General features: G+C 33.8%; 17 protein-coding genes and 1 non-coding gene across 30 annotated transcripts in view; 7 read left to right on the top strand and 11 right to left on the bottom strand.

Annotated features, from left to right (window-relative positions):
* The window catches only part of LOC123885405 (importin subunit alpha-1-like), a 5,568-nt gene extending 258 nt beyond the window's left edge, over nucleotides 1–5,310 (top strand). Inside the window, exons 1-9 of one of the 2 annotated variants that reach the window (XM_045934683.1) lie at nucleotides 1–2; nucleotides 2,559–2,662; nucleotides 2,759–2,890; nucleotides 3,154–3,339; nucleotides 3,433–3,596; nucleotides 3,687–3,765; nucleotides 4,103–4,231; nucleotides 4,630–4,757; nucleotides 4,836–5,310. The exon at nucleotides 1–2 is cut by the window's left edge and continues 258 nt beyond it. In XM_045934683.1, the coding sequence (XP_045790639.1) occupies nucleotides 1–2; nucleotides 2,559–2,662; nucleotides 2,759–2,890; nucleotides 3,154–3,339; nucleotides 3,433–3,596; nucleotides 3,687–3,765; nucleotides 4,103–4,231; nucleotides 4,630–4,757; nucleotides 4,836–5,145 (1,234 nt within the window). In that variant the 3' untranslated portion in view covers nucleotides 5,146–5,310. Of the gene's footprint in view, nucleotides 3–2,052; nucleotides 2,193–2,558; nucleotides 2,663–2,758; nucleotides 2,891–3,153; nucleotides 3,340–3,432; nucleotides 3,597–3,686; nucleotides 3,766–4,102; nucleotides 4,232–4,629; nucleotides 4,758–4,835 lie in introns of those variants that run through there. The other variant, XM_045934682.1, reaches the window with a different exon arrangement.
* A 1,454-nt stretch (nucleotides 5,311–6,764) lies between these two features.
* On the bottom strand, nucleotides 6,765–10,019 carry LOC123887050 (replication protein A 70 kDa DNA-binding subunit B). Its single transcript, XM_045936323.1, has 12 exons — nucleotides 9,804–10,019; nucleotides 9,556–9,702; nucleotides 9,259–9,456; nucleotides 8,969–9,143; nucleotides 8,594–8,864; nucleotides 8,407–8,509; nucleotides 8,187–8,311; nucleotides 8,016–8,094; nucleotides 7,788–7,929; nucleotides 7,416–7,576; nucleotides 7,211–7,331; nucleotides 6,765–7,127 (listed from the first exon to the last, which is right to left on the bottom strand). Exons 1-12 carry the CDS (start codon nucleotides 9,929–9,931, stop codon nucleotides 6,927–6,929), a joined length of 1,851 nt encoding a protein of 616 aa, XP_045792279.1. The 5' UTR covers nucleotides 9,932–10,019; the 3' UTR covers nucleotides 6,765–6,926.
* A 6,609-nt stretch (nucleotides 10,020–16,628) lies between these two features.
* On the bottom strand, nucleotides 16,629–16,701 carry TRNAE-CUC. Its single transcript has one exon. It is a non-coding gene; the product is annotated as a tRNA-Glu (tRNA).
* A 1,089-nt stretch (nucleotides 16,702–17,790) lies between these two features.
* Nucleotides 17,791–19,565, bottom strand: LOC123885354 (presenilin-like protein At2g29900). The gene has a single exon (XM_045934632.1). It carries the CDS (start codon nucleotides 19,483–19,485, stop codon nucleotides 18,100–18,102), a length of 1,386 nt encoding a protein of 461 aa, XP_045790588.1. The 5' UTR covers nucleotides 19,486–19,565; the 3' UTR covers nucleotides 17,791–18,099.
* An 898-nt stretch (nucleotides 19,566–20,463) lies between these two features.
* LOC123885323 (glycine-rich RNA-binding protein 2, mitochondrial-like) lies at nucleotides 20,464–23,319 on the top strand. 2 transcript variants are annotated; one of them, XM_045934599.1, is made up of 5 exons: nucleotides 20,464–20,567; nucleotides 20,936–21,093; nucleotides 21,168–21,236; nucleotides 21,340–21,446; nucleotides 22,596–23,319. In XM_045934599.1, the coding sequence occupies exons 2-5, from the start codon at nucleotides 20,952–20,954 to the stop codon at nucleotides 23,007–23,009; spliced, it is 732 nt and encodes a 243-aa protein (XP_045790555.1). In that variant the 5' UTR covers nucleotides 20,464–20,567; nucleotides 20,936–20,951; the 3' UTR covers nucleotides 23,010–23,319. The 2 variants fall into 2 exon arrangements, with proteins under 2 accessions (XP_045790555.1, XP_045790554.1); XM_045934598.1 differs by having other exon boundaries at nucleotides 20,519–20,563.
* A 2,838-nt stretch (nucleotides 23,320–26,157) lies between these two features.
* Nucleotides 26,158–31,325, top strand: LOC123885297 (respiratory burst oxidase homolog protein A-like). Of its 3 annotated transcripts, XM_045934570.1 has the most exons (14): nucleotides 26,171–26,699; nucleotides 27,522–27,687; nucleotides 27,792–27,840; nucleotides 28,084–28,197; nucleotides 28,513–28,920; nucleotides 29,038–29,424; nucleotides 29,535–29,630; nucleotides 29,765–29,880; nucleotides 29,979–30,081; nucleotides 30,146–30,331; nucleotides 30,460–30,591; nucleotides 30,688–30,816; nucleotides 30,899–30,977; nucleotides 31,184–31,325. In XM_045934570.1, exons 1-14 carry the CDS (start codon nucleotides 26,324–26,326, stop codon nucleotides 31,291–31,293), a joined length of 2,451 nt encoding a protein of 816 aa, XP_045790526.1. In that variant the 5' UTR covers nucleotides 26,171–26,323; the 3' UTR covers nucleotides 31,294–31,325. The 3 variants fall into 3 exon arrangements, with proteins under 3 accessions (XP_045790528.1, XP_045790527.1, XP_045790526.1); XM_045934572.1 differs by lacking the exons at nucleotides 30,899–30,977; nucleotides 31,184–31,325 and having other exon boundaries at nucleotides 26,158–26,699; nucleotides 30,471–30,591; XM_045934571.1 differs by lacking the exons at nucleotides 30,899–30,977; nucleotides 31,184–31,325 and having other exon boundaries at nucleotides 26,158–26,699; nucleotides 30,462–30,591.
* On the bottom strand, nucleotides 26,576–33,519 carry LOC123885298. Of its 5 annotated transcripts, XR_006801122.1 has the most exons (5): nucleotides 32,971–33,519; nucleotides 31,727–31,892; nucleotides 31,445–31,570; nucleotides 31,355–31,412; nucleotides 27,896–28,165 (listed from the first exon to the last, which is right to left on the bottom strand). XR_006801122.1 is itself a non-coding variant. In XM_045934576.1 (4 exons), the coding sequence occupies exons 1-4, from the start codon at nucleotides 33,472–33,474 to the stop codon at nucleotides 26,672–26,674; spliced, it is 732 nt and encodes a 243-aa protein (XP_045790532.1). In that variant the 5' UTR covers nucleotides 33,475–33,519; the 3' UTR covers nucleotides 26,576–26,671. The 5 variants fall into 5 exon arrangements, 4 of the variants coding, with proteins under 4 accessions (XP_045790532.1, XP_045790531.1, XP_045790530.1 ...); XM_045934576.1 differs by lacking the exons at nucleotides 27,896–28,165; nucleotides 31,445–31,570 and adding an exon at nucleotides 26,576–26,691 and having other exon boundaries at nucleotides 31,355–31,396; XM_045934575.1 differs by lacking the exon at nucleotides 31,445–31,570 and having other exon boundaries at nucleotides 31,355–31,396.
* A 536-nt stretch (nucleotides 33,520–34,055) lies between these two features.
* On the top strand, nucleotides 34,056–37,032 carry LOC123884229 (DNAJ protein JJJ1 homolog). Its single transcript, XM_045933292.1, has 3 exons — nucleotides 34,056–35,945; nucleotides 36,369–36,427; nucleotides 36,535–37,032. Exons 1-3 carry the CDS (start codon nucleotides 34,158–34,160, stop codon nucleotides 36,590–36,592), a joined length of 1,905 nt encoding a protein of 634 aa, XP_045789248.1. The 5' UTR covers nucleotides 34,056–34,157; the 3' UTR covers nucleotides 36,593–37,032.
* A 6,254-nt stretch (nucleotides 37,033–43,286) lies between these two features.
* On the bottom strand, nucleotides 43,287–49,640 carry LOC123884133 (histone deacetylase 5-like). Of its 2 annotated transcripts, XM_045933146.1 has the most exons (15): nucleotides 49,522–49,572; nucleotides 49,238–49,485; nucleotides 48,965–49,163; nucleotides 48,304–48,450; nucleotides 48,079–48,191; nucleotides 47,604–47,815; nucleotides 47,418–47,482; nucleotides 46,876–47,046; nucleotides 46,604–46,687; nucleotides 46,024–46,141; nucleotides 44,847–44,968; nucleotides 44,241–44,434; nucleotides 44,013–44,142; nucleotides 43,836–43,900; nucleotides 43,287–43,740 (listed from the first exon to the last, which is right to left on the bottom strand). In XM_045933146.1, the coding sequence occupies exons 2-15, from the start codon at nucleotides 49,402–49,404 to the stop codon at nucleotides 43,578–43,580; spliced, it is 1,950 nt and encodes a 649-aa protein (XP_045789102.1). In that variant the 5' UTR covers nucleotides 49,405–49,485; nucleotides 49,522–49,572; the 3' UTR covers nucleotides 43,287–43,577. The 2 variants fall into 2 exon arrangements, with proteins under 2 accessions (XP_045789102.1, XP_045789101.1); XM_045933145.1 differs by having other exon boundaries at nucleotides 49,238–49,640.
* Nucleotides 49,641–68,109: 18,469 nt separating this feature from the next.
* On the bottom strand, nucleotides 68,110–72,112 carry LOC123884991 (PLASMODESMATA CALLOSE-BINDING PROTEIN 3). The gene is made up of 4 exons (XM_045934229.1): nucleotides 71,733–72,112; nucleotides 71,364–71,600; nucleotides 71,248–71,281; nucleotides 68,110–68,777 (listed from the first exon to the last, which is right to left on the bottom strand). The coding sequence occupies exons 1-4, from the start codon at nucleotides 71,794–71,796 to the stop codon at nucleotides 68,459–68,461; spliced, it is 654 nt and encodes a 217-aa protein (XP_045790185.1). The 5' UTR covers nucleotides 71,797–72,112; the 3' UTR covers nucleotides 68,110–68,458.
* Nucleotides 72,113–76,384: 4,272 nt separating this feature from the next.
* Nucleotides 76,385–77,209, bottom strand: LOC123886898 (the record flags this gene model as incomplete). The annotated part of the gene is made up of 1 exon (XM_045936172.1): nucleotides 76,385–77,209. A coding segment is annotated over one exon (825 nt), but the record flags the coding sequence as incomplete, so codon positions are not given.
* Nucleotides 77,210–79,602: 2,393 nt separating this feature from the next.
* LOC123885535 (protein CANDIDATE G-PROTEIN COUPLED RECEPTOR 2-like) lies at nucleotides 79,603–83,486 on the bottom strand. Its single transcript, XM_045934816.1, has 6 exons — nucleotides 82,954–83,486; nucleotides 81,483–81,674; nucleotides 80,426–80,588; nucleotides 80,177–80,279; nucleotides 80,005–80,086; nucleotides 79,603–79,915 (listed from the first exon to the last, which is right to left on the bottom strand). The coding sequence occupies exons 1-6, from the start codon at nucleotides 83,188–83,190 to the stop codon at nucleotides 79,838–79,840; spliced, it is 855 nt and encodes a 284-aa protein (XP_045790772.1). The 5' UTR covers nucleotides 83,191–83,486; the 3' UTR covers nucleotides 79,603–79,837.
* Nucleotides 83,487–85,030: 1,544 nt separating this feature from the next.
* LOC123884828 (flavonoid 3'-monooxygenase-like) lies at nucleotides 85,031–88,599 on the bottom strand. Its single transcript, XM_045934061.1, has 3 exons — nucleotides 87,938–88,599; nucleotides 85,975–86,424; nucleotides 85,031–85,877 (listed from the first exon to the last, which is right to left on the bottom strand). The coding sequence occupies exons 1-3, from the start codon at nucleotides 88,379–88,381 to the stop codon at nucleotides 85,239–85,241; spliced, it is 1,533 nt and encodes a 510-aa protein (XP_045790017.1). The 5' UTR covers nucleotides 88,382–88,599; the 3' UTR covers nucleotides 85,031–85,238.
* A 6,760-nt stretch (nucleotides 88,600–95,359) lies between these two features.
* On the bottom strand, nucleotides 95,360–99,790 carry LOC123884394 (chaperone protein ClpB1). Its single transcript, XM_045933480.1, has 6 exons — nucleotides 99,519–99,790; nucleotides 97,706–98,862; nucleotides 97,424–97,605; nucleotides 96,531–97,165; nucleotides 95,917–96,394; nucleotides 95,360–95,824 (listed from the first exon to the last, which is right to left on the bottom strand). The coding sequence occupies exons 2-6, from the start codon at nucleotides 98,856–98,858 to the stop codon at nucleotides 95,531–95,533; spliced, it is 2,742 nt and encodes a 913-aa protein (XP_045789436.1). The 5' UTR covers nucleotides 98,859–98,862; nucleotides 99,519–99,790; the 3' UTR covers nucleotides 95,360–95,530.
* Nucleotides 99,791–102,900: 3,110 nt separating this feature from the next.
* On the top strand, nucleotides 102,901–115,854 carry LOC123887054. Of its 2 annotated transcripts, none has more exons than XM_045936327.1 (9): nucleotides 102,901–103,150; nucleotides 105,133–105,451; nucleotides 105,547–108,140; nucleotides 108,263–108,387; nucleotides 108,779–110,434; nucleotides 110,742–110,790; nucleotides 110,876–111,120; nucleotides 111,488–111,589; nucleotides 115,183–115,854. In XM_045936327.1, the coding sequence occupies exons 2-9, from the start codon at nucleotides 105,259–105,261 to the stop codon at nucleotides 115,415–115,417; spliced, it is 5,199 nt and encodes a 1,732-aa protein (XP_045792283.1). In that variant the 5' UTR covers nucleotides 102,901–103,150; nucleotides 105,133–105,258; the 3' UTR covers nucleotides 115,418–115,854. The 2 variants fall into 2 exon arrangements, with proteins under 2 accessions (XP_045792283.1, XP_045792282.1); XM_045936326.1 differs by having other exon boundaries at nucleotides 102,922–103,150; nucleotides 108,683–110,434.
* Nucleotides 115,855–118,427: 2,573 nt separating this feature from the next.
* Nucleotides 118,428–122,922, bottom strand: LOC123885348. Its single transcript, XM_045934626.1, has 8 exons — nucleotides 122,515–122,922; nucleotides 121,963–122,047; nucleotides 120,894–120,935; nucleotides 120,398–120,566; nucleotides 120,255–120,307; nucleotides 119,735–119,956; nucleotides 119,081–119,127; nucleotides 118,428–118,993 (listed from the first exon to the last, which is right to left on the bottom strand). The coding sequence occupies exons 1-8, from the start codon at nucleotides 122,757–122,759 to the stop codon at nucleotides 118,939–118,941; spliced, it is 918 nt and encodes a 305-aa protein (XP_045790582.1). The 5' UTR covers nucleotides 122,760–122,922; the 3' UTR covers nucleotides 118,428–118,938.
* Nucleotides 122,923–123,764: 842 nt separating this feature from the next.
* Nucleotides 123,765–130,494, top strand: LOC123883782 (diacylglycerol kinase 1). 2 transcript variants are annotated; one of them, XM_045932679.1, is made up of 9 exons: nucleotides 123,765–123,823; nucleotides 123,910–124,013; nucleotides 124,333–125,874; nucleotides 126,212–126,581; nucleotides 127,386–127,462; nucleotides 128,620–128,739; nucleotides 129,173–129,337; nucleotides 129,485–129,622; nucleotides 130,011–130,494. In XM_045932679.1, exons 3-9 carry the CDS (start codon nucleotides 124,699–124,701, stop codon nucleotides 130,158–130,160), a joined length of 2,196 nt encoding a protein of 731 aa, XP_045788635.1. In that variant the 5' UTR covers nucleotides 123,765–123,823; nucleotides 123,910–124,013; nucleotides 124,333–124,698; the 3' UTR covers nucleotides 130,161–130,494. The 2 variants fall into 2 exon arrangements, with proteins under 2 accessions (XP_045788635.1, XP_045788634.1); XM_045932678.1 differs by having other exon boundaries at nucleotides 123,795–124,013.
* Nucleotides 130,495–134,056: 3,562 nt separating this feature from the next.
* LOC123884571 (UDP-glucose 6-dehydrogenase 1-like) lies at nucleotides 134,057–137,133 on the top strand. Of its 2 annotated transcripts, none has more exons than XM_045933696.1 (2): nucleotides 134,057–134,303; nucleotides 135,506–137,133. In XM_045933696.1, the coding sequence occupies exon 2, from the start codon at nucleotides 135,529–135,531 to the stop codon at nucleotides 136,960–136,962; it is 1,434 nt and encodes a 477-aa protein (XP_045789652.1). In that variant the 5' UTR covers nucleotides 134,057–134,303; nucleotides 135,506–135,528; the 3' UTR covers nucleotides 136,963–137,133. The 2 variants fall into 2 exon arrangements, with proteins under 2 accessions (XP_045789652.1, XP_045789653.1); XM_045933697.1 differs by having other exon boundaries at nucleotides 134,077–134,222.
* The last annotated feature ends 2,543 nt before the right edge of the window (nucleotides 137,134–139,676 follow it).

Below are 139,676 nucleotides of genomic sequence, written 5' to 3'. Positions count from 1 at the left end.
TGGTAACTGTTAATTTTTTTAATCCAAAAAAGTTTAGCGGGCGCTGCATGTTACTTTTGTTCTTCTTGATATGTAGTTATTATAATTATAATTAGGGTCATGTTTTTTTTTTGATAATAATTAAGGTCATGTTAAATAGTGCATCCGGTGTACTTGTTAAGCATATCAAAAATAAAAATAAAACATAAAGTTAATATTGATAAAAACAACTTTTTACAGTTTCAATGTATTGAATGCACAATTTTCAAGACAAAATTTTTTTTTAGTATGCTTAACTAGTGCACCGGATGCACTATTTAACATTTTCTTTCAATAAATTCTTTTTTTGGGTTTTCTTTATGTGCTAGCTGATTGTATTCAATACAACATGACATCCAGTAGGCTTATTTTTTCAGTATGTTTATTTTTCATTCTTTTTTTTTTTCTATTTTTTGGGGTTTTCTTAAAAAAGAATAAAATTATTTCTATACTTGATTTGTCTTAATTTTTCAGTTAATTAATTGAGTATACTTGATAATGTATGTATCACCTCATTAATTGAGTATAGTTGAAATAGGTTTATGATAATATTTTCTGATTCAATAGGAGGAGGTCCAGGAAGAAAATATACCATCGGTTTCTCAATTGACCCCTACTTTTCAAAGCATGTGAGTAGCTGTAGTTTTCCTAAATTAATATTTAGTTTATCATACTTTTTTACTATTTTAGAAATTGACTGACAATTTTTTTATTTTATTTGTAGAAATATGCCTGAGAACCAGATGGACCAGCCTGAGAACAATATGGATCCTCAAAATCAAAATTAGTTCAATGAAGGAAAAAAAAATTATGTATTGATAGCTTAGCTTCCACTTGTTTGAGTTATAAATTGGTCGTCATCAGATACTAGACTTAGAATTTGTTTATTGCAACTTCTATATTCAAATTGTTTGTCATCAAACACTAGACAAATTCTATAAGAAAATTCTAAGTGTTATAGAAAATTCTAAGAAAATTCTAAATCATATTCTAACAATTTGAATATAGAAATTGCAATAAACAAATTCTAAGTCTAGTATCTGATGACGACCAATTTATAACTCAAACAAGTGGAAGCTAAGCTATCAATACATAATTTTTTTTTCCTTCATTGAACTAATTTTGATTTTGAGGATCTATATTGTTCTAAGGCTGGTCCATCTGGTTCTCAGGCATATTTCTACAAATAAAATAAGAAAATTGTCAGTCAATTTCTAAAATAGTAAAAAAGTATGATAAACTAAATATTAATTTAGGAAAACTACAGCTACTCACATGCTTTGAAAAGTAGGGGTCAATTGAGAAACCGATGGTATATTTTCTTCCTGGACCTCCTCCTATTGAATCAGAAAATATTATCATAAACCTATTTCAACTATACTCAATTAATGAGGTGATACATACATTATCAAGTATACTCAATTAATTAACTGAAAAATTAAGACAAATCAAGTATAGAAATAATTTTATATTTTTTAAGAAAACCCCAAAAAATAGGAAAAAAAAAAAAGAATGAAAAATAAACATACTGAAAAAATAAGCCTACTGGATGTCATGTTGTATTGAATACAATCAGCTAGCACAAAGAAAACCCAAAAAAGAATTTATTGAATTCATAACATGAAATCTACATGTAGTTATTCACTTCAGCCTATCCTTAATTTATTGAACTAGATGGCTGCCCGTGCGATGCACGGGTTCGGCGGAACATCATGTGTATATCAATCATGGATGCAACATGCTGATGAAATTAGTCATAAGCATACGAAAAATAATCAGGGGTAGTATCATTTGTTAAGGCAAATCCAATCTCTAATGTTTATTCACATAGGCAAGGCCTTATATAGCACTTGCAAGGTGGTTACAACAAACTCATAACAAACTAAACTGACTTATCAAACTAACTTGGCCTCTAAGTAACCAACGCGCGCTCAGGCCTAGCAGCTGCAGTTGGCTTACACGCGGGCTTGGCTTGTTAAATTAAATTTAATTTCCTTCAAAGTTGAAACAATCGTAATTTGGGTTTGGCATATCAATTCTCAAATCATCGTTTTGACCTTCGATTGGTGCCACCACCACCACTTTAGCATTTGTTGCAATGGGCGCGGATGATAAAAGCCAACAAGTGAAAGCAATTATTCAATTCAAGAAGTTTCAGGAGCTTCTTTCGAATGGTAACCGTTAATTTTTTTAATCCAAAAAAGTTTAGCGGCGGCGCAGCCTGTTACTTTAGTTCTTCTTATGTAGTTATTATAATTATAATTAGGGTATGTTAAACAATGCACCTGATGTACTTGTTAAGCATATCAAAAATAGAAATAAAACATAAAGTTAATATTGATAAAAACAACTTTTTACGGTTTCAATGCATTGAATGCACAATTTTTAAGATAAAATTTTCTTTTTGGTATGCTTAACTAAGTGCATGGGTGCACTATTTAACATTTTCCTTATAATTAATATAATTTGTTTATTGTTTTTAATGCATTACTATATTTGCTTTGATTCTAAGTGTTAAAGTCTTGATGTTTGTTGTGTAGAACGCAGCCCTCCTGCTGAGAAAGTTATTGAGAAATTTATTCAATGTGGTGTTGTTCCTCAATTTGTTAAATTTCTAGCCATGGATGATATCCCTCAAATTCAGGTTTGTTTTAACTTTTCGAAATTTATGTAATTTACTATGTAGTGTGGTTTAGTTTAAATTTTGCTGTTTGATTGATTGATTGTTTGTTTGTTTTAGTATATGGCTGCTTGGATACTCGCATACATAGCATCTGGAACTTCTAAGCACACTAAGGTGGTAATTGATCATGGTGCAGTGCCGATATTTGTCAAGCTACTTAGTTCACCTAATCATCTTGTTCGCGAACAGGTATATTTATACTAAGGATCGTGCTAAACAGTGCCCCGGGTTACTTGTTAAGCATGCCAGAATAGGAATTTAAAGAGAAAATTAATGTTAGGAAGATAACTTTCTACAATTTTAACGCATTGAGTGCACAAATTCCAAGAAGAAGTTTCCTTATTAATATGCTTAACTAGTCCAGGGCCCCGGGGCACACTGTTTAGCATTAGAATTAGGATTGTCTTCTTCTTTTTTTCCTTCAACTGAACAATAAAACTCTGAACTTGTAGGCTGTGTGGGCATTGGGAAACGTTGCCGGTGATTCCCCTAGGTGCCGTGATCTTGTTCTCAGTCATGGTGCCCTGATCCCGCTGTTATCTCAGTTGAATGAGCAAGCAAAGCTTTCTATGCTGAGAGATGCCATGTGGACCCTTTTAAACTTTCTCAGCGGAAAGCCACAACCCCAATTTGAGGAGGTAGTTGTTGTTTCTTGTTTAATTAAAACCAAACCTGCATGCATTGAAGACCTTTATCTGTGTATTAATTAATACTAGACTTTTGATGAACAGGTGAGGCCAGTCCTTCCCGCTCTCCAGCATTTGCTTTTTTCCAATGATGAAGAAGTCCTGACGGAGACATGCTGGGCACTCTCATTTCTTTCTGATGGATCAAGTGACAAAATCCAAGCCGTGATTGACGCAGGTGTATGTGGCAGACTGGTGCAGCTCCTTCTGTAAGTACCAATTCTTATATCCCTGCTCAACCAATATTCTGTTGCAATTATTGATTATTTTGGCTCTAACTGTATATGCATGTTTTGAAGGCACCCATCTCCTTCAGTGCTGATTCCTGCACTTCGTACCGTGGGAAATATTGTAACTGGAGACCATATGCAGACTCAGGTAAAGTCATAATGGATTTTGAATTGTTATAATTACTTTCTTCCTAATTATTAAATTTAACTTTCATTGAACTAAGTATTTGAATTAGTGAAATTGTTCGAAGGTAAGTTTGGCAAGTCTAATTTGATCAAGTGATAACATCAAAATGCTGTAGTATGTGGTTGTTGAAAATTGATCGACAACTTTGAAATATTAACCTAGGAAACAATTTTGTTTTTTGAGGGGTAGGGGAATTTTGTTTTGGGAAGAAAGATGAGTTATACTTTTTCTGGTCATTCACTACTATTTATTACTATTAATCTAGTCTTTTCTCACCCCTTGTACTCCTTTTTGTCAGGCTGTTATCAATCATGGTTCACTCCCATGCCTTTTGAGCCTGTTGACCCATAATCACGACAAAAGTATTCAGATAGAGGCTTGCTGGACTATAGCTAACATCACAGCTGGAAACACAGAGCAGATACAGGTAAGCTGATAAATCCCATCTTTTGGTTCTCAAATGATGGTAAATATCATGTTCAATAAAGTGCAATGTTAATTTCTTTATTGCTTCTGCTTTTCTTCAAGTTTGATGTTTGGGCATCACATGCATATAAATCAAAGCTACATGTTGGTTAACATGGAGCCGTCGTGCAAAAAAAACCGTTGTAGTCTTCTTGATATATTTAGTTCTCAGGTTACACCAATCAGTGTAATAGTTAGGTGACTGTAAACCCTTATTTTCCATTTTGTTGTAAATACATCACTGAAGGGAATGTATTCTGTGTTGGGTTTGGTCTCGAGTTTTGTTTGCATTTATGTGATTTTTAGTTGGCGTATTTACTAAAAAAGCGCTCTGAACTCTATCTTTTATGTATGATGCAGGCAGTTATTGAAGCTGGTCTGATTGCTTCCCTAGTCAATCTCTTTCAAAATGCCGAGTTTGACATTAAAAAAGAAGCTGCATGTGCATTCTATAATGCTTCATCCGGCGGTACCAATGAGCAAATAAAGTATGTAAAGTAATTTTTAATTATTATTTTGTAATATGAGAGTTTACCTATTAACTTACCAAATTTTGTTATTACTAGGTACTTGGTGAGCCAGGGTTGCATTAAGCCTCTGTGTGATTTGCTTCTTTGCCCTGATCCAAAAATTGTTACTATCTGTTTAGAAGGTCTTGAGAATTTTCTGAAAGTTGGAAAAGCGGAGAAAAGCTTTGGTAACACGGGAGATGATGTCAACTTGTATGCTCAGATGATAGATGATGCTGAGGGATTGGAAAAGATTGAAAAATTGCAGTGTCATGACAACAATGAAATTTATGAGAAGGCTGTTAAAATTCTCGAGACATATTATTTGTTGGAAGACGAAGACGAGGATGCTATCTCCGGGCAATGACCTTCCGGACCCATATGGTGAATTCAACTTCAGTTAAAGACTTTTTTGAGAGGGTTTTCTTTGAAGCTGCTTTGAGTCCTATTTTTTTTAGGGTCATAGTTTGTAAAAACGTATGTTATGGTGTATTGCTTTGAGACTAATCATCAATTTAATAGAAAAACATTATTTACTATTTTTAAGAATATTTAAACTCAGATCATTCTAGGGGAGGCAAATGCTACTCCTCTCAAAATCTCAAACAACCAATTATAAAAATTGGTTAGGAAATGAAGAATTAAATCTACAGTGGAGTTGATCTCTTCAAAGGTTAGGAAATGAAAAATTGCTCTCTTTCTCTTGATATCTGACATTGAGTGAGTGAGTGAGTGAGAGAGAGAGAGAGAGAGAGAGAGAGAGAGAGAGAGAGAGAGAGAGAGAGAGAGAGAGAGAGAGTTTGAATTGTGTCTGTGAAGATTAATAAAATGAAGAAAACCACAAAACAAATGGAACTCAGTTCTTGTATTTATAATTGGAGACCTCACTCTTTTCCTGTTAAAGTAGTTAATTGTTGAACATACAGTTGCTTACATTGCAAGTTACTTGTGTAAGGCACATTGTAACTATAGTGTGAGTGCTGTAGACTAGCTTAGCTATGAGTTAGTTAGTTTGTTGGCATTCAGTTACAAGTTGTTAGAGTAGTTTGTTACAAGTATGTATATCTACTCCTTGTAACACTATCTTCATTTATGTCAATCTATTTATGAAAGCCTTTGCATTAAACATTCTAAGCTCTTAATACAATCTACATCCTTTGACACTTCCGATTATATAATATAACCTCATCCGTATAATAGTCATTTATCCTTAAAATAAAGCTCAAGTTGCCGTTTAGTTTATTGATTGTAAAACATATCACCAGCATTAACAATCAGATTACATAAAATAAAGCTAATATTTGTCATTGAATCCGAACTATTACATAAAAATGCTTTGTTGGTATCCCCTTATGAATGATTTTGAGATGTGAGATGGTGTCTAGGAAGTATGTCTTTTGGTGTTTGAATTGACTTATTTTTCTATTCATAAACCTTATATCAACATGTTCAAGAGAACATTCGACTAAAAAGCTATTGTGTCTAGAGACTACGAAAAATCAAATGCAAATCTTTGTTTGTTGAGATAATGAATTCAGAAGTTTAAAGTTGTGTTGCAATTCTCGCCTGCATTTACATGAAAAATTGAAACTTAATTTCTATAAAAAGTGTGCCCGGGTTAAGGTCACTTTTTCTATAATATATGGTATACAGCTTAGAAGTTTTCTGTACTGATAAGCACTCAAAAAATGGATAATCTTAATACGAAATAAAATCAGTGTTAGCTTTCTTCATGAAATCTACATGTAGTTATTCACTTCAGCCTATCCTTAATTTATTGAATGACAAATATTAGTTATTATTTGTTCCTAAAAAGAATTGAATTCATAACATCATCACTTCAAGTGATTTGCTCCTCCACCAAACCACAATCTTGATGTTGCTCCTTATCAATTCAGTAAAATTGTAAAAGTGCTTAAAGAATTAACAAAACTATTACCGTTCAAAAACCACATCATTTTTTTGACAAATCGTAATTTAAACTTATAGGTAGATGCCACCAAAAGCAAGAAATTTCCATCCATGTTTCTGTAATCATACAAAATATATAATAAACCATCCAAGGATTAATAATTTACAAGCAGCAACATCTCCTTGAAAAAAGGAGTGAACCAAAAGACCTAGAGACATTGAATCAGCATTTCCATCTTATTGAGAGACTCCCATCTTTGATATGTTTTCAAGGAGATTTCTGGACTCCACAGCATAGTCAACAGGAACAACAGCCCTTGCAGTTATCCTTTGCCGCTTCTCATTATTATACTCATTCTGAGAAACACTAACCCTCAAGAGGTGTGGAGTCCATGTAGCTTGCTTCAATTTCAGTTGATAAGGACTATCTTCTCCCTCCTAAAAAAACAATACAAAATAAAATAGAATTAGCATGCATTATTCAAAACCAAACATTAAGAAACAGGTATACAATATGTTACCTGTGATCTAAGGCTGTCTAGCTCATCAGCAGAGCAACCAATGATCTTCTCAGCTTCCTCGTTAAAGGTTGATATAAAAGCCTCGCCACTTGCATCAGTAACTTTTACAACCATGATATATCTGAAAGGGGCAAACTGAAAAGTTCAAATTCTGATATACTATGATCTACAAAACTTCAAAGATTGATTGAATCAGCTGCAGTACCTTAAATTGCATTCTTCGTCATTTTTCTGGCAACTTTCACACCAGTAACCAGCGCCAGTGCTTTCAGTAACTTTCTTATTGCAAGTCTTACAGGCACGATACCACATTGCCTGATCTGCCTTTATGAAACTTATGTATCCTCTAATGCTAAAAAATGCAGGCTGCTCAAAGTAGCAAAACAGACTATAAGTTAAAATGGTATATATGATCACAATCCATTAAAATTTGCAATACTTAATAGAACATTATCAAAGAATGTTAATATCAGTTAACAGGTTGAAACTATCTTAGCAATGGCAGAAAACAAAAAACTATAATCCAAAATAATGGGATGCATTATTAGACCAGAAAACACTATTCTGCAACGGTTACCTTCTCAGCTCCCAAGGAGGGGTTAGAGGTTATATGAGAAAGTGTAACACGATCAGAGTACACAGATCTGTTTCCACTGTTGGATGGAATTGAACCAGAGCTTAAAGCAGCCATTGCAGTATCCTTGCCTTCAGAATCATACCTGAAACGCATATGACAAACATGTAAATATCAATAGCATGAACATATCAAAACAAGGGGACAATAACCTAGTGAACATTGGTATACCAGGATCTGAGCTTCTGAGTTTCAGGTACTTCTGGATCAATCAGAACTAAACTTTTGCTTATAGCTGACAATGAAACACCTGAAACAGAATATATATTCAACAATGAGATATATGATCCTTTTTTGTAGAAATGTTATGCAATAATCACCAACTCATAGACCTTGCAATACCTTGAAAGTCCCCAACTTTGAGGGATTTGATTGCAACTACTGGGGATTTATCAGCAATGTCAAGTAACTCTTGTCCTATGTTAGTTGCAAGATCACCCCACAAAGACACAATAACTGTCTTTTTGCTGCAATGTCAAACATATGTATTTTAAGTTTCAAAACATTACAACATAAAACATGCCTAAGATTGTACTGCAAATGATAAATAAAAAGCACTGACCTTTCATCAGCAATAGTAATGTCACGCTTTGCAACACTCTCATTGTTGCTCTTCCTTCTGATGCTCATCGTTGAAGACACACTCTTAACAACTCCAACAACATCTGAAATCCACAACCAATAACAATAAGATAACAATAAAAGGAGCAACAAACGCAGTGATAGCATAACATCTAAACTACACTTACCAACAAGATCAGGCTTATTGACATGAGGACCCAATTGATCAATTGGGACAAAACTGAATTTTGTCTCTGGAACAAACCCAGCTTCTTCAGGAACCTCTTCCACCTCAGAATTCTCATTCAGTGTCATCTCATAATCATTTGCCACAGTTTTAAACTGTTTGTTAGCAACTTTCAAAGTACCCTTTGAAATATAATAAACCTTTCCCATAACAAATTTGTCAAAAAACTTCCTAGCAGCATCATTAAACATAGTTGCTTGAATCTGAGTACCCTGAAAACATTTCAAAACAAGAACAAAAACACAAAACACATCATTCCCCAAACTTGAAAAAAACTACACAACATTAAAAAAAATCAAACATGTTTGTTCCTTACATCTTCATCAGTCAATTCAACATTGAATACACAACCTTCTCCTCTAGCATTCTTATAGGTACGCATTGTTCCTTTGCTGGTAACACTGACCTTGATTGTCCAACCACCCATATAAGGATTCAAAGAAACAAGAGGACGCACCCTACGCGTCATAGCCAGTCTCGCAGGAGCAGAACTGAAAACCCATTAAACCAAATAAATAACTACAAACTCAACTTAAACCCTAAATCAAATAAACAAATAAAACCACCAAAATTTCTGAATTCAAAACCAAAAACAACAATACTCACTTAGCATGTTGCTCACGCACAATCTGAGCAGCAGATTTTGAAACAACATCCTGCTTCGGCTTTAGAACAAAACCAGCAACACCTTCAGTCTTGACTACAACATCTTCCTTAGGCTTCAAAGTGATACCAGTTGGTTCACTCTTTATCTCCATTTCAAGCGCAGGAGAAACCGCTTCACACTTTGTAACAATTAGATACCTAAAACAACCCAAATAAAATTAAATTAATTAATTTTTTAAAAAAATAATAAACAAATCTTAGAACACAATGAATGCAATAGTGAAAATTAGGGCTTACTTATCAGGCTTGTTCGGAATGTCATTAAGAGTATAATCAACAATACGAATGAGACCGAGGTTCTGAATCTTTCCAGAAAGCACATCTGAAAACTGACTTGAAGGAAGAATTGCTCTTAATTTCATCTTTCCATCACTCACAAAACACCTAATCCAAGATCAAACAAATAATTAACCTACAGTTACAGATCTGGAATCGAAAACAGAAAATGTAAAAGAAACAAAAAAAGAAGAAATAAAATAAAATACATGTATCTGTTGCCGTTTTGTTTGAGATCGAGAATTTGAACAACGATATCAGGAAGATCTGATGAAGAATCTGGAGATGGATTTGAAAGTACGGTGGAGATGGCGTTTGGGGAGATTGATTTTGCCATTGGATTGTGAAAGGAAGAATTTAGGGTTTGAGAGGGAAATGGGAATTATGGTGAAGTGAGAGAGTGATGGTGAAAATGGGAGGGAGAGTGTGTATTTTTGTACTGAGTGTGAAAGTTGTGGCGGGAATTTTGCTTTAAATTGTTATGGCCCGCGGATATATTTGATACACCGCATTCAATCACTTTTCAATTTGCTTTGTGGCGGTACATTTTCACTTCTATCTAAACTAATGGCGCCATCTCTATGCTTTGACTTTGTCTAAAGTTCAAACTTTTTTATTTAATTTAATTTAATTTAACATACCCAGTAAATGATGATTTTTTAACTGTCAAAAAAAATAAAAAAATAAAAATGATGATTTTTTAAAGTATAGTCTTTACTTATGATTTTTATTATATTTTAGCTTCTCAAGAATAATTATGCAGTCAGTTTTAGTCTATGTATTACTCCCTCCGTCCCATATTATAAGTCAAAAAAAAAATCCACACTTATAAAGAAAAGCAGAATGTGATAATTTGAAGTAATATAATTTTTTGTGTTTTATAGGAAGATGTAAAAAGAATTTTTATTGGTTATTAATTATGGGAAAAAGAAGAGAGAGAGAGTAAATTAATTGCAATTTGTATTAAATTTCATGAGAATAAGTAAAAGTAAATCTTAAAGATGATAAAAATAAGTTACTTTTGCTTATAATTTGGGACAAGAAAAAGTGATTTTTTTTGCTTATAAAATGGTAAGGAGGGAGTAAGTCAGTGTGCATTTTTCAATGATTTTTTCGCATGTATGTTTAAAATATTATAAAAAATTCTTCCAATCTCAAAATTTGATTTTAAGATCGTGATTTTCGTAATTTTATTTTGAACTCCTACCGTTTAAATTTTTTTATTTAACTCATCTCATCTTAAGAAATTGAAAATTTTGAATATAAACTTTATATGATATTTTTCACGTGCCTGCTAATATTAAAAATTTAAAAGTTTGATGATAATTAAACAAAAATAGTTTTAATAAGAACTAAAACTATGTACAAAAACAATTATAGAGTAAAAATATAATAAAAATCAGGGATTAAATTTAGAACTCCTTATTTTATAAGGACAAAAAAAAATATTTAACCTTATAAAAAGTAAATAAATTAACTCTTGGGAGCTTCACAGAAATTTATGGACAGGGTTAAAATAATTTGAACAATGCATGAATATATAAAAAAAATTATATGATACGTTTTTTTATATGGTTTCCCCAAATTCTTGTACATGTGGTTATTAGGTTTTTAGATACGAGAACAAGTAATGTTGCATTTGTTCTTGTTTTAATAGGTTTAAGAGTGATAAAACCAAAATCATGAGAGCTATGCAATATCATGAAACAAACAAAAATTAAAGAATAGCGAAATCAAGTCACGAAAAATTGAATTCAAATAGGGCAAATTTGCTAAGTGAGCAACAAAAATATTTCCCGAAGCGGGAAATGAGGACGAAGATGGTGAACATTTTAGATGGTGGAACAAAGAGTGGTAAAGTAACCTCCGCCCTGTTTACATTCCTAATATTATAATAATAATAATTACATATGAACAAAATATAGACGGACAATAAGCTGCGCCGCTAAACCTTTTTGAATAGCAAAACTCAATTTTTGAAAAACTACGTTCGTCGACTTAGGCGACATAACATTACTATGCATGACCTTTCAAACTCTTTTTAAAAGGCTTACAATCACAGCGGTTTAGTGACTCTTGATCGTAAAGATGGCAAATACTACACAAGTGATCAAGAAAGATCAATTTGTCGAGCGAACAACAAAATCGCTTAGCGAAAATCTACTTACCCTGTCATTATAAATAGAACTCCGCACTGCAAAGATTGGTTTATGTACTTTTGATATAGAGGTAGATACATCTGAAAATCAAGGTGGAGTGCAACAAAGGCTCGAGGAATCCACACTTGATGTTGTTTCATCTTCTATCACTTGATTGCTATATATACTTTTTATTCCCGATTGTATTTATTTCACACAGGTGTGATTTGTAGCACAACATGCCACACTTTCTAAGTTTCTATGTTAACTATATAAAATAGAACTATTTGAAGCGATAATTTTTTCATGTGTGATGTTCAATGTTTTGTGTACATGAGTTTATTATTTGTCATCCAACCTTAACTAAAATATTTCTCATGTTTTTTGTCCAAATTGTATATGGTATGTAAAGTGTTTCTATCTGCATTTTCCCTATATATATATATAGAGAGAGAGAGAGACACATTATACACCTTGAATTGTGGAGTGGTAACAATATATAAATTTATGATTCATTTGCACAAACCCAAGGTGAATGATTTTCTGTTTTGGAGAGGTAGTGATGATGAGTGGTTGCGTATGAATATCATCGCGTTTGGATTTCCTACCGTAAAAGCAGGATACAGTAGCACGCAGTAATAAATTCTAACCGTCCAAGTTTAAATGGATGACTGAGATTATTTTTAGTTGTTTTTTGAATAAGTAATGGAGACCGTCTGATTTCATATAAACGGTTGTGATTGCTTATATCGTCAATCACAATCCAATATCATCTATATGTATGTGTATAATTATGGAGTTGCAATTGTTGTATGAATGACGGGTAATAATTTTGTGAGTTATTAAATAATAAAAAATTTAGTTAGTTGAAGTTTAGTGTTTAGTTGGTAAACATGCTAATCTGTTGAAAATACAATTAAACTACATATCTACGTGATTTCTGAAGTAGAATGTACAAACTAAAAAATACCCAAAAAATAAAAATAAGAAAAATAAGACTAACCAACTAGAGCTATTTTGCAATGCATGTATAGAATACAAGTTTGATGATATGACAAAGATGACAATTGCCTTTGGAAAATACCATGTTTTAAGGATCATCTAGTTTGTTCTAACAACATGGGAAACAACCTAGCCATTTGTTTGGAGGTGGATTTGTGTTCGACTTTGGTTCCTCGCCATCTTCTTTGGTTTTTTCATTTTGTTCTGACTTGTGTGTTGTTTGTTTTTCTCCAGCAGCCTTAGACGAAACACTTTTATCCCTACCTTTTGATCTTCACAATAAATAACAAAAAATAAATAAACAATTTGCTCAAATCACTCAACTATAAAAGTTAAATTACAGACATAATCTATAAGCAAAAGTCTATTTTTCAGATTTATTGAATAACTGATGTATTTGGTCAATATTATAAACGAGTTATTCAATAAATCTGAAAAGCAAACTTTTGTTTATAATTAAGTCTGGAGGGAGTGTGACTTTTATCGAGAATAGTAATACTTACGTTTGAAACGCATAGGATTTGGTGCTCCCATCTTGCTCATGTTGAGACTTAGATTTTGTATCTTCCTTTTCAACAGCATTCTTTGTGGTTAAACAACTTTCCATAATGACTTCTCTCATTGTCTCAGCAGCTTTAGCTTCAGTTACTTTCAAACCTTCTTCATGCAGTTCAGCAATTCTCTGACTTATATCATTGAATTTATTAACTGGTGTAAGAGGTTGATTGTTTGGTGAAGCATTAGGTTGATCAGACATATGTATATCACATGGTTTATCCAATTCACAAGATTTAAAGCAAGCTAATTCGCCCGAAAAGCTCATGTTACCCATGTAAATGCTAAACAATGATTCATTGGATGCAGTACTCCATTCAGGTGTGTTTGTATTGTTTCTAGCAAATACATGAGATGGAAAAACATATTGGGAAGTGGCGGCGCCGGATTCATTTGGTCGCTCCATTACTTGCACTTGAGGATTTTGTATCTCTGGTCCTTTGTTTACGTCATGTTCTATATTTTCTCTAGGTGAATTTGGCGTCGAGCTTTGTCTTGATACTTGATTAGAATGTTCATGATTAGGTATAGAACTTATTGGAATATCGCCATTACTCGATTCTCCAATTACGTGGGAGGACGGTTCCAAATTCGGAGTTTCACTATTGGTGGCATTTATAGAAGCATGAACATGTTCTTGGTTTGATGGTTCCAAATTTCGAGAAGATGGTGATGTCCCTATTTGAGAAGTAACAATCACACTTTGATGACCTTCTTCGGCTTCTTGAATCGGATCATGTGATTTGATATTTGTATCTATCTTATCATTAGTTGAAGAGTTTTTGTCATCTTGAGAATTAGAAATGGTTGCATCATTTGGTATTAGGATAGGTTGTTGGGACAATGATGACAAAGATTTAATGAGATACTCATTGTTGCTTGTTGCGTGAGATTTAGCTTCCAAATGGTTGTTATGTGTGCTTCCATGCTCTTCCTTTGATGATGGAGATGGTGGTTGATCAACATTTAATTTGTTATCACCTCCAGCTTCCATCAGCTAACAATGTCAAGTGAATTAGGGTTTGAAGATTCTTATGGAATTATGGTAAGCTGTAAAATTTGAATTCATAATAAAAACTCGTTAAACCATCGTAATCAGAGTAAATAAGCAACTTAGTTCTTGAATTTTCACCCATCAATGAGGGTTTTAAAGTGTTTTTTAATGCATCTATGTCATATTGATTCAATCAGATATGAAGAAAAGATCTAATAACCTAAAATTGAGAGAACATGTATTAGTTTAGCATAACTAAATGAGACAAACACCAAAAAGACGATGAAAACGACAACATAAATAATTAAGTTTGCACACAAACACACACATATATATGTTATGAAATATAAACATACTCATATAGGCTTTTCATTTTTTCGCACCCTTTATAATGAAGACATAAATGCAATATTATTATAATCAAGGTCTCTTTCTGAGCCTCCTGACTCATGATTGTCAAAGATCATGTCAATGTCGAGTGCGAGCTGGGGTTGATACAATCATGATATAACAACAAAATGCAACATGATGTTATTCAAATTGTGCATATCCGTTAGTAATTGTAATATTGAATGTATAAAACATGCAAATTCAACAAGCATTTTTGTCAAAAAAATATAAATAAAAAAGAAAGAAAGAAAGATAGAAACAACAAAATTAAACCCAAATTCTTTACCTAATCATAACATATATTTATTTAAAGAAAAAAATCTGGAAAATTAAATAACAAATTTCATTCATACATGTGAAAAATATAAGAGATATGGCGAATGAGATTCAAAACATAGAGAAAAGGTGATAATATTACATACAAAATTGATGTGTCTGAAAAATTGAAAGAGACTGCCGACCAGGCCGTTGGTGTAATTAACTAAGTCATATATGGCCAAAAAATCAGCAGTCCCATTTTCTTTACAACTAACAAAGAAGAATGTTGTCAAGAAGACAATGTAAAAGTTATATTCAACATCATGACAGATGGAAAGAAAGAGAGAAAAAAAGAAAGTGATGAATTGTAAAACCAAAAAAAGGTTAAATAAAATAGACGGTGATACACAAATTTAGGGATTTAATTAATTCATATATATATTCCTCAAGAAACAACTAATAAACAAATTTTATCTTCCGTAAAATAAATAAAAAAATAACAAACAAATTTCAACCATAATGTGCTAAAAAATACAATTATGCCAATTGTTGACCTTATCATCATGAGTTGTACCTAGGGGTGTGCATGGTTTAAAAACCACACCACACCAAACCATATTTATGGTTTTGGTTTATATCCAAAACCATTTTAATGAAAAATTGGTTATTTTGCAAAACTAATTTGGATATGGTTTATAATTGGTTCGGAACCAATTTATAACCGGTTTATAATAAAAAATAGGTTACTTATTTATAACCGATTCATCTTAAATTTTATTTTATTTTTTATTTTTTTTTAAAAATGCATTATTATAACTTTTAATTCCTATATATTTAAATTTTTTTTTTACAATAATTAAGCCAATATTTTTTTTTGTTTAATTGATTAAAAGAACATATTTAATAATTATTGTTTATAGAAAAAAACATAATTTTTCTTTAATTTTATGAATTATTGGTTTATAATGAATTCATAAGAGTTTTTTTTCTAAGCCCAACAAATTTCAAACTAAGCCCAAAAAAACAGATTTTTTTAAGCCCAAAATAATTAAAATATAGATTTTTTTTAAAAAAAAAAATCATCAAAAATCTGTTTTTTATAATTATTTTTAAAATAAATAAATTTTGTTAAATAAAAAATAATTAAATATTAAAGGGTGGTTGACGGTGGCCGGCCGCCGGAGCGCCGCCGCCAACCACCGCGCCGGTCACCGGAGCGCCGCCGTCAACCACCGCGCCGGCCGCCGGTCGCCGCCGGAAAATCGCCGGCCACCACCGTCCGCCGCCGGAGCTCCGCCGTGCCGGCCGCCGGTGGTCCGGCGTTGACCGCCGCGTTGACCAATTCCTCCACCACCTTATTAATTATTTATTTATTAAATTATATAATTAATTGAATTTGGAAATTTTTTTTTTTTAAAAAAAAAACTATTGGGCTTTTTCCTTATTGGGCCTCAATTTAAAAACCAATTTTAAACCAATTATAAAAAATTGGATAGGGTTTAGAATTGGTTTTTTTGTATTGGATTGGTTTGGTTTTTTTTTAAAATGGATTTGGTTATTAATTTTGGATATGGTTTGGTTAATGATTTGGTTAAGGTTACTTGGATTTTTTGCACACCCCTAGTTGTACCATGCACTATTAGACGTGTGCAAATGTTAGTATTTATCATTAGAATAATTGAAAAAATAAAAATCATTTCCGTTGCCGGGACTTGAACCCGGGTATCTCGGGTGAGAGCCGAGTATCCTGACCAACTAGACTACAACGGATTTACACTCTAATGTATAACTAAACGTATAGAATGCCATGAATTCTATATATAAACCTTAATTATGAAGGACACTTCGAGCTTAATTATCTAGTAGAATGGGAGGAGTAAAAAGAGTACTATAATGTTTGATGCACCAATGTAAATAGTTCATTTTTCATATATTTTTATTAGAGGTGCTATATAGCACTTAAACTATGACTTTGTTCGTTTTCATTTTGAGATTTTTTTGGGACGTTGTCTTTTTATTCTTTCATATTTTACTATGGAATGTTTTCTGTCATGGAATGTTTTCAGGTCAGCAATCAAAATGGTTTAGTAATTAGCAATTCATCGAAAGTGTGACATAAGTCGATACAGACAAGTCAAAAGCGTCGTGTCTAGCATGGAGATTGTTTCAGAATAGAGTAGCTACTAGAGACAATTTATTGCCGTTCAAAAAAAAAAACTAAAGATAATTTATTTAGGAGGGGCCATTGATCAGAGATCTTTGCAATGTTGGCGAGCGTGGCATGGAAGAATCAGTTTATTCAATCGGTACTCACTGGTCTGGTGCATTTCAATTCAATTTAAAGGCCTGCTGGGCAGCAGAAGAGCCTTTTACAAGAGAGTTAGCATGGTTTGTTTGCATGTATTTGAAGTATTTTGAAGGCAAAGAATGATAGTTCAAAATTTCAAAAACTGCTTTCAGACCCTAATGATTGAAGTTGATGAAACCAAATACAAAAAAATATCACACACTTTACATTTACAGGAAAAAAATAACATTTATAACTCGAAGAGACTCCTATCTCCATTCTATTTTGCTTCTGCTATCTGCAAAGCAATATCACAGCTTTTAAATCAATAAGGAACTAGATCAGACCAGCTGCAATTACACCCATATCTGTAATAGCATTCTTCTTTTGCAAGTAAAAGATTAATGAGTAACCAAATTATTTATATACCAAACTATATAGTTATTCCGACAAGAAAGAAAAAAAGTTTTAAGAGTAAGGAATTTCAATAGAGCAACATATATGTTATGTTACATGATCAGTTGGTCAAGCAATGCGATGCATTTGGAGATACAGTACACAAACGCGATATCTAAAGACAATAATATATACCGAGTTATTTTATTTGACACTTCTATTTTACAAACGGGGATTCGACGAAGGAATGAAATATCTGTGGTCACAGATCCTAAATCTGCAGTACACTAGGTGTTTTCTACTTTCTAGTTAACAAACAGAAAAGAAAAGAGTACAAAACAAACAGTAGTTTAAGAAAATGTTACAGGTTTAGAGAGCCTTACAACAAGAGATGAAACCGTACGTTCAAACCTTCAGCTATAGTAATGTAATATGCTTTATATCCAAGAACTGAGCCAAAGCAATATAATTTATAACCTTAGAAGTTAGAACATCAAGAGATTCAAGGAACACTGTACTACAAATACTTCAAGTAGTAACCTGGTCAAGAAATAAAACAACACACCGAGTGCTATCGACACAGGTAGAGCAGGCAAGGCTTTCTGATACAAAGCCAAAAGCATCAAAGTTATGCCAAGACCAGCAATAATTGCAAGATAACATGCATAAACTGTCATAAAATCATACATTGCAGCCCTGCCAACCAAAACACTATAGAAGATAAAATCGCCAAGTCCTAACTTGATTGCACCGGACGAGGCCAATCCAATTCCCTCCAACATCAAATTCTCATTCGACCCCGCATCTTCTCCTCTAGGAACCTGCACATTCGGTCCACAAACAATCAAGGGCGTGACAAGATCTGAATCGGTTTCTCGAACCTGCACTCGCCCCTCTTCGGCTCTTATCAAATTACACGCACCATAAGAGCTACTAGAATTCAAATTCGAAGCATTTTCTGAAGCCAAAATTACGCCATCCGGGGTATTGTCGTTTGTATTCGATCCAAGAACAACATTCACATCTGAATTAGAGTGTGATTGTTCAACATTAAGTCCACTACTACCCAACACGGAACTTCCATTGTCAGTTACCATCACATTTGAATTCTCAATCCTCCTCTCTCTCCATAACCTCCTCCGAGCCGCAACATGTTCCAAACTATCATTACTCACCGGCCTAGCCTCGTAAACCAAAGCCGGAATTTCTTCATCCCTTGATATTGCAAGTTCAACCAAAAGCCTCAAAGGCCCAACAGGCAACAAAACAGCAGCAAGATCATACAAAGCCATAGAAACAAGCATAGCCCATGTTGTCCATTCAGGCAACATAGTAAACCAATAAGCAACCAATATTCCAATAATTACCAAATAACCTTGTGTAACAAAAATAGCCATTTTCGACATAAAAACAGCACAAACACCAACAACAGCAAAATTACACAAAACAATAGAAAACGTAATACAATCAATCGGAGTACTAAAATGTTGAATCAAAAACAAACAAATTTCACCACCAAGAAAACCTAATACAACAAATGAAGAAAAAGCCATGTACAGTTTTAAGAACGTGATGCATCGGAAATAGAAGAGGAGAACTAAAAAGAAAGTGGCGAAAGTTACGACAACGACGAATGATAAGGAATTTAGAAGTGCACCGAGGAATTTGTCCCAGGAAGAATCTGAGGTTGTTTCATCGTATGCTATGTTGGCTATGGTGGAAATGGTTGGTGAATCGTTTGTGTTGAGAATTGAAACTAAGATTACAACGAGGAACATGCAGATTGAAACGGGAGTGATAATTCTAACGATTTCTTCGCCTAAAGTATCGAGAACGGTTGTTGAAGATGAAGCTCTTTGAGTTTCTGCCATTGTTGCAGAACAGAGACAGAGAGAGTTCAGATCGAAATCGTGTGAAGTGTTGTGTTACTGCTTCTGTCTCTTGACTCTTCGGTAATGGGCCCGGGCCGGGCCTAAATATTACAGATATAGGATTTCTATTTGCACCATGTTGTTTTTTGTTTTCAAACAATGTTGTGTTACATTGCTTGTAATTATCTTTAAGATCAATGTGCCAAGTGTTAACAATGAATGCTCTAGAAGATCTTACCTCGGGTGTTCACAATTTTTCACCGTCTAATGCCTTAATATCATAACTAGGAAGAAAAAAACAGTCTTCTCACTCCTATCACCATGGGAATCAATGGGATAATTTCGAATTGCTCAAGTGGGCTGGACGCACTTTCAACACTGGTTTCGGGAGTAGAGGTGGAACTTTCACTGATAAGGTGGAGACGCGAATTTCAAGCTAGAGGCGCCGGAAGCCCCCAAAGGTTTCCAAAAGGGAACATTCTGACACCCTTCCACCCAAAATGAGTTGGATAACAAATATAGTATATATATATATATATATATATAAACATTTTTTATAGTTTAAGTATATGAACATATGAGATAAGACAAAAGATTCAATAATTAAAGGTCTAGATAAATAAGAGAAGACTAGTCATTGTAGTTTTGAGTTTATTTCTTGTTGTATTGAGTACCATTTGATTATTGAGTGTTAAAAGAGTTGAGGCGTGAAAGAACGATGGTTCAATTCTTGATGAAAGCGAAAAATATTAACACTTACAACTACTTACTGACCTTTTCTATTTTAAAAAAAGTTTTCTTTGGTAAATAAAAAACCTAAATAAGAGAAAACAAAATATTCAAAAGAACCTTTCAAAAAAAACTTCAAAAGAGTGTCGTGGGAGGGTGCAAATTGAAATTTCGGTGACGATGGGCCTAGGCCCGTCTTTCTTAAAAGAGTAAAAAATGGGTGCATTTTCACGTGCTTCTTTGCATCTACATAAACCCATTCCCTTAACCAGAAAAAATAATAAATATAAATACTCTCTGTATATCTTGTTTTGCTTAGGGTTTTAGACACACACAAGCTCAAGAAAACGCAGGTAGTAATAATTTACGATCATGCAAATTTCTTCATCATGCTTCTCTTCACTGTTTTTTCTTTTTCTGATTCGTTTCATTTTTTTCCATCATGCTTCGTTCTTTTGTTAATCGAGCTGTTAATTTCATTTGATTTGATGTGTTTAGTTTTTACTCTTATGTTTATAATTGATGCTCTAATTTTGAGAATTTGAGATCGGAGAGTATGAGATTCGAATTCGTTTTGAAATTAATGTTATGAACTAAAACTTAGAATTGTTTCCTTCGATGTTGAGGTGAAAAATAGGGTTTTCTAATGTTTTAGATAGTGATTTAGATATTGATTAATTTGTATTAGAATGTAGCCACTGATGTTTATTGTTTAATTCAGGTTACTAGTTACAACCATGGCTTTCTTTGGTAAACTTGGGAACATTCTAAGACAAACTGCTAACAGGAACATTGTTTCCGAATTGCGTTCGTCCCCATCTGCTTTCCAGGCTATAAGATGCATGTGTTCTGCTCCATCTACAAAGCTGTTTGTTGGGGGTGCGTTTGAGATATCTTATTAAGTTGATAATAATGGTTTTTAGATATACTCATTTGACATTTGTTTGTTGCAGGTATTTCGTTTTCAACCGATGAACAAGGTTTGAGGGATGCTTTTTCGAAATATGGTCAAGTTCTTGATGGTAAATAGTTTGATTCTCATGTATAATGAATTTCTGTTGAAATGTTTTATGTCAATTGTGTTTTTACTTGGTAATAATTTCTTTAATGTCATGTTCTCTGCAGCAAGGATCATTAATGATCGTGAAACTGGTAGATCGAGAGGATTTGGCTTTATCACATACAGTTCAGTTGAGGAGGCATCTAGTGCCATTCAGGCCTTGGATAGTCAGGTAATAGAGCATTATAAGAATTATGCTTACATGAATAGATTAGATGAGCTGGCCGATGGGGATCAAATGATCATTTCCATTTTCTGAAGCTAAATATTTAAGCCGTATAATTTGTAGGAATATGCATGCTGTATACGTAGTTTGATGATAGTTTGAAGGAATTCTGCTCTTTGGTACTTTGACCTTGACAAATAATGTGAATCGATTTATAAAATCTTTTGAAATTGCTGTTGTGATTTATCATGTATAAATCATAGATCGTGGTTTCAAATTGCTGATTTCACCACGTGATGCACCTCAACAGCGTCACATCATAATTGTTGTGGTTTTGCTAAGTAAAATACCCATCACACTGTTACCTGAATCTGCCAATGATGGTCTTTATAGTGGTTACAAAAATCATTTCCCAATCTTCATATTATTTTATGTGGTAGGTTCATAGGGAATTTCAAAGGTTTGGGATATTTTAATGATAGTGAGCTGTTGGTAAAGAGGGAGAGGTAAGATTCGGGAAGGAAAGTAGGAGGTTTGAGATTTTAAAGATAAGTCACACCGTAGCAACCACAATACATATTGCAACAGTCACAATACCTGCAATTGCAGTGGATGACAACTGCGTCTCTGGCCGCAAGTACAGTTTGAAATCACTGGCTTAAGTGTCAGATTAAGTATATAGATGTTGGATGATGTCTGTCTGAACTGTCCCTTTGTCTCTTACTGCTGTATTCTGGAAACATTTAATTGTGCTGCCACCAGATTAAGTGTCGGTATAGATCCTGATGAAAGTAGTAATAGTTTCCCTTTATTACTTTCAAACCAAAGGCAGATAATTTAGTTGATTGCTAGAAAGCCCAAAGAAACTGACAACTTTTCTCAGAGCTTTCTTAGTTTTCCTTCACATGTGATATATAAGTTTTAAGTAGAATAGTTCTACTTCTGTTTTATGCGGTTACATTTAGTTAATCGTAAGTGACGTGTACAAACTACAAAATGTATTATTTTCTTGGTGATGCTTATCATTGTGTAGTTTTATTATTTTAGTCCTCTATTAACCCTTTTTTTTTTTTTTTTTTCATTTTGCAATTTTAATGACTGGAAGTAAGTTATTACTCTTAGTCTAGTGTTTCATTATTTGTGTTGAATTTACAGGAGCTTCATGGTCGTCGGGTCAGAGTAAATTATGCTAATGAAAGGCCCCCCCGTGCATATGGCGGCGGCGGTGGTTCTTATGGCAATGCATCATATGGTGGTGGAGGTGGGTATGGAGGCCCTCAATATGGTGGTGGCTATGGTGGAAATGTAGATGGAGGTTATCGGGATGGTGGATATGGCAGAGACAACTATGGGCCAGGTGGTAATTATGGAGGTAATGATGCTGCCAATACCTATTCTGCTCCTAACAGTTTTGAAACTAACAATACTGGTGGGGGGTTGGAATATGGCAGCAGTGGCCAATTTGATATCAACAATGTAAAAGAGGATTTAGGAGGTGTTGGGGACTCGATCGAAGGAAATTATAGGGATGACGGTGATGACAATGATGATTTTGCCAAAAGGGCCTGATGGAAGTTTAGTTTGTAGTTTTGCTACTGTCCCTGTACTTCAGCTGAATGCCGATTTCAGGCATGATATTTTGACAAGCAAAACATGGCGAAGAATTTAATCATCTTTATCATCAGTTTTCCCTTATCTCCTTAAGAGCGAGTCATCTCATTTTTATTGCTTATTTTGAAGTGATTTATCATTTGACTAAATTCAGATACTTTAAACAGCATGTATAAATCAATGAATTGTTGCAACAATGATCTTACTGTGTGGAAGTTTTACATGAGTCCTTTATTTTTAAGTGATAATTACTAGTTTCTGCACGAAATATTCTGTTTTGAATTGTCATTTTAAATCCTTTTGGCAGCAGATGTGAAATACTACACTAATATATGTTAGAGCTAGAAGTCAAAGAACATTGTAATTTATTTTATATTTTTCTAAGTTATTGTCATTCTGTGGCCCATTTCACAAGCAAACCGTTAATTTAATTTTTTCTGTAAGCAACATTCCTCAAAATAAAACAAGGTAGCGTAACTCTAGGGAGGGAAATGTAATTATTTTTGTAAGCGCTCTATGAGCTTTAAGGTTTTCCTTGCCTTGGAGTGGGGCACCATTCCCTTCACATAATAATACAGTTTCTTGAAAAGTCATGTTTAGGCACATGTTTGATGCAGTGGTGAGTTAGGACTCAAATTGCATAGCGGTTGTTGTAGCAGTCATAGTCATAGCCATAATAAGTTTGTAGCCTCACACAGGAGGCTCTCACTCTCACTCTCACTCTCACATGGCAAATTACAGTATTCTATCAACCTCGCAATAGCTTATCACACTTAATTTTGTTCCACATCCACACAAATGAAAGAAACACTATACATAACATGAAGAGACTAATAATTTTAACAAAATATCATCATTCAAATCACATTAGTATATTGATTAGAAGAGACATTAATTTTTTTTTTTTTTTTTGAAGCAAGCAAACTTGGTGTATTTCATTTATAATAATAGTTTCAATACAAGGTGGACAATAATCAAAATTTTGGGGACTAGTATTAAAACGAGTTGCCTGCGCAAGATCATGAGCTACTCGATTGGCTTGTCTCCTAACATAATTGACCTTACAGTTTTGAGTCATATTTAATAATCTACGACACGACTCAATAATAACACCAAACTCGGTGTTGTTTCTAGACTTCTTATTTATAGCTTGTACCACTTGGAGGCAATCGGTTTCAATTTGAACATTTGACATATTAGCATTTTGTAACCATTGAAGTGCTTCCAGAACACCTAGTGCTTCCGCCTCTGCTATCTCTGGTTTTCCGTTAAGTCTTCTCATGTATGCACGCACAAATTTCCCTTGATCATGGCGCACACATGCCCCTATACAATATATGTTCAGCTCTGCATAGCATGCTGTATCTATATTACATTTTAGTGCTCCCACCGGAGGTTTGGTCCACGTATGCCTCGCCGTGACTGCGTTAATACTGCTGTTGTTTGTCTTTAGCTGTTGCGCCAATTCCCAATCATAAAAGGTGTCTTTTGTTCTTCTAATTACCTCATACACTGTTGGTAATTTCTCGTGCCAACATTTTCTATTCCTCTGCCACCATATATTCCATACTAGCATAGCAATATAGGATAAATCATTAGCATTTATTTCTTCCATCATTTGAAACATCATAGGAATTATGTCAATTGCCTTTGATGTATAATCATTTATTTATTCCCACAAATATGTTTCTCTCCATATTTCTTCAGCGGCTAAGCAACCAAAAAAACAGTGTCACTCATTCTCTTCATAACTACCACAATTGGGACATTTATTATCACAAGGCACACCTTTTCTCACTAGCCTACTTCTAACAGGCAAGCAGCCTCTCAGCAGACGCCACATAAATATTTTTACTTTTTTCGGGACTTGTATTTGCCAAAGTTGCCTCCAATTACCTTGTTCTTTGAGATGATTATTGTCAACAATATTCTCCATAAGCTAGTAATATGCTAACCGAACCATGTAAATGCCTTTTTTTACTGTACCTCCATATTGGCTCATCATCTTGAATAAGCAAGTTGAGTGGTATTTTGAAAATTGCAGCCACGTCTCTTTCATTAAAAATTTGATGCACAACGAGAAGAGACATTAATTATATTAAAAGTTAAAATTGACAATTTTCATGAAGAACCAAAAATGACATTCAAATGGATTTATTCCTAAGTTTTTAATCAACACTCAAATCAGAGTCCTAAACTTAAATTACCTAGCCGTCCCCATCTGAACTGAACCAATAATTTTACAAAAGCCTCCATACAAATAATATATATATATATATATATATATATATATATATATATATATATATATATATATATATAATGGAGTTCAGGATGAGTATCATATTTCTAAAGTTCATGTTAGTATTTGCCAAACTGTCAAACACAAAGCCGTGAGACATGGTGACACTAGTTTGATGTGACACTTTCTTTCTTACCACAACAAATAATACCAAATAATTACCATTTTTGTCGATTGATGCCTCCAAAAAGTAGCAAAATAGAAAGCATACTTTCACATATTATCTCATTCATTAATTTTAATTAGTTTTATGTGTATACCATGAGCTGTTCTTGATAATATAGTAGTTAGGAAAATGAAAAATGGTAGTAATATTTTCCCCTAACATCAACCAACACACAAGAATGCACACGTACATAACATATCACAAGCTTTTCATTGCCGTGGATTTGTTAAACTTTCACCTGCCCTTACTTAATTCTCCATATTCATTCACAATCTCACTAATATATATCCACCACAATTTCCATTAATTAATTTAAATAAAATAAACTAAACTATATATCATATTCCACACCCTCCCACCAAACCATACACATAATGCATGCATTATTATATTCTTTATTAATTCCCTTTACTACTCAACCACTCAATTCCAACAAAATAAAATAAAATTATACAATCATTAAAAGATAAGTAGTACAAGATAAAAGAAATAACAAGAAAACCGCCACTTAATTTCTTGAATTAGTAAACAATTTTTAAAAATTCCATTTTGTAAATTCCAGCTAACATCTAACTGCTTCTAGTTCTAGGGTCAAACTTGAATGCAATTATTCAATTGACTCTAAGTTACTTTATAAAAAAAATAATCTATATTCACTTTCTTTTCATGGAAGAAACTTTATTACACCATTACACTTCACATTTTCTTAATAACTTGAGAATATGTTGGAAACAAAATCTTCACTTTTCTTGATAACTTATTGATCACAAAACATTCATTAATTCTTCAAAACAAAACCCTTCAATGGATGGACAAGTGAAGTCCAAAAATTCTCTTTTGGCTCTCTTAAAGTCATCATCACCTTCATCTTCATCATTATCTTATTCCTCCTTTTATTCTTCTTCTAATTCTTCTTCCTCTTGCACCATTGAAAATGATATTCATGACTTCTCACCGGTTCAAACCGGGTCCAAAGCTTCACATGAAGTAGAACAATGTCGCCACGTGGCAGAAAATGAAGCAATTGAAGGCATGGGAATGAGATTCTTCAATGATATTTTTGGTCACGGTGGAATAATAATGGAGTGGAAGGATGTTGAGAAACGGTTCAACTTAGTTGCTTGGACCGGTAATGGCCCTGAACCGGTTGTGTCATGGTCTGAATTTGGCTTCTGCATTGGTGAGAATATATGAAATTAATTTTAAGTCAACATTTTATTTATATAATAACATCATTATCCCAATTATTTCAATAATCATAACAATGAATGCACGTCACGATTCCACTAGTCCTAGCTCAACAAATAAATATCAGTATTATTAAGTCGAACACCTTTATCTCTGAGTTTAAACTCAAAACCTCACTATTATATGCGTTCTAATTTATACGTCTGAGTTTCATAAATGTTTGTCACTTCGTCTAAGACTATAAACACCATTTTTTTTACATCCGCGTGACTTAAAAATTTTGGTTGATAATTATAGTTGAATTAATCATCTATTTAACTGAATTAACTATATTTTTACATCTGATTAATCAGATGTCATGGTGTACGGAAAAAATGAGTTTCATGAAATATTTGAATTATTAATGTGCATGGTATTGATGCTGAAAGACAAAAACGGTGTCTGTTGATAAGTCTATTTTGATGAGTGTAGTGTTGTGTTGTGTTTGCCTTGTGGCACCGCTAACGTAAGTACGTAACACAAGAATCATAATGAACATTGAATAGAGTATAGAGTAGTTAATTAAGCCACCTTAGCCATGTTCTCTACATACACTAAAATTCCATTATATAAGACAACTTGTTTCATTTTTATGACTCATTCATTTTCCTATACTTTATTTTATTTCAACGATGAGCAATGTTATGTTAATTAACATTGCCTCATTTATATAATTTTCCCATATAGTTTTTTGTTTTTTCTCAAAATCATATCTATACCTACCGGTTTAATTTAATCTTATTTTTTTGCTATTATTATTTTATTTTAATTATAGGATTAGGGATGCAAACATCATCACCAGAGTTGGCAAGAGAATTGCTAAGGGCACTAAGAGGATGCAAGGAATGGAAATCAGATATCACAAAAACTGAATTGCATAATTTTTTGTTACGGATGAATGATGATTCTTTTAACTCAAGAATGCAATTGTTCTTTGACATGTAAAAAAAAAAAATCATATATACTAAACTCAAATTAATTTTTTTACTATTTCTAAAATCAATTTGTAATAATTTTTTTTCTTTGTTTTTTGTTTACCTTATAGGTGTAACAGAAACATGGATGGAAGAATTACTGAGACAGATATAAAGCAGGTTTATTATTTAATTTAATCATATACATTATTTAACTTATACTAGTATAGTAGTTCACTATTCTAAGTGTGACACCATTTAAATTATCTGTGTTTAATTGTCATATTCTGCATGTTCATGTTGATAATTTGGATTTTCCGAAGACAAACTCCAAAATGAATTCAAGTGGGGTGTATTCATACAGTTCATATCATAATTGATAATCATAATTATAAGAGTGTGTTAATTGATCATATTATGCAGACGATTTTATTAACCGCTTCAATAAATAAGCTTTCGGTGACACGTGATGAAGCAGAAGACTATGCAGCTTTGATAATGGAATCTGTTGACAACAAAAACAAAGGCTACATTGAGGTACTATTGGTCAGTAAATTCTAATGAAGTAGTATAATGGCTAGAAATTCACCTCTTAAGGTGAATAAGTGAAAATATCAGGGTTCGAATTTTGGTCTTGCATATTTCATGCAATGTCGCTGTTAACTGAGCTAAGCTCGCTTATCCATCTTAAGAATGAAATTTTTAGCCAATATACCATCTGACAAAAAAAATGTCTAGATGAAGTGTATACTAACCAATTTAGTCTCGAGATTAGAATTTATATGATTATACTATTAATAATGATTAATGGAAAATATATACAATTATTGTGTTGGTGACATATATGTGTAGATATGTGAAATGGAGACATTATTCAAAGGAAGTTTATTAAAGGCACATTCACCAATGAAACTAGGAAGCATACTACAACAAAGTGAAGATCATGAAGAAGAAGAAGAAGAACGAATGTCAAAAATGGAAGTGTTATTTAGAACATATTGGAGACGTTGTTGGGTTGTTATAGTTTGGTTAATTGGTTGTTTTGGTTTGTTTGGTTGGAAATTTGATCAATACCGTAATAGATCAGGATTTGAAGTAATGGGTTATTGTCTTCCAACTGCTAAAGGTGCAGCTGAGACATTGAAATTCAATATGGCTCTTATTCTTCTTCCTGTTTGTAGAAATACTATCACTTGGCTTCGTAAAGATCCTCGTCTTAACTATGTTCTTCCTTTTAATGACAACATTAACTTTCATAAGGTACTATATGTTAAAAATATACTATATGTTAAACTTAACTTAAGTAAATTATGTTTAGAACTACATTACATGGAATGTTTGTACATGATGTTTTGTTTGTGGGATATATATATGCAGCTAATTGCCGGAGGAATTGTGGTGGGCGTGATATTGCATGGAGGGACACATCTTACTTGTGATTTTCCAAGAATTATTGATTCAGACAAATCAATTTTCCGACAAACGATAGCTGCAGGATTCGGCTATCACCAACCTACCTATATGGAAATTTTGGCTACAACAGAGGTAGCAAGTGGGATTGGCATGGTGGTGTTAATGGCCATTGCATTTTCACTTGCAACAAAGTGGCCAAGGCGTCGGTCGCCAGTGCTGCCCTTGTCCCTTAGAAGGGTCACTGGATACAATACCTTTTGGTATTCTCACCATTTGTTTGTTCTTGTCTATGTGTTGCTCATTGTTCACTCTATGTTCTTGTTCCTAACCGACAAGTGGATCGAGAAAACGGTATGTCATTGTTCACCATTTGTTTGTTCTTGTCCATGTTCTTGAAAGAGTTATAGTACAATTTTTTGTGTAGATTTTCATTTTCTATATATTTACCTTACTACATGCAGACATGGATGTACATTGCATTTCCAGTTTTATTGTATGCTGGAGAGAGGGTCTTTCGAGCCATTAGATCAGGATCTTATGAAGTTGATGTTATGAAGGTATTTGATCAACTTTTTTTATGTTCAAAATATTCATAAAAGCTTCTGGTTCAATTTTTCTGTTTCCCCGATTTCGTTTATTGTTCTTGTTAAGTATAATTAATTATTATGCTCTCCTTTGATTTTCCATGCAGGCAAGTCTCTATCCAGGAAAAGTTCTGCACCTCAAAATGCAAAAACCAGAAGGTTTTAAGTACAGAAGTGGCATGTATATATTCATTCAGTGCCCTCAAATTTCACCCTTTCAATGGTATTCTTTCAACATTCAACATTGTACCCTTTTTCATTTAACTTTAATCCAAGCCATTCATTGTACTAATTTTGACTTTCTTTTGGCTAAATTTTCAGGCATCCATTTTCCTTGACATCAGGACCTCAAGATGAGTACCTAAGTGTGCACATTAGAACTCTTGGTGACTGGAGCTACCATATATATGCTTTATTCCAAGAGGTAAAATGCTGAATTATATGGTTCTCAAATTTTCCAGTCTAAAAATTGTTACTGCAATCTGCAGGCAGTGTTATCGGGGTTACAAGGTTGTCCAAAACTGTACATAGATGGCCCTTATGGTTCGGCTTCTCAGGACCATGTAAAGTATGACATTCTAGTACTTATTGGACTTGGCATAGGAGCCACACCATTCATTAGCATCCTCAAAGATGTTGCTAATGGTGTACAGACGGCACAACAAAGTGATCATGTAAGCTTCTTTTGTTTCGCTATTTTTTCTTCTTGCTGTGTGTGAATTGTAATAGTGCCTTCGCTAAAATTCAATTGCTCTACTTCTGCTCTATGAAACAAATATGACATTTGGGCATTTGAAAATAGAGTGGTCTCAGAGAATGCAGCTTAACAAAGAGTCCATCAAAAGCTTATTTATATTGGGTTACAAGAGAACAAAACTCCTTTGATTGGTTTAGAGATGTAATCAAGGAAATAGCAAGTTCAACTAAACAACAGGTATATATGTATGTTTTTGCTGCAGTTTATCATAAAGATGTAATTAAGATCTTCAAGCATTTTCTGACCATTATAATTTTTTTCGTAATCTTAAAGTCGGTTGTGGAGATGCATAATTTCCTAACCAGTGTATATCCTGAAGGAGATGTTCGTTCGGCTTTGCTAAGTGTCATTCAGGCCTTACATCATGCCAAAAATGGCATTGACATAGTTTCTAGGACTCCTGTAAGTGCATCTTATCCTTAAATTCGATCAAGTTATGTCATGGCAAGACTGCATATATAATGGTTTTCTCTCGAATTTTCAGATACACACACATTTTGCTCGACCAAATTGGTTCAACATATTTTCCAGATTGTCTCGCAAGCATGTAGGAGCAAAGATTGGTGAGAAAAATATCTCTTGTAATTTAGAATTGTTTTCTAACCAAAACTCTTGACTTAGTATACTTTGTCATCTTTCTAGGTATATATAATTTAGTATTTACAAGTTAAAGCTTCATCTGACCCCTCAAGTTTTTTTTAATTTTTTTTTTATATATATAAAATGCTTCTTCTAAGTTCTAACTAAGGATGTGGATTTTCTGGTACAGGAGTTTTTTATTGTGGACCATCTAACTTAGCTGCAGAATTGAAGAATTTGTGCACCAAATTTTCCACCAAAACCACAACTAGATTTGTTTTCCACAAGGAAAATTACTAAACTACTTTCTGACAGAACAATATCTGTCATATCAATTCCTCAATTAGAAAAGCATAGTTACCTTCAGAATCTTGATCAGTTTTCTTCTGTTTTGCCAGAGAATCTGTAAATATATATATATATATATATATATATATATATATATATATATGCGCGATTCAGCAATTGAAAAATGAAAGAATATACAACTATACATCAATAATAGTTCTTCTCGTTGATCGTTGTAACTTGTAATTTTGGGATGTGAATGAATGCTAGTTCGGTATTTTGCGTACACCTGAGGCAGCAAATCACACTTTTAAAATACATATCTAGGCATGTTATGATGTATAATGTATTCCTTTGTATGCTATATAATCATTGAAATAGAAATGGTTTACAGACAAATGCATTATCCATTTATGAAACATATATAAGAAATGAAATCACTTACTTGTTTTTTTAAATCTTTTACACCATTTTATCATAAGTTCTTCAACACTGGCATCCATGCGAGTACCAACACCTCCCCAGACAAGCATGTGAGTTATATCCCCAACAGATGAGCCAGTAACTTCGTACACAGGTTTAAACCCAAGTCTTGTGTAGAACCTAATCAACTGTTATAGAATAAAACATCAAACAACTCTTGTAGGACTAGTCCTATGTACCATAATAGGTAATTAGCAATGATCACTAATAATCATAATGCAAATTTCAATAATGTCCTATATCAAACAAATAAAAAAGTTCAATTTATTATCTCCATATTGAGTTTATATATCCAGTTTCTACACTTTCATTGTTGTAGAGCAAATTTTCATTTTATGCCAAAATGTATTGATTTTGTAAGTTGCACACCAAAGATGCAAAAAAAGTGAGGTATTGATTTTGTTATTAAGATTAAGAGGCCCTTATGGGCAATGTCTAACCTCTGCAATTTCTGGCCCCATATTCTGGGTGTGCCATGGGGGAGTCATTTCACCCGCTAACTTTACCGAATACTTGAAATTTAATCTCTTTTTTTTTTCTGGTTGAGAGACGAATTGGCAAAGCTATTGAAAACTCACACACACAAAGTGGAGGGACCGGGGTTCAAAGGTCGTGACGTCCGACACTAACAATTTCGACATTTCTGCCAGTTGAGCTAGGTTAATGTATTAGCTAGTTTATCGACTATCCGCTACAACAAATATTTATACTTTTAAGATACGCATTATATTATATAATAGAAAGGAACTGCAACCGCCCTGCAGTCGGAGATGAAGACACAATTGGCCAAACTTCATTACCAATCATATATAGTTTATAATCTATGTAAATCCTTTATACACATTGAGTGGATTGTTCTTAAACTAATGTGTATGCCAAAAGAATAAATGTTTAGCTGCATAATAAATTAAATTATTTAGCAAAAAAAGTTAAGCTCTTATTATGTATAAGCTTACATAAACTATTTTCATAGCAAAAGATAAAATAAAGATAATTTTTTTTTCTTCACATATGTTATGAACTATGTTCTTATTCATAAGCTACATTGGAGAAGTTCTAAAAATAAGCTGAAAAAAACTTATGAAAGTTGTCATCATAAGTAAAGAGTCTCAGAAAACTTATTATGTAACAAGATAAAGTGAAATAAGTCAATGTCTACATATGCAAATAGAAGAAAAAAAGGGATAAGGTTGGAAAGAAGAGGACCTTAGAATGGTAAAGATCAGAATCATTGATAGCAAGTAACTGAGCAGTTTGACAACCAGAATCATATCCATGACGAATAGCAACAGCTCCAATATACAAACCAAGTCCAAAGATTGATTTTTCCATTCCAAGTGTTTCTCTTTGTAGTTTAATAGAATCCAAGTGAAGAATATTTCCTTTTCCAAACCACATTCTTATCAATCCTTCAGCTTTTCCAAGCTCTCTATCAGTTACCAAACTCCTTGCTGTGATTCTGAAAAAGGGTCCTAGAGTTTGGAGCTGAAGGTTGAGTTTTTGTGTTCTTGATGATTCTAGTATTTCAGACATGGTTGGTAATGGAATTGAGTCGTTTGTAGCTTTTACAGTAATGCATTTGAATCTCGTATTTTGAATGGGAGGTTTGAAGAGATGACAAGTTGGAATATTTGGTGTAAGATGAAGATCATGAATTCTGGTTTGGATTGGTGGGTTTGTTTGTAAATTTAGGTTGTGGCTTAGCTTCATCGTTGAGGAAGCCAAAGGAGTAAGTAATAGAGATATATTACAGAGTCGCCATTTAGAAAGGAAGTGGATTAAACTAGGATTAGATTGAAATTCTTTTTCATACTCTAGGGAGCACGAAAACAAACACCGGACATGACACGGACACTGACACATCGACACCGATAAAAATTAGGAAAAATGACATAATTTAATGTAATCGTACACGTGTCCGACACGGAAACGCCTAATCTAAGGAGTGTCGGTGCTTCCTAGTATCTTATAAAAAAGGACAAAAGAGATTTTTTTTTGGGGGGTCATAATCTAGTTTGCGGGTCAATTTTGGCATCAAGTGGTTTCAGCCCTCTTCCGATGGCAGTTGCGGGAATAGAACTGTGGTCCTCCATATCAAATTCAGCATCAATCACCGATGAACCAACTAACATTATATATAATTTGAAAATTTTGAAAAACCTATTATACTATTTAGATTTAATTTGTATATTTTTATTTTTAACTTAGAATTAATTTCTCATGATTTTTTTTGTTGACAATTTCTCATGATTTAATTTATATATAAATACTTAGGGGTAAATTGCAAAGAGTTTGTTTTCGACTTGTTCTTGTCGTCAACCTACGGGTAACTTAAAAGAGATAAAACTTGAACACACAAAATACGAAACCCTAATTCTCTAAACAACCAAACAATGGCATCGGCGAAGCGATGCCATTACGAAGTTCTCGGTATCTCTCGCGACTGTTCACCGGACGAAATCCGATCATGTTACCGGAAACTCGCCCTCCAACGCCACCCAGACAAGCTCGTCAAATCAGGCCTATCTCAATCCGAAGCCACCGCTCAATTTCAGGAGCTACAACATGCTTACGAGGTTCTCTCTGATCCAAAAGAACGCGCTTGGTATGATTCTCACCGTTCTCAAATCCTCTTCTCCGATCCAAATTCTCATTCTAATTCCGTTGTACCTGACCTTTTCTCGTTTTTCTCAAACACTGTGTTTTCTGGTTATTCCGATTCCGGTAAGGGTTTTTACAAGGTTTATTGTGATGTGTTTGATAAAATTCAGGCGAATGAGATTAATTTTGCTAAGAAATTAGGTATTGGAATTGATTCTGTTAAACAAGCTCCTCTTATGGGGAATTTGGATAGTCCTTATGCTCAGGTTACCGCTTTTTATAGTTATTGGTTGGGATTTTCGACGGTTATGGATTTTTGTTGGGTGGATGAGTATGATGCGATGGCTGGTCCGAATAGGAAATCACGGAGGTTGATGGAGGAAGAGAATAATAAGGTGAGGAGGAAGGCTAAGAGGGAGTATAATGATACTGTGAGGAGGTTGGCTGATTTTGTGAAGAAGAGGGATAAGAGAGTGATTGATATGAAGGTGAAGAAGAATTTGGAGGAAGAGAAGAAGAAAGAGGAGGAGAAAGAGAGGAAGAGGAAGTTGGAGTTGGAGAAGAAGGAGAGGGCTATGGCTTATGAGGAGCCTGATTGGGCTAAGGTTGATGAGGAAGAGGATTTGTTTGAGGATGATGAGTTTGAGGAGAAGAAAGATGAGAAGGAGTTTTATTGTGTGTTGTGTGGAAAGAAGTTTAAGAGTGAGAAGCAATGGAAGAATCATGAGCAGTCGAAGAAACATAAGGAGAAAGTTGCTGAGTTTAAGGATTCGCTTGATGATGAAGAGGAGTTAAAAGCCGAGTTGGATGAGGAAAGTGAAATTGAAAGAGAAGGAGCTGGAGAGGAGAGATTAGCAAGTGAGGAGGATGGATTTGAGGTTGATGATTTGGAGGAGAGGAATCGAGATGGTCTTAATGTTGCAGAAGAGGATGCAAATGGGGTTGAACTGAATGATGATGGTGACGATGATGAATTTTTTGATGCGGCAAATGCAAAAGAGGGAGAGGAGGCTGGTGTATCAGTTGATTTTGATGTTAATGACGACAACGATGATGATGAAGATGGTGAAAATGATGTTCTTGAAACAACGGTGTTTGGGCACAGGGGCAGAGTTGATTTTGACGAGAATGAAGATGAAGGTGATGAAACTGATATTCTTGAAGCAATGTTGGCTGGGCGCAAGAGCAGAAAATCTGGTGCTTCAATACACAAGCCCACAGCTTCTGTAACTCCAGCTCAAATTGATAGTGAGAATGAGAACGATGGGGTTGGTGCTATGGAATATAACAACCGAAAGCCCACAAGAAAGAAACGTAGAGCCAAGAAAGAGAAGGGTGGCAAAAATGGGGATGGTTCTTGTGTGCCTGAAAATGGCAAACATGAAAATATGAACAGTAATGGAAATGACGATTCCTATGCACAAGAGTCTAGTTCTCAAAATTTCGACGAAATTGGTGGTAAAGAAAATGAGCAGGTGGGTAGAGATAAGAAGATTTCAAATCAACCTGTTGATAAAAAAGGAACTTCAAAGGACACAAAGTCCAAAGCAAAAATTTCATCCAAAGGAAAAAAGGCAAAGGTATAGATTTATAAATATACTTGTTATGTTCTCGCCATTGTGCCATGAGTCCATGACTACCGAAATATATACCTGTATCAGTTCTATTATACTGTTTTGTTTTAGCGGTTTCCTTAAACATGAAAACCTATATTTTACCTCAATTCTGTTGCTTTTATAAATGTAGCTAATTTAGGTTAGATGAAATTAGGACACAATTTCAACATTCAGATTTCCATTTTTCGGTTATATGATTCTGTGGTTTTCTAAAATTCGCATATGTCAACCCTGTAGCAAGGATAGCGTTGGTTATATCAATGTAAATTCACATATGTCAAGCCTCAGCAAGGATATCGTTGGTTATATCTATGTTATGTTCCATGTCTTACAATTAAACTGAAGTCTCTGCTCTATTCTGATTTCTTATTTTGTTTCTTAAATTAGAATACTTCGAAGAATCTTGGCCATTTTTGTGAGACGTGTGAAATGGAGTTTGAATCAAGGTACATTGAGTCTCTCTTGTTTATCAGATTTGAAGTTGTTCTCATCATTGTAACTCATTTGTTTTCAGGATAAACTGTTGCATAACTTTATTTGATTTGATTCTCAGGAATAAATTACATAAGCATCTGGGTGAGTCTGGGCATGCGGCAATTAAAGGTCGATAAGGAAAATACAGCAATGATTAATCATTTCAAATGTATCATCGAGTGGTTTTTCCAGGTCCACCAGATATCGAACAACTGCAATTTTTGGTCCATTCTCTAATTTTTACTATTGTGTTTAGATAAATTGTAACTCAGGCTTCAGCAGAGAGCATTTGTTATTTATGCCAGAGTTCATAACGGTATCGATACAGGGTATATCCAAATCTCAATAGAAATCACCCTCTGTATGTCAACAACATTTTGATCAATCATATCTCCCAAACAAAACATGTGTTCAAATAGCCAATATTATGGTTTTAGACTTTTAGAGTGACCAGATGGAGTTCATTCTATGTTCTGTAACAATAGTGAAATAGAATTTTACAGGCACAAGATTGGAAGTCTATGAAGATAGTTTATGGATTTCAATTGGATCCAGATCTATATTGGGTTCACACAAATGACTGGAGTTAAAATCTGTGTTATGGGTATGAGCACAGATATGGATTGGAGGATACCACTAGCAAGTTTATGAATTTATTCTTTTCAAAAGAACTTTATAAACGTAATTTTATATTTACTCATTTGGTATGTTTTGAGTATTTGATTAGCTATTTTTCTTTTAAAAGAAAATAAAAATTAGGGTGCATTAGAGAAATGAAAATGGCCAAAATTTAGGTTCATTTTCTTAGATTTTTTTTTTTTTTTTGTATGATTCTTCAAATAAAATTTACATTTTACTACGATTATGACAAACTTTATAAAAATTGTGGCTTTAAGAAATCATTGGTAGTTATGAGTATTTTATGTGAAAAACACTAAGTTTTGTCCGATGAACATTGGATGAAGCAAACTCTCAATCCACAAACCCCTTTCTTTTCCCAATAACACATGTCGCAATCTTTTTTACCATCGGGATGATAGACTTGTGATTTATTGAGTAGTAACTGTCGGTGGTTGAATTCTATTGTGAAGGGGTGGTGGTACTTGCAAATACTTTAACGATATCAATTTAGAGGCGCCGAAGGTAAGACATATCTAATCTAACCAGTAAGACAAATTTATATAGGAGAAGAATTAGGCTTTATGGGAACCTTCTCCTGACCATCTGTCTTGTTGAAGGTAATAATAAAACCGTCTTATGATAGGTGTTGACTAATGATTGAGCGAAGAACATGGCAAGTCATGGCCAAGTTTGGAACAAAATTAATAACAAACTTCAAACTAATAACCATAGCTATGTCAATCGTTTGGAATAAAAAACTTATACATCCAATTCTCAAGAAAAAAATGTCTTGATAATTTCAAATTCAAAAGATAAAAAATAATATGAGAATTTTATTTTTAATTTAGAAATTAAAGTGTTTCAAATATTAATTAAAGAAAAGATAAAAACATAATTACTGTATCATAATTTCTCATTTTCATGAATTAAATATTACTATTAGAGTCATGTATTTTAATCACAAAGAACACTTCCAACTACACGTATGATATCACCAATATATCTTACAAATAATATATATATCTCTCTCTTATTTTGCATCTAATAAACGTGACTCTTTGAGTCATGCATGTCTTATGATAATGAATATATATATATATATATATATTAAAGAAATATGGATACAAATAATTTTAACCTTATTATATTTATGTATTTATTGACGACAAACTATAAGTTTTGTAATCTACTACTATAATGATATAATAAAATTGATTACTATCAAATTTATTAATTTATCCTTATTAATTTTAATAATATTTCAAATTTTATATCCTTCATTGTAATTTTACTCTATTAAAAATATCTACTTCTAGTCTAGTCTAGTATACTTCTAATATAATAAAATCGATTACTACCAAATTTACTAATTTGTCCTTGTCAGTTTTAATAATTTTCAAATATTGTATCCTTCAATTGTAATTTTACAAAAAAAAAAAAACTTTGGAAAAATATAAAAAGAATAAGATGAATACAACAAAAGAATTATATATGAATCTATGCATAAAAATTAGAACAAAACAAAAACAATAAAAAAATTATAGAAAGTTCAATAAAAACAAATATAGAAAAAATATATCTTCTATACATCTATACATAATATAAATAGGATACCTCAATTTGGTGTGGATTTTTACTTTCCAAATTTACCCTTCACACTAATATAAATCTACAACCACTACCACAATAACTTCCATCAATTTTATATTTGTTTGTTTCGGTAACCAACTTTCAATATCAATTTCACTTTCTCATTATTTCTCATTATTTCTACCGTACATATGAAAAATTTCAATGTACCGGTACATTAGATTGATTAATTAATAAATTAGTGATTATTTTATGAGAGCTTCTACGGTACATCGGAATAATTCGAATGTATCGGTACATTAAGTCATTAAATTGATAAATTAATGATTATTTTTATGAATTAAGCCGATTATTATATTTTAGAGATAATAATATTACAAGAAAAATCACAATTTCACTGTTTATAAGCAATTCACTATTTTTTTAAAATTTTTGATTAAAAAAATACAATATTGACTAATATAAGGAATAAAAATTCAAAAAATATCAAATTTTATATTTTTGACAATTTCGATAAATAATTCTTGGTTATTATAATGTTTTTAATGATAGAAAAAGTTATTTATTTTAAAAAACATTATATAAAGGGGATATGGGAGTTTGAGCTGGCTTTTTTTGGGTCCATTTTGCCCTTCACTATAATTTGAAATACCACTTAACAATAATACAAACAATACCCTTGATTTTTTCAGTAGCAACAATTTTTTTTTATTAACAATCTCACAATAACATAAGATTATTATTTTTTGGCTTAAATGCACTTTTGGTCCCCCTATTTTCAAAAAAATGAAGTTTTGGTCCCCCTATTTTAAAAACCAACTTTTTAGTCCCCCTATTTTCATTTTTTTTGAGTTTTGATCCCCCATCCTATTTTGGGGTTAATTTTGTTGATGTGGCCTTGTAACTAATGATGTGGCAACATTCATATGGACAAATTTAATATCCATGTCATTATTATATATTTTTAAATTCAATAACATTTTATTTATAAAATATTTTAATTGTTAGAATTATATATTCAACTGAAATAATAATTGTTAAATCTTATAAAATATGAAATTTGAAACCCTAATTATCAAACCTTCAACTACTAGAATTTTATTCACCGTCGGAGAGAATCATTCCTTATGGATTTCACTAATCCTATGGTTTCTGTTCAAACTCAACAATTTTTGGATTTTTAAAAACGAAAAGAAATTAAAGATGATTTTGTGTTTCAATAGAAATTACTCATACTCTTTAAACTATCTATGACTTTGGATGAGTTTGAATGAAAACCCAAAAATTGTTTTAAGTTTGAAGTTTAATTCTAGATTGGTTTTATATAAAGTTGGATGATGATGAAAGTTGAAGGTTCTTGAAACACAAAACTTGCTTTCAATATGCAATTGTTTGATATGAATCAAAGAGGATCATGTCCATGTTGTGATTGTTTGTTTTTTCTTAGGTTTAATAAATTAGAGGTGGATTTTTTATTTTAATGAACTTTCTTAGGTTTAATTAAATTATTTTATAAAATAAGTTTTATTGAATTAAAAACAAATAATGACATGAATATTAATTTTGTCCATGTGGACGCTGATATGCATTAGTGACAATGCCACATCAACAAAATTAGCCTTAAAATGGAATAGGGGATCAAAACTAAAAAAAAATTAAAATTGGGGGACTAAAAAGTTGGTTTTTAAAATAGGGGGATCAAAACTTCATTTTTTTGAAAATAGGGGGATCAAAAGTGCATTTAAGCCTTATTTTTTTTTTTTACATAAGTTAGACACAGGCAGGCGCGGAACGCGCTTGCCTGGCCCGCTAGTAAAGAATAAGATGAATACAACAAAAAAGATTACATATAAATTTATAAATTTATGCATAAAAATAGGAACAAAGCAAAAACAATAAAAAGATTATAGAAAATTTAATCAATAAAAAATTATAGAAAGAATATAGAAAAAATAAGATGAGAAGTATCATTGATAATTGTTATTTGTTTAGTTTTTTTATTGACTAAATTGCTTAGTAATAATGACATTACAAGAATGGTTGAAGTTACAATCCCCGGATTGTAACCGATGAATATATTCTAGGGACGACCCAGTAGAATCAAGTCTCAAAGTAGGAATTCCAATAGTTTGAATAGAATTCAGTACAAATGAGAAAGATTATGCAAGCATAATATTGATTGAAAGTTTTTTAAAAAAGAAGATAATTTGTTGAATATTGATTGATTTGATGCAATAAACTTGTGCTAAATATTCCGAGATATTCAAATCCTAATGGTACCTTTAAAAGCAGGCTTTGTCTAATATGAATCAGTGATACATGTCTTTCACGGTGCACGACCTTTAATTACCATTGGATTAGAACGGGTTTATTAGATTTTCAAGGGGACCTTCCACACAGAATCATTTACCCTTTCCCTCACAAATTCCAATCCCTGTAGCTCCACTACACCGACCACCCACCCAACCCTCTCTCTCGGTGGTATACGAAGCAATTTATCATACAAGTGGCCAGATCTTGCATTGTCAAAATGAGCAAGGATGAAAAAATAATTAGTTCCAGTTTAACCTTATTAGACATAACATGGATTTAACCTTGTTAGTTCCAGTTTGAATTTCTAAGTTTTAAACAAGAGATCTTGGCCTATGCTAGCAAACTTCTCGTAATTCATTTTCTAGAGATCCACCGTCAATGTTGTAGATTTGTAGTCTTCCACTAAGTGTTGTTACAAGAACGATGCAGATTTGGGTCATCGGTGGAGGAATGTCGAAGTGTATTTTTTCCGATGAGTTGTTGCAGAGGCGACGTCAGATGATCTGAGTTGTTGATGGATCAGAGGGATGCCGGAATGGATTTTTGCCGATGAATTGTTGCAGGAATGGTGCCAGATTTGGGTCGTAAGAGGATGGGAAGCAGATGAAAAATAATTTAGTGTGGAAGGAACACCATAAAATCTAATGAGACTACATAATCTAATGGTAAATAATACTTATGCACAATACAAGACCTATTGCACTTGTTCACATTAGACCTCGCCTTAAAAGCATTGTCACTATCCCTTATTATGGAGATCCAATTTGGGTCATACTCTTCAAATTCTATGCGTGCAAAGAGACACTACAACAAAGTTGCATTGGGGATAATACTTTTGTTCCATAAATGAATATTAAAACGGCTAATATGTATATTTTGTTAATTCCCCGGGTGTTATTGAATAATAGTATATTTTGTTATCCTTTTTGTTTTTTTGTTTCCTTTTCAATGATTATGAGGTAATTTTTTTTATATATAATATGAGGTAAAATTGTGGGACTCAATTTTAGTTTTTTAGAGTTGCATTATTGAAGTAAAAAATAATGGGTAAAATATGTTTAGTCCCTACTTTTATATTGAATTTTGATTTTCGTTCCTATACTTTAAAATCACTCTTTTTAGTCCTCAATTAATTTCCAATTTTGGTTTTAGTTCCAAATGTTAAGTCAATTAACAATTGACTAACTAAAACCCACATGGCGTTGCCACGTTGGAATTTGTTGACACGTGGCATCCTACCTAGACTGCCACGTCAGTTTTTTTTATTTTTTATTTTAAAGATTTAAAACAAACATTGCTTATTTTTTTCTTAAAAAAAAGATTTAATAAAAAAAGATTAAAAATAAAAAATAATAGTAAAAATATTGATTAAATAATTCCATTTTTTAAAAATAAAAGAAACAATTTTTATTAGGAGAAAACTTACATACTGTTCTTTAAAAACTGTTTATAGTGTGCCGTACAAAAAACAAACCCAAAGTTGTTGAATAGGTGGGTCCCGCAAAATAGTTTTGGCAGTTATTTTACATTTTATGTGAGGAACAGTATGTACAGCATCTATGAAACTATACCTAAGTTTTTTCCTTTTTATTATTGGCAAAAAAAAAATTTAAAAAAATATTTATAAAAAATTAAATAATGACATGGCAGTCCACGTAGGATGCTACATGTCAATGGAATCCAACGTGTTGACGCCACGTAAATTTTCGTTAGTCAACTGTTAGTTGGCTTAACATTTGGGACTAAAATCAAAACTGAAAATTAAATGAAGACCAAAAAGATTGATTTTAAAATATAGGGACGAAAACCAAAACTCAATATAAAAGTAAGGATGAAAATATATTTTACCAAAAATAATTGAATTGCTTTAAAGTAGTGCGACTCTAATGGGACACGCGTGTTAGATTCACCATTGGGTGGTACGATTATCAAGAATAAAACACAACGACCAATAACTACTTTTGCAGGGTGAATTTTTAATTCCCACGAGTAAAACAGAATGACCAATAACTAAAAGGGTCTTGCTAACGAGTGCCCCCGGGGCACTCTTTAAGCATTCCATTAAAAGAAACTTTTTATTCAAAAAATTAAACACACCAATTTCTAATGCGTTGACTTTACGTATTTTCACAAAAATTCTATAAAAAAACTTACTATTTAAGGGCTTAAAGAGTGCCCTAGGGGCACTATTTAGCATTTGCCTAACTAAAAATAGGTTACTTAGAAAATTAAGAATTAACCAAACACATTTGTGAAAATAATATTCCTGATAATAGGATTCCTAAGAAAACTAATCCCAAGAATAAATTTTAAAATCGTGAAACAAACATACCCTTAAGTTTAGATAATTATCCTGTTCTCAAATTCAATATTCTAGTCAGGACCAAATGTCAACATTTACAAAATATGCATACATGCAATCCATTTAAACATAGATTGATGTATATGAAATGCAAGCATCAACATTGTAGCAAATAATAGCAACCGGTATATACGAAACTACGCAAAATATGTAGAGCCTTGAAGCACTACAATAGGATCTTGCTATCTACACAAAATACGAACCACTGGACTGTTTAAGAAGAAAGTATATGCAAATCAAAGTGATTTAGCAGCAGCATCTATGTAAACAATGGCTTCAGCCTCTGAGAACTGTTCTCCCTCTACCAACCCTTTTATCAAGGTATTGGCGTACGATTTATTAGGCGCACGCAATGGTAGCTTCCCAGATTTGAAGCCCTCAATATCAAGAGGCGAACACCTGGTTAAGTTAATATAAACATGAATACCGTAAAAATATGGACCGAGAATAAGTCAGCAAAATATCACAATTGGAACCTATAATTAGTTACTCACGTCATAGTAATTATAGGAATGTCGTTCTCCTTTCCTAAGTAGACAACATGACCATACCAACCATCCTGCGCGACAATGTCAGAAAGAATTCATGACCAAGTCAGCAGATGGTAACACTTGATTAAGTAAACGAGGAAATAATCACTCAGAAAATTTGTAGGAATGAGGAATATATACCTTGACAACCTCCCGAGAACTGAACTCCTTGTTAGAGATGGCATTCAGAGTAGTCATATCAAATAAAGAAGAGCCCGCATCAAGGCTTAAACCATTTTCCTGAAGTAAAATATCATTGAACTGCTCTAGCCTGTAACAAATGAGGATCCCAATAATGTCATGATCTTTGAAAGAGAAAGGTTATATACAAATAAGAGCAGATTTTAACGTTCAGACGGATTTACTTACGAAATCTTGTACATGCACATGTGGGTCTTGTGCTGAGAGTTTTTCTCAGGATTAAGAAACGCAACACCGCCAGGACCCCATGAACGTGAGGAATCACGACCAAAAAATATATGACAAGGGAAAGTCTTCCAAAGGATCTCATTCGGAAGAGTTTTGTTCACTGAACCAGAACACGGCTTCTGCAGACCTTCCACCTGCATATCATTTTGGATCTTGATAAAAATGTAGCATAAAACAGAAAAAACAAAGCAGTAGAAAAAGAAAGCATGGAAGCAAGAAATGAAAGGTGGCATGTTGCAAATTCTTTATAATTTGAGCAACTAATAAATAATTATATTTGAAAATCAAAGAACAAAAAAAAAATTCTGGGCAAGCCTAACCCTTTCCTTAACAGGCATCAATTTGACATCTTTTATGAAAAAGTGGCAAAGGCTAACAGAGATAAAAAAAGCCTTCTAAAATTTGACTTTGGTATAACAATAAATAATTTAAATGTTGATTAATGATTCAAATGAATGAAATATAAACATTTGTTTCATAGCTGTATTGTCGTTTAAATTTATAATAGAAGATAAGATAAACAACTTGATTTGCATGATGCATTACCTGCCCGCCTGCTACGTAGCAATCAAATCTTGGCCTCCACATGTTTGAACCATATGAAGCATACCATAAGTAAACATTTGACAATTCAGATCGCCACGAACAAGACGCAGCATTCTCTTCATCTGGATCAAGCACAGAGCTTCAAGTTATCAATAAGTTTCTGACTACTATCTCATATAGCTATTGAACTGTACAAAATCAATTGATACGTAATTCCATGTTAAGCATTAACAAATCACGTGATTCAACCTAGTTTAAGGCAACGGTTAGCAATTTATAACTGCCTCTGCAAATCAAGGGATTCTGTTGAGACCTGCAGCCTTTCATGCCAAATTACAGCCGAGGAAAGACTGTAAATACCTTAGACAGACCGAGAAATGTAAGCATTATTCCACGCCTAGTTTTTGTTGGTGGATAATGATCAGATTCTCAAAAAAGTAAAATGGATTTCCTCAATGAGTGAAGGGCAATAATGTTGATGGATACTAAAACCCAAAAGGGAGCAGAGCAGAATTACTCCTCGAGAACGAGGAAGGGTTGATAGTTGAAGTAGCCCTAAGATTCTTATTACCCACTTCGAATAACCAAGCCAAATATGAGGCATGTGCAGCCGGCCTAACCATGGCTGAAGAACTGGGAGCGCAAGAAGTCAAGCCACAAATGGATTCACAGCTCATGGTCTCACAAATCAAGGGACGGAATACCAAGCCAGGGACCAACTCTTGCAAAGGTATTTAGCTTTGGTCAAAGAAAAAATGAGCAAGTTAACTAAAGTCGAGGTACAATATATCCCCGAGAACGAAACAAACTGTTCGGTATCCTGTCCAATTTGGCAGGTGAGATCCCTGGGAAAAAATAGATTATTGATCCAAGAGACTCTCGCCACTCTCAGCATTGATACTGCCGTTTGAGCAAGACTGCCCTTGAGGCAGAGGAACTCAAGGGAAATTTTATGCGACCAATTATGAAGTATATCCAATCGGGGGAACTCGCTAGTGATCCGAAGGAAACTCTCACTTGTTTCTTCAAAGAGAACACTATAACTACCACTTGTCTAGCCCTTGTTTTTTATATATATACATCCAAAGTGATTCATTCTAGCTACCTCACTCTCTCCCGGAGTTGAGTGTTAAACATCCAAAGTGTAGCAAATTTTAAATGTTATATAGGGTGTTACCTGCATAAACATTGAGGTTGGAAAGTGGTTTCATGACCTCCTCAAGGAGCTCTGCAATAGTTTTTAATCTGGGTGGAGCTTCGCCATCTTCAGAGTCAGAACTTGAGACAAGAGTATGCTGCAAAGACAGATTTAAAGTGAGAATCCTTGCCCAAACAAAGGATGAAAACAAATACACAAGCGAAGGACGCAAGAAAAAGAAAAACAAATGAAGCTAAAAAAGTCTGGAATTTATGTCCCTCTAGAAACATTAACAAATGATACATACATGATTTATTATTACCCTATCACTATATTCTAACATAGATTATAGAAAATCCAAAATTGTATATAGTTAGAATCTATACATGAAAAAAGACAACAACTTTACAACATTTGGCCCCAAAAAGAAGTGAGAAAAAAAAAAGAAAAAAAAAAGATGACTGTGAGTTAAGCATAGTATTACTTCAATATAATTTGATTAGCATTATTTATACTTATAATCTTGCACACAACTTTTAAAGCGATTTACACAGCATAAATACAATACCACAATATAAGAATTAATTGTTGAAAAATAAAAATCATGGAAATCCATTACCGGAGGATCTGCCACTTGGCTAATTAATTCTTGTGGCAATTCAGATGCAAGTGTAGGCCAAAAGGGACTCAACTCCTTGCGAACCTGGAAACCATGCATAACACTAAAACGACTGGCTGTGTACCAAAAACAAAAATAGGAATCTCATTTACATCTAAGGCTACTTAAGTCCCATCTAAAACTGGTATGGAAGAAATAAAAAGTGACCCACCCCAAACTCCCCAAGGAAAAAGTAAATAATTCCCCCATAAAAGAGGGCCACATGTTATTACCGCTTGGATCACACGCCATGTAGACTCAAATGGATAGGCCTCTGAAGATCCCACAAGAGGCTTGTCTTCAAGTAAAACTTCCAAACAAGCATGCATCGATTTGGCAATGGAATCAAGATTATACCCTCCTTCTAAAACCAGTACAACCCTACCTTCAGCTAAATCCATCAACTGAAATATAAATGTAAAAAACATTATATCAATACAACACATCATTGTGCTTTCACAGTCTATACAATCCTACCTTAAGCTAAATTCATCAACAGAAACTTACATACATATATATAAAGCATATTAAGCATTTCATAGTGCTTTCAAAATTTAAAACTCTTGAGGGAAAAAAACACAATTGAAAACAAATAATATACCAATCACAACAGAACATAAAATATCAATACAACACGAACACACCTAATATTAAATATCATTATTTATATCACAATACACTTCATAATTTTAGTTTTAACAAGCAAATAGCATACCAGCATTACAATAAACACGTGGAAGTAGCATGCAAGAACAGTCAGTTTTTAAAAAGCAACCTTTTTCAACATAAGGGAAAAACCAAATGGTGTGACACGGCATCCACCTAAAGGGTCTCCAACAGCTGTTACACAAAAAAAAATAATTACTTAGTTATACTTTAAGAAATCAATAAAATTATCACATCAATTGACACAAGCTCAAGGCAACCCATTAAAAAAACTCTAAATTATGCAGCCATTCACCTGCATCAAATCCAGCAGAAACTAAAATTATGTCTGGCTTAAATTTTTTGGCAACAGGGAGTAAGATGTGGTCCCACACTGCAAAGTAGTCTGCATCACCACATCTCCCATTCTCCCATGGCACATTTATATTGTATCCAGCACCAGCTCCTTCTCCAATCATGTTATAAAATCCATTATCATCAGCTGGATAAAAACTCCCATGTTCATGCCTGTATGAATAGGAAAGTTGATATGACTAGGGTTCGACAGCTAAAGTGATAGAACATCGAAACATATTCATCGTAAATCCATAATTTTCCAATTTAAAAGGAAGAAACAATCTAGCAATCAACTTTATTGCATTAACTAGCAGAATTGCAATAACTATTATGGTATACCAACTAGTTTATAGACATTTATGAGTACTAAAAAGCAAATACAAGATTCCCAACAGTAAACAAAATCAGAAAATGCACAAGAATAATTGACACACCTGTGAACGGAGAAGAATAATACTCGAGAATCAGTCCAGAACATTTTTTGAGTACCATTTCCATGATGGACATCCCAGTCCACAATTAAAATTTTCTTTACACCAAATTCTGGCTGTCATTCACACGGAAAAACCATAAATAAAGGGCAATAAAATAACTGACCGACCAAAGGCTCGAAACTCTTAATAAATACAGGAATTGATTGTAGATTTTGCATTACTTACATTTTCATTTAAGAGATAAGATGCAGCAATTGCAACATTGTTGAACAGACAAAATCCCATAGCTTCATCTGGCTCTGCATGATGACCTGGAGGCCTAATAATAGCAGCAGCAGAATTCAATTCCTTGCTAGCCACTCTCTTAGCAACCTGTTCGTAAAAACATCTTCAGCTAGGTTCATGTAGTTTTTCTATGAATAAAATACCGACTCGTTTTTACCAAATTAATCTTGAGATTTAGGGAGGGTTATCATCACAAAAGAAGAGGATGCATTTTCTACCATAACCTATACGGCTATACCTATAACCAAACTACTACTAGGTCATTCAAACATGTAATGATCAAACAAAGTAAGAGAAATCCATATTCCCTCCAATTCCTTTTTATGCAAGCAAAACTACAGCTGAAAAACGCCGCTAAACTTTCCAATAATCTTGGACATCAAAAACTCGTGTGGTTTTTAGATAGACTGAGTAACAAATGTATGTGACCTATAATATAGGCTAAATACATTGGTTACTCGATGTAACTAAAAAGTAAATGTTCTCTTATATTAAGTACCGGAGGTAGTAGAATCAACAACATGATCAATGAAAAATACTTAAAACATGCAATTAATAACATATTAGCTGTAAAATGTAAATAAACCGGTTAAAACAAGACCTCTATTGCTGAACCAGCAGCAAGATAAGCCGATTTAGTCGAGCCTTCGTTGAAGTATATTGAATTAAGTCTAGCTGCAAGGTTGCGCCTGTAATTAAAACTTTTATTGCTAATATTCTTGATTTGATCCACATGTTTTTTGGAATGCACAGCTAATATATGTTTATCTTCAGCATCAACAGCATCCAAAATCACACAACTAATCAAACACAAAACATGGATTCAGAAAATATGAAAAAACAAAAGGAAATTAGAGATAGTAATTGTTATTACCGATCGGTAATGCCGGTGGTTTGAAGTTTATCCCAAATAGCCTTAATGCGATTAGGAGTTTCGGGATGGCGATTATCGTCTGGATTGAAATGCTTACACATTCTGTTGTCGTAGAGTAAACCGACGCGTCGTTGTTGAGAGGCGATTTTATCCTTCTTAGACGACATCGATGAAAAGTAGAAGCGAATCGTGAAGTGATGAATTTGAATTTTGAAGAGGGAAATAGGGTTTTAGCTTAGCGGTAGAGTAGTAAAGTACAGAATGAGTTTTTCCCTCCCTTGAGTGCTGAAATTTGGGGGGGACTGTTTTTATGACTCTGGTTTCTGGATCATATACGATTGGGGTTTGGAGATTTGGCTTTCTAGTTGGACGTCACACTACTAGTCCCTAAAAAAATCTTTTCGTTTTAACTCTATATAAGTAAAAATATATATGATCAGTTTGTTAATAAATTAGATGTTTTCTCTTTTTGCACCATGTGAATCTTTTATCTCCTGAATTTTTTATTTTGTCTTTGAAAAAATTTTGGTTCGTAGAAACTGAAGTTTTTTTTTTTTGCTTGAAAATAAATTTCGGTTTCTAAAAACCGAAATTTACTCTGAATTTGCACTAGTAATAATTCGGTTTCTGCGAACCGAATTTTTCTGCAAGGGTAAAATTGGAATATTGGGTATAAAAGATTCACGGGAGGTGGGAAGAGAAAACATCAATAAATTATTTTTGTTGCTACTAAAAAAATCAAGGGTATTGTTGATATTATGAAAAACTCGTACCAAAACTCATGTATCCTCTTTATATATTGTATTGATAACAGAAATTTTTTACATTTCAAAAGATTTTATAAATTTTTAATATTTAAAAGAATTCTTCATTTTTGATCAAAAAGAAAGAGAAATGGATGAAAAAAATAATAATTTTAAGGTTTAAAATTTAAATAAAAACTTTTTTATTTCACAAAAAAAAAAAAAAAAAAATTACCGCAATTTACTAATCTACAAATGATAATAGTAATCCACTAATCTTTTAATAACAAAAGTGATTATAATATTTGATTATGACAATAATTCACTAATTTTTTTAATATATATTTTAACTACTTTTTAAAAAAATATTGTATCCTATAACAATCATCCATATTCTTTTTTACAATCAAAGAAGCATTCAATTAATAGAAACTAGAAAGCAAATCCCAAGATACAAATGAGGCCACAAGCTCTCAACATAACCCACCCACAACGTATGTTTCTATGAAATGTCCATCTTGATTCTAGGTCATATTCATTTTGTGCTATGACTAGTAGAAGTGGTAGCAACATGCATGGGTAGAGTCCTGCAGTCAGGGCTTCCTGGCCGTCTGATTTCGATCATACATTCTACAATTTTTTTATTAAAACTACATATATTTTCAAAACCAGAATATCCTTTTATTGTGGACCGGCTGATTAAAATTAAACGGTCAGAAATCGATGTAAAGAAGGTAAAACGGTAGGCATTTAATTGGCTAATTGAATTGGAAATGATAAAACTCACACTTAATGGATAAAAATGCAATTATCTAATCTAATCTCTTTTTTTTTGTAGTAAAAGAGGGCTAACGCACAAAAAGAAATGAACTATAGAGTTACATGAAAACTTCTAGGCATGCAAGCCCCAGAAAAGTCATCAAAAAGAAGACTCGAAACCTCATTTGGAGGAGTCTCCATAACATGAATATTAAAAGAATTCAGAGAAAAGCTGAAATTAGCCAGCCAATCAGCACTTCTATTTCCCTCTCGCCGAGTATGATTGAATTGCGCCTGCCAATCCAACTTTAAAAGCTCTTGTATACGACGCACCAAGATAGGCAGATTACCATTGAATTTAACTTTCCCCGTGATCATATCAACCAGACTTTTTGAGTCACTTTCCACCTGAAGATGGCAGAAACCTTGTCTCCAACCAAGTTGCATTCCCAAGTACATTCTCCACATTTCAGCGGAAAGAGCGTCATAAGTTCCTATTTTGCGCGAGTATCCTTTAATCCATCTGCCATCTGAATTTCGAAAGAGTCCACCACAACCAGCTAAACCCAAAGAATCCTTGTAGGCTCCGTCACAGTTAAGCTTATCTAATCTAATCTAATAGTAATAATGACACAATAATAAAATACACACATCTATCTATGTTTGACAATTAGGATGGGTCAAGTTACCTAATTTTGTGGGATGGGTAGATAAAAATTTGCCATAATGTCTTTCCTTCTCTTTATTCAAAACATTATATTGATCATCCTCCTCCTCATCCAATTGACTCTCTTGGGTGCATTGGAGGGAAGTGATGAAGGAGCACTTGCCCCTCAAAATCTATTCTTCAATGTCACTTATAACACATCACCTCCACTCGCATCCCCGAGATATAGTCTTCGGCATCCTCCTCATCCAATTGTTAATATGTTATACGATGAATATTCGGGATTAAAAGTTAATGATATGATCTTTAGTATATTTTTATTTTATAATTAAGTTACAAATTTTAATTGTTTATTGATGCATGCATGCGTGCGTCCGCGTGTGTGCGCACGTGTTTCTATGCGTATATATAATATGAGATAAATTATACGAATCACCGGAAACAAGAACCAGAAGCAATGACTCTCAATGCCGGAAACTGCCACAGTCAGTAAGTTAACTGTTAATTATCTCAGTGTTTTCCCTTATATTAATAGAGGAGAGACAAAAATATTAATAGATAATTATTGCTTGAATTACTGTTTTGATTATTGATGAAAATGTGCATGCAGCCACCTTTGGTCAAAATTTTACTGCCAAGTACATTACATTTGAGAATACAGCTGGTGCAATAGGTGAACAAGCGTTAGCCCTACGAGTTGCGGGCGATAAATCAACATTTTTTTGAACGTCCTCTTTAATAAATACATGTCTTCCATTCTCTTTCTTCAAAACATTATATTGATCATCATCCTCATCCAATTGACACTCTCGGGTGCATTCCAGAAAGTGATGAAGGAGCACTTGCCCCTCAAAATCCATTCTTCGATGTCACTTATAACACCTCCACTCGCATCCCCGAGATACAGTCCTCCTCGGCATCCTTGAAGGTGTGAAAACACAAGAAGGGGGGGGGGTTGAATTGTGTTTTAGCTAAGTTAAAACTTTTTCAAGTTCTTAACTCAGCTACGTTCGCAGCGGATAAATAACACAAATAATAACAAGAGAGAGAGAGAGTAAAAACACACAAGCAGTTTATACTGGTTCCTCTCACAAAACGAGAGTAGTCCAGTCCCCTTGCACTTCCAAGGGAGTTCACTATAATCACACAAGATTACACCTGCTCAAGCACACAAGCAAGAGACTTCTCAACAATGCTCAAGCACACAAGCTTAAGACTTCACACTTAAGCTCACAAGCTTAAGTCTCACACTTAAGCACACAAGCTTAAGTTACACACGTAACAATAAAGTATATAAAAATATACAAGTGCTCTTAGATGAACCTAAAGAGAGCAAATACAAATAGTACAGAGTATTTGGCTAAAGTGCAAAAACACTTGACAGATGGTTCAGAGCTTGTATATCACAGAGTTCAGAGTTTGTTCAGCGCACGTTCAAATCTTGATAATTAATTATTAGTTGCAGCTGATCCTTCTAGTATATATACCACTAGAAAAGAGTCGTTGCAAAAGGAGCCGTTGGAGTTGATAACCTTTTGTCTTCAAGCAGTCTGTCTTGATGCAGTTTGGTTGTATCCAAAACTAAGAAAGAGTTTCAGTTACTTTGACTACTGCAGAGTGGACTTTCCTTATTCAGCTAACAAAACTGAAGACCCACGTTCTCAAGATAGGACAGACAAAACAGAGGTAGCTGAACTGATCAGGCTTGAAAGGTCCTTTTCTCCATTGGTAGAAGAGTTGACTGGCAAAGAGAATCTTCACAGCTTTCAAAGAGATCTTCAGAGTTTGATGAAGCTTGTAGACAGACAGGAACTTCTGAAGTCTTCATCCTCTGAACGTTGTAACCTCTGAAGTCCAACATCTTCTGAGCGCTTGTGAACTTCTGAGTTCACATCCTCTGAACTTCACTCAGAGCTTATATGATGCTTATATCTGCGCACTTAAAATAAATTTTTAGTCCTTCCAATTGTTTATTAATACTTTGTTATCATCAAAACCTTTATAGATTTAGGGGCAAACATTTTTAAATCAATTTTGTTCCAACAATCTCCCCCTTTTTGATGATGACAAACATAAGTATTAATTGACAATTGTTGTTAAATTAACTTATCATGTTTCTCTTAGGTTTATGAGGTTTGCAAGCTCCCCCTAAGATTGATACTCCATAAAGTCTGAACTTTATGTTTTATCCATGATATTTTAATTTAGTATAAGATTAAGATGTTTTGAAATAAAACAAATTTCATATCTTTCTTCAGAGTGAGAGGTTTGCAAGCTCTCCCCCTAAGTCTCATAAGGCTAAGTTAAAATTGCACTCTTAACTTATCCTTACTTATGAAATTTATTTCAGTTTCAACTAACTTAGTCTCCACCTTGAAATACGTAAAACAACTTAAAAGTAACAACTTTTAATTTAACAGATAAAAGCGAGATAAAAGGCGTGGTTTCAGTTTTGGAATATATCAATTAATGCGTAACTACTCCCCCTTTTGTCATTATCAAAAAGTAAAACAAAGTTATATAACCAAGACAGTCAAAGAAGAAAGAGTGGTTGTTACAAAGGTGAATTAATTTCAAAAACAAAAACCAACGCGCTCAAGGGTTTATAAAAAGGTGAACGAGTTAACATGCCTGCTTCACATAAAAACAGGAAGAAACAAGTGAAGCAAGAGAAAGTAGGAATAATGAAAAGATTTAGTCTACGCATCGCAGAGTTTAAGAGAAAGAAGAACGAAGAGAAACGCGAGGACGAAGAGAAGGATAAGAAAGATAACAAGAAACCACAAGATGCTGAAATAATAATCATCTCATCAGACTCTGAAGCTGAAGAGAATGAAGATGATGCTGACTATGTGGAGTTCTTGGCTAGCTATGTCCCAGAAGAGGAACAAGAAGAAGAAGAACAAGAGCAAAACCCAGATCCCATTGAAATATCATCAGAGGATGCTGAGGAGAAATCGGAGATTTCTTCTGAGTTTTATCCATCTGATTAGGATTAGGTTGTCTTTTTCTTTTTCTTGTTATCAATGTACTCCACATTATCAGATCATTAATAAAAATTTTCGTTTTTAGAAAGCATCTTGTTGTTCTTATGTTCTAATTTAACAAAGCAAAACAAACAAAACATATAACAAACCACATAATAATAAAAAATCAAACATAACTTAAAAGAAAATTGTTCAGAGGATAAAAAGAAAATTAGGAAAGAAAGCATAAAACATGTGCAGAGAATCCTAGGGTTTCTTAAGAAGGGCTAAGAGTTGGTCGAATTTGTCATTCAAAGATCCCACATTGGAAACTAAACCATCCACCTTGGTTTCCAATGTCTCTTGAGCAACTCTCTGGCGTTCGAGACCTTCTTGCTGTTCCCTCAGGGCTTCTTGAAATATCTGCAACTGATCTGCCACAGCAGGAGCTTGATCTTCAATCACAGGTTCTGGTTCTTCAACCAAAGGTGCCTTGCCTTTATCATAGGGTTCACCTTCCTCTGGATAGTCTATCATCAGCACATCCTCTTGATCCTGAGAAGCAAGCACATCATCTGTAGCATCCTCTTGGTGTAACTCAGAAGTTTCTTCAGCAAGTCTGGCAGCAGCTTCAGCTAGACGTTCATTCTCAATCCGTTGATCCTCAAGACGTTGCAGAAGAGTAGAATCAACCCAGCAATCTTTGAATTCAGACATACGCCTCACAGCAGCAGCTATAGCGACAAGCTTAGCACGCTCATGCTCTTCATGATTGAATGGCGTTAACCTTTTCAACTCAGCCCTAGCCAGATTGTTCCTTATGAAGCTTATACCTTCCAGATCCCGCTTACCAATAACAGCCTTAACCTTTGCAGCAGCAACATCCAAAGCATTGCAAATCCTTGCCTTAATGCTTGATACTTCGAGGTCCACATCAGAAGGACAAACTAAGAACCTGTCCTTTATTGTAGATAATCTAAGCAAGTCTTCATGAAATTGAGTGGATAGATTTCTAAAAGTGTTGGATGATGAGGGTGAAGGATTGGGAATGGTAGAGAGAGTAGGTATTTCAGAAGTAGGGTTGTCAATAATCACAACTTCTTCTTCTGAAGGCTTGGGAGCACAAGTGTGAATACGCTCAGGAGAAGCATGTTCAGCACTTGGGTTAGGATGGGGTTCAGGGGTTGGTTCAGATGATGAGATGTCAGAAGTGGATTCAGGGTGAACATGTTCAGGAGATGGTTCAGGAGATTTATGTTCAGGGTTTGGTTCAGGAGCAAATTGTTCAGGGGTTGGTTCAGGAGATTTGTGTGCAGAAGGTTGTTTGATAGGAGAGGTTGGTTCAGAATGTGGAATATCTGGTTGAGGTTCAGATGGTGGAATGTCAGGGTGAGGTTCAGGTTGAGGTGATGTAGGTCTGGGAGGTGATGTAGGTTTGGGAGATGATGAAGGCTTCTGGGTGAAAGTTTGATTGTTAAGAGGGTCTGGACTTAGATGTTTTTCGAGTTCAGATAGGGGGTTATCAGAGGTTGGATTATCAGAGGTTGGTAAAATGGTTTTGAGAGGTTTGGTGTAACCTAATCCAATCTCATTTTCATTAAAAACATACTTAGAAGACTTACCTTTATCTTTAGGAGTAGGAGCAGGTCTTTTCCTCAAACGAGTAACAAGAGTCTCTTCATCAGATTCAGTCTCATCTTCTGACGTAGATCCTTCAGATGAACTGTCTGAACTATCTTCCTCAATAACAATAGGCTTTTTGGAAGCTCCTTCAGCAGCCTTGTTTGCAGATTCTTCATGCTTTCTCTTAGTTCTCTGTTCAGCCATAGATTGCTCAACCTTAACCTTCTTCTGAGCAAGAAGATCTGGCTTAGCTTGCTCATCCTGAGAATCAGCTTTCCTCTTTGGTTTCCTCTTAGACTTATACATATTGACAGGAGCAGGAGGAATCATACTTCTATCAACAACAAATCCTTCTTCTCTGAGCACTTCCAAGTAGCCTTGAATTACATGCTCAGCATCAGCTTCAGATATAAGTGGGTAGCCTGCGACATACAGACGATCCTCAAGCCTAACAGTGAATTCTTGTGGGGGAGCAACAGGCTTAGATGCAATCAAACGCATCTTGGACAGAAAGTTAGCATTCAGAATTTCTGGATAGAACCTCTTCTCAACCAATTCAGGGTGGAATTTCCTCAAGTTCTGAACAACATGACCTTGATGCAGAAGGTCAGACAACAGCCTAGGATAAACTATAGTAGTTTTCCTCTGAGATTTACTTGCAAAAATGGCTTCACAAATACGTTCAAAGAAATAATCTCCAAGATTAACCTTCTTTTCAGTCAGAAGAAAATACAGCAGATGACGATGAGTCCAGGAGATTGTATCAGTCCCACCAACCCTTGGACTGATAGCTGCTAGGATGATCTTGAAGAGAACTCTACATTCATCAGTCAAACCCTTTACTTTCCCTTTTAAAGAGAAATCTGTGCAAATGAGATGCAGAAGATCATCCCTGTATCTTGTATCCTTTTCAAACACATCTAACTCTATCCCAGAGTTAGGTAGACCAAGAAGAGCATTGAGATGGATAGGCGAGATTGCCATGTTCATCCCACAGATATTTGACCTAATCTGTACACCTGTATAATCCAGCAAACCCATTTCCTTCCTAGTTTTACCCTTCAGACTAGGATTCCTCTCAATAGCAGCAAGCTCTTCCTTCTTAGCTTCATGCTTATCAAATACTTTTGCTTTCATCCAAAATTTCTTCAACAAATCTGGATAAATGGGACCATTAAGCATGTCGAAGTACTTATCCCATCCCTGAGCGATAAAGTACTTTTTAACATCAAACCCATTAGCTTGTAGACCATCGAAATCAACCATCTTCTCTGAAAGAAAAGTAAGTTCAGATTCTGGGAATTCCATCTCGTTCCCAACAATCTGAAGGTTCTTGAATATGAACGGTGGAATCCTTTTTGAAGAAGAAGACGAAGCACCAGCCATTGTTGGAGATTAGGGTGAGGTTTGGAAAGACTAACGAGAGAGAAAGAAAGTTTGTGTTGGAGGTTTAGAGAGAATATGAAAGTGTAGGTTGTGAAAGTGAATAGTGTGCAAGTGTATTGTGTAAGTTTATTTAAATGAGCACAGTTAACACGAAAATAGCAAATTTGGGAAGTTACGCTAATTGACAGAAAGTTGAATACCAAAAATCATCATTAACCACCCACTACCTGACACACGTAGACCACGTGCAGAAATTTACTCGGTAACTGCTATTTTAATGGACAACTGTTCAGCAGTGAATACTAAACGTTTCCCACTTAAATAGTTCAGAGCCTCTGAGTTATTTAAAATTCTCTATCAGAGTTAAGTACTTCAGAGCTTGTGTTTCAGATGTTCTGAATCATAAGTTCTGATATACATAACCTCTTACACTTTAAGTGCCAAAAAAAAATTTTCATTCAGAGATTGAAAACATGTTCAGATGTTTCTTTATAAAATCAAATCTTTCAACAGATAAGGCTTTAGTAAATATGTCAGCCCATTGATTTTCAGTATCAACAAACTTAATATCTATAATGCCTCTCTGAACATAATCTCTGATAAAATGGTGTTTGATTTCAATATGTTTGGCTCTAGAGTGTAGAATAGGATTTTTAGATAAATGAATGGCTGCAGTATTATCACAATATAAAGGAATATTGTTACTGCTTACCTGATAATCTTCTAACTGATATTTTAACCAGAGTAGTTGTGTGCAACACTTAGCTGCTGAAATGTATTCTGCTTCTGCTGTAGACAAAGCTATAGTAGTTTGTCTCTTACTAGCCCAGGAGATAAGGTTTTCACCAACAAATTGACAATTGCCACTTGTGGATTTTCTTTCAATTTTATCTCCAGCATAGTCAGCATCACAGAATCCATTCAGCACATAATCATTGGATTTCTTATAAAGAAGTCCAAGATTAGTTGTTCCTTTCAGATACCTAAAGATTCTCTTTACAGCTGTAAGATGAGATTCTCTAGGATCTGACTGGAATCTTGCACATAAGCAAACAGTGAATAAAATATCTGGTCTAGAGGCTGTCAGATAGAGTAAGGAACCAATCATACCTCTGTAGACCTTTTGATCTACTTTTCCTTCATCATCTGACTTGCCCATGTTGGTAGTTGGATGCATAGGAGTATTCATTATCTTGCAGTCATCTAAATTGAATTTCTTCAGAAGTTCTTTAGTGTATTTTGATTGATGAACATAAGTTCCTTCCTTCTTCTGATTGATTTGGATTCCAAGAAAGAACTTCAACTCTCCCATCATGCTCATTTCAAATTCATCCTGCATTATCTTAGAAAAATTCTTGCACAAAGCAGCATTAGTTGAACCAAAAATAATATCATCAACATAAATTTGAATGATTAAAATGTCTTCTTTGGTTGTCTTTCTAAAGAGTGTGCAGTCAACCTTTCCTTTCTCAAAACCTTTTTCAAGAAGGAAATTACTGAGTCTGTCATACCAAGCTCTTGGAGCTTGTTTCAGACCATACAGTGATTTCTTCAGTTTAAAAACATGTTCTGGGTTTGAGACATCTTCAAAACCAGGAGGTTGCTTAACATACACTTCTTCAGAAATAAAACCATTTAAGAAAGCGCTTTTAACATCCATCTGATATAAGGTTATTCCATGATTAACAGCATAAGATAGAAGTAACCTGATAGCTTCAAGTCTAGCAACTGGTGCAAAGGTTTCAGTATAGTCAATCCCCTCTTGTTGACTATAACCTTGTGCAACCAATCTAGCCTTGTTTCTTACCACTTCACCTTGTTCATTCAGCTTGTTTCTGAATACCCATTTTGTTCCAATAATGTTCTTGTGTGAAGGTTTAGGCACTAGAGTCCATACATCATTCCTTTGGAATTGATTCAGCTCTTCTTGCATTGCTACAATCCAAGCATCATCCTTCAGAGCTTCATCAATCTTTGAAGGTTCCATCATTGAGATAAGACCAACTAATGATTCCTCATTTCTCAGTTGAGATCTTGTCTTTCTTGGACTATCCTTGTTGCCTAATATCAGTTCCTCTGGATGTGATGACTTGTATTTGAAAGTATTTCTTGGGGGCTCATCATCTTCAGACTCATCAACATCAGGTTCAGCAGATGCTTCTGTTCTTGGTTGTTCAGAGTCTGTAGGAACTATTGTGTTCAGAGGTACTTCAGAGAATGGATGTTCTGAGTAGTTTGGAATATCTGAATATTGATCCTCTGATACCTGAAATCTAGACAAACCTTCCACAAGCTCTGACACTTGGTCAGGCTCTTTGTCATCAAATTTGACATGCATACTTTCTTCCACAGTGTGTGTTTCAGAAATATACAGTCTGTATGCTTTTGAGCGTTCAGAGTATCCTATAAAGATACCCTTATAACCTCTAGCATCAAATTTCTTTAGATGGACTTTGTTGTTTAAGATGTAACATGTACATCCAAACTGATGAAAATAAGAAATATCAGGTTTTCTTCCTTTGAACAATTCATAAGCAGTTTTGTTCAACTTAGATCTGATATAGATTCTATTTTGAACATAACATGCTGTGTTTACAGCTTCTGCCCATAAAAACTTTGCTACATTTGTTTCATGCATCATGGTTCTGGCCATTTCTTGCAGAGTTCTATTCTTCCTTTCTACAACCCCATTTTGTTGAGGAGTTCTAGGAGAAGAGAATTCATGCAGAATGCCATATTTTTCACAAAAGTTTTCAAAAGGTTCATTTTCAAATTCTCCACCATGATCACTTCTAACTTTTAAAATAGTGTAGCCTTTTTCATTTTGAATTTGTTTGCAGAAGATGCTAAACTCATCATAAGCTTCATCTTTTGATCTTAGGAATTTTACCCAAGTCCATCTACTGTAATCATCAACAATTACTAATCCATACTTCTTTCCATTGATTGAAGCAGTGTTAACTGGCCCAAAAAGATCAATGTGAAGAAGTTCCAATGGTCTTGAGGTAGAGACAATGTTCTTAGGTTTAAAAGATGATTTTGTAATCTTTCCTTTTTGACATGAGTCACAAAGTGTGTTTGAGTGATATTTAATTTTTGGTAAACCTCTGACAAGGTCAAGCTTACTAAGCTTAGAGATTAACCTCCAGTTAGCATGGCCTAACCTCTTATGCCAGATCCATTTTTCTTCACTCAAGGTCAAAAGACACATCACTTTTTGTTCATTCAAATCAGAAAGATTAACTTTATAAACATTGTTCTTTCTCAGACCTTTGAATATAATGGAGTTATCAGATTGTTTAGACACAGTACATGATTCCTTATTAAAGACAACTACATAACCATTGTCGCAAAATTGACTTATGCTCAATAGATTATGTTTAAGTCCATCAACTAACCAAACATCATTAATAGATAGGGAGGAATTACCTACTGTACCTGTACCTATTATCTTTCCTTTCTGATTTCCTCCAAAGCCAACAGAACCTCCTTCTTTCATGGTTAGCTTAGAAAACAGTTGCTTGTCACCAGTCATGTGCCTTGAACACCCACTATCCAGATACCATGAATGATTCATGATACTTCTTTGAGTGATAGGCTGTATGAGAAACAACTTTAATCACTACGGTGGAACTCTTTATCACAGTTAATGATAAAGTCATCCCAATATTCTTCCTCTTCATTTATCAAGTTCTGATTGTTAACTTGAGAACTTGTCAGCCATTGGTCAAGGACATAAGCCCTTCTTCCTTTGCATAGGACTTGTTTCCATACTCTAGGTAGGACATATCCTTTCCTAGTTGGTAAATCTGAATGATACATAATTTCAGCTTTTGGTACCCATCTTCTGGGTCCACGCTTGTTAGTCCACAAATGTTTACTGTGTTGTTGAGTGTGAGAGAAAGATTTTGGTTTGGAATAATAACTCTTTTGAAAATGTTTCTTAGTTTGAGTTCTGTTATTATTCCAGGACTTGGATTGTTTATGCTCCCAGAGTTTGTATTTATCACCAGTCCATTGATTTGACTGGTTATATTTACTGACTCTAGAATCATAAATAACCTTAGTCCTATGTTGCCTCTGAGGTTTGAGGTTTGACTTTCTTTTAAAAACCTCTGAGCTTTTAGGTTGACTTTTCTCATGAACTAGAATTCCTCTGGTTCCAGAAGTTGAAGCATCAGATTTTGAAACTTTCAGAACATCTGAACTAATACTGTCAAGTTCTGAACAGCTTTTATCTTCTGAGCTTTTCTTCCCAGATCCTGAGGAACTTGGTTCCTCTGAGTTGTCATTTCCCAAATCTCTCAGATTATTATCCTCATCTTCCAGAGTACCAAATTTCTTTCCTTCTTCACTCTGTGGTACAACATAGTAAACCCAAGATTTTCCAACCTTTTTGGGATAGGTCTTTAGCTTTGAATATGTTCTACCATATTCATAGCCAAGTCCCTCTCCTCTATGTCTCATGACATTATAAACAAGATTAGCAGCTTTGCTCTTACCAAGGTTGAGATGCACAAACTGTTGAAGAGCCATTTCTTGCTCATCAGTAGGTTTGTGACACACAGCACAACCTTTTTCAAGATCATTTACTCTATTCAGAGTTTCTTGATATAGACCTTGAAAATGTTCTGCTTGTTCAGTCAGAGTGTTAAGGTTATCTTGTAAAACTTTTTGTTTACTTAACACTCTGAGATGTTTCTCAATGACCTTGTTAAGTGCAGTTATAAGTTGAGATTTAGAGCAGTCAGAAAATACCTCATCAGTTACTTCAGTATCTGATTCTGATTCTGATTCATCGTCTGAGTCTGCATCTGAGTCAGCTGAAGCCATCAGGGCTAGATTTGCCTCTTCTTCTTCCTCAACTTCTTCCTCAGATGATAGCTCTTCAAAAGTAGCCATCAGACTCTTTTTCAATCTGCTCTTGAATTGTTGCTTCTTTGAGCTGTATCTTTTGCTTTTGTCTTTAGCAGATATTTCTGGACAATCAGCAATAAAGTGTCCTGGCTTCTTACAGTTGAAGCAGTTCTTCTGATCATCCTTTTTGCTGACAAAATTTCTGGAGCTGTTACCTCCTCTGAAATTTCTTTTGTTAAATCTGTTCCATTGTTGAAACTTGGTGAATAAAGCAAACTCATCCTCATTCATCTCATCCTCTTGACCATCAGCAGAAGATTCTTCTTCAATATCAAGAAGCTGAGTCTTAAGAGCCTTAGAAGTAGTCTTAGTTGACTGTAAAGCCACTGACTTAGACTTCTTCTTAGTTTCTGAGTCAGCATCCAGAACCATCTCATGGCTTCTGAGATTGCTTATCAGAGCTTCAAGACTCAGAGTCTTGAGATTTTGAGCTTCCTCTATTGCAGTGACTTTAGGTCTCCAAGCAATAGGAAGACTTCTCAGAATCTTCTGAACATGGTCATAGGTGGAATAACTTCTCTTAAGAGCTTTAAGACCAGATACAAGGATTTGAAACCTTGTAAACATAGTCTCAATGTTTTCATCTTGTTGCATAGTGAAAAGTTCATATTGCCTTATCAAAAGACTAGCTTTAGCCTCTTGAACCTTTTCATTACCATCATAGGTAGCACACATAGAATCAAAGATAGATTTAGCAGTAGATTTGTTCTCTATTCTGACATAATCCTCATGTCTAATAGCACCAACAACAATGTCCTTTACTCTATGATGTTTTGTGTAGATTTTTAGGTTAGCTGGTGTGAGTAACTTTCTATTCTCCATGGACAACCTACCATGTTCATTCAAGTTTTCAAAAGTTACTCCCAGCTCAACCAAATCCCACAACTCATGATCAATAGCAGTAATATTGCTATACAGTCTCTCTTTCCACCACTCAAATAATGAAGCATCACCATTGAATATAGGGGCTTTTCTGTTGCCACTATGTTCATGTGATTCATTACTTAAGTAGTCATAGCCAAAAGCATTTCTAGGACCACCACCAGCTCCACTGGCCTCTTCACCGGTTGTTCTAGTGCTACTATCGTCTCCTCCAGACATAGTGTTCTCACAAGATCTTTACTGTCTCACTGTTAAGTGAAAGTAACAGACCAGGTGCTCTGATGCCAATTGAAGGTGTGAAAACACAAGAAGGGGGGGGGTTGAATTGTGTTTTAGCTAAGTTAAAACTTTTTCAAGTTCTTAACTCAGCTACGTTCGCAGCGGATAAATAACACAAATAATAACAAGAGAGAGAGAGAGTAAAAACACACAAGCAGTTTATACTGGTTCCTCTCACAAAACGAGAGTAGTCCAGTCCCCTTGCACTTCCAAGGGAGTTCACTATAATCACACAAGATTACACCTGCTCAAGCACACAAGCAAGAGACTTCTCAACAATGCTCAAGCACACAAGCTTAAGACTTCACACTTAAGCTCACAAGCTTAAGTCTCACACTTAAGCACACAAGCTTAAGTTACACACGTAACAATAAAGTATATAAAAATATACAAGTGCTCTTAGATGAACCTAAAGAGAGCAAATACAAATAGTACAGAGTATTTGGCTAAAGTGCAAAAACACTTGACAGATGGTTCAGAGCTTGTATATCACAGAGTTCAGAGTTTGTTCAGCGCACGTTCAAATCTTGATAATTAATTATTAGTTGCAGCTGATCCTTCTAGTATATATACCACTAGAAAAGAGTCGTTGCAAAAGGAGCCGTTGGAGTTGATAACCTTTTGTCTTCAAGCAGTCTGTCTTGATGCAGTTTGGTTGTATCCAAAACTAAGAAAGAGTTTCAGTTACTTTGACTACTGCAGAGTGGACTTTCCTTATTCAGCTAACAAAACTGAAGACCCACGTTCTCAAGATAGGACAGACAAAACAGAGGTAGCTGAACTGATCAGGCTTGAAAGGTCCTTTTCTCCATTGGTAGAAGAGTTGACTGGCAAAGAGAATCTTCACAGCTTTCAAAGAGATCTTCAGAGTTTGATGAAGCTTGTAGACAGACAGGAACTTCTGAAGTCTTCATCCTCTGAACGTTGTAACCTCTGAAGTCCAACATCTTCTGAGCGCTTGTGAACTTCTGAGTTCACATCCTCTGAACTTCACTCAGAGCTTATATGATGCTTATATCTGCGCACTTAAAATAAATTTTTAGTCCTTCCAATTGTTTATTAATACTTTGTTATCATCAAAACCTTTATAGATTTAGGGGCAAACATTTTTAAATCAATTTTGTTCCAACAATCCTCCTCATCCAGTTGTTAATATGTTATACTAGCGGGCCAGGCAAGCGCGTTCCGCGCCTGCCTGTGTCTAACTTATGTAAAAAAAATAAAAATCTTATGTTATTGTGAGATTGTTAATAAATTTTTTTTGTTGCTACTGAAAAAATCAAGGGTATTGTTGGTATTATTGTTAAGTGGTATTTCAAATTATAGTGAAGGGCAAAATGGACCCAAAAAAAGCCAGCTCAAACTCCCATATCCCCTTTATATAATGTTTTTTAAAATAAATAACTTTTTCTATCATTAAAAACATTATAATAACCAAGAATTATTTATCGAAATTGTCAAAAATATAAAATTTGATATTTTTTGAATTTTTATTCCTTATATTAGTCAATATTGTATTTTTTTTAATCAAAAATTTTAAAAAAATAGTGAATTGCTTATAAACAGTGAAATTGTGATTTTTCTTGTAATATTATTATCTCTAAAATATAATAATCGGCTTAATTCATAAAAATAATCATTAATTTATCAATTTAACGACTTAATGTACCGATACATTCGAATTATTCCGATGTACCGTAGAAGCTCTCATAAAATAATCACTAATTTATCAATTAATCGATCTAATGTACCGGTACATTGAAATTTTTCATATGTGCGGTAGAAATAATGAGAAATAATGAGAAAGTGAAATTGATATTGAAAGTTGGTTACCGAAACAAACAAATATAAAATTGATGGAAGTTATTGTGGTAGTGGTTGTAGATTTATATTAGTGTGAAGGGTAAATTTGGAAAGTAAAAATCCACAACAAATTGAGGTATCCTATTTATATTATGTATAGATATAGAATAGATATAGATATAGATATAGATGTATAGATGGTGAATATTCAGGATTAAAAGTTAATGATATGATCTTTAGTATATTTTTATTTTATAATTAAGTTAAAATTTTGAACTGTTTATTGATGCATGCATGCATGCATGCGTTTGCGTATGTGCGCACATGTTTCTATAGGTATATATAATATGAGATAAATTATATGAATCACCGGAAACAAGAACCAGAAGCAATGACTCTCAATGCCGGAAACTGTCACATTTAGTAAGTTAACCGTTAATTATTTGTGTTTTCCCTTATATTAATAGAGGAGAGACAAAAATATCATTAGATAATTATTGCTTGAATTACTTTTTTGATTATTGATGAAAATTTGCATGCAGCCACCTTTGGTCAAAATTTTACTGCCAAGTACATTACGTTTGAGAATACAACTGGTGCAATAGGTGAACAAGCGTTAGCCCTACGAGTTGCAGTGATAAATCAGCATTTTTTTATCGTCCTCTTTAATAAATACATGTCTTCCATTCTCTTTCTTCAAAACATTATATTGATCATCATCCTCATCCAATTGACTTTCTCGGGTGCATTGCTGGAAGTGATGAAGGAGCACTTGCCCCTCAAAATCCATTCTTCGATGTCACTTATAACATACCACCTCCACTCGCATATAGTCCTCCTCGGCATCCTCCTCATCCAATTGTTGCTATGTAATACAATGAATATTCGGATTATATGTTAATGATCTGATCTTTAGTATATTTTTATTTTATAATTAAGTTAAAATGTTGAACTGTTTATTGATGCATGCGTGCATGCGTGCGTGCGTGTGCATGTTTCTATGTGTATATATAATATGAGGTCAACTATATAAATTCACAAGTCGAGTAATTACATTTCAATTTTACCGCCTAAAAATTCGATTTGGACAACCTTGATTATATCTATCCATATTACTCACCAACACACTTTTGGATTTGCGGTAAATTTGTTAGAATTATGGTGACCGCTATGTTTTTATAAAAGTTATACTTTTAAGTTTGTACAAAATTACGATGTTGTCACAATGTCAACAAAACCCATAGTAAAATCAATCATGCACTAAATTAAAACAAAAATGCAAAAGTATGTGCAAAAGTTTGCGGCAGTAATCGTCACATTTGGTAGTAAACACATAAGTGAATTGGGCACAACATCTTCACACAAAATCATAAGGTATTTGATATATACGCGCTCTGTCACTTATATAGTATTCAACATCCATTCTTTCATCCAATGTGAGACTCTTATTCACACTTGATATACCAATAACTTCCCCCCCTAAATGTGAGTACATCCATTCATATTGTATATGCTCCCCTCAAACGTAAGTCTTTTCAGTCGTATCTACTTGCATCGCTGTTGTTTGCTCTTAACAGAACATGTTGCTTGCACATCTTAATCAGAAAGACTTTCAATATAAGAAGTCGGTCAAACATGACCATGGCACCACTGTTATAGGACATCAGAGGGTCTGAAAACATCACATTAGACTTTAAGTAACCACATAAGTAACCCGTTCCACTTCGTTTTGTTGGATTCACAACAAGTGGTTGATTGAACTTACAACACGATCATCCACATTGCATAAAGAGCAACCAAACAAGAGAGAATTTGACACCACATTTTCACTCAAAATCTTAAGGATTATGCATACAAGTCCACTCAATTAAATAGTGTTCAGCACCCACTTTTTCATCAAATCTGAAACTCTTACCCACGCTTTATATACCGACAATAAGACAGTTGCTGAATAAATAAAATAAAAACGCAGTAGTGTGAACAATGTGATTGGCTGCAAGACAAGAGCTAAAGAATCAACAATGTGAGTGAAGTTTGAAATAGCAAAACTAACATAGTACAGCTGAATTAGCAAACCCATGTGCCAATATACAGAATATGTGGGGAATACAACAGAACAAGCCAACAAAAACAAACTGAAAGGCTGGAATGTACACATCACACAGTCATACAGCATAACAACAAGCATGAAAGATAGCATTGCACTAAATGGAAACAAGTAGATATTGGGAAGATTCTTCCCTAATTATTAAGTAATTGTTAATTAACAAATGGTTCAAACTCCATGCTCTGAAGCTGATAAGAATCATGTAAACAATCCATCTTGGGAATTTAAGAAACCGGGTCCTGGATTGCATGCATTCGTTTTTTCAGTGCAGTCGGGCTATTTGTAGCTGTTCGATCAAGATCGAACAGTTATAATTTAAAAGCTTATTTATTGACTACATTTATTTAAACTGTCCGATCGTGATCGAACGATTATAAAGTGACTGCACCAAAATTTCAACTGCACCTAATCCATTTCCTAAGAAACAGACATAATTTAAAAAGATATTGCATGTGATCTCCATAAACACTTCTATTCCGCCAATGTTTGGTATCACACTGGATATACCATAATCACATTGACTCACCATAACTTTTCAAAAGCTACATAGTGTAACTTTTTAAAAATCACGGTGGATCACCGTAATTCTGACATATCCACCATGATTCTGACATATCCATCTTATAACAAAGAACTTATATTCCATACCAAACAAAAAAAGTTTTGAAACTTTATGCAATTTCCAAATTAACCATAGATGTTTTTCAAATAGGATACAATAAATTTGGCCACCGCTAAGATTGCAAAAATTTAAACCTCATACATAAATTTTCATATTTAAGGAACACAGTCTTTCAAGTTAACTCCAAAGTCCCTACACTTTGATGGATACAACAGAGGTTTATGTACTTTCTCCATATTACTGACTAGGAGCCTAAGAGCATGCAGACCTTAATACTCATAAAATTAATTAATTAATCAACTGCCCATCTTTTTAAACCCACTTAAGAACTGGCAGATAATTAGGTGGAGAAAAATAAACAAAAATAACTAGTAACATCTCAGAGTTCAATACCTAGAAAATAACACCCATTAATACAGTGACATTTGCCTTTTTTTTTTCCCTTCTCACAAGGCCACTTTTTCTTTTCAACCCCACCAAAACATGATGAAGACAGAAAAGAGTGGGATTGATAAGAAACTAGTGTCCAAAAGTCTAATTCCACCATGACTATCATCATTCATTCCTCCAGCTCCAGATGGCCCCATACCAGTACCTATACCTCCTAATACTCCAGGAGTTGTGCTGTATGGAGTAGAACCAGTGCCGGTGCCGGTACTGGTGCCCATGCCAGAGCCTGTGCCTGTGCCTGTGCCGGTACTTGTTGACGGGGTTCCGGTGGAAGGAGTGGTTCCCAAGGAGGGTGTAGTGCCTGACACTGGAGTTGTTGTACTAGTGCCTGCACCACTGATTAGGAAAAAAGGATCAGTAGTAGTGTTAGTGTAGTCATGCAGATAATAATTTAAGAAAATAAAATATAATTGGTCCAGAAGTGTCTCGTGCCGGTGTCCGACACAAACTACATTTGATCTCAAGTGTCGGTGATACATAAGTCGCACACAAGCTAGCTATTCTACATAGAACAAATTCATTGTAACTTTCATTGATGTCTATTTAAGTCCTCATTTAAAAACGTATCACCTAAAATTTTCAATTTATAAATGACTATAAAGTTTTGAAAACTACAGCTGATCTTGTTCTTCCATAAGGACTCTCAGGTATAAAACATGTGACTTAATTTGTAAGGTTTAATGCCACGAGTCTTTGAGCATTCAACAATATACCAAATTAGATAACATCTATAATGAGATTTGCTCATTAGCTTTTAGATGAAGGACAGTTTGTGATAGCCTAGTAGGACTGACAATTATTGGATTTGCTCAATATCATTGCTTACAATTATTGGATTTTATTATAGTATAAAAAAAAACACAAATGAAGAACAGGCCAAGGTGAAATAGGAGATACTAATACAAAATCACTAGATTTGTTTTAGTGATGAAGGGATTAGTTAGTATGCTAGAGGAGCCGAGTTCGATTGAGTTCGATCATCAGCTTCATTGTAATAAATAAAATAAAAAAAGAGATACAATACTAATATATTTATCATAGTACTACTACTATTTATTTTTTATTTTTACCACTAGTATTCGGCTAACTGAACCGTACCTGGTTAGGGGTTAATTATGGTACTGCTACTATTTACTTATTATTTTTAGAAAAATGGTGAAATGAGAGATAATTTGGTGAAAAAACAAATAATGCAGTTAAAATATGAAAAGGAAAAAAAAAATCTTATAATCCTACACAAAAAACAGAGAAAAAGTTTCTCATCAAAATATCTCATAGGAGGTTATAAAAGGAAACAAGGTGAAATTAAACTGGTCATGCACAAACATCAAGAAAATCTTGGCTTTACAAAAGTTGATGGACCAGGATATAGAGCCAAGTGTCTGTCGATCAGGCTTTTTGTTTCACCCTTATCATCATAATAAAAAATCTTAGCGGTGTCGTAATGGCCCAGTACTCCAATACTCCCAAGAATGCACAAACTCTTTTTTTATGAAAGGGTATTCTGGACCATTTTTTTAGTCTATTTAAATTCACACACTATAGCCTCTCTCATGCTAATAGAATGTTTGATGTATTAATTAATAAATGTTATTTTTCATTTTTTCCGATAAAATAAGATTCAACTTTAATTCTTTTAAGAATATAGAAAAGTTCATTCTTTTTCCTAAAAAAAAAAAGCTCATTCTTGGCTGTGTTTAGATTTTTTATTCCAAAAAAAGGCAAAGCAACAACCACATTGCACACACAAGTATACTATTTCAAAAGATGTTAACTAGGGACAAACTTGTCTTTTGATAATGATGTGAGCCTTGTTTAATGTTTATAGTGGCACTATTTCAAAAGATGTTTAAACTTTAGTAAGGCATTGGGTATCTCAATTATTGCATTGCATTTGCAGCATCTTTCTTTCATTGAAGTTAAAAAAGTTCAGACTCACTGCAACGGCTATAATCACCAATGAATGGGCAATAAGTTGGAAACGTCATCACGATAGTTGAAAATTCAACGTGAAAAGTGCTTAGTAGTACACGTTGGATTGGACCACATATAAATAGACTACATCAAATCATATAGCAAGACTTTGTTTCAAGAGCGCTAGGTTTTGTCTTCAAAATATTTTACTCGTTTGGTTAATTTTCAATTACGGTATATAAGCAATGTTAAGAAAAAAATTACCCAGGTTAATTCGTTTAATTAATTAATGTATACGTACGGCAAGTCAAAAAGTTGGTATAAAGAGAACATTGCAATAAATGTGAATCTATCAATACAATGCCATGCCAAAAATATGACACACTTACATAGGAGTATACAAATAGTAAAAGTAAATTACCACCATGAAAAAGTTCTCCAAGTGATTAGTACTGCTTATTTATTAAAAAAAAATTAATCTATTTAATTAGTTGATTTGGAATGTCTTAAAAGCATTGTTTATACATAATTGCAAAGCACAAGACACACTCTTCAATATACTTCCAAAAAAAATGTCATGTGAAAGCTTCAAAAAATGCCACTGCACTATGCACTACAGCAAACTTAAAAATTATCAAGCTGCGAATATATGCTTATAGCAAAGCATGTCCCCACCTACCCCCAAAGAAAACCCTTTTTTTTGTGTAGATATATCTAATCTAATCTATGTAATGCTATAGTGCCCATTATGATAATTAAAGTAATTAAAGTAATAAAAAGACACCACTATTTTCCATAAGATTCTTGAAAAACACATAAAAATGTTAAAACCTTCAAACAAAACAAAAAAAAGAAATTACGAAACTAAAGAAAAAAACATTAAATTTCAAACCTGGCACTTGAAGGGTAGGCACAGCCACTAACACCTGTTCATGAAGAACAAAGAAAATGAGTTAGCTACTATTATTTTGAAAGGAAAAATAAGAAAGGAAAAAGAGATTTATTTACTTGGATCAGATGCAACAACAGTGGCTGTTCCTGCAAAGTCACAAGTTCCTTGAGCTTGACCCTTCTTTTGGTAAAAGCTATTCACAGCATAGCTGCAGTGAGCTCTAACAGTGTTTGGTTGGAAACAAGGTGCGTTTTGATGAAGAGGGTTACAATCAGCTCCAGCTCCACAAGCATAGTCCAATGTTTTCTGCAAGATTGCATCAGCTCCATCTTTGCAAACACACCAATTAGCACCTACACAAGATACACCATGTTAACAAAAAAAGACACTTTTTGTTGACATTGTGAGAAAAAAGAAAGGAGAGACATAGATCTGATGAAAAAAGTAGATAGATTTGTTGAGAGAAGGAAGAGTAAAGGAGTTACTTGATGGAATGGCGGTGAAGGGTAAAAGAAGAAGTGCAAGAGTAAGAGCAAAAGTAACAGCCATGTTATGTTGTTAGCTAGGGGTAGAAGAAGAATGAAAAAGGGGGAATGGTGTTTTGACAGAAAGAGTGTGAAATCAAATGAGGTGTGAGAATAAGAAAGGACAAAAATATAACATGGATTAGAGAGAAGGTTAGGTTAGCAGAGGAGAGAAGATTGTGTGAGACAGTGTGAGAGAGTATAGTGTCTAGTAACTAGTAAAGTTATTTTGTAAACGGTGGGATCATAGTTGGCCTCGTTTGGTGTCGGCTTAGTTTCTCACTTGTCAATACTTTTCCTACTTTTTGAAATTTTTCATCATTTTTTTATGGCTTTTGTTCATTTCGATAATACTCTCTTCTTCGATCTTATATATAAGAAAACTTTAACTTTTTATTGAGCCGAATCAAATGTCACATCCATCGCATATTTATTAATTTATGAGGAGTGCTAGCAACACACTATTTAACAAATACACTCTAACACACTCTCTTCTATTGGTTAAAATTTATATGGGTCCCATAAAAGTTATATGGGTTCACATTTTTTTATGAAACTCATGTGAATTTCAACCAATAAAAGAGAGTGTGTTGAAATGTGTTTGTTAAAGAGTATGTTGCTAGCATTATTCTTAATTTATATGTACAACCCTCTACAACGGAGTACACGTTACTCTAACTTCTACCTTCATCTCGATATTATATTGACTTTGGTGTCTTTCCCACCTCTAATTCAACATTTACTTATAATCTATGAAGTCCTGATACATGACACGATATTGATACGATACGACATCGATATGGGAAAATTTTCAAAATTCCCGATACGATATGTCCGGGATACGCTATTTAAAATTAAATATATAAATGCACAATATATAAACATAATTAAAATCGATAATGATAAAAATTAACATTCAAATTACTCAAAATAAAAAAACAAGTGACAATTACATATATTAAGTTAAGTACTACACAAAAAGGGAGGTGGGATGGGTAGCTCAACTGGTTAAGCTAGTTGAGCTACTCGTTAAGGAGTTGGAGGTCCAGAGTTCAAGTCATGATAAGGAGAAAAACTAATAAATACATAGTTGGTAACATCATACTTTAACATTCAATACTTAAGAGAAAATACGAATTGAATCAGTTTCCTCTCCTATTTTTCCATCATCAAAGAGCATTAATTGTCGGATACTTTTTCGATAGATATGTGTATCGGAGAAGTATCCGACAAGTATTGGTTATATTTTATTTTAAAAATTAATATTAATTGTCGATACTGCTCCGATACGATACTTCTCCGATACGTGTATCGAAAAGTATCGAACGAATATCGATATCGAATACATATCAGACACTATATTTTACCATTTTTGGAGTATCGGGACTTCGGATCTTATAATTATAGTAAGTACAACTTGCTAGTGTGTCTATGAGATAAAAAGTTATATGGACATTTGATAGATGAGGCACAAGTTTTAATTAACTCGTATTTTTGGGTGCCCCTAATATGGTCCCTAAAAAAAAAGGTCCACCGGTGATCCTTTAATTTTGACCTGCAAATACAGGTTACACCTTTTTTGGCTTTTCCTTTTTATTATTTCATTCAACTTTATCTTGTTACATGTGTTCTTACGTTTATGCCCTGGCTCAAATCTATCCGTTAGATGTATCTCACGCTTCACACCATGTAAAATGTCAAAGTTTTCAGAAAAATTAAAACACAAAAAAGTAAGCACAGAAATCTTCTTTGCATATAACAAAATAAGCTTGTTCTTTGAAGCCATGGTGAACTTCTTCAACCACAGCATATATGGCGCCGCCACCGACCACCACCAACCTACCAAATTTCACTCTTTGAAGGGCGGCAGTAACACGACGGTGGCGTGTGGGATGACGGCATAGATGCAGTACGACGGTGGCCTGCGGGATGACGGTGGTTGTGTGCTGGACGACGACAGGTTGCAAGGTTTATTAGATACAATGAACTTCATTATCTTTTTCTTTCTTCATACATTCATCCTTTGAGAAATTTTAGGTTCCCAATTTTGCAGAAAGTCGTCATATTTAATTTTCAATGAGACCTTAAATACTAAAATCATCTCAGTTTCAAAATTTCTCAATCAATTGAATTTCTTATATTTAATTCAAATCTAAGTGGTGGTCACATCTAATTAACTGTTGATATATGTTTTCAATTTTAATAGTATAGCAGATTGTTGTGTCAATTTCTTAGAAATCAATTGTTTATGGTCCTTCACTAGATTACTATGATTCTATGAAGAACCAAACCAAATTCAAGGCATGCTAAAGTCTCTTTCAATTACGCTCAACAAGGCCTACTTTTCTCGATTGGAGTTTTTTGTTTGAAAGAACTGTATATTGATATGATAAGAATTAACATTACAAAATTTCAATAGATAGTGAGGCAAAAAGAAAGTATAATTATATAATAAACCACAACACAAAGGGGTGTTAAAGGTTTAGTAAACCAATACAGGAGGGACCGATCACCCAAATCCAAAACACAAAAAAAGGCCAAACTCAACAACCAAAAAACATTCCATCTAAAAACAGAAAACTACAACACAGAGGACAAAACAGAAAGCAGCAGCAAAAACAATCCTGCAGCGAGCTATAACATAAGCGGAAGCAAACACTCGAACCATCACCGGGGTTCCACCGCCATTCATACAAGAGACAGGGGGCTTTGGCCATGCGCCCAATAAACCAATTGTAAAATTAACATTGTTTGAATGTAAAACAAGATGGAAATACTCACTTGTTAGAAAGCGACGAAATTATGCAAACGTTGGTGGTGAAACGCGGTGAAATTATGTAGAAGAAGCTTTTTCAGTATTTGTGGTGGTTAGATCTATAGCCATATCAGTTACCACCATCTCGTTCAAACCGGTTGCAGTAGTTAGATTCAAATGGCGACGGTGGTTTGTGACTTTTGTTGAGTGGGTATGAAAGAGGTCGGCGACTGAGGCTTCAAAGAGAAGCTCTGTTACTTTTGGTTATGAAGAAGATCGTTTTTGATTTTCTGTGTTTTTTTTTTTTGTTATAGATTTTCTGTGTTTTAATCAATAAACGTTGACATATGGCATGGTGTGAAGCGTGAGATATATCTAATGGGTAGATTTGAGTTAAGGGCATAAATGTAAAAACAAAAGATATACAAATAAGAAGATAAAGTTGAATGAAATAAAAATAAATAAAAAAGAAAAGCCAAAAAAGGTGTAACTTGTAGTTGCAGGTCAAAACTAAAGGACCACCGGTGGACCTTTTATTTTGGGGACCATATTAGGGGCACCCCGTATTTTTTTGTTTTTTTAATATATCTAATCTAGTCTAATGTGTGAATTTTGTTGTTGAATTTTTTAGTGATGGTAAATGTAAATGTGCTGGTATCCTACCAGTGCTAGTCATGCTCTTATCTTCTTTACCCTATATCAAGGAAGGAAATAGTTTCATAGGGCCTCGTGAAAGTTATGGGAGGAGGAGAGAGAGGTCTTTGTTGGTCTCTATGACTGTGTCACCGTTTTCTTTTTGCGGTTTCAGTTGTCATCCACGGTCGGGTACGTAAGATTTTAGAGCATCCACAATGGAGATACTAATTTTTGAGTATTTAACTGGACCTCACATGTACATATCATTTATTTATAATTTTTTAATAATAGTACCTAATAAGTACTCAATCCCTCCAACCCAAATATCTTAAAAAGTTATAAATAAGTCCCACCAATAACACATTCCACCAATAACTATACATCATTATAAATAGGACTCACAAAAACAAAATAGGTACCACTTCTTATTTTAGAACCAGTACCTATTAGGTACTCTTTGTGTTTTGCTCCAATGGGAGTACCTATTAAGTACTAGTACTTAAAAAAATAAGTACCCACCATTGAAGATGGTCTTAGCGTCCAAAGACAAATAAATATGTTTATATGATTTTTGACAAAATGTAAATCAGTGTTGAAGGAAATAATTAAAAAAAATAAATTGATTTACTTCCTTTAGTTCCTAGCTACCATATATTTATAAAATATTATTACACAGTTCACCACTTAGACTACTAACAATGGTTTCAACACCAAAAAATATTCAACACCCACTTTTTCACTCCACATCATTTTCTCTTTCTTCCACCTAATCATTCAACACACATTCAACTTTTACCCTCTCCAATGGTTTTTATATTCAACACCATACCCCACCACTTTCTCTACCCCACCACTTTCTATTTCATATTCTTATTTAAATTTTAATTTTTGTTTTTATGATTAAATAACATTATAATTATCGATTAAAATTAAATTAAAATAATACACTTAACAAAATTTATTTAAATATTTTTTTTTATTTTCTTAATTTAAAATGCAATACATCATACAAATAACGTAATTAATACGATACAAATTAACTTAAAATGCAATACAACACACAAGTTACATAATTAATACGATGCAAACTAACTTAAAATACGAAACAACACACAAATACGAAACTCATCTTTAATCCTGAAACATTCCAAATTTTGTCCATATGTGCTTCACTAGATCTGCTTGCAATTCGTGATGAGCTTTTTTATCACGGAACTCAGATCTAGCACGCACATGATTTGCAAAAGCGGGTAATACCTCGGTTGAATATGGTCGCACATGCATCACTCTCGTGAGATCTCTTAGATCCACTACTTCCAGATCCTACTTGACTACTATAACGTGGTTGATCACGGAGAGCATTCCATTCTTCCATTAAAGTGAACCGAACATTCTTCCCACATGCATATATTTCCTGCGCTTTTGCCAAAACATCATTCTCGGACCAACCACTTCCTTGGAGACGCTTAGCGCCATCATAAGCGCCAATCCATTTACCCAGTATTTTGTTCATATAATTAAAACGGTTTCGGCATGCAACTCCATCACGCGGAGGATCGAATGAGCAATGCTCATTACAATAGTCAGCAATTTGACCCCAATATGTTTCACCTTTCTGGTTTTTCCCGACAACACTGCTTGTTCCAAATTTGATCCACCCACTAATTAGCACCAAATTTTGTGTAGTGTTCCATGATGGTTGATGGTTTTTCTTGCTCATAGGAGTTGAATCTTCATTAGCAATAGTTATTTGTGTTGAAAATTCGGGAAAGTTAGTTGTACCACCACTCGAAAAATTTTCATTAACCATCGGCATGTAACCATTAAACGGGGGTGTTTGAGATGGATTTCTCAGCATAGTTCCATAATATGGATGAAAGTTTGGAACAAAGGATGATTGGTTGAAATTTGGTGTTAAACCAAAATTAGGTGTGTTTTGAGGATGTTGATTGAAAAATTGATTTGAATTTTGATAATTGTTGGGATTTTGATAATTGTTGGGGTTTTGATAATTGTTGGAGTTTTGATAATTGTTGGGATTTTGAGAATTGTTGGGATTTTGAGAATTGTTGGGATAATTAGAAGAATTGTTGGGATCCATTTCACTAAAAAAAGATTAAAACTTCAAAAGAAAGACTAATTAGAAAGTTAATAATAGATTAAGATAGTGAAAAATTTGGTTTTTTTTTTGTGTCCAAATGAAATGAACCAAGTCTCTATTTGTAGAGAAAAAAAAATCACGAATTTTGGTATAAAAATTAAAAATTAAAAAATTAATTTTCAATGAAATAATTGAGTTCAAAGGATAAAAATCATAAAAATCCACCGGACCAATCAGCAGCAGCCACGTGGCCTGCTTTATCCAAACAAAGTTTCTCTCTCTGCGTCCAATGCTTCTTCACGCGGTTTGTCGGCGCGTGTGCCACACGCGCCTGTCTGGGCAAATGGAAGCGCGCCAGCTGTCCCCCCGTGTCAGTTTCAACTGAGTTGAATATATTCATCTCCTCTTTCATCCAGCTCAGATTCAACATGGCTGCTCCAATGGTTTCAACACACATTATGCAGTTGAATATACATTCAACACCACCATTGCAAATAGTCTTACTAGTTACTACATAGTTATTTTGGACTGTTATGAAATCTCACATGGTTATGTTTCACTCACCATGGTCCCATCCCATCTAATTCAATGTTGTTTCTAGTTGTAGTACTTTGTGCATCACCAGAAATTATAATACCAGCAATTTGAGCTACGGACTTTACCCTGTTACCATCCTCTTATGTGTATGTGGGTCACAAACCAATTTAATATCTCAGCTATACCAACGGTAGAATAAGTGTTATAATATGTAGTAAGAATAAAAAAAATAAGTTGTGTTCATTTATAATAAGTTTCTAAGACTGAAATACGAACACAACAGAAGTATGACCATAGTACTAACTACACGAGCAACTCCCATTTTATCACCATAGGAAAAGGAAAGACTGAGACACATAAAAAGAGAAACTGGTGAGTAGGTAGCTACACAATGCAAAAAATGTGTATTACGAAATCTCATCGCGAGAATGTCTGAATATGTGTATATGTATACAGGGGCGGACCAAGACATGAATTATCAGTGGGGCAAAATTTTATTAGCATTACCGAAAAAAATTCATCATCATCCCAATAATTTAGTTAAACAACAAACAATATATGAAATTACTACTAATACAACATATATATTCAAAAAATAAAGACCAATAGAGCAACAATCCAAAAAAATTCTATTCAAAAAAAGAAAACAACAAATTATATCAAAAAATTACAAAATTCTCGGAAAAAAAAAGCTATAACTTATTGAATATATGTTAAATCATACATATTACTATTGTTTGATACTTCACAAGATTCTACCTTGGACCAAAATATATAGAACCCAAAATTATACTAGCTTATATATTATTTTGATAAACTAATTCAATTAACTTATAACTTATGGAGTAATTTTTATTCCAATTTTATTCATATCATCTTATTTGAAAAAATTAAACATATTGTTTTATGTTAGTTCAATAGTTAATTCTACAAATTCAATTAGTAATCCACTATTTTTTGACAAACAAAATCAAAGTTGATTATTATAAAAATAAAGTATATAACTTAAAATCATACATTACGTATAACTAAGGATTTGAAATCAACAATAATAGACTATAAACTATAATATTTGCACTAATATTTAAACTAATGTGTACCAAGAAATTTTCAGTTATTAATAATAAACTCTAAACTAATATTTGCATTAATATTTGTATGAATATGTATAAAGAATACCTTAAAATTATTTATAAACTTATTATTATTATTTTTCGAAAAAATTTGGGCTAGCCACACCAAGCCTCACACAGGTCCGCCCCTATATGTGTATATAAAGTAGAGACAATCTTCATCATAAAAGTCGATTTTATAAAATTGAGTTAGGTCGAATACTCAATTCTAAGATTGCGATTAGTGGTTTATTAATAATAAGCTGTATGGAGAAATGAAATCTTGCTGATTTTTTTTCTTCTTTTTCTTCTCACTATCCAGATCAATTAGCAGAGATTTGGGTCAGGTTTTGTGAGTGAAGGACATATATATAATTGAGTGAAATTCACATGTATTCCACTATTATAAAATTGGGTCCCATTATTAGGTCCACTAATTTAGTAGAACCAATGAATTTTGCTCAATAATAGTACTAGAAAATAGTGTGTACTCCTACATATTAGAACAAAAAGAAGATGCCATTCAATATTTATTTGCTTATCATGATTGTCAGTCTTGAATATGATGATAATGGAGCAGACTTTCAACAACTTCAACCAAGTACTAGTTAGTAGTTCAAAATTGTAATTTATGCCAACTTAATGCACTATAGATACTTTTAAATTTGCAACCCCAGCATTAAAACAAACTGAATGAAAAAGTCACAATGAATGCTAGTTATAATTTTGGGAGCTGATTTATGAGCCAGCTTGTTTCTTTAGCAGTATTTCACAGTAGGGTCAGTGTCACACATGCAACATTTCAATAAGATGTTAATGGAGCAAGGTTTCATTTGACTTAGTTAGGAATTAGTATGAAGTATACATATTTACAGTGCATAGACCTAAATGTGTCCGTCCCTTCCATGTACAAATTGTTCGGAAATTATTCCCAGTCGGCATCGAAGAATCCAGCATCTTTCATCTCGGAATAATACGCGTTATCCAAAAAGAAGTCTTCCTCCTGCAGCAAGTGCAAATTCATAACATGATGTTGTTGATTCACATATCATAGAAAACCAAATTCAAACAGTAAATAGCAAAGATGCTTACTTGGAAAAAATCTGCCAGAAAAGTTACATATAGAAATGGAAGATATAAAGAGTGATAACATAGCACAGTAAAATCATACAACCTGCAGATGACAACAATATCTGTTATTTATCGCAGAAGCTATAGAGACAATAATTGCGTGCCTCTTCTAATTGCAAAGATATAGGATTACCAATTGCCGAAGCCTACACCAATTCCTGCCACACCACAAGCAAATAGAATAATTGTACTGAATATAAACATTATGAATACATAGTTGTAGAAAGTTGGCCTGGCTGCAAAGGTGATAGAAAATTTCAAGTTAGAATATGAATCCATTATATATAACAACAGTATTGAATTACTCAGCTGCGTGATGAACACAAAGTGAACTATTCTTTTGCTTTTTACTAAAAAAATAACAGCATTGAAGTGTACTCACGAGGCAGCTTTTCTTTCCATTTAGAAAAATGTACAAATAAAATGAAGCCATATGCTGCAGCAAGCAATAACTTATGTACTATCCACAAAGCCCACTTGATCATATGAGTGGTTCCAACACTACGATTGAACAATGGTACCCCAAATCCAAAAACATATATTGCCTGATATGAAAGCCCTTAATTAGCAGAAGATAAGTCAAGAAACCACACATAAGCAGTTTAAGGAGTAATTAACATGTAAAGAACAACTAGCACCTAAAAGGAGATAAATGTTTTATTTCGCATCCAAGCAGAAATATCCATGATTGAAAACAGTCGCAAGAAGTAACCACCATTATTTTCATTTTCATTCTTTCGATTATGAAAAAAAAAATGGAAGAAATTCATATTGTAGATATGTGAAAAGTTAAAAGATAATGAAATGCAACACTGGAAAAAAATCAGGGAAAAACAAACAACCATTGGAATTTGGAATAGACCTTGACTAAGACAAATTATAAGGCATCAATATGTTATCCCCAACACATATCAACAATTTTTTTGCTTCTTACTGCTTTAAGGGTTATAAGGTAGATGAGTTGATTTGGAGAATGGACATAAGGGATTAAGTGACAAGGAAGTCATGTGTTCAACTCCTCTCACTAACATAACAGTAACACACTAACTACTAACATCGCTATTCAAAAGTAAAAAATATAACCGCAACAATTCTTCATAATTTGTGCATTTCCTAAGGAATGTGGTAGAGATTGCCTTGGTTTTCTCGATTATGAATTTCCTAAAACTGCTGGCCTCATATAGCGAGATGAGACTTGGTGGTGACAGCGGTGGTTGTTGATATAGCTGAAGACTAGAGTTTCATTGAAAACGAGAAACAAACCAGTGACTAGTATAGAGAAAATCAAGCGTGGTAGACAGGACAATTTTACAAACAACTCTATACACTAAACACTTAAACCAGGATCAGTCATAAAAATTCACTTATATTTTACAAAAAAACCAAATACTCATAGAACACGCCCGCATTATGTATATGTTAATGAAAATCAGTCTCACCTTAAGCAGAGTATCCACAAAGACAATAATTCCTGCTACGATGGAAGTGTGTGCTAGAGTTTCCATGGCATTCATGTAGTTATCATTTAGTAAGAAAGCCATCAAGCTTATCTCCAGATACAGCATACCTGATGCTGTAAACAATGACAATAAATTCCATGGAACCTCTTTTCCAGGAGTGCACTGCCATGCCTGCACAAGCCAAAAAGAAACTAAGTTGAAAGGTTAAGAATCAAAAGAATAAAATGTCCAAATCATATTGTAAACTGATAAAAAATAATAATTAATGAATGATTAAAAAAAACTGTAATGAAGTATGCACCGAAATCGGCAAACATATTGGTAAAGGCCACAGAAACTGCCACAAACATATGCTACCTAAACCTTATTCCAAGAATGGTCAATACCCTACATCAATTTTCCAGTACAAGGAAATGGATTTCCAGCCATCAAAATATTACAGAGTTACAACAGTCAGTTAATCAGAGTTGTTAGATGAAGATCAGACGACTCACATTTCAAGTTTCATTTTAGGCCAATACTATGGTGCACAAATGAGACATGTCTTGCACCGTGTCCGTGCACAAATATGTTTTCACCTCGGATCAATAAATCTCCCCTTTAAATTAAATAAGAAAAAATAAGCTTTATTGATCCAATGTCAATGGTAGAAAAGCAACTTATGCATGGTGCAAAAGTAATTTGTTCAGAACATTAGACAAAGCCTTCATTTTATATCTAATTTGCCAGGACAAGACTCTTTTGAAGTGAGTAATTCACTCTAGATAGTAAAGTGAGTAATATCAACTATTGAAAAACAAATCAACACTTGATATTAAATGCGCATGTATAACAAATCATGAGTGGTTAAAATATTACTCCATTCGTCCCAAATCTTTGGTCCTTTTAGATTTTTAGTTTTCTCCCAAAAATTTTGGTTCTCTTAAGAAACCAAAACACAATTTAATGATACTTTATCATTTATACCCTTACAAACTAAAGCATTTATTAAATGCATTTTCTCTTTTTTAATATAGTAAGGGTAAAAATGACTTAACTAGTTAGCATGACCCTAATCTTTATGATTTCTTAATCTGCACAACTCTAAAAGGACCAAAGTTTTGGGACAGAGGGAGTAACAATTGATTTTCTCACTTCGGAGGAACCAAATCCGATTTACCAAGCTTAAAAACTGCTTGATTCTATGGTTCCGACTAACTAACCGCGGTTAACATGTAGTATTATTATGCAATCCAGTGCTAGAAATAAACATCCTAGTCCCAACTAAATTATAACATCACAACCCCAATCTCCAATACTTCAATTTTCCCATCATAAACTCAAATCATACTTGTAAGTATATCTACATCATATTTTGTTTTTGTTTGAATGTGTTGCATAACTTCTGTATAAAATTAATTCCAAATTTGTTTCAAATCAATAAGAGGAATGTAATGGAATGGTGATGTACCTGAAGAAGAGACCGAGCAAGGTTTAAAAGTGTAACAATCCAAAGAAGGGCATAATAGGAAATAATAATATTTGAACCTCCATTACAGAGGTTGTTGATGTTCTTCTTGGCTTTCAAAGATAAATACAAAACAAACAAAACCGATGAAACGACAACAAACGTGTCGTATTCATTACAGTTCAAATTGAGATTCCCCACATCGATTTGACCCTCAGGAACTTCAACGCTACTTGACATAGATGATAGATACCTTCGTTATGGCATAAGCTCAGATCAATTTGAGAAGAAGAAATTGGGTAATAGTAATAATAATGATAACATTGTTTGAATGTGTTTGAGAAAAGTGGAGTTATCGTCAGAGAGATGGATAGATCATGGTGGAGGTTCCGTCATGAACACGGAATAGAGTGTGCGTTAATGGGATCACGATCACCACCAAACATACAACTTTGGCATCTTGATCAAACTTTCCATTATTGGTCTAATGTTATATCTTTCTTTTCTTTTTTGTGTTAAATCTTTCTATATCTGTCATCATTAAATGTTTTTTGTTGTGCACATGTAAATAATTATTTATTCTTTTCTATAAACAAATTTGTAATTTGCTTCTAATTATTGGAATAATTTTTATTTTTTCCTTATTCAAAAAAATATATATATACTATACTAGTACTACTATTATTCAATTATCCAATTTAGTTATTTCACATTTAAAAAAAAAAAAATTCATCACACAGGTATTGAAGAACTATTTGTTAAATTATGCATAAAATATTAAATCGACATAATTTCAATGTTCAATAACTCATGATTTTGCAAAAAAAAACTATTTTTTTATTAAAGGGTGCAAATTGAACCATTGACCTCTTTATTATTTCACTCCATAACTTATCCACCGTAGCCACCAAAACATCTTTAAACTCTGAAAAATTTAATAAATATTAAAAGGAGAATGTTAACATGTGCCCTTAAGGGCACAAGTTAACATAACCCATATTAAAAATACAAATTGAATAACATTGTTGAAGAATGTCAAATCCGGCTTTAATTAATAATCTATTACTAATATATAATTAAAATCGATTACCACCAAAATTTCTAATTTATTCTTATTACTTTTAACCATGTTGCAAGTTTTATATCCTTCATTGTAATTTCATTAAAATAAATATATATAAAAAAAATATAGAAAGATGATATGCTTAAAAATATGAACAAAATAGATTATAGATAGGAACAAAACACAATAATCTATACATAATTAGTATCAAACTTACTAAATTACCCTAAATATTCCTAATAAAATTTCTAATTTTTGATTAAAAATATACATGGGACCATTATTTGTCACTAGAACATAAAAAATTAAATAAATAAATTTACAAGAAATAATCAACACAATAATTCCACTTATATTTTAACAATATTATATAAAAAAAATTTAAATATTTAATTTAAAATAAATTTTCTACATTAATATAGTGACAAACTCAAATATCGAATAAAAATCAGTAGACCCGTGCGAATGTACGAGTCTTTAAACTAGTTTAACTTAATTTGGTTTGTTAAAAAAAAATTAACTTAGGTCACATATAACAATGTTGTGTCTCATAGGACTCTAGATATAATTTGCTTAAAAAAAATTATATTAGTAATAATTTTAATGAATGCACATTTTAAATTTGTTACATCATGAAATACATCTCTTACATTGTAGCAAATTACTTAAAATTTAATTACAAGTGACGAGCAAGAAACGATGCATGTTGATCCCCATCCATGTTTTGCTTTCCTTATCCTTTTTTGTCGACATAGAATATACGACATTTTCTATTCCCACCCCTGAGTTTCTTTTCTACCTCCAAAATACGCAGAAAAATTAGGAAAAAGTTTTCCGAATTTCTTTTTAGTGTAAATTTTAAATTTTACTGAAATTTACATTGTAAAAAAACTTTGAAAAACATTTTTCAAAATTTTCTACGTGTTTTGGGTAGAAAAAAAACGTAAGGGTAGGAAGAGAAAAATTCGAATGATACAAGCAACCAAGCCTAAGCACGTAAGAGAACAACAATAGACATCATGGTCTCAAAGCGAATTTGTCCTTTATGGCCCAATCACAATATATACATACAAACTTGAATATACTAAAAATTACTAACTACACCCTCATTTAAAGACTAGATAAAATACAATTTTATTTACTTTATTAAGACTTGAGAGTACCCACAATAATAGAAGGATGGATAAAGGCATGGGGAATTAAGCTAAACTCCAAACCATGATGATTACAAGTACAAATGTGGTGAAAGCCTTGGACGGGGGTGAGCCAAAATAGGCACTGCCCTTTGTAAAGTAAGCCCATATGCTTCATCCATGTTAAGTTTTTCAGGACTTAGCCCATTCTCCAACTCCCAATCATATGCATGTGCCAATGTTGCAGTGAGAAGTTGAACCATCCTAAGACCAAGACTCATTCCAGCACATATTCTACGTCCAGCACCAAATGGTATAACCTCAAAATCATTTCCCCTGATATCAACATCAAACTTCTCACCACCAGGGAGAAACCTTTCGGGCTTAAACTCTAATGGATTAGTCCATTCTTTTGGGTCGCGTGATATGGCCCAAACATTGACCAATAGAGTGGCACCTTTGGGAATATGGTAGTTGAAGATTTCACAACTATTTGTTGCGACACGTGGGAGAGAAAGAGGGGTTGATGGATGAAGACGAAATGTTTCCTTTATTACAGCCTCTAAGTAAGGAAGATGTGTCAAATCTTGTTCAGTTACAAGTCTGTCTCGGCCCACAACAGTGTCCAACTCGTTTTGGATGCGAATCATAAGTTTTGGATTTTTTATTAGTTCAGCAATAGCCCACTCTGTTGTGCTTGATGATGTATCTGTTCCAGCTGTGAACATGTTCTACAAGTATACATAAATTGATCTTATTAGTAAAGTTCATTAATTTATTTATTTTTTCAAACAAACAAACAAAGATTTAATTGGACTATAGACATACCAAGAGTAATGCTTTGATCTCAGTATCATTAAGTTTATCACCATCCTCATCAACTTTTTCTTTTAGTGATAACAACGTACTCAACAAGTCATTATGCTTCTCACTCTTGGAAACCATGTGATCTTCAATAATGCTAGTTAAAAATGAATCAAACCTTTTATGTAATTTCTTCATTTTGCTTTGTACACCTTGAATATCTAACCATTCCAAAGAAGGAACAAAATCACCAATATTAAAAACTCCAGCTAACACCATAAGCTCAACTACCATTGACTTAAACTCATCAGCCCTAGGATCACATTCACAACCACCATTCCCTTCATTAAATACTCGCCGTCCTATCATTACCCTAGCTAATGCATTTGTGGTACATACATTTAACATTTGTCCTAAGTTTGCTGCTTTGCTACCTGAATTTGATAAGTTGCGGATCAATCTTGCTACCTCATCCTGCATCATATATAGTATGCATTTTGATTAATCAAAATTTAAATTTTGTTCAAGTGTTTTTATCTAAATAAATAAATTGTTTGACAAATAAATATGATGGCTCATATATCTTTCTAAAATACAGTACATACTATAGTAATACTATAATCACCCGCCGGTCAAAGGCAAGAAAAATTTCAAAATAAAAGTACCTAAATTTTTAGTCTCAACTCAACTAACTATCTAGTACTGTACCACTTACCAAAAAAAAAAAACTTTCTAGTGTACTAGTACTTCCTAAAGGAGAAAGGTTCGACAACTCGGAGTTTTCTATGAATAAGATGGGGCAATAATTATGTGAATAATAATTTTAAGAAAAATGTTAATTAGTTCCACGGGTCACTAGTTAAATAAATCATATATAATAAAGTCATTTTGAAAATTGTGTAATCAACACTTATAAAATATAAAAAAAAATATATTTCAATATATTTTTTTTATTATTATCTTAACTAGTGCTCCGGAAATACTAATTGACATGACCCTATTAGAGTTTATTCATTATTGTATTATGTACGAATAATTTTGGAAATGATTGTTAGTATACTCTACCAGAGTCCAAAGGTTTACACAATACTATTATTAAGAAAGTATAATTTTAAAATTTTTAAGAATTGAATATAAAACCGGTAAGGTCAGTTATGTTATAAATTTAATTAAATCATTTTTTTAATGTATTTCAAACATAATTGATCATTTTTATTTTGGAATGCCAATTTTAGTGCATTATAGTATGTTATATTTAGTGTTAAACTTATTATCTTACTTTTTGACAAAACATATATATATATATATATATATATATATATATATATATATATATTATGACTATATAATATCAATATAATAAAAAACTACAATTTTAATTTGGATTAAATCAGATCAATTTAAAAAAAAATAAATTTGAATCGCATGTGATTTTACTTTTAGATCATATATTATTTTTGTGTGTCTCAAAACCAATCTAAATTAACCACATCGCGAACAACTTTAGATCTCTTAACATATATTCTCACGGTTTAAATCATTTACATATAATATGAGGCTAATCAACAAGTCAAAAGCACCATCAAACTTTTCACACAATTTGTTAAAATACCACCCAAATGAACAACGATCCAATCTATTTCAGTTCTTTTTGTATCAATTCACCTCAGAATAGTATATATTACAATTTTTTATTTTTTTCGGTACATGTTAATTTTAATTTATGAACTACTAACATACATGTTACAATTAATATTTCCTCCGTATTGAAATCATTTTAGTATATATTGTGTGACAATCTTAAATAACCCTACAAGTATACACATATATTTAGAGAGAGAAATCAATTTGTCAATAATTTTGTTCCATCTAAGTAGAGGATAGTGAAAGTGGTAGGGTACCAAGTCTTGAAAATACGATAGTTGATTAAAGACAAAACATGACCATAACTTCATGAAAATGAAAGGAAACAAAAAAAGCTCCTAACCTGACGTATGTGTCTAAAATCATCCAAAGCCTTAGAAGAGAACAGGTGAACGTAAGAAATTTTCCTTAACAACCGCCACCGTGGTCCATAGGGAGCAAAAACAAGATCTTGATAATTATAAGCAATATATTTAGCGCCGGAGTTAGGCGGCCGGCTAGAGAAATTAGCATCATGGACTTTCAAGAATTGTTCGGCCACGGAGGCAGAGGCGGCCACGATCACGTCTACAAAACCTAATCGAAGATGCATGAGAGGGCCGTGTTTGAGAGCTAAGGTGGCTAGGGCGTGGTGTGGGACTGGGCCCATGTGAGGTAGGTTTCCGACGATAGGCCATGGGCTTGGGCCAGGTGGAAGAGGTAAGGAAGGTTTTTTAATGAGGTTTAGAAGTCGGTTTATGAGAATAGCTGCTACAATTGTAACAAAGACAATGATCCACAAAGACATGTTTGTGTTTGTGTGTGAAGTGTAAGTGTGTATAGTTTAAGTGCAATTTGGTCTAAACAATAGTGAGCAATGGCATGTATATTCAAAATGAGATGATGCTATGATATGAAACTCACATGAAGCCTACTTATGAATGAGATGATGGTGTTGAGTAGCAATCTCATTGTTATATAGAGGTAGTGTGGTGGTAGATGATGTGTTAATTTGGTGCCTTTGTTTTTAGTAGTATTTTTTCAATTACAATTAAATGTATAAAGAATTGAGGTATATAATGTCAAAAATCAAAAAATTAATTGGGAAAGAATACGTAATGAAGATTTTTTTTTTATTTGTTGTAGAAAAAATTATATAGATATTAATCTAATGATTTTTTTCCCACCAAATAGAATAATGGCAAAGGATGTTGAGCTAAAAGTTAAAGAGTTGGAGGTACATGGTTCAAGTCCCGTCAAAAAAAAAAAATCAACATAATAATCTACATTGATTTCGAGATTGATTAGGTAAGCTCACAAAATCAATTGGTGAAAAATTTGTATGTAATACATAGAGAATGAGATTTAAATCAAGTTACATTCCTTTTTTTTTTACGAAATCATGTTACATTCCCTTATTTATCTTAAAAAGGTGAAATACCGTACTATTTTAGTGAAGAAAAAAAGTGTGAATAACCAATCTTTTAACATTATTACAAAATTTATTATTAATAATCATTTTACAACTTTTTCAGATGAATTTTTTTGAGATTATAATATTAAATATTCATGTATTATTTATAAGGATCATATATATATATCATCTTTTACAACCTTACAAGATATATCTCGTTTTATTTTTTTTTGGAACGGTAAATATGTCTCATTCTAATTTTGGCTTCCACCTCAAATTTATACTGACTTGGATGTCATAACGTTTCTCTTTCTTTTTCCATCCCCAATCACTCCAACACTCAAATTCTGACATCCAACTCGGAACATATCTTCAACCGGTCCATCGCTTTGAATTTCTCATTTCCTCTCTTATAAATAATTTTTGTAAAATATATGTATATTGTACTACATGATGTAATGTATACGTACAAGCACAAATGAAAAGGGGTAGATGGAGTCCAATGAAAAGTACAAACCAGATAATTCCATTTCCAGTGTAAAGACAGTATACTAGTATATGATATTGTAATGATTTAAATATTTATCGGTCTTTCAAACCTGAAACGTGGCCGTATAGAGTCAAATGGAATATTGGGTGACTTGCTTGCGCTGTGTGCATGTGTTAGGTGAATCTATCCGTCAGTCTGTGGTAATTTAGTAAACATGTAGATGTTGAAGATTTGGTTGCATGGATCACACCAATTTTACGTGGTCAATTGGTGGAACTTCGTACTACTATAGTTCTATAAAACAATGTTTTTTTTTTAAGAAGCTAAATTAGTCCACCCAAATTGGCGCCAGAGAGAATCGAACCTCAGACCTCAAGAGGAGCACACTCCCAGGTCTCAAGCCAATACCAATGCACCAACCCAAGTGGGTACTTCTATAAAACAATGTTAAATAATGACAACTCAATCCGGACGATTTAGTATATTAAAGATGCGTTTGTTTAAGCTTTAAAAAAAATTATCTTGATAAAATTTAGAAATTCTTTCTTAGAGATTTTTTTAAAAAAAATCTAAAGCTATTTTTGATTTGTTTACTATTCTTAGAATTGATTCTAACTTATCCTTACAAATCCAGCTCGTAAGGTGAAGATTATTTCTACTTTATAAATTAAAACATATTTAACTCACCTGGTAATTGATGAGAGACTTAAACACACCATCTCGCGTCCAACAGTGTCAGACTTGGGACACATATATAAATGGTGGATGATCCGATCAGAAACTCGATAGTAGGCGGTCTAGCGGGGATCGTGAAAGAGCCTCTGATACATATTAGATTTGAGAGTTGAGCCTAAGTTAACCCTCCAAAATTGGTTTATAAAATTACTTTATAAAATATCAGATGTATATTAATAAATTAATTGTTATGCCATAAAATAATAGTTATATATTGTTAATGTTCATAAATATCATGAGTATCAATATATTAGTTATCTATACTCGTAAATATAGTTTCACTCCATTTTAATCTTTGCATAAAATTTAATCTTAGATTATGATGTTCCATTTAATTTAATGTAAGATTTAGTATTGATAATTTATATGTTTACAAGAATGTTTTTTTTTATATTATATGCAATTTAAATCGATAATTTTTTATTTATTAAGAGACCACTTTTATATTTTGCACAGAGCCTCCTAAAACTCGGAGACGCCCCTATCTTTATGATACGTGTGTTGTTGTACTTGTGTGCACCACTGTGGGTACTCACCCGAGAATGAAAGTATGAAAGGATGCCACGCCTATATTCGAGCAAGCAAGCCCCATTGGGCCACTGCTTTTTGAATTCTTATACACCACACCTCATACCTACCAGTTCACCACACCCAGTCACCCACCACCACACTTCATAAATACTATACTAGGTATAGGATGACTAAGATTTAAGTTACAGTGGTTGGAATTTCGTTCTTAGATCGAATAAGTAGAGTGTTTAATATTCGAAAGAGATATAGATAGAGTAAAATGTCAAATACTTCTATGAAATTTTAAAATTTGTCAAATACTTACTGAAATTTAGAAATAGACAAATACTCTATTGAAATTTGAAAATGTCAATCAAATTGTCCCATGCTCCGTTTACTCCTTCTATTTTGAGCCATCAAAAGTATATTGTTTGAGTCTTCAACCTACTTGCAACCAGGTGAATAACAAGGAACCGAAACAGCAAAACTATCATCACCATCATCATTATCATTGCTTTCAAAATCAGAATCAAGATGTTCTAACCAATCAATAGACCAATCTGAGTCATCAAATTCGGAACCAGACACGAAATACCAATCACTAACATCATACTCTTTATCAATTATTGTCTCATCCATCTTTTCCTCTCTCTTTCTCATCAAAATAGACAGAGTAAACACAACAGGGGGAATTTGATTGACGTTTTCAAATTTCATGGGGTATTTGCCTAGCTATTTCCAAATTTAATGGGGGTATTTGACGAATTTTAAAATTTTAGTGGTATTTGGCATTTCACTCAAAGAAATAATAAGTTATAGATGACTAGCGGGCCAGGCAGACGCCTGCATGTATCTAAATTATATAAAAAAATGCATTATGTTATGGTAAGTTTGTTAATAAAATATTTTTTTTGCTAAAAAAAATGTGACTTGCTACTAAAAAAACAAGGATATTGTTAGTATTATGAAAAGTTAACACCAAAACTCATGTATCGAGAATACATGAGTTTTGGTGTGAACTTTTCATAATACCAACAATACCCTTGTTTTTTTAGTGGCAACAGAAATCTTTTATTAACAAACTCACCATAATATAAGTCACATTTTTTTTAGTAGCAAAAATCTTTTATTAACAAACTCACCATAATATAAGTCATATTTTTTATTTTTTTTACATAAGACACAAGTAGACGCGTCCGCATCTGCAGATATTTTGGTTTCATAAAACAGATTTGGATACAAACCATAGAAGATATTTTAGTTTTTAAAAACAATCAAAGTACTTAAAAAAACTAATATAACATTTATAATACTAACAACTAACATTGCTTATAAAAAAAATGTTTAAGCAAAAATAAAATCTAAAAGGAAGATTAGAAACGGAAGAAGTAATACTTAAAAGATATTTTGTTTTAGAATTTAGTTTGTGACATACTTAAATGAAAAAAATATTAATTTTATTTCTAATCAAAATAAAATTCATCGCATAGCTGTCATTGAAAAATAATTCATCACAAAGTTCTAATAAATTGAAAAGGGTCTAATATTCATGAAACTATCCGCTCCGTATTCGTATTGGATTTTATCTGCATATATTCAAGGGTATAAATAATTTTGTCATCACTAATACTTTCTCTGCAAAATCAAATAAAAAAAAAATGTCAACACATGGTTAATCAACTTAAGATAACCATTCAAATAACTTATATCGGTATTTATAGCTTAATTCAACTATGGTTAATCAATTTATCTACTTGTATATTCATTAGTATAGATATTTTAATCTTACAATTTGATTGTTGTGTGCAATGATGAAAAACACTAAAAAAAATTAGGAAATATTTTCTCATTTCTTTTTTAATTGCCGTTTTAAAAAAAATTGTTCCTATTTAAATGCCGTTTTAATAATTTAAGGTACAATTCATCAATTATACTCTTACCTCAATAACTCCACTTCAGATTTTTCACAAAATTTAATGGAGGGGAAGAGTATATATTAAATTTTTTCGAAAAGAGAAAGTAAATAGTAGATTTAATGAGCGTAGAATTGGAAAAAGAATACAAACCTTAATTGAAGAATTTATGGTAAAACGACACTTAAAAATGAACGAAAAATTACTCGGTAAAAAGTTTATTAATAATGGAACCAAGTAACAAATGTCACAAGCATACAATTTCACCAATGTAACCCACTTGGGTTGGTGCATTGGTATTGGCTTGGGACCTGGGAGTGTGCTCCTCTTGAGGTCTGAGGTTCGATTCTCTCTGGCGCCAATTTGGGTGGGCTAATTTAACTTCTTCAAAAAAAAAAATTTCACCAATGTTATGAAAGATATTCATTGGGACATTTAATAATGCAGCTTCTTCCTGTGCAAGACAACACAAACTACAGAAATGAATAGATTCAAATTTAATAACCGAAGAAAAAAGTCAAAACAACTTTCTTAGACAACTCCCATATCAATAAAATTTCAGTGAAAGTCAAAACAAAACATTAAAGTGATACCTGCTAAAAATGGACATTTGTAGAGAAATTGAAGCTCAACAACAACTGAATGAAAGGAACTGATAATTAATGAGTTAATATCAGAATGCATTTTTAAAATCATATACCGAATATGTTTGGTATGACACCAATATGCATACAAAGTTTCAAATGCTTAACCATATACCGTACAGTATAAAAAAATGATACACAGAGCCAAAACTAAATAATTGAGTAATGAATAATTGACAGTCTAAAAGGGATGATATTAAGTGCCTTGTTGATGTCCATGAGAACCTTGGATTTCAGAACAAGTATCTCATCAAGCCTTGCTGCATGCATAGTCTAGACAATTGTAGACCAAATGGCAACTGTATTTTCATTAAATTTCTGCAGTAAAGTGAAAATTACAGCAGCAACTGTATAAGTTTTGCGCGCTACAGCTTCAATGCGACTCCACAATCCGCTCATATGCCAAATTGTAACAGAAAAAGGATATGCAGACTGACTTCATAATTGCCATCACATACTACACAATTAGAAGGACAATGTATAGAGTCTTGCATACAAATATGACAAATAAGATTCTTAACCATGGAAGGGACTTCGAGACACCAAAATCGGGGGATTCTAATGTGAGGTGTCAATTAATTTCTCCACACAAAGCCGGTATGCACTCTTCACTGAATATTGCCCATTTTTCTCTGCTTTCTAAAATACTCTCTTCGGTAACTCGTGGTATAATAGGCGTGTTGATTATCACTTCAGCCATATTAGCATCAAAGCAGTTTCTAATTCCTCTGAGATTCCACAGTCTTGAATTAGGCTCCATGAGGGCAGCCACTATATCATTATGCATATGTGCAGATTTATGGTTGGGATCATTTTAATATCATTTGAAATCTAGTGCTAACCCTACATCGGAATATTTGTACCCAGACCAATACACCGCGGCAGCCTGCTCATACTAAAAACTTTGCATTTGAGGTACTCCTCCACACATGGTTTGGATTATGACCAATAGATGATGCAAGGAAGTTACTACAGGGACAATATCTAGTTTTGAATAAACGAGAAACATGACTTTCTGAATTTACTTGAAGCTTCCACCCTTGTGATATCGAAGTAAACAATTGTGCAAAGGCTTTGTGGAAATGGACTGCAGTCCATTTCCACAAAGCCTTTGCACAATTGTTGACTTCGATATCACAAGCACAATAGAATTACATGATAACGAAACCTCGTCAACAAACCAGACAAAAGGCTAGCTCTGAACCCAGTTTCAACATATATTAGCTTTGAGTTTGAGCAAACAAAAGGCTAAAAGTCACATGCGGTGAGTTTTTTATTGACAAAAGTGACGGTGGATTCTAAGGTGAGGGCTCTATCAAGTCCCTCACCGGTGTACCACTTAATATCACCGTTGGATTAAATTAACCTACTTGATCTAATATTTCATTACCACACCAGATCCAATTTCTTTCTCTCTTCCTTGTAGATCTGATCAATCTCTTTCCATGGCCTGCACTTTTTTTCCTCTCTTTGTTCTTTTTCCTTCCATTGTCTGTATTTAATTAAAAGAACTGTCAAACAAAAGAAGTTCCTAGTTTATATTCTTAATGCTTCTCAACTTACTACAATTGCTTTAAGTGTGAAGCATAATCAATAATGTTATCCATATTTCATTGTATACCTTTCCGAAGCTTGCCACCGTTATTGTTCTATCAATTTTTTTGTTCTTCGTTTCTTTAATGCAAGATTTAATTAATTTTCAAAATGGGTGGTTGATGTCTTTTTTGCTGATCAATTTTTCTGGACTATGTTTCGATGATAAAATAAATTTCAATTCTAAACCCATAGTAGATTATATGCGGGCGGTTGACAGAGAGAAAACACAAAAACTTCCGGTGAGAGAACTGCCAAACACTATGAGGAAGAAACTGGATCTGATGTGGTGATGAAATATTAGATCAAGTAGATTAATTTAATCCAACGGTGAAATTAAGTGGTCCACCGATGAGGGACTTGATAGAGCCCTCATCCTAGAATCCACCAAAAGTGACATCTTCCGGTTGGATCTGCATGTTTTCTTTCTTTTTTTCTTTTATGAAAGAGTAAAACTGGTAAATCTAATGGAGAGAGAAATCACAAATTAAATAACAGAATTATTTATTGATGACAAAAAAAGATGATATTACAACTTACAAGGACTTGACTTTCATCCTTCAGCAACACCAAATAAAATAGACAAGATCAGAAGTTCAAGAACACAAACTTAAACTATATCCACACAAAAAACATCATTATTACAGTTACACTAAATTCACTCTTCCATTTCATCATCATCAACTTCCTCGATTCTCATTTTCTTGACAGCCTGGACAGCATCACTTTTTGGTCCATTTGGTATTTGAATCAAGATATCTGACTTTATTCCAGTTTCAGCATTAACAATCCCTCCATTCTTTTCTACACGGTATGACAAGTCACTCCCCTTAGGACCAGCATCAATGAAAACTGTTGTATTCTCATCAATTTCTTCCCTTATAAGCATCCTAGACAACTCAGTTACCACCTTCCTCTCTAGCCACCTTCTAATTGGTCTAGCACCATACACCTACAAATAAAACAACAAAAACTAGTTAGTAACCTTTTTTCTGGAGAATTCTACAAAAAATTATTAAGATGATATAATTTAATAACACTTACTGGATCATAGCTCTCAGCAAGAATATAATCTAGTGCAGCATCTGTCACTGCCAATGCAATTCCTTTTTCAGCAAGACGGCTCGCTACATCCTTCATTTGCAACCTTGCAACCTTCCTCAATTGTTCATGTGAAAGAGGGTCGAATACAACAACTTCGTCCAACCGGTTCAATAATTCTGGCCTGAAATGTCTTCTTACTTCCTGCATTACTCGATCACGAGCAGCTTGCATGGTACATTTTCCTGATAGTCCACTTAGGAGATGCTCAGCACCAAGGTTTGAGGTCATAATAATCACAGTGTTTCTAAAATCCACAGTTCTGCCTTGTCCATCAGTTAGCCTTCCATCATCTAAGACTTGAAGAAGAGTGTTGAATACAGATGTATGTGCTTTCTCCACTTCATCAAATAGCACCACACTGTATGGCCTTCTCCTTACAGCTTCAGTTAATTGACCACCTTCTTCATGTCCAACATAACTGAAAATCCAATGCAAGAAATGAGAAATGAAATGCATATTTCCAACATACCAAGTTTGTACTTTTTAATCACTAGTTACTAGTTTCAGATTTTAATCTAAATAAATAAAATTGAGGTACTGATCCAACAACTTACCCTGGTGGTGCACCAATCAATCTTGATACAGAATGTTGTTCCATGTATTCCGACATGTCGATTCTCACCAACTGATTTTCATCATCAAAAAGTTGTTCTGCAAGAGCCTTTGCAAGTTCAGTTTTACCAACACCAGTTGGACCAAGGAATAGGAAGGAGCCAGTTGGTTGTTGAGGTCTTCCTAAACCAGCTCTTGATCTCAATACAGCCTCAGCAACAGCATTAACTGCTTGGTCTTGTCCAACAACTCTAGTATGCAATCTGTCACCAAGTCCAACCAACCTTTCTTTTTCATTTTGGCCTAGCCGAGTCACCGGAATACCAGTCCATCGGCTAACAACCTCAGCTATTTGGTCTGGTCCAACTGTTTCTGTCAACATTAAGTTCTCATCGGTGTTCCCATCAGTGCTACCTTCAAGGTTTTTAATAGCAGTTTCCACCTCTTCAATTGCACCATATCTTAGGTCTGCAGCTCTGGCTAGATCATACCGCCTCTCAGCCTCTTGTAGTGCAAACAGGAGCTCTTCACGTTTCTGCTTCAGCCTCCGAATCTCATCAATCCTCTCTTTCTCTTTACTATACTTCATCTTCAGAGGTTGAAGCTTGTCTCTCAAGTCATCAAGCTCTTTCCGCACCTGCAAATAGCATCAACAATTAGAACCATTGAACTACTACAAATACACACAAGAAAATAAAAATTGTCCTGAACTATGAAGAATACACAATCCAAACCATTGTCTCACAATTTCAGCAGCACACAATAGAGTACCAATGAAGTTATATTAAACTAATGTAATTCGGGTTATTTGAATGACAATCAAAATTGATGCTACCATGACAAATTTAATTTCAGAAGTCTTTCCTTAAAAGAAAAACTCAACATCCATACTTACATCTACAAGACGAGCTTTGCTAGCTTTGTCCTTCTCTTTCTCTAAAGCATGAAGCTCCACTTCTAGTTGCATTCTCTTCCTTTCAAGATTGTCAATTTCTTCAGGCTGACTATCAAGTTGAACTCTCACATTTGCACATGCTTCATCAACTAAATCAATTGCCTTATCAGGAAGATGACGCCCTAACAAACACAAACATACACCATGTTAGCATAACCAAAACCAAAATCATCCACATTCATTACATAAATAATCAACATCAAGAGGGCATAAGAAGCATACCAGTTATGTAACGACTAGACAATTGAGCTGCAACAACAATAGCGCGATCTTGAATCCTAACACCATGATGACCCTCATATCTCTCTTTTAATCCACGAAGGATACTTATAGTATCAGGGACACTAGGTTCAGCCACATAAACCTGTTGAAACCTCCTTTCAAATGCAGCATCCTTTTCAACATACTTTCTATATTCCTCGAGTGTTGTAGCACCAATACATCTAAGTTGTCCACGAGCAAGCATAGGTTTGAAAAGATTAGCAGCATCCATTGATCCTTCAGTTCTACCAGCACCAAGAACAAGATGAATTTCATCAATGAAAAGAATAACTTTCCCTTCAGCTTCTTCAACTTCTTTCAAAACAGCCTTCAACCTTTCTTCAAATTCTCCCCTATACTTAGCACCAGCCACCAATGCACCCATATCCAAAGCAATCAACCTAACATCAGCAAGATTACTAGGAACATCACCTCTAACAATCCTCTGAGCCAACCCTTCAACAACAGCAGTTTTACCAACACCTGGTTCACCAATAAGAACAGGATTGTTCTTAGTCCTTCTTGACAAAATCCTAACAACTCTTCTTATCTCTTCATCGCGGCCAATAACAGGATCAAGCTTCCCCGCTTGTTCAACCAAATCTCTACCATAAGTTTTCAAAGCTTGAAAATTAGCATCACCAGAAGCACTTTCAACTTTTTTCCCATCTTTACCACGAAGCTTTTCAACTTCTGATTTAACTCTAGAAGCAGAAACACCAGCTTCTTTAAACAAATCACCAATTTGAGAATCCTCAAGAATTCCCAATATCAATTGATCAATAGCTAAATGAGTATCACCACGTGATTTCTGAGCAGCTTGTGCTCTTCTAATCACTTTAATAAGAGAAGTGCTTCCAGGTACTTCATCTGATGGAGGTGATTGGGTTGGTAATTTCTTCAATGCTTGTTTCAAAACTCTTTCAACAGCACGAGCCGATTCTTCACCACCACCAACATTTGAAATTGCTTGGTAGAATATACCATTGGGTTCAGAAATTAGAACAGATGCAAGGTGTAATGGAGTGAATTGAGCATGTCCTGATGTTGATGCTAGTTCATGTGCACCAGCAAGTACTTCGTTTGTCTTGTGAGTAAACTTTTCAGGATTCATTTACCTACATTACAACAAAAAAATGCAAAAACTTAATACTAGTATTTTTCTTTTTTTAACAGCAAAATAAATTATTATTAATAATGGGCTGTTTGTTTGGATTTTTTTTAAAAAAAATCTATTTTTCCAAAAAAAAAATTATTTTTTTATCTTATTTATGTTTGTTTCAGATTTTTTCAAAAATAATTTTAGTAAAAAAATCATTTTTTTCTCAAAATGAGAATCTATTTTCAATAGTTTTTATCAAAATCCATTGTTTTATCGCTCATCATCCCTCACCATCTAAAAAAATAAATTTTTATGATTGGAAACAAATGAAAAATAGCTTTAGATTTTCTATCAAGAAAATCTATTTTCTTGAAAATGATTTTTTTGCCCAATATCGATTTCCGGATATAAAACAAAGTGCAAGATATAACCAGAACTTAATACTAGTATTAAACTATGAAATTAAACACAGAATCGTAAATTTTGTCGATAAGAAAAATCAATACGATGATAAATTTCAAAATCCTGGAACTCTAATTTTTAATAATTATTGTGTTTATTACTCTGTTTTTCTTCATGATTCATGATAAAGTCATTGTGTCAAAATGTACTTAGACAAACAGAGTATGCAATGGAAAGAGAAGGAAAAATCATGAAAAGAGTTTGACATACCTTTGATTATACAGAAGATGAAGGTTTTTGAGTTGTTTGTGAGAGAAACGGAAATTCGCGAAAGCAAGTGAGTGAACGATGATACGAGAATGTGAAAATGGAATTGGTTTTGTTTGTGATTTGAGTTAGCGCTGTGTAATAAGAATGAAAATTCTCTGAATCGGTGAAGAGCAGTGAGGAAGAAGGAGTATTTGTTAACGAAGAAGATGCGTCTGGATGTTTCTGGGGAAGAGAAGAAGTTACTAGACATTTCTCTTCTATTCTCGTCTTTTCTTTCTATTACCGTTTTTTTTTTTTTTATTAAAACCGTTTTTTTTTTTATTTTTCTATTAAAACCATTTTTCTCTTCCGATCTCCGTATTTCTTTTATATCTTGAATTCCTAATTTTATTCTTGAAAAAATTTCGATTTGTCTTGAAAATAAATTTTGGTTTTTAAAAATCGAAATTTACTCTGAATTTGTACTAAAAAAAATTCGGTTTCTGCGAATCGAATTTTTCTGCAAGGATAAAATTGAAATATTGGGGATATAAAAGAATCACGGGGTCGGGAGAGAAAACATTTCTTTTTATATGTTAAGAGCGAAGAATAATTTTAGGCCCAATCTATTTATAAGAAAAAAAACTGTTTTTTTGCCCTAGAATACAAGACAAATTAAAAAAATTCAAATTTTTTAGTGGCTAAAATTTTAGTGGAGAATAAATGGAAAGTACGAAATTTGAACTCGACTTTTGTATATAACGATGTCTCTGAGAATTGAACTATGCTTACGAGGTAAGATAAATCTATTTTTTTTTTGTGAAAGATAAATATGATTTTATTCTCTATAAAAATAAAAGTTCGTATTCTATGTTTAATATATTAGATATTTCACTTTTAGTCTTTTGTGTAAATTTAATCATCTAAAATCGTTGAATTGACATAATTAAAATTTTTGTGACCACCGCGTTGATGATCGGTGTTGCCACCACCATTGTTGAACTTTCTCTTCTTTTCTTTCACTCAAATTCTCCACTAGTGTATATATGTGATTTATCTTATTTACTTATTTTTAAATTCAACTAACTTTTTATTCATCTAACTTACTTCTTTTTAAATTCTCTCTCATAATAAATAAAAGTATAAGTCAAATTGAAAATTTGAAACATTTAAAAATTGGTAAAAGTTTTTTATAAAAAAAAAATTATATTTTTTTCCCATAATGTACTTTATAAAAAAGACTAAAAGGAGTAGTAAAGTCACATAGGAATTTGTGTAGTCAATATAATCACATGGGAAATTCAAAATGTTAATTAGTGCTCTTTTTTTTTTGTGAGTGTGTGTTAACCCATCCGATTAATATTAACTTATGACATAGTTTTAAGTACACATTTTCTAAATGATAAAACCCAACACTTTTAGTCAAAAAAAATCCCACATTTATTGACTTGATTGTCAAAATATTTATGGATACATCGTTTTCTACATGAAATTAGTAACATACTCATGTTGTCGTACGGGTCGCGCGTTATGATTCGTCGGGATTGTTTTTAGTTTTAGTGTTTGAAATTTTAATGGCAATTTAATGTTTTGTAAAAAAATGAAGCATTTTGTTAGATAAATAAATACTCCCTCCGTCCCAAATTATAAGGGAAAATAAAAAAATCACACTTATTAAGAAAAAGTAAAACATGAGAATTTGAAGTATGTTTTTGTGGGTTTTCCTTGGAATAAGTTGCATAGGAAGATGTAAAAACAATTTTTATTGGTTGTTGTTTATTGAGAAAATGAGAGAGAGAAGAAATTAAATGCAATTTGCATTTAATTTTATGAAAATAAGGAAAAAAACATTCTTGAAAATGATTTTTCTCTTATAATTTGGGACAAAAAAAATGGGCTTTTTTCCCTTATAATTTGGGACGGAGGGAGTATAAGATAAGATAAGATGTAGTTAATTCAGAGAGGCAAAAATTGTAGTTGATGCTATTTCTTCTTGTTACGTAGGATACTCTAAATTTAGCAAGTTAATTTCTAATATTAAGTTCATGTTAATGTTTTATACCAATTTTGAGGTGAAATTGATTAAGCGGCAAGCTTATGTGGTTGCTGACATCCTAGTTAGGGCGGCCTATTCTCAGTCTAGTCGTTGTCTCTTTGATTTGATTCCTCTTTGTATTGAGAATATTTTGATTAATGAAATAATTTGAGTTTGCTATTTTTTTTTATAAAAAAAGATGTAGTTAAAATGATAAGCATAGTTAATAAGAAAACATTACATTAAAAAAAAAAATACATGATATTATATTTGTCAAATCATTATAGTATGACAAATTTATGGGATAAATATTACATATTGAAATAAGTAAAGCATAAGATACTTAAGTGGCTTATTAAAAAGGAGTAGGCTTGAAAACATGACATCTCATATGTGGGTCATTAACAAAAAAATTTGAAACGAATTTTATCTCCTTCAAAAAAGTTGTTGTATCTGCAAAAATCCATCCAAGTTTCTCCTTCATGTTGTCCAAGTTTTGTTGTGACAGGATTTTTAGTTGTCAACACAGTGAACAATTGTTTTTTTTGTTATGATCATCTCCACATAGCAACAAATGATTGTATTCATTATCCTTTAGATAATCTCCAAAAGCAGATGAGAGAGTCTGTTAAAAAAATTAAAATTACATTATGATACTATTTATAGATGAAAAAAATGACAGAATAAAAAAACGGAAATATTTAAATTTTAAAAATCAAGTATATTAACCAAATTTGGAGTGTTAGTTCTAGCAGTGTTGAGGACAACGTCAAATGTTTTTGTTAGCACGGAAAGAAGAGTTCGACTATGAAATGGTTTTATTGTTCTTGCTGACATTGCCTATTTCAATCAAATCTTTGCCATAGTAGGATAATTCTATCTCAACATTTGCAGGTAGTTCAAGAGATTGAGCTAGCTTGGTCCAACCAAGTGATATAAGTGGATTTTTGTAGCTGTTATTGGACTGAACAATATCAAAAGATTCTTGGTTATTGTAGATAAACCATTTTTTCTTCAGCTGGTTAAAATATTTTGTTACAAAAGATAGATCATTCTCGGCATAACCCTAAAAAAATAATTTAGTTAAATTAAAGTAAAATAGTTTATGGAAATATATTTATTTATATATAAAGAGAAATTGAAAACATTAGGAAGGATATTATAAAGTATGTTTGAATTCTATAAAATTAATTTTTTGTTATTAAGATTTATAATTTGAATGTGGTTAATTAATTTGATTAAAAAAATATAAGGTCGCTCGAGAAATATGGAGGTGGAAAAAGAAATTCATATCTTCATTCATGGGCTTTATATAGCTAAGACATCCTAAACTTAAAAAAAACAAAAAAAGGGATCCACATTTATTTCGCGAGGGAAGAAGAACGTCCCAGCCTCGGATCCGAAGCAAATAGCTTCGTCCATCCAAACCTCACCTTCGGTCCGAACCTCGGTGTTGTTCCTCTGTTCGTTGAAAATTTTGCACTATTTCGATCACTTTATCTGTGTGAGCTAAGAAACTCGTTTTTCCTTCTTCCACCGCTTCGAACCCTAACGCTTTGATCTTCAACACTTTCGCAGGATCAATTTTCAGCTTCAATGGAACTTTCTCAATGTCACTGTGAGTTCACAAACTCCATTTCTATCTCTAAAAACCCTAGTCTTCTTTCTCTCTCTAACAAATGAAAAACCAAATCTGCTTCCATATTGGGCACGATTTCTGGAACTCGTGTTGTCGTTTTGTGTTCGTTAGTCAATTTGAATCATAATTGTGAGCTTCAATTGTTCAATGTTTCCGATCTTTTTTGTTTTGGCGATGATTTTGAGATTTTTGAGTGATTTTCGGTTATGAGATGAGTTTAGCTGACGAGAAAATAGGGGAATTAGGGGAAAAGAAATACTAATTGAGTTTTGTGTTTCTTGCTTTCTCTCATTTGTTTAGGAAGTGAAAAATTTTCAGGTTAGGTAAATTGTGCACTTTTTGTTGTTAGATTTTCAATTTTGGTTATGTTTTATAGTTTCGTAGCTTATGGTATTTGCTTCAATGTGTTTCTTTGTTGTTTTGGTTTCTCCTGCATTGGGGTGGAGAGTGTGAAATCTTTAATTTGAGCTTAGTTTTATGTTGGTCTACCTTGTAGTCTATGGAAAATGAAGGAGATTAGGAGAAGGGTTTCTTCTACTGGGAAATGGGTCTACCTTGTATTAGGTTAGATAATGAAGATGGGTTAGTTCAAATTATGTCCCTACGGATGCAATGAGTCTGGAGCTGGATGGTATGGTAAAAGATTGGAGGTTGCTATAAACTTGTTGCATTTTTCAAATGTCTCGAGGATGATAAACGGAGATAGTTAAAACAAAGGGGGTGTAAGGACGGCATAACACAGATATGTGAATGGCTTTACTAGAATAACAGACACTTGTAAATAGAAAATAGGGACCTGCATATAGGGAATGTGAAATAAAAGCTTCACAGTTGGGTTCTTCTTGCCATTTATGCATGACTCTGGTTGTGCTAACACATAAATGTGTAGGATATATGATGGTCTAAGTTCTGGATTTCTGTTTTGTGTGTTTTTTCCTTCGTTCTTAAGATCGTAGATGCAGTTGATTTGATACTTCTTGGAACCTCTATATATTCTCCATTTTGATACCTTATGTCCACCTGTGCTTCAGTAACCCATAAACTTTGAAGGGGGAACCAAGGCCTATTATATTTATTTGTTTGTTTATGAGTTAATAATTATGAAACTTGGTTGTTGATGTCAAACTTCTTTTTATAAGTTGATACTTATCGAGAAGAGCCATTTCTATTTGAACATTCAGTAGTTTTTCAGTACCGAACTAGGGGTGGAAGGATAGTTACAAGTCCAATATAGGCAAGCAAGAAAATCTTGGATGCGTGAATGTATAAAAAATGTCTGAAAAAAATTACAGCTTATGCGTAGAGCGTGCAACATTATCAGTGATTCAACATTGTGATTGTGACACTTGAGTTACTCCTGAGTATAAAACTGAGAACTTCATTTCTTTGTTTAAGAAGGAACACGAACACCTAGAACCTTAATGTTGGATGTATAACCCAATGAACGTCCAGCTTCATCTTAGACTCTAGAAAGACATTTGAGGCATTTCACTCGAGTGTGTTTTATCAATGAAGTACTAATGCCCCAAATTTTATTTTCACGTCTAGCTTCATCTTACACTCTACAAAGACATTTGATGCATTTCACTCGAGTGTGTTTTATCAATGAAGTACTAATGCCCCAAAATTTACTTTCATTGCATTATAAATATTTTCAAATTTGGTCTGCAAGAAAATAAACCTTAAGAGGTGCTTTTAGCTAGGCAGCACCGTGGTTATCTTAAAATCTTCCGCTTGCTTTCTGAAAAAGTTATTTTGTATTGGAGCTGTTTGCATTTCAATGTTGTGCACTTAATTGTACATGGTGCATTTGATCAATGGTTCGTATGGTATCTTGCATTGCATGAGATGTCAATTATTGTTATCCTATCCCATGTTTCGCCAACTATTTAGTTAGCAATTTAACATACACCAAATGGATTTTTACTACCAGGCTAATTTTTTTCTTGAACAATTTCCAGGAGTATATATGATAGTTTCTCAGAGCGGTGTTATTGGATATAACATTTGGAGATACTTTTTCTTGAACTTCCTTGATTCATTACTATAAATAGTTTTCTACTGAAAAATTGTGAGCTGGGTCATCTATGCCTGGAAACGAGGTAGGAGACAGGGTCCATAACTTTTTTGGTCAAGAAAACTTGTCCCAAGGCCAGTATCACTCACAGGCAGTTGACGGGAACTGGCCTGGGCTAAGCAACAATTTGTGGGCTGGCAGCCAGAGACCTGCTGGTGGACCATATATTTCTAATTTGAAGAATTTTAATCTACAACAATCAGGTAGAAGTTTATGCATATGTGTATGTCTTTATATATATTTGATTGATATATCTATTGTTTTTTTACTAATCATACTTCCTTTTACATGTCTAAAGATTCTGATCAGGGGCACACAGGCGCTCTACATTTGCGACATGGTTTGAACCTGGCACAATCAAATCTGAGGCCTGACATTGGCAGAAATCAAACCCCAAACCAACAAGCAGCTGTTAATGGCTATATGCAGGGACATCAGGTTTTTCAGACTAGGCAAAATGAAGCAAACATTTTGGGAGTGGATACAGGAGCTGATTTGCATGGCATATCAAATCTATCAAGAGGAATAACAGTGCTAGAGTCACAGCAAGGGTCTGGTCTTGACCAGTATAATAAAAATTTGACTAGGACTGATGCTACAGAGTCTCCTGTCAATTTTGATTTTTTTGGAGGTCAACAGCAAATAAGCAGTCGGCAATCAGGCATGCTTCAGTCTTTTCCTAGACAGCAGCAGGGGTTAAATGACATGCAGCTTTTACAACAACAAGCAATGCTCAACCAGATGCAAGAACTTCAAAGGCAGCAACAATTTCATCAACTAGAAGCAAGGCAACAGGGTTCCATGACTCCAGCTTCCTCCATTTCAAAACAGGCAGCTGCAAACCATTCTGCATCTCTTATCAATGGCATTCCCATCAATGAGGCATCCAACCTTATGTGGCAGCCTGAAGTTATGGCAGCTAATGCAAATTGGCTCCAGCGCGCTGCACCTCCAGTTATGCAAGGATCTCCTAATGGTTTTGTGTTATCTCAAGAACAACTGCGCTTGATGGGTTTGCTTCCTAATCAGGGAGATCAATCTCTTTACGGGCTTCCAATTTCTGGTTCAAGAGGTGCACCTAGCCTGTACTCTCATGTTCAAGCAGACAAGTCAGCAATGTCTCAGGTTTCTATTCAAAACCAGTATTCTCACGTTCAAGGTGACAAACAATCGTTACCATCCATATCAGCCGGCGGTAATGCATTTCCAGTTCATCAGTATGCTGCAATGTCAGATCAAACCAACTCAAATGATGGAACTTCTGTTTCTAGGCAAGATATTCAAGGAAAAAGCATGTTTGGTTCAGTTGCTCAAGGCATCAATAGTGGACTAAATATGGAGAACTTGCAGCAAATGAATTCTGAGCAAAGAGATGTACCAATGGAAGATTTTCATGCAAGGCAGGAACTGGCGGGATCTTCTGAGAATTCACAGGACAAGATGATAGTGCAGGTTCCTCCACATAATGTGGCTACCCTAGATCCAACAGAAGAAAAGATATTGTTTGGTTCTGATGACAACCCTTGGGATGGATTTGGCAAGAATTCTGGTTTCAATATGCTGGATGATTCAGATGGTTTTAGCGGATTTCCATCTCTTCAAAGTGGGAGTTGGAGTGCACTTATGCAGTCTGCCGTAGCTGAAACTTCTAGTAGTGAAATGGGTATGCAAGAAGAATGGAGTGGTTTAAGTTCCCGGAATACTGAACGTTCATTGCCAAACGAGGGACCTTCACCAAATGATAGCAGCAAACAACAATTAGTTTGGGCTGATAATAACTTGCAGTCAGCCCCCAATATAAATCCGAGGCCTTTGATTCGTCAAGATGATCTTAGCAGACCCAATTCCACCGTAAACTATTCTGGTCTTCCTGGATTTCATCAGCCAGGTGCTGATACTGCACAGGAACCGCATAACCGATTACATTCAGATTCTTCTCAAAGATCAATTCCCCAGATTTTAGAAAGAGGTAAATGGCTAGATTGCAGCCCTCAGCAAAAACCAGTGGCAGAAGGAAGTCATAATTATGGAAATGCTGCTAATTCCCCAGGTTTAGAAATAAATGAAAAGGTTATTTCAGGTTCTTGGAACCATCAACAAACGTTGTCATCCCCTAACAGAAGCAGTGAGCCATTCAATAGATCTAATGGATGGAATTATATGAAATCAGCCCCACCTGATAACAATACTACTCCTAGAACTCGTGAGAATATAAATGTGTTTCAGCCTCATCGAGATATGGGCCAGGTTCCTACTTCATGGGAGCCTGATTCTGATTCATCTGTTGCGTCAGAACATGAAAAGTCTGCAGGTAATATGCAACTTTGTGGGGAAGATTCTGGTATGAATGGTATGCTTGCCTTACAAAATTCTGGTGCTACATGGGTCAGCCGACCAAACAACCATCAACATTCTAATGCTGACACAGGGAGACATGCAGATTCTGTGGGGAGCTATGGAAGAAATGAAGGTGCAGGGAAGTATAGGCATCATATGGAGAAGAATCCTTTAGTTTTGGAGTCATTAAAGAATGAGACGTCAGAAGGAGAAACATATGATATGGAAAACTCAAATAAAAAGGATAAATCTGCTGATGGTATTGAGTCTAATCCTTCCTATCATAGAGCTAGTGGTGTGAGAGAAAATCCCAGTTTTGATGGGAGTGATTTGCACAGCCCAAAGTTACCTGGTCAGGGAAATCGAAGACCCCCCGTAGGACGTAAATTTCAGTATCACCCAATGGGGGATATTGGTGTTGAGACAGAATCTTATGGAAACAAACATGTAGTAAATTCACAGCCTACGCCCCATCAACCCTTTGGAGGACTTAAAGGTCGAGACCAGAGCTACCCATATGGTCATTCTGATGGGAATTATACTGAAACAGAGAAGGTAAACCCTTATTATGCACAAACCACTATAGTAAATTCTTTAAAGTTTTCTTTACCTTTCCAGTTGCATAGAATCAGAATATATTCCTTAATATTTGACAGATGAGGGAACTTGCTTTTCAGGGTGACAATAAAAGTTTTAATGAGAATGTTTCAAAAAGTGAACTGTCCAGTCACGCACCGAATACTTTGATGCCATTTGATAGAAATGTTGGTAATTATGCCTCGAACAAGACTGCTTCACCCAGGTAGTTGACTTGGAAATTTCTTTTTGCTTTTTTTTTTCTTTTCGTTTATAAATAAATATACTATTTCATAATGTGATAGTCCCTTCTAAATTATTGTGTCTTTGATTATTATTTTAAATGGAAAATAACTGTCACTGTGCTCGTTTTACGTTTTCATTTGCTAACTTATATTCTAAATGGTGCTGCAACTTAGTTTACTTGTCTCTTTCTTTCCTTTGCCCACTAATTTTTTCTTCATAATGTGCATGGCGACCTTAGCTCAACTGTTTGCTTTGGTTTGTTAAAACTATTGTAGTCAAAATATTCTTGAGCTTCTTCATAAAGTGGATCAGTCAAGGGAGCATGGCATTGCAACAAATACAAGCACTTCTAACTGCCATTTATCTTCCAGGGTTATGGATACCGAAGCTTCTAATGGGTCTTTTGTACATCCTCAACGAAATCAAAGTTCTTCGTCTCAGGGCTTTGGTTTACAATTGGCTCCTCCAACCCAAAGACTTCCTATGGCGTCTTCTCATGCTACACCACATGCTGCATCCGAGATGGTAGATAAGGGTCATACTTGGTTGGCTGATACTCAGGCTTTTCCTTCTCGAGAGTCATCTCATGAAATTAGAAATAATATTGCTGGTTCCTCAGGGCCAGTTTTTGATAAAGCCTCGCAGTATAGTGCACTGGGAAATACTCAACAGGCTCTCACATCTGGCTTTCCTTTCTCCAGGATCCATGCACAAAATCAGAATATGGCTAGTCCTGGTGGACAAGTAGCAAATACTCAATGTGATAGTGCAACTCGTATTGATCGAATGGCTTCCACAAATCAGATAGATGAATATTGTGAAAGAACCCAAACTAGTCAATCTGCAGTGTCATCTGCTCAGGACCTTCCCAAGCTGAGTGGTATAAATCAAATCCACCCTGGAGATCCTACCATGCAAATTTCAGCATTGGAGGCTGACACAACTCCTCATCCTTCTGTAACATTTAATGCATCTCTACATGACCCCCCGTCAAAAGTTTTACACAATGTATGGACAAGTGTTTCTGGCATGCAACAGCCCAATACTTTGAAGGCTCCATCCCATCCCCAACCAGTTAATATCTGTGAAACTGAAACAGGGCAACAGAAACCACATATTGAAGATTCAGAGAATGATGCTAATGCCCTCTCTAGGAAACAGATGTTGCCTGAAGTTGTTGATGGCGCTGATGAGACTGCAAGTGCTTCACGTGTGAAAGAACATATTGTGAAAAGTACACCTGATGCATCTCAATCTAGCCAAGCTGCGACATCTAGAGATATTGAGGATTTTGGTCGGTCTTTAAGACCAAGCACTTTTTCACATCATAATTTCTCTATGCTAAATCAAGTTCAGTCTATAAAAAATATGGAGATTAATCCTATTGATCAAGATGTCAACACATTCAAAGTTTCAGATGATGTAGGGGACAAACAGTTTGATTCTAACCATGGACAACGGTCATACGGATACAATAACACAGTTGAAGATGTTACGGGTGATAATTCTTCAGCGCCAGGTGATGGACAAGAAACTAATGCATCTTCTGAGGAAGTGGTTGGATATGGTCAGAAAAGTGCTCTTAATGTTGCTAATAATAGTAATAAAATAACTTCTCTTAGAAGTGATCATTCTTTAATAAATCCTCAAATGGCTCCATCATGGTTTGAGCAATATGGAACTTTTAAAAATGGCAAGATGTTGCCAATGTATGATGTGCATGCAATGACTCCAAAAATTATGGACCAGCCTTTCATTGTGAAGAACCAAGCTGCTAGTTTGCTTCTTGGTAATTCAATGGAGCAAGTCAATAGTCTCCATGATGCTGGTCAGCATGGTCATGCCGGGCTAAGTCCAATGCCTACCTCAGTTGCATCTGTCAATGGTTCTTCTCAGTTATTGTCTCCTCCTGCTATTGAGCCGGATTTGCATATTGTGAGACCAAAGAAGCGTAAAAGTGCTACTTCAGAACTCATGGCATGGCATGAAGAATTGAAACAGGGTTCTCAAAGGCTTCGAGATATCAGGTTCTTGACAAAATTATGCGATTTAGGCTATAATTTGTTTATTTTTATGCGAAAATAGCTTTTCAGTAAAAAAAGCTAATCTAAAGATATTTAATCCACTTGCAATTTCCTGTTGCTATTATTGATCACTTGATGTGGAAAAAGATCCCTTCTCTTTTACAAGCTTATATGATGTCTTTTCAATCGCCTTGAAAGTATTTATTCCTTAGTGTTTTCGCTATGTGAATATATTGCAATCTTGTTTTATGTTCATTACTTTGTTATCTTTTTTATTCTAAGAAGATTGAGCTTCCTTATTATTTGGCAGGGCGGCCGAATTAGACTGGGCCCAAGCTGCAAATAGATTGATTGAGAAGGTTTGTTCATAATCATCAATCCATGGAAATGAAGCTCTAAATTCATTTGTTACAGGCATTCACATTACTCGATGTATAATTTTAGGTTGAGGACGATGCTGAGCTGGTCGAAGTTTTGCCAACAATGAAGTCAAAACGAAGACTTGTCTTGACAACACAGCTTATGCAACAACTACTTAACCCTCCTCCAGCTGCAGTTCTCTCTGAAGATGTCAAGTTGCACTATGACAGTGTGGTTTATTCTGTTGCTAGATTAGTGTTAGGGGATGGTTGCAGTTCAGCCTCATTGCGTGGAAGTGACACGCCAGCGCCACCAGCTAGCAAACCCCCGTAAGATTTGCTTTTCCCTTTTGAAGTGAGCATATGAGGGTTTTGAATGGATCATAGGGCCATATCATGTGAGCCCTATATTGTTGTGATTGTGGGATGTGAGAAGAGTTGATCTCGATCATGAAATTTCACATGAATGGTGTAGCAAGTTTTTCAGAAGTCACATGGTCACGTTGAAAGTTACACGGCCTTATATTTTAAACTTGACTATACATACATGTTTAATGCTTATGAATCTTATGATGATTCATCACACTCGCCATAATCCATTTTTCTTATTTGATAGGATCCATATATTTGTTCTTTCATTCACTTATATATAATATTGAATATATTGATTGATATTTGTTATTGATGTATAATGCAGCCTGCCGAATAAGCTCAAATCATCTGATAAAATTGACCGGTACATTTTGAAAGTGAAAGACTATTCTGATAGGGCAAGGAAGCTGGAAAATGATATGTTGAGGTACTATTATTGCAGTGTTCAGTTGGATTCTTTCAATCTGTTATTTAATTTTTCTAATGGCCCTAGTAGCAAGCAAACTATGAAACACAGACACTCCTCAAATTATGTGTCTTAGTGTCATACATGTGTCGGTGTCCGACACTTGTAGGAGGATAACTCAGAGAAGTGTCATAAAAACAACTTTTTTTTTTCTTTGCCTTGACACGATGCCTTTAAAAACTAAGGATATTATTTTTATTAAAAAAAATTATCTTTTGTGCTGTCAAAAAAATGAAGTATCTTTTGTTTTTATTTCCAATCTTTAATGATGGAGTGTGATGGAGTGCGAACATAGTTGGAATGTCATCAGGGGCAGATGTTGGTTGAGGCGGGCAGGTGCCATGTGGTACCCCTCAAATATCATATATACACTACATTAGGCATAAAATACATACAATTTGTATTTGTAGATATCATATTTATATTATATTAGGCGTAAATACACAATCTGTATTTGTCGTGGTGGAGAGGGGATACTTTTAAGAACAACATATCATGAGTTCAAGTCCTTCTAGCCACCTTCTTTTTTTTTTTTTGAAAAAAAAGCTCTAGCCAAGACCCGAACCCTCACCTTGTGGTTAATATTCTAGAAAAATTAACCATTGCAATACCTAATAATTTACGACAATCACTTTAAACAGTATGTATGTGTGTGTGTCTATATATATATATATATATATATATATAGCTTTTGGCATCCCCAATAAAATCATTCAAAATCATCCACCGGATGTCATCGACCCATAATGATGTCTTGGCACTTCCAATTTTGCTTACATTTTGTTTTTTTGGTCGATTTTTATGTGTTAAATTATAACATTTTAGATTATATTTGTTAAAACAAACAGGTAGGTTCTTTCTTGGAAAGAGAAACTGTGTTTGATTAGCAATTAGATATATTTAATTTTTTTCGTGCAAAATGGAAACTCCAAAAATACAATCCCTAAGGATCGAACTCATGAACTTCTCATCCGTGGAAAGATACTTTGCCGCTTGGACACCATAAATTGTTTGAAATAAGTACAAGGAAATAATATAAAACATACAATTTTTTTGGAGGCCTAAATTATTTATTTTTTGGTAGAAGGAGTCCTAAATTATACTAGGCCCATTTACCAAAGGAAATTAGAGGCCTAAAGCCCTTACTTTACTTGCTTTGGGTTTGGGCCCCCTGATACACACCATAGACTCGTCTATGGTAATAATGGACACTACTAAATAAATTTTTTAAAAATATTTTAGAAGTAATATAATAATATTTTAATTTGGTATTTGAAAAATTCTTACATGTCTTTACATTCAAACTTCGTCTTCTACTGTATTCAAGGATGATGATTAATGAGATGGATGGATGAAGGTGAATTACTAGCATATCCTATTTTTTGACTTATATAGTAGAGGGGCCCATCTAGTGAGAAAGGGGTTTCTTATGTGAGGATCAATTATTAGCCCTTTGATTAAAATAAATGGTCAGGATTAAATCATCACTTGATATACTCATTGCTTTACTCTACCGTAACATCATTTTCATCTTGCACGCTTTCTTCCCCGGCAGCGTCTTTTCATCTTAAAAAATGAGCATACCAATTTTCTTTTCTCGTCTCCATGTTTCCCAATCAGATTATTTTAGAAACCAACCAGAATTATGTTAGTTTCTTTTTCTTCCCACTCTGTTGACAAAATTTGTTTTATATTGGAAACAAACACCAATTTTTTCTAATCCCATTGCCTTGTATTATTGCTTGAAAGAGTTACATTTGAGATGGTAAAAGAAATTACTTTCCTTTTTTTTAATTGTCAATCGACTTGTTTATGAGAGTAGTGAGTGAATTGTTCAGATTCAGTACAGGAAATAAATCATATACCACTTAACTTAGCAAACATGAAAGATGGGATTCTAAATATCAGAATTTGGGGGAACAATGTTAATAGTTTCTATGAGATAAGAATCAGAGATGGATCTATGGCGGAAGGAAGGCGATCCCAAAGGGCAGAAAGTGAAACGGTGAAACGAACCTAGCAGTGCAACATTGCAAATAAAAAATAGGGTAGAAGTGTATCACGCGAGTCATTTAATAAGAGGATTTAATCTTAACCATTTATTTTAATCAAAGGGCTAATAATTGATCCCCTATTTTTAAGCAAAAATATGTTTTTGAAATTAGCAGTGTTGACGTGTCTTTGTTGTGTTTGGTGTCAGATTTTACAATATCTGTTGACTTTTCCTGTTCCTTTATTGGTAATAAAATCTCAATGAACAACTGATTCAGCAAGTTGAAGTTGAATTATGGAGCTGTTTTCTTTGCCCGGTTCTCTTTATTTTGCTCTGAAAATAGGCTCAATTGCTCATGGGATAGATACAGACTTTCGTTCTCTGAAAATTGGCTGTGTCACATGGCTGCGACATAAGGGTCAGGCTCTGTCCACTGGTCACAAAAATAAAATTCGCCGGTACCGACGAGAGTAAATATCCCTGATGACCACCATATTACTATGAACTACTGGAAAGGAAAACTGAAGACTCTGCTTTAGGTGAGGGGAGAAATTTCATCCCCTGTACCAAAGTTGGGTGGCATTTTCGGACAGTGGTGCTGGCAGGTGGCGAGGATTCAAGGACAAAGAGAAATTACATCTTTTGACACTGCTGGAGAGAAAAAAGAAATGTTGGAATGTAATTTAATGAGCATCATTGGACTGACCGTGATTTTATTTCCCCATGGGTCACTAGAGCATTGGAATTATGGTTGTTCAGCGCATGCTCTAGATCGTGAGATCTTACGACCTCACACATTTTTCTCCTTTAACATTAAATTTAATCATATAATTTAATAGTATATTATTTTCCTTAATTATAATATAATTTTGTTTCTTTGGTGGGATCTCACTTTCGTGTTACGATCCCACAATTTACGAGTTTTCTATATCCAAACGATCTTAGGTTAGATCGCGAGTTTGACAACCATGATTGGGATTGTCTGTGAGATTTATGAAACAAAATAGGCACCGAGTTACTTTAACAACCAATATATGAAGAAACTTGTTGATATGATTGGACACCTTGCCTGTTATATTATTGGATGCTTATGTTGTGGAGCTGGATGGTTTGCATGTTATATTAAGAATGGCTTGGTTTAAACTTTGCATGGAAAATCAATAATTTTCCCTGGATCAGGAGTGGGTGAAATATCTTAGCTTGGAGAATCTTAATGCCAAACTATACGTACACACTCGTGCATAAAAATATCACATACAAGGAAAAGAACCACCAAATCACAATATAAAACTAAAATCATAGGTGCATAAGTCATAACACGTAAGTTTATATCACAATGACATAAGTTCATGAATCACTGTCAATATAGCTGTAGCAATTCTAGATAAGAACTAGCCATTAGCAAAAATGTTTTCCTCTTTATTTTGGTTCCCCACTGCCACTGCCACTACCATTTTATTTTTAGGTTACTATTTCACCAGGTCACTTTTGTTTGTCATTATATGCGCTATGGATTTTGTTACCCTCCTTAATTGTACCATTTTTCATCTTGATGATGCAGATGGGAAAGCAGAGCCTCAATTTTGGACTTGAGACTTGAGTGTCAAGATTTAGAAAAGTTTTCAGTCATCAATCGATTTGCTAAATTCCATGGACGTGGGCAGAATGATGGGGCAGAGACGTCATCATCCGCTGGAGCAACCGCAAATGCTCAGAAATCATTTCTTCAGAAATATGTTATTCCAGTTCCAATGCCTAGAAATCTCCCAGACAGGGTACAATGTCTTTCACTTTGATAATTAATTAATTCATTTGTCCATCTTTCTTGGTCGGTTGTCTCTGCAATCTCCTGTTTTTGGTCCTTTTCTTTCAACTTATATTATTGGACTTCATCGCCATAGAACCATACAACTGGCAATGTAGGAGAAAAATGGTACTAGATTGCCTCCTCAACCAATGGAGGCTGTTAGATCTTTCCAATCTATATTTGTATTTATGTATGTATATCTAGATCTTTGCAATCTAGTTATCTTCTACTTTTGGTTTTCAGGTTCCAAGCCTTTTGTATATAGTAAGATAATATATGCAGTCTACTTAGTTTAACCATACCATTTTGCTCGGTTGTCTGATTAGTTACCATAAGCTGGTCATTATTTTTCTATGGATAGAACATAAGTTGTTTAGTGTTAACTCAATCATTTCTATTCTCTCAATTTCAAATCATTTTACTGTATCTGTATATAGTATGATAGTATATGTAGTCTACCTAGTTTGAACCGCATACCATTTGGCTAGGTTGCCTGATCAATTAGCATGAGCTGCTCAGTGTTACGTTATCATTTCAATTTTCTCAACTTAAAGCTTTTTTCCTATATTGGTATATGTAGTAAGGTAATATACGCCGTGTACTTGGTTTGAATCATACTATCTGGCTCAGTTTTATCTGATTAATTAGGTTAAGCTCTGTTTCACTCAATCATATAATAATTTGCACAATAAACCACTTTCCATGTGTGGTTTTTCCTGCTCCTGGTCTTTTTCTAGGCTGTTCTTTGTTGAGGATGTAATTGTATAAACATTTATCAGTAAGTGTATATAGGCTCTAGGAAACATACTTGGTTTACTTTTCCCATTCTAACATTGCTTATTATAAATCGCCGGTCACACTATTGTTGGTGCTCAGTTACTGGGATACATTGATTGATACAAAACATTTGGTGGTGTTAACACTTGGTAGTTTCAGTTTGGAAAGTTGTTATTGTGGCTATGAGAGTTGTAGTCGGGAAATTTAATACAAGCTGGTGCAGATTGATAATTGCCTCATTTCCAGTATAAGCTATAATTTTATTGTGATTTACACCAGATTTTCATTAAATCATCAACTTAATTGCCTCACGAATGTTTAAATGTGTACTAGAATATGTCTGAAGTCTCTGTAATGTGATGAGTAAACTATTGAGATTTTATGTTATATTTTATTTTATGGGTGTGGTGTTTATTTAGAACATAATCTTCAACAAATTGGACAAATTGAAATGTTGGTGTTGGGATGATAAAACAAATTGACCATCTTAATTTTTTTTCTTTATTAGTGGCTTACATACAGCAGTACTAGTCATTACGTCAATCCACTACTGCCTGAAAAAAGTTTCGTCGTTTGTATGCATTTAACTATTGTACTTTTGCACCTTTATTTATTTATTTTAATGTTTTGGTCAAAATACTTTTGCACTTCGTAAGATACTAAAAGGGGAAACCATTAAACATCGTTAGAATTTTGTTAGTCAGAAGCATTGATAAATAAATTTAATATCTGCTGCCATCCACAGTTTAGACATCATTCGAGTACGACAATAAAACCTGGTTGCTTGTCATCAATTTGCTGTTGTATTAGTATTATTATTATTATAGTCAGTACCACCTTTTAATATCTTTATATAAAAATTGGTAATATGCATTGAGCGATGATATAAACTAAAATTAACATCAACGTCACACAAGCCAAGCATTAATAGGATTAGATAGCAACTTGAGTCAGAATAACACAAAAGCTCTTTAATACTCAGTCCGCAAGACAAAACTAAACCATGTAGACTGCCATTAATTTTGCAATAGGATGTTTGAAAATCCAATATTACCTGCAAAACCTTGGACCCATGCACCATCAGAAATCCGAATCAAGCCTCTGAAACCCGGAGATTCCAGGGTTGTCGATGCTACTCTCATCAACATTCAGTATCATACCATTACCTCCGAATCAAGCCTCCAAAACCTGGAGATTCTAGGGTTGCTGATGCTACTCCCAGGGTTGCCGATGCTACTCCCATCAACATTCAGTATCATACTATTACCTCCCTGAGCATTCCAACGAATCATTCCAGTAGTTGGACTCTCAATGCTTGAGAAAGCACTTTTTAATAATAATAGTTCTTATACCATTGGGTTTTAAAATAAGAATAATGTTAAGAAACCACTTTTTAATATACACACACTTTTCAATTCTTTACCCTTACGATACGATCATACGAGGGCGCCCTAGCCAGATTCCATCAAGCTTTTCATTTTTGTAAAAAAAAAAATCTCTTTGATTATTAAAATTCATATAGGACTAATCAAATTTTTATGAGACCCATTTGGTGGGATCCTAAGAATTTTAACCAATTAATTTTCTTTTTTTTTGGTGATAAAAAATGTTATTATATAGTGTGTTATCTATTGTTGCCGCATCTTGACGAGTAATCAAAGAAAATACAATCTAATAAATAAAAATAAATAAATAAAAAAATACAAACCATTTATCAAAAAAAGAAAAAAAAAATACAAAAATCAAGCATTTTCAATTAAAATTGGCCAATAGTGGAAATAGTCAATCAGACCAAAATAGTCTAAATCTACTTGAAAAATAGAAAAGATGATATATTGACACAATTTTGACAGTGAAATTTGACAACAAATTATGGTTAACACAATACAAATAAGTGATTAACAGTGTTATTAATGTTTGTGGTAGCTCAATAGCCATATACTCACAACACAATTAACAATTTTGAACGTCATTAGTCACAATTTTTAAGTGTACCATTGAATTACAGTAAAAAAAGTGTACCATTGAATACAAATTCTAACAATTATGTAATTTTAAACATAATTTGAATGCTTAAAATGTATGTGTATTTTTTTTTGTTATTTTATTATTTTTGTTTTTGGTTAAAAATGTGCGTGTATATTTGAACACTTGAAAACCATAGTCAATGATGTTGAAAATTGTGGTTAATTTGGATGGTTTATAATTTGCAACCCCTTGTATTCAATAACCATCAAGTGAATTACATTAGTCACATTTGATTGTGTTAAACATCCAACTTGTTTTGTTGTCGAAATAATACTACAAAATAAAAATTATAATTTTTCCTCAAGGTCATAGCAGGAAAACAATACAGCATAAGAAAGTAGTTTTGCACCACCCTCACATTTACAATATAGTTGAGCATATTATGTATCCATGTCGACACCCATTGTGCTAAGTTTACCTTGAAACAAAATTGATCCACACAAGAAAAACCCAGTCCTCCATCTCAATTTGTTAATTTGCTACAAGTTATCACATTAAACTATCTATCTCCATGAAACTATCTATCTCCATGACTTTGTAATCCTTTTACTGCAAGTTTGCAACAGCAAGCGATGAATGTCTCTCGCCATCCATTTTTCATATGATTAGGTTTGACAATGTCTGAAAAAGAGCTTTCGAAGGTGTAACCACTCAATCCGACCCCAATAACATGCTCACCACACTGTACTGACAATGACAAAAGCTTTAACCTATGCTAACATGCATTTCCTCCCCAACAATTTCAAATATTTCTTTCACCCTGGGAACAAGAGAGGGAAGGAACATGTGAGAAACAGGATGGCATTTTAGTCGGTATATATTAAAAGCAATATCATTGCAATTTTACCTGAAGGTGTTTATGTTCACCTCTGCCAGCCACGATGTTAAATGAACCTAAAATAAAAAATGTATTTACTATTAGATAATCTTATAACAGAAAGGAAACATTATGTGCATTTCCTTGGGCGGTTTATGTGTTTTTCTTCGCTTAAAATATCCATATCTACCCATGATTTCCTCAAATTTACAATTTTCGTTATAACCGCAAAAATTGCATTTTATGTAAAGAACACAAAAAGCACAAAGAAAACGCAACTACGGTTTTGTCACAAAAAAAAATGCAATGTCCGATTGGCCCAAGTAATTTGCTGAAGGGTTTGAAAGTAGGGAGTTAATGTCAATCTCCAAAGTAACCCATTTTCAAACGTTCTCGACATAAAACTGCTTTTACCAGAGAAAATGAGATAATTTCCCATTTTTACACTAAAAAATGTTGTCCATGCAATTTGCAGAAGGCCAAGAAGCTTCTTCCACACTTAAAATGGTGACGCAATTAAGCTATGACTTGGGAAATGAGAAGTAAATTTAGTTTTCTACATAAGTGTATAGCTTTGGAGTACCAACTCGATAGCTACATATCTATCTTACAATTTTAAACCTCCATATAGATACTTTACCATGAATGCAGGCGATATACATAGCATAGTGTGAAATACAAAACCTGGAAAACTTCCGGATTGGGTTGGCTGTTGAATCTTAAAGCACCCATGTCAGATTTTCCGTCCTTCAATCTTGGTGGAACTGGTCCACCAGTCACCTTACAGAACAGATTGCAGTCGCTCAAATCTTTGAATTCATCAGCATAAAGCTGAGTTGACCAATGCAACTGGTTTGCTTGTGAAGCATCATAACCAATTGAAATAAATTCAAGAACAAGTAGGCGCTGCCCATTTGAAATATGTTCCCCAATAATAATTAAAAAAAGAAGTCAGGAATCAATGTAAAATGAAAAAGAAGAACAAATGCAAAAAGAAATTAGTCTTTAATGCATCGTCAGTGTAAAACTTTTTACATTGCTTAGCAAACACAAATCATCACTTGTATGACTTTTAAGATAAATATGATTGAACTTGAAGTCAAATATATTTAATGATCTAATGATTATGATTGATTGACAGTGTAAAAAATCTTTTCACTTTTGGTGCATATCAATTTTAATCCTCGTAAAAATTGCAATTCACCTTCAAACACAGTTCCAATTTGAACATCTGAACCAGCTCCTCCACCAATTTCTCTGAGATTTCCAAACTTGTAAATTTACAGTAACTTATGTGAAAATAATATATGCTAGGGAATGCTTGTTAAATTGTGAGTGTTATCATACCATGCGAAGAGATTGAGAAGAATGCAAATACCGGAATTCCACCACCATCTCCAGAGTCACTTGGGTCTTTGGAGTAATGGGAAAATTGTAACAGTGGACTATTGTTTGATCCTCTGAAAAAACACTTCATTGATCTGCTAACATTGATCATTTTACTTACAACGGCCACCTAAAGTCACATTGAAAATACACGAATATACCAAATCCAGAAATACTTATTAAATTGCAAACTTCCATTTTTCATTAAACAGTGTTAACAGGATCCTCAGCTTCTGTGTATCATTATATGTCTGTTTTTCCGTCTTACACTCTTACTTGAACGAAAATGTGGAAATCATTGGAAATATAATTATATGGCATCTGTAACAGTTTTATTTTTCTCAAAAATGAGCAGTTTAAGTAATCATACATGCCAAATTTTGTATGTTTATTACATTTCTTTGCATGTACAAATATATTTAGTTGAAATAAAACAAGGATATAGGCTACATCATACCATGTCCTTATAAGATAACAACAATTGGCTCCTTTGACGTTCCTGGAACAAGTGAAATAAACACATCACTGGATATGAAAATGATGCAATGTATTTTAAGGTTATACTTTTTCGGCAAAAGAATATATTTTATTAGAGAGAATATAAGAAATACTTCTAGAGGGAAGATTACAGTTTGTACAGTTAAAGAAAATGCTATCGATCTTGTTTCCTGTTTTCACTTATACTTTTACAAAGAAGCTAATTTATTTTCACATACAAAGCTGTACAAAAATGCGAGAACAGTTTACTTTTTTGGTTTTCACTATTTTAGATTAAATATATGAAAAACGGGAAACAAAGTAAAAATAACGTGAAAGCGAAAAACACACGTTGACAGGGTGGCAGGGAAGTAGCAGTCCGGGAATGGATTCTCTCAAGTGTGATTTACACTTGAGAGAATAAAGTGTAATCTAACACCATCTAAATTCATTTTCTCTAAATTTTTATATGTTTCTCTCTCTTAATCAATGGTAACAAACCACACTTTATTCTCTCAAGTGTAAATTACACTTGAGAGAATCCATTCCCGTAGCAGTCCATTACAAAATCTTTCTTGGAAGTTTTTCAATACACTAGGAATTAAACCCTTAACCTCTCTAGCCATACCCTGACTCACCCAACCACTCAACTCAAGCCAAGCTCAGTTTCATAAATTTTTTCCACCTAACAAAGTGTATCATGAAATGCAATTCGATACCAGTACCACTGACATGGTGGAAAAGAAGTAGCACTCCAAAGCAAAGTGTTCCTTTCATTTCTTTTCCAGTGTACTACGAATTAAACCTATGACATCTAGCTAGACCCCAAATCATGCAGCCAACCTCGGTTGCATACAGCTACTTTTCCCCCTTCCAAAGTGTATCATGAAATGCACTTTGAAGTCATGCAGAGATTATCATTCAGAATAACTTAAAAGCTAAATGCAAACAATTCACTTAAATCAATCCCTAATTCTTATAAGAGTATTGTTGAGTATGATTTGCAAAACTACAAGTACAAAGAGAAACAATACATAAATCAACAATACCTGCTGCTTGAACAGTTTCAAACAAGCTCTCTTTCTTATATCAGGCATATCATCCAAAACACCTAACTTCCTATTAGGCATATACCTACATCAATTACCAAAGCTTAACCACAAGCACCTTATACACTCAATTATGAATTAAGCTTAAACGAAATGCAAAATCATCTCCATAACAAAACATCTAAGGCCTGTTTGGATTGACTTATTTGGACTGACATAGTTTTGCAAGATTGTTTGGGTAAAACTTATGACAATTTTTATAAAGTTTTTTTCAGCTTATTTTCATACTAATTTCTCCAATATAACTTATGAAAACAGCTCGTAACATATATAAAAACAATTTATCTTTTGCTATAAAAATAGCTTAAGTAAGCTTGTACACGAGTGCTTATTGTGTTATAAGCTTCAAATAAGCTGTTTATCCAAACAAACCCTAAATCGATAATCTAGAACAGGAATGTGAACTTCATTTGATTCTTCTTAGCTTAGAATATGAAATCAGCGCTAAAAAACAAAATAAGGATGGAACATAACGTATTAATATATATATACCTTTGAGAAAGGTGAGAGTTAATAAGAGCATTAGCGTAGGATCTTGCGGTGGAAGAAATAGAGAACCATTGATCCTTGAGCGATGCCAATTGTGACCACTGGTTTCTCAGATTCCGTTGCGCAGCTTGCCTCCATAGTCTGAGCATGGAAGAGGGAAGTGGAGAAGAGATTTGAGGTTTGGAATCGGTGGTTGTTGAAGGAGACGATGGTTCTGCGTCTAGGGTTTCCATTGTTGAGTTCACCATCGTTCAGCGATTGAGGAACAGAATTTTGCAGTTACAGGGTGCGGCGGGAGTAAGCTAAACTCCAAAACGACGTCGTTTATGGTGGGTCGCCGGTTTTTACCGGTCCGAACCGGGTTTAATACGCCACGTGGAGCTCAAAGAATCGGATTCGTGTCTAGATTCTTGTGGGGTTCATTTTTTTTTACCATTTTTGGAAAAATTCTTTGTGGGTCCATATCCTCGATGGAATCTAATCTGTAGAGAAATAATGTCATTTAAATTTTCCACTTTTTTTTTTGACGAAATTTAAATTTTCCATATTATTTTAAAGAAAATATGGAATCAGAAGAAAAATAATTTCATTTCCCTGATATTAGCTTAATTGGTATGACATTGCATTATACATTGGAGATTGAAGTTTGAACTCTCGTCATCCTACTTATCACGTTTAAAGTTGAAATTTCTAGTCACTAGATTACTTAACAAAAAAATATGTTTACAAACCGCTCTAAAGGGAAGAATCCACCTTATGTGCCCCACAGATTCTCCGAAAGATATTAATCATCTTTAATGATGACAAAAACTTGATACCAATATCATGATAATAAAAAAAATAAATTATTTTTTTTACACAAAAAAATACACTATTTAGAATTTGAAAATCTCAATTTTTTTGAGTTTTTAATGATTTAATAAAAACTGACAAAAAATTTCACCTTAAAAAAAGTGAATAAATAAAGTGTTTAAAGTTCGAACTCTAACTTTTATACTATAATAATATCATTGAACCATTTTTTTAATATCATTGAACCATTTTTTATTTGGATTTAATTGATATGCACCGACGGTGTAAAATAATTTTACACTGTCAACCAATACCAACCATGTTTTCCGCCACATCACCCCACTTCACACCACTTTTTTGACATGACATGACAAAATAATGGTTATTTATTGGACGATGGTGTAAAAGTATTTTACACCGTCTGTGCATATCAATTAAACTCTTTTTATTTAGTTATTATAATAAATCTCTTAAAAGAATAAAAAGTATTTCTCTTTCCTCCGCGGTTAAGAAACAGCTAGTACGTTTTATTCTTTTTTTTTTTTTTTTGGGGGGTACGTTTGTGTTGTGGAATTTGGTCTCACACATTGCTTGCATCTTTTGCAGTTTCGCTTTATTATTGATTCCTAACTATAACTCTCTCGATCGATCAACTAGGGTTTCTTCTCACCCATTTCATTCATCTTGATCTCGTTACCGCTACCGCTACTGTAAGCTATTTTTTCTTCATGTCACAATCGCAATTCATCAAATTCCATTATTATTATTATTATTTATTTATTTTTTAAATTTTTTTTTTTGTGGCTGATTAGTGTTGTGAAACGTGTTCGTTTATGAGAAACTGGGGTTGGTGATTTCATTGCTGTGTTGTTATTTATTAAAATGAAACTTTCTGTTTCAAATATATGTCACACATTAGAAAAATTACTATTTAATTGATGAAGATTAAGAACGTGTAAGTTGCCACAATAGGTTAGAGAATTGTTTTTTAACCTTATTATTTTAATTTTGATTTTGATTTTGGTACAGGTATTTTGCATGCTTCTTGGTGTTGTTCATACCCTTACTTGGGATTGGAAATTTGAAGTTATTAAACAGAGATTTAACAGAAGATGTTTTGGAGAAAATTTGGGGATGATGAATGGATTTCTTGTTCAATAAGTTTTCTTAGAAAAGTAAGGTTGAGTTGTTATATATTACACAGCATTTCACTTCCTACATATGAGTTTTGGTGAAGAATGAGATGTATGGGGTGTAAATCATATTGTTATTTGTTCAACTAGAGGTTTATATATATTCTTAGTTACGTGTATATTATAGTTAGCTTGGTTTTCCACGATCAACCAAGTTCTATTGTCGATATAGGTGTCACTTTTAGAATTACGCAGTTGAGGAATGGATGATGACATAGATTTTGAGTTGTTTCTCCACACATGGAATACAAAGAATCCAACGGATCGTATTTTCATTGTATCTTTTTTTGTTGCTGCCCTGGTTGGAATTTTGACTATAGCCTATACGGCTTTTCAGTGGAGGAGAAACATTAATTTAAGTTGGATGAAAGCTATAGCTAGATCTAAGAAAAACCCAAAGGCAAAGCACAAAGTTCCTGCTGCCCCTCATACTTGGAGTCTAGAATCTGCATCTCGCGCAAAGAATTCAAACTGCTGTGTGTGTTTTAAGTCCATGTCGCCCTCTCAAACTCTAGGACCTATAGTAGCTTCAGACAGTTTTATCCACCGGTGCTGTATTTGTGGTGCGGTAGCTCATCTAAGTTGTTCTTCTAGTTCTCACAAGGACTGTAAGTGTGTTTCTATGACTGGATTTGAGCATGTCGTGCACCAGTGGGCAGTTCGTTGGACAGATGTAGCCGATCAACCTGATGAAACTACTTTCTGTAGTTACTGTGAAGAGCCATGTGGTGGGACCTTCCTCAGTGGTTCCCCTATATGGTATTGCCTGTGGTGCCAACGTTTAGTACATGTTGATTGTCATGGTTCAATGTCTAATGAAACGGGTGATATATGTGATTTGGGCCCTTTTAAAAGATTAATACTGTCTCCTCTGCATGTGAAGGAATTGAACAGGAACTTGGCAGGTGGTTTTCTTAGCTCAATTACACATGGTGCAAATGAGATAGCATCTTCAGTTCGGGCAAGTATTAGGAGCCAGGGTAAAAAGTATAAGCACGGAAATGAAACACTGGCTGAATCTGGGAATAGTGAGAGCACTAGTGAAATATCCACAGAAAGCACTGCGGATTCGCATCAAATAGCTAATGGACATAATGTAATGGAGGGAAAAAATAGTGTTGGCTCAAATAAAGAGGTGCAACATCAAGATAGTGAAGTGGATAGTAAGAATAAGATGGACAGAAAACCCAGTCTTACGCCCAGTACATCATCTATAAATCAGGAGGAGTCCCAGGTGTTAGGAGTGAAACAGAATTACGAGTTAACTGGTTTGCCTCCAGATGCAAGACCATTGTTAGTTTTTATAAACAAAAAGAGTGGTGCCCAGCGAGGAGACTCACTTAGGCTGCGTCTGAATATTCTTTTAAATCCTGTTCAGGTTTGTTACTCTTCTACATATTACAATATCTGGTTATCATTTGGGTTTTTGTTTGTTGCTTTCAATGTTCTTCACTGCAATAGTGCCATGTTTGCAGCCTTTTCCCCCCCTCTCTTTCGCCCCTATAGATTTATGCATTGGGGCTAATATGGCACCACTGTCCATCAAGTACTCATCTATTTTTATGGAATTATGCACACATAACAAAATTTCTAAATAGTTGATATCTTCTAGTGGTATACATAAAAGACTCCTAAAATTGGAGAAAACAGTCCTCTCACTTATTGTAAATACTCTTTGACAATGTGATTATTGAACCTTCCTTTGTTTTTTCTAGGTGTTTGAATTGAGCTCATCACAGGGGCCAGAGATGGGACTTTATTTGTTTAGAAAGGTGTCTCACTTCAGAGTTCTTGTATGTGGTGGAGATGGTACTGTTGGTTGGGTTCTGAATGCAATAGAAAAACAAAATTTTGATTCCCCTCCCCCAGTTGCTATTCTTCCTGCAGGTACTGGAAATGATCTTGCTAGAGTTCTCTCTTGGGGAGGTGGCTTGGGTCCAGTGGAAAGGCAAGGGGGTCTTACCACAATTCTGCATCATATAGAACATGCTGCGGTTACTATTCTTGACAGGTGGAAGGTAACAATCAGTAACCCACAAGGAAAGCAACAACTGCAACCACAAAAGTTTATGAACAATTATCTTGGTACGTGAATGCATCTTTCTCATGGTTACTATGAATTAATTTAAATTTGTTGGTTTGAAACATTTGATTAGTCAGCTTCATAAACTTTACCAGAGAGGTAGTTCCTTTTGGGTGGTAGATAAGGTTGGGTGGTGGATTATAGATGGGAAGACAGATGCATTTAGAGCTTTATGTCATGATCTGGTACTCTAGTTTGAATCTGAATATGGTTGATACAAATTTTCTGGTCTATTTGTTTGTATTGATTTGTGCACTAACCTGACCTTGCTACATCTTTATCCTGTCAATTCTGATTCTACTCTTATTGTGTTGGATAGCTGAAATGAGGTTTAGAGATTCGGCTCTATTAATGTTTTGAAAGCATAAGTTGTAATCATTGTTTGCTATTTTGAAAATTAATATGGAATGCATGTCTATGTATGACAAACTACGGTGTTGCTTCGTAAAAGAAAAACTATGGTGATTCTAAAATTTCAACTGCTGTTTTTAATATGAATGCTTTGATTCTTCCCGTTATCCTCCAAAGTGCATCCCTCATTTCAAAGGAGCCAACTCCGAGGTTTAGCTTATGTAGATTCAAGCATTCAACTCAGGCACCATTTTGACTGTATTCTCGTGAATGTACTTGAATCTAAATAAGTCATTCTTCTTCGTCAGTTATTAGCCTTTATTTTGAATAATTAATTGGATATCAGATGCATTCTTCCTGATTTTTATTAGACTAAATCGTCTGCTGATTTTCAAGCTATAGCTACTCTTGCATCATTATGACTAGTTTTTTATCTAACAAGTATTTGGTATTAGGAATTGGTTGTGATGCAAAGGTTGCTTTGGACATCCATAATCTGCGGGAGGAAAACCCAGAGAAGTTTTATAACCAGGTATTTAATGTTTAATTCGAAATGGATTTTGAGTTGCTTGGCATATTGAGGTAGCATCTATCACGTCACGTGTTTTCTTCATGGCCAAGGCCATCCAATTATAATTTAAATAATGGATGGTAATGAGTAAAAGTTAGAAATTTGATCTCTATCATCCATTTCTTAAAATAATAAATCAATGATCGATGCATGGGAATCACTAATGTACCTTCTTTAATGGGATGCACTTTATACAGTGAAGCTTCAGTTGAAGAAAATGGAAAGTTTATTAAAATAGGCAGCTGGGCTGATTGAGTGGTATATTGGCATAAAATTATTTGTAATTATTTTTGTTACATGGGTGTGGTATGAGATCACTTCCTCTCATTATTTTTGCAAATGCATAAGAAAGCCACATGTAATGAATAACAGACTCACAACTTAAGCTTAAGTAACATATTAACAATTCCAAATAGAAAAGCATGAAGTTTTTGTCAAAACATAAAACGTAATAGTACAACTCATAATGTCTAATCTAGCAAATCATCCAATTATAATTTAAATATTTCAAGCCATGATCACCATAACCATTTTCGATAAGGAAGGAAGGAGAAAAGAAGAGGTTGAACTAGAGTCCAGAATTACGTCAGACCACCTCCTCCACCATGAATAGCTCAGCTGGGCCATAAGTAAATTGAACCAGGTATATAAAAGCGAGCAGTGGCCACCTAGAAAAACAATGGCTGATCGAACCATCACTCAACTGTTTGAACTTTGAAGAGGCCACAAAATAGATTAAGAGTAACTACACCCTAAACTGGGTAAATCTACTGAATTATTCCTCAAATAATACCGGCACCACAGTATATTTGATTTCCTAACAATACTCCCCACAAAGCCTATACCTTGTTTTCAAGGTGAAAGGTAGGCAATTCTTCTTGCAATCTTTTGGTCGATTTCCATGAATTTTCAAATCTTGCAGGTTCTCCCTTTTAATTAAAACTTCTACATGTACTTCCTAATTCTTGTCGTTAAGCTTGAAGCACATGCTTCAATATCACACTTGATATTAGCTGCCCTGTTCCAACAGTTATCTTAATACGCCCACAGTGATAATCTTCAGATGTCAATGTATTGGAACTTTTAGGTTCATTGCTGAATTTACTCTTAACATGCAGTTTATGAATAAAGTTCTATATGCAAGAGAAGGTGCTAAAAGCATAATGGATAGGACATTTGAGGATTTCCCTTGGCAGATTCGTGTTGTGGTGGATGGAGTTGAAGTTGAGGTACCTGAGGTGAGTCTTTTAAGAATAAATAACCTTTATTTATTTCACATTTATCTTTTTTTGTATAGCTGCTCAAAATATAATAATAAATTGTTTTCATTTGAGTGGCCAACTCTAATTGTATGATATTGACAAGCCATAAATTTTTCAGAGTTAATTACCTGCACTTTTATCCCCCTCTATCTTTGTTATGTCAGCATGGGGCTGACCTTTTGATAAATAGATAATGTAAGGGGCTATCTTATCATGTAAAAATTCAATTCAGCCGGTGTATTTGCTGTAGTTGTTTTAATAGAGATGGGAGTTCAGACTTGTCTAATTTGCTCAAATTTTTATATTAGAACTTCTTTTTTAGTTTCCTATGCTTTGTAGCCTACCCCCACCAAAAATAAAAGCTAGACCCTTCCCTGAATTGTTTAATTTGGTTTTCCATTCCGTCCAGGATGCTGAAGGGGTGCTTGTTGCAAACATTGGAAGCTACATGGGAGGTGTAGATTTATGGCAAAATGAGGATGAGAGTTATGATAATTTTGATCCACAATCTATGCATGACAAGATACTTGAAGTTGTGAGCATATCTGGAACATGGCACCTTGGGAAGCTTCAGGTAAAAATGAATCCATCCATCCCCGTTCTAGTGATGTACAATCTTAGGATTTACTTGGGATTTAAAATTGATGGAAAAAATATGCAGCAGACTAACCTTTTTAAAAAACTTCACTCAAATCCTCTGTCTATTACTTTGTCAATACAGGTTGGGCTTTCTAGAGCTCGAAGACTTGCGCAAGGACAGTCAATTAAGATAGAATTGTTTGCTAAGTTTCCTGTTCAAATTGATGGAGAACCTTGGTTTCAGGAGCCCTGTACAATTTCCGTAGCTCATCATGGCCAGGTTATCATTTTTAAACTCCCCCATCCACATTGTGCATTACTGGCGGTGCAACCTCCTACTTTTGTTACCTATCCCCTGCACATTTCAACATCCTTATGTCTATTTTCTTACTATATAACTGAAATTCAACATGTTTGCAATCCTGCACAAGTTGGTGGGGATATATTTGGCCATTTTAATGTTTTCTGTAATGAAAATGTCATCCTCTACTGAAATTTGACACTGCCTATATCACAGGAAATGCTTGGTGCTGCTAAGAGTATTTTAGTGTGATAGAATGTAACTCATGTTTTCCGATGTTTCTGGTTTTCTGATGCCCTTGTATTATCATCTTCTTTCTTACTATCCGAAACAATTTTTTTTTTAATCATTTTTCATGGCTGTTCAGGCCTTCATGTTAAAGCGGGCGGCTGAGGAACCTCTTGGTCATGCAGCTGCAATGATCACCGATGTGCTTGAGAATGCTGAAACCAATAATGTAATTAATGCTTCACAAAAGAGAGCTCTTCTTCATGAAATGGCACTCAGGCTGTCCTAGAATTTTTTTCCTTTACACCCTGTGATTACAGATTTTGTAGCAGTTATTTTGAGTATGTTTTGCACACTTGTGTATTTTCCTTTTCAAAACTTGTGTCTAAACTGCCTACTGCTCCTGAAGTAGGCTTTGTATATTATGAATACTACACATCAATAGAAAGAATGAAATCATATAGCTTCTAAGTTGATTGGTGTAGAAATACATATATATAGCATATGCAATATTTTGCAACTGTAAGTCTGTAACACAACCTATGCAGCAATGTCTGCAACATGCATTGTTTTATGGATTCCCTTGTGAGAAGAGGAATATGATTTTACAATTACAACTTTCATTGAAGGAAAAGAGTACAAGCTGTTATATATTTTATTGACAGAACAGTAAACTAGCTGCAAACTAAAAAGAATGTTTGAAGTATATGATCAGTTAAATATTGCCGTATTTATTTGCTCTACTGAACTTTCTCGACCCGAGGTTTTAGTATTACATTTTCATTACATTGCCTCTTGACTCTTACTATTTATAGGATGACCTTGTCAATATGCTTTTGAGGGTTTATTTCTCCCCTCTTCACCTTCATGTTTTTTCCACAGCAAACCTTTTTTAACCTTCAACCATAGACGAGTGACAAAACCTTTTTCTCCTGTCCCTCTTCCACATGTTTGTTTGTCTTCGACTTGTGGACATGAAATTCTTCTTGGTGTCTTATTACTTTGTTTAAAGATACGGTTCAGGTGATGTCGATAAAAGGGGGAATTTAGGTGGACGACATAAGCTGGCGATGAGGCATTAGAGCCATGAATGGCCTTGTTAAGTTTGTGCTTCATCTCTTGGCAAGCCGGTGAAGATGCATTCGAGTTCTCAATGGCCTGATTGAGTTGTATGGTCATCTGTTTGAACTCAAATGAGTCATACAAGTTGCTACCATTGTACTGAAAGTTGTGTTTCCTTGTAGGTTCCACTACATCATTCTCTTTCTCTTGATTTTTCATTGGAGATGAATATTGGGTTAAGCTGCACTTTTACTTGTCAGTGTATTTTGACTGTTTTCTGTTTTTTGAGATTAAAAACTTTGAATGTGCACTGTTCAAGAGAGGTGGAAGCTAGTTGGCTTGCCTTGAAAGTAACGTTGATGGAGTATGTTTTTAGCAAGGTGATTGCATTGTTTTCTACGCTTTTCTTATGCCTTTTTGACTTATATATCGAAGCAGATTGGTTTATGTAAATTATTGCCCTCTTCTTTTTGACTTATTGCCCTCTTCCAGTAAATTATAATTTAATTTTCTATTATATATCGATCTGCCCTCTTTAAAAAAAAAAATTTACTTAATGATATATAACGAGATAGAGTTTTATTAAAAAAAAATAGAAAAAACTCCAGTAAATTATAATTTAATTTTCATATGGATCATAATTACTAAATTATAATTTCGTACTTTAAAATTAAGTAATTTACTTAATGATATATAACGAGATAGAGTTTTATTAGGGACATTTGGAATCATTTCATACTTTAAAATTAAGTGATTTACTTAACGATTCCTTGTTGTTTAATGACGTCCTATTTTCCTAAATTTATCAAAGCTCTTTTTCTAACCAAATACGGTGGTGTTAGCGGCATGTGAGAGCGTAACACGAAGTTGGTGAACTACTAAGTTGAAGGCTCTCAAAGTTGAAATTTTATGCTATAAAAGCTGAAAAGCATCACATCATCACTTCACGAGGTATATTTTATTCTAAACCTAGCCACCCGCCTCAAATACATACTAACTTGAACGTCAGAGTGTGTGAATGTGTCATACCCCAAATTTTGCCCGTTCTTTATTATCTTTTGCATTACATTTGTTTCTAAATGTTTGTACTAGCCCATATGTCAATTAAGGAGTTTGTAAAGAATTTTTGTGTTCAAGGTCACAAGTTCGAGTCACATTGGTGTCAACAGGCAGCAACAACACAGCATCACGCGTGTCATCAATTTCGCCTCTCTATCAACTCCAATTCATTGTGATGATCTGGAATTGACGAAGAAATTGATTTTGTTTCTCTTTGATTTGGAAAGAAACAAAAATGGAAGCTTAAATCAATGAGATGAATTGGAGTTGACAGAGAGGTGGAATTGATGATACGCGTGATGCGTGTTGACACCAATGAGACTCGAACTTGTGACCTTTTTTTTTTTGAAAACTCGGTATCTGGCTTTAGGACCGACTAATCAAAGGAGACCAATCCCACCTCTCACTTGCGGGGGCCTCATTTAAAGCTAGAGTTTTTTTTGCTCTGTATGGACTTAGCCCACCGAAATTGGCACTAGGGGGAATCGAACCCGAGACCTTGAGAGGAGTATACTCCAAGGACCCAAACCAACATTATTAGACCAACCCAAGTGGGTTTCAAACTTGTGACCTTGAACACAAAAACTCTTTATAAACTCCTTAATTGCCATATGAGCTAGTACAAACATTTAGAAACAAATGTAATGCAAAAGAACGGGAAAAATTTGGGGTATGACAGAAGTACACGACTCTCCATTGGAGCTGAAAAATTTGGCAATGTTTGAATTTGAAGTATCCAACAAGCTAATTTGATTTTTATATATCTTGTTTTATTCCTTTTTTATCTAATTGTTGTGCAGCCTTTCTAGAATTAATTATTATATTCAATGAATTAAGACATGGTATGTAATTTACTATTACTAGTACATGTTGTTATTCCCGCCAAACACGTTGTTTATGGTCTCTAATTTACATGTGGATAATTTTGACATGGAAATAACCTATAGGCAAGTGACACTTTTACTTTAACACTTTTGACTCAATCTATATTCTCTCCGGCCCATATTATTATGAGATACATTCAACATTCTATTAATCTAAAAAATAAATTTTTCTTATAATAACCGGAGAGAGTATTTTATAATTTTACATACTATGACTATTATATATATATATTTGTGTTTCAACCAACTTCTATTATGTTATAAATGTTAGTGGATGTTTATTAAGCATTGATTTATGTTATTGGTTCATTATTATATTATTTATAAATAGGATCTATATTGTAACGTAAGAGAATAAAATTCAATATTTGTAAAATTTAAGGGGTTAAAATCGCACAATTGAGATTTAGGAGGTTAAAATTGCAAATTACTCACTTCATTCCTTTTTAACTGTCGTTTTTACCATTGTGCACTATTCACAGGGCTAAAGACTCACTCCCTCATATGGAGAAAATGTATACATTAGTACGGGTCGGTTGTACTCGTCCAACACAAGGATGGATAAAGTGCAATATAGGCGGTGCTCTTATTCCGTGGGAATCGAACCACGTACCCTGTGGTTCAAGTACATGTTCACTCCCTCATATTGAACACGTACTTGAACCCTATGGTACGTGGTTCGATTCCCATGGAATGCAAAAACTCCACTAGAGAGGGGGGTGGAGAAGATCGTGAGGTGGTAGTGCCGGGACCACCTAAGGTGGTGGGGCCTGAACTATTACAAAAAAAGCGCCAATATGAAACATTAATTAGTTAATGGACCAATATGAAACCAATAAATAATTTAGATGACCAATTGTCTAATTTAGCCTTTTATTAATATATAAAACCAAATGTTAACAAATAAGATATTATTTTTAGTATAAAAAAAATAAAAATAAGATATTGTTCAATTTGCCTCGACGAATATTTTTAAAATATAAAATTTTCATAATTTTTTCTAATAGATAATTAAAAATATTAATGATCAAAATTATATATTGACATGTATATAGTGATAGAAAATATAACACTTGAAAATGAAACATAGAAAATATTAATCAAACTTTACTTATCACACGACCGAAATCTAAATTATCAAACCATATAAAAAAAAATATGATTGAAATTTTATAGCTGCATTTAATATGGCAATGTTGAGTAGTTCTGTTTTCATGACTGTGAAGATAAGACTTTCCTATTCCCATGATCTTATCTATGCAATTATTTGAACTAAAATTGGAATTGTGCAAAATAACAACTTTACCTTTTTCACGCGGTTTCTATATTTGCATCCTTATAATAAGGTAGGAATCCTATCTATACACTACCCTACCCTTTTCTATATCTTGTACTGTATCCCTTCACTTTGAACTTAGAACATTCAGGTACGTACAGTATTTAATTTACAAATATAATAATATAGTTGCTACTTCTTGTTTTATTCTTTTATCTTTTGTCATTTGTCTACGTATATATGCATATCATATGATCATATATTGTTTAATTATTGAATTGATCCAAAATTAAACTGGTCTGATTCTATTTTTATTTTTATTTTTCCTCAACTTGTAAATAAAATAAGAATGTTTATGTACTAAACTCAGTCACTGATATTACTCAAATCATTAGTTATATTTTTTAATAAACATTTATATGTATGACTTAATGATCATGACTGTGAGAATCTCATGGTTGACAATGTAATATGCTTCTTCTGAGCATATTACGTATATATACTTGAATTTTAAACTAAGGTTTTCCAGGAAATTGCTACTGTTTCTATTGATATCCATATTTTTATTTTGTTTAAAAAATATCACTTTTTCACATCATATCATACACTGAGAGTTGGTTTAGTTGGTAAGGATTCAATTCAGAATTCAGATCCAACAAGGATCTGAGTTCAAATCCCGCTGCTGATGCGAGGACCTCGTTGGTGGGACAAATAGGATAATAATATGCAAGTACCTCCATCTGTCTCGTGACTCAGTTTTCGATGAGTCTTGAGGCTTTCTCTAACTCTGGTGAGCACCCGCGATCCAACTCACCTAAATTTTAATTGTACCAACTACCAATGTACTTTTTTAATCTTGAAGATTCTGTTTGAATATTTCACTGTGAAAAAGTTAAAAGGTGTCGGTTCAGCTAACCTATTTTTATGTTGGGTTTAAGTGTAAGTGATCAAGTCTCATATCGACTATTAATGAGTTTGATATTGGATATATAAGATATGTGACCCATATTCCCAATGCCTTGAGGTTTTGGGTGGAGAAGTGACCTCTCCTTCTCTTGTGGTCCTTGGGTTCAAGTGGCCACATCGACTATGGCTGGGTTCAATGTTGTGTTGGATATATAAGATAGGTGCCCCATATTCCCAATGTCTTAAGGTTTTGGATTGAAACGTGACGTCTTCTTCTCTTGTGGCCTTGAAGCATTGACTTGCTGTTACTCTCGGTGCTCACTCGGACTCTGCAACAATTTATTCCAATGACATTTTTTTGCTATTGTGTAAATGCTTACAAGTGTCCTTATGCATTTAATTTTGTTAAGCTGAACATTGTAAGTTTGTAACACACATGCTACACAGGTTATAAATTGCAACTAAAGAAAATGGTAAAGAAGATCTGTGGAATTGGAGCTGGATATGTAGGAGGTCCAACAATGGCTGTAATAGCCCTCAAATGTCCTTCAATTGAAGTAGCTGTTGTTGACATTTCCCACTCTCGCATATCAGCTTGGAATAGCGACAAACTCCCTATCTATGAGCCTGGCCTAGAACAAGTTATACAACAATGTAGAGGAAAGAATCTCCACTTCAGCACTGATGTAGAAAAGCATGTTTATGAAGCTGATATAATCTTTGTTAATGTTAACACACCAACAAAAACAAGTGGCCTTGGAGCTGGCAAAGCCGCAGATTTAACTTATTGGGAAAGTGCAGCTCGAGTGATAGCCGATGTTTCAAGATCAAACAAAATTGTTGTTGAGAAATCAACTGTTCCAGTTAGAACAGCTGAAGTAATTGAAAAGATTCTAGTCCACAATAGCAATGGCAAGATCAAGTATCAAATTTTGTCAAATCCTGAATTTCTTTCCGAAGGAACTGCTATGCAGGATCTTCTAAATCCTGACAGGGTTCTACTCGGAGGAAATGATAGTCTTGAAGGTCAAGAAGCAATTCAAAAATTGAAAGATATATATGCTCATTGGGTGCCTCAAGACAGAATCATAACTACCAATCTTTGGTCTGCTGAACTCTCAAAGTTAGCTGATAATGCTTTTTTGGCACAAAGGATTTCATCTATCAATGCCATGTCGGCGTTATGTGAGGCTACTGGTGCTGATGTTTCACAGGTTTCTTGTGTTTTAAGCAAAAACACTAAACTTGGTTCTAAATACTTAAATGCTAGCGTTGGTTTTGGCGGGTCTTGTTTTCAAAAAGATATACTTAACTTGGTTTATATATGCGAGAGTAATGGACTATTTGAAGTGGCTAATTATTGGAAAGAGGTAGTTAAGGTGAATGATTACCAAAAGAGTAGGTTTGTGAAAAAAGTTGTAACATCTATGTTCAATACAGTTTCAGGTAAGAAGATTGCTGTTCTAGGATTTTCCTTTAAGAAAGATACTAGTGATACTAGAAAAACTCCTGCGATCGATGTTTGCAAAGGTCTTTTAGCGGATAATGCTTGTTTGAGCATTTATGATCCGCGTGTTAGTGAAGAACAGATCCGAAGAGATTTGTCTATGAATGAGAGTCATTGGGATCATTCAATTCAGGCGAAGTCAACGAGTTTCACTAGCGCGAAACAGGTTAGTGTTTTCGCGGATGTTTACGAAGCTACTAAAGATGCTCATGGGATATGTGTTCTTACAGAATGGGATGAGTTTAAGACAATTGATTATCATAAAGTATTTGATAGTATGGTGAAACCGGCATTTGTTTTCGATGGTAGAAATGTTTTGGATGTTGATAAGTTGAGGGAGATTGGATTTATTGCATACTCGATTGGGAAGCCATTAAACCAGTGGGTGAATTGCTAGCTTGTATGTTATGTTCGAATAAAAAAATGTCATTGCTTTGAGGTTATAATATATATTGTATGAGACATTAAGAGTATTATTTACTAGTATGTTTCAATCAGAGTGAAAATTTATATCAAAAAGTACTTTTATTTATCAATAAAAGAAAATTTATGTTGTTAGTTGTTTGTACCTTATATATGTTGCAAATGCAATTATGAAGCTTATGAAGATAGTTGGATGGTGTAATCTACTGATGTTTTGGTTTGGTTTGGTTTTACACTGTTTCTCTTCATGTTTAACCAAAACCTCAATATTAGTCCTAGCAAAAATACAATGAATTCTGGCTTAGTTCTTCAATATTATAGTCTTTCTAGGTGCTTTTTATCCCTCCAAAATCATTCATATGACAGTGTTGACATAACGATATATGTCGGTGAATGTCAATGTAATATGTCACTCACGCCCCCTGAATATCCTCGATCACCCCCTGAAAATACCAAACTAATCCTCTCGCTTTCTAGGATGCGAATTACACTTTAAGTAGTGAGTGTCAATATTTTTAGCTCAAATCCACCCCACTAGAATGAAAAAATCATGAAAAAAGGAGTTCACATTCTAGAAAGCGAACTCAGCTGTAGTTTGCATTCTAGGAAGCGAACTCTTTCCCCCGCCCCCCCATTTTTTCTATTTACACACTTGCATCCTAAATAGCGACTAAAATGGGATTTTCAGGGGGTGCTCATATATGTCGGGGGCGCCATAAGTAATTCTCTTTTTTATTTTAATCCTAGGAAAAAAGAGGGAAATATTGGGCCAACCCAAATTAGCATATGGTCTACATTGGGCTTAGTCCAATATAGTCTATGACTCTCTTCAATCTTAACACAACAAAATAATCCCACGACTAAAATAACACGCCGCAGGCGCGACCCGTGCCGAGGCACAGGTACTATCCTAGTTAATTTGTAAAATAAAAATTATGAAGTTTTATAATAAAGGAAATAAGAGTTGATACATTAAGCACTCATAATACTTTTTGTTCTTCTATACATTAAAAAAGGAGTCAATCTTTAATATCTCCCTCATTATCCCTATACTATTAATTTTTTTTTGTTAAAAATGTTTTCCTTTGAATTAACACTGGTGTTAGAGGGTGTGAAATTAGCATTCCTCGTATATAATTGCTTACAATTGTGCATGAACTATGAAGTGAACTATTTATGTCTAGATTTTTTTTTTTGGGTACAAAACTAGATATTTTTATTCTAAAATCAAAGTTCAATGTAAAATTGTCAGTCCAACATACAGTTATATTTATCACTTAGTCAAATGGAGGTTGGACAACTTTATTAAGTGCAAGATTTTCAACCCAATGCAAATATTATTTTTATCACCTTCTAATCAATTTGAGGTTTGAAGGTGTATTATTTTTATCATGATTGATAATATGCAAATAAGATTAAATTTATATATATTCTAGTGTAATTTATTTTTTATATAGTCAGTTCATTATAACTGTCATTTTATAGAAGAAACATTTAACTTTTATCACAACTATTTCTATAGTTATACACGTGATTGATTAAAAGTTTAATTTTTTTTACACCGAAAGTGGATGGAATTAAATCCAGCCAAATATAAAATTAAGCTATTTTTACTAAAATCATATTAAACATATAAGTAAAATCAATTCTTATACTTTCACCATAAAATTAAGTACGATGGAGGATTTTGATGCGACGATGTCTAAAGTCGAAGTCCAGTCCATAGACAAAAAACTTGTATGAAGAGGTTATTTTACATAAAATGACCAAACTACCCATCATCAAGTTAAAATTAATATTCATCTGTAAAAAAAAAAAGATAAAATTAATATTCTTGTAAGAAAAAAGGTTAATATATTAACATCATACTCTAAGTTAATGCAATGAGAGCAATTTAGACTTTTTGTACATGTAAAAAGTAAGCAAGTGGAACAGTTGGTTCCTAATTATCTTTACATTGACCATAGTTTTGATTCTTATGCATAAATGACCTAATTAGGCTGAAATAACTTGGCATTAGATTATTTTTTTGATTGAACATTAGATATTTTTCTTTGCTAGCATTAAGTAGTTAAGCCAATTGCACCAAAATACAAAGGTAAAACGCTATAATGGTGGGTTTGTATACCAAACCACACTTTTCACACAAAGGACAGGTATATATTTATGGTCCCACATTATCACAAAATTTATTTTATTACTCAAACTAAATCCCTTTTTCTTACATGAAAAATTTAGTAATTCTTTTTGAGTATCTCCAAAGCATTTCTGGTGAGAATTTGCCCCCTAACACATGGACCATTATTACTTGTATGAAGCAACGCATGCACCTTTTAGCCACACATTCTATATATATGTGTTTGGAAGATATATAAAAAAGAAAAAGAATGAAGGTTGCTGTTTTACAAGTATATGGGATCACATTTTCCACTACCACTCTCTATATTCATCAGCCATCATCTATTTTATTTTATTTTATTTATCCAATAAATAATCAATTTACTCTTTAAACTATGTAAATATAATAACTAGTTTCTAAACTATATAAAATTTATCATTTTTTGTGTGCGTAAATTAGGTATATTTGCTGCGCATAATTGCAAAGATTAATTCTTCGAACTTTGTGAGACTCGAAAGAGCGGCTAATTCTCCTTAATTTTTTTAATATTGTTGCATATTCATACCATT

Source organism: Trifolium pratense, linkage group LG5 (assembly GCF_020283565.1).
Source record: "Trifolium pratense cultivar HEN17-A07 linkage group LG5, ARS_RC_1.1, whole genome shotgun sequence".
Classification (NCBI taxonomy): domain Eukaryota; kingdom Viridiplantae; phylum Streptophyta; class Magnoliopsida; order Fabales; family Fabaceae; genus Trifolium; species Trifolium pratense.
The sequence above is the reverse complement of the archived record's forward strand: the minus strand, read 5'-3'. Positions and strand labels throughout refer to the sequence as shown.

Bases quoted from the DNA above. Each gene is read 5' to 3' on its own strand.
- LOC123887050 (XM_045936323.1), bottom strand. From the start codon at position 9,931: ATGGCAAAATCAATCTCCCCAAACGCCATCTCCACCGTACTTTCAAAT. The intron at 8,865-8,968 runs GTAAGGAACAAA...AAATGTTTTCAG, and splicing joins TTGAATTGACTGATGAAGAT to GGTACTCAGATTCAAGCAAC. The intron at 7,332-7,415 runs GTACTGCAGCTG...TGCCCCTTTCAG, and splicing joins GACGAAGAATGCAATTTAAG to ATATATCATGGTTGTAAAAG.
- LOC123885354 (XM_045934632.1), bottom strand. From the start codon at position 19,485: ATGGCAGAAACTCAAAGAGCTTCATCTTCAACAACCGTTCTCGATACT.
- LOC123885323 (XM_045934599.1), top strand. From the start codon at position 20,952: ATGGCTTTCTTTGGTAAACTTGGGAACATTCTAAGACAAACTGCTAAC. The intron at 21,237-21,339 runs GTAAATAGTTTG...TGTTCTCTGCAG, and splicing joins ATATGGTCAAGTTCTTGATG to CAAGGATCATTAATGATCGT. The intron at 21,447-22,595 runs GTAATAGAGCAT...TTGAATTTACAG, and splicing joins TTCAGGCCTTGGATAGTCAG to GAGCTTCATGGTCGTCGGGT.
- LOC123885297 (XM_045934570.1), top strand. From the start codon at position 26,324: ATGGATGGACAAGTGAAGTCCAAAAATTCTCTTTTGGCTCTCTTAAAG. The intron at 27,841-28,083 runs GTTTATTATTTA...CATATTATGCAG, and splicing joins CTGAGACAGATATAAAGCAG to ACGATTTTATTAACCGCTTC. The intron at 29,425-29,534 runs GTATGTCATTGT...TACTACATGCAG, and splicing joins ACAAGTGGATCGAGAAAACG to ACATGGATGTACATTGCATT.
- LOC123885298 (XM_045934574.1), bottom strand. From the start codon at position 33,474: ATGAAGCTAAGCCACAACCTAAATTTACAAACAAACCCACCAATCCAA. The intron at 31,893-32,970 runs GTCCTCTTCTTT...ATTCTATAACAG, and splicing joins CTGATCTTTACCATTCTAAG to TTGATTAGGTTCTACACAAG. The intron at 31,397-31,726 runs GTAAGTGATTTC...ATATATTTACAG, and splicing joins TAAAAGATTTAAAAAAACAA to ATTCTCTGGCAAAACAGAAG.
- LOC123884229 (XM_045933292.1), top strand. From the start codon at position 34,158: ATGGCATCGGCGAAGCGATGCCATTACGAAGTTCTCGGTATCTCTCGC. The intron at 35,946-36,368 runs GTATAGATTTAT...TTCTTAAATTAG, and splicing joins CCAAAGGAAAAAAGGCAAAG to AATACTTCGAAGAATCTTGG. The intron at 36,428-36,534 runs GTACATTGAGTC...TTTGATTCTCAG, and splicing joins GAAATGGAGTTTGAATCAAG to GAATAAATTACATAAGCATC.
- LOC123884133 (XM_045933145.1), bottom strand. From the start codon at position 49,404: ATGTCGTCTAAGAAGGATAAAATCGCCTCTCAACAACGACGCGTCGGT. The intron at 48,192-48,303 runs GTAAGTAATGCA...TGTGAATGACAG, and splicing joins CTTATCTCTTAAATGAAAAT to CCAGAATTTGGTGTAAAGAA. The intron at 47,483-47,603 runs GTGAATGGCTGC...TTTGTGTAACAG, and splicing joins TTCTGCTGGATTTGATGCAG to CTGTTGGAGACCCTTTAGGT.
- LOC123884991 (XM_045934229.1), bottom strand. From the start codon at position 71,796: ATGGCTGTTACTTTTGCTCTTACTCTTGCACTTCTTCTTTTACCCTTC. The intron at 71,601-71,732 runs GTAACTCCTTTA...TATCTTGTGTAG, and splicing joins CTTCACCGCCATTCCATCAA to GTGCTAATTGGTGTGTTTGC. The intron at 68,778-71,247 runs GTTTGAAATTTA...TTTCCTAATCAG, and splicing joins GCCTACCCTTCAAGTGCCAG to TGGTGCAGGCACTAGTACAA.
- LOC123885535 (XM_045934816.1), bottom strand. From the start codon at position 83,190: ATGTCAAGTAGCGTTGAAGTTCCTGAGGGTCAAATCGATGTGGGGAAT. The intron at 81,675-82,953 runs GTACATCACCAT...TGGCTTGTGCAG, and splicing joins TTGCTCGGTCTCTTCTTCAG to GCATGGCAGTGCACTCCTGG. The intron at 79,916-80,004 runs GTAAGCATCTTT...CACTTGCTGCAG, and splicing joins TTCTGGCAGATTTTTTCCAA to GAGGAAGACTTCTTTTTGGA.
- LOC123884828 (XM_045934061.1), bottom strand. From the start codon at position 88,381: ATGTCTTTGTGGATCATTGTCTTTGTTACAATTGTAGCAGCTATTCTC. The intron at 86,425-87,937 runs GTTAGGAGCTTT...TATATGATGCAG, and splicing joins ATTTTAGACACATACGTCAG to GATGAGGTAGCAAGATTGAT. The intron at 85,878-85,974 runs GTATGTCTATAG...GTATACTTGTAG, and splicing joins AGATCAAAGCATTACTCTTG to AACATGTTCACAGCTGGAAC.
- LOC123884394 (XM_045933480.1), bottom strand. From the start codon at position 98,858: ATGAATCCTGAAAAGTTTACTCACAAGACAAACGAAGTACTTGCTGGT. The intron at 96,395-96,530 runs GTAAGTTGTTGG...TTGGATTTTCAG, and splicing joins TTGATTGGTGCACCACCAGG to TTATGTTGGACATGAAGAAG. The intron at 95,825-95,916 runs GTAAGTGTTATT...TTTTATTTGTAG, and splicing joins TTGCTGAGAGCTATGATCCA to GTGTATGGTGCTAGACCAAT.
- LOC123887054 (XM_045936326.1), top strand. From the start codon at position 105,259: ATGCCTGGAAACGAGGTAGGAGACAGGGTCCATAACTTTTTTGGTCAA. The intron at 108,388-108,682 runs GTAGTTGACTTG...AAACTATTGTAG, and splicing joins AACAAGACTGCTTCACCCAG to TCAAAATATTCTTGAGCTTC. The intron at 110,791-110,875 runs GTTTGTTCATAA...GTATAATTTTAG, and splicing joins CAAATAGATTGATTGAGAAG to GTTGAGGACGATGCTGAGCT.
- LOC123885348 (XM_045934626.1), bottom strand. From the start codon at position 122,759: ATGGTGAACTCAACAATGGAAACCCTAGACGCAGAACCATCGTCTCCT. The intron at 122,048-122,514 runs GTATATATATAT...TAATTGATGTAG, and splicing joins AACTCTCACCTTTCTCAAAG to GTATATGCCTAATAGGAAGT. The intron at 119,128-119,734 runs GTTTTGTATTTC...TTTTTATTTTAG, and splicing joins CCAATCCGGAAGTTTTCCAG to GTTCATTTAACATCGTGGCT.
- LOC123883782 (XM_045932679.1), top strand. From the start codon at position 124,699: ATGGATGATGACATAGATTTTGAGTTGTTTCTCCACACATGGAATACA. The intron at 129,338-129,484 runs GTAAAAATGAAT...TTGTCAATACAG, and splicing joins GGCACCTTGGGAAGCTTCAG to GTTGGGCTTTCTAGAGCTCG. The intron at 129,623-130,010 runs GTTATCATTTTT...ATGGCTGTTCAG, and splicing joins CCGTAGCTCATCATGGCCAG to GCCTTCATGTTAAAGCGGGC.
- LOC123884571 (XM_045933696.1), top strand. From the start codon at position 135,529: ATGGTAAAGAAGATCTGTGGAATTGGAGCTGGATATGTAGGAGGTCCA.